The sequence below is a fragment of the Paramormyrops kingsleyae genome, chromosome 14, assembly GCF_048594095.1.
Source record: "Paramormyrops kingsleyae isolate MSU_618 chromosome 14, PKINGS_0.4, whole genome shotgun sequence".
Classification (NCBI taxonomy): Eukaryota; Metazoa; Chordata; class Actinopteri; order Osteoglossiformes; family Mormyridae; genus Paramormyrops; species Paramormyrops kingsleyae.
The window spans coordinates 27,848,504-27,992,682 of NC_132810.1; the positions used below are offsets into that span (position 1 = coordinate 27,848,504).

Below are 144,179 nucleotides of genomic sequence, written 5' to 3' on the forward strand. Positions count from 1 at the left end.
AAGCCCGTCTAACTGGCGGGAGCCCACCACCACCTCCCCTCACCCCATCTGAGGGCAACCAGTGGTAACCAGCATTGTACTGTCCTGTAATGATTACCTATAGTTAGTGGAAAAAAGTAATGAGTTTGATGATTTTAACAAGGCAAAAAATTAAGGATACAAAATCAAGTTACCTGCACATTGATACTATGAATAGATTTCCTCCGCTATCTCGCTGTACTTGTATAGTGACAATAAAGACATTTATCTATCTATCTATCTATCTATCTATCTATCTATCAACATAGTCTCCCTCATTTATTGAAGGAGCTTTAATAGGAATGTAGGTGCCATCAATGCACCCAATTATGAATGAATGAATGAATGCCTTTTATTGTCACTATACATGTATTACATGTATTCCAAATTACATTTGGAAACCCTGAAATAGAAAGTCATATAGGGAAGTATCAAGTGTGTGTGTGTGCAGGATGAATACATGTAGGCTATAGATATAAATAGTATGACTATATATTAAATATGCATCATAGATTTTACTACAAAGGACAAACCTACCACTCTGTGGAATTCCTCTTTAATAACACGCAGAGCTTTATGGACAGGGAACTGTATAAACGTGTGTAAGAAGTGTTAAGTACCAGACATACTGTGCGAACGGCTCTACACACAGTTGCCTTTCCTATATGCTCTGCGTCGCCCATATTGTACAAAAAATGCCCTGACGCAAAAAACCGAAGTGCTATGCACAGAATGTTTTCTGTGCTAAGCGCAGACCCGCGGTTTGGGTTTGTGACATTTACAATATGCGGTTTCAAGAGATGTTAAGTAAATGAACGATTCTTTTGAAAACTGATAACGCTTTTTCAAATAATTATTAGGAAATGACAAGACATCAATACGCGGTCTTATAACTCTCTCCCGGCGAAAAAAACCTTGTATAATTTATGCCTCCAAGTTCACAGGATCGTCATCAAAAGGGCACGCCATGCTCAGTAACCTTCTGCAACAAACTTACCCTGGAACATAACCTGCTACTGAGCAGGTTATCTTCAGAGAGTAAGCTGCTATGGTTACGTACATACCCAGAAAGTTAACCTCCGTTTTTGGAACCGAAAGTTGAGGTTATCCACTAACTTACCCTTAAACTTACCCGGGTATGTCACATAACCTGCTTTCTGGAATAGCCCCCAGGGAAAGTCAGGGAAAACTAAGCTCAAGACATAAACTAACGACACGAACTTGGCTAACATTAATGACAAGTCTGGCAAGTAAAGGTAAGACACGGACTTAAATACTAATTAAGAAACACAAAACAGCTTGAGAGAAGCACATGGGTAATTAGGGGCGTGCCACACATGAGGAATGCAGGGCTGGGCGTGACTCTTTGAGTGTTGTTAGCTGCTGTTATTAACACTAATAACACATTAGCGCAAACAAAAGGGCTGCATACACCGAAGTAGTTCTTGCTTGTTCATTAGCGTTGGAAAAGGCTGTTCTAGTGTTATTAGGGGGGTAATCAGCGTTTTCTGCAAGATTGCTATTTTTCTTTTTGATGCAATTGTTTTCATTATTACTTTATTTAACTTGACACACCACATCTCTAAATTCTCATCCTTGCACACTGAATATTGACTCTCCCTGCCGGCCCCTGGAGGATGGGCTACCCCTTTGAGTCTGGTCCCTCCCAAGGTTTCTTCCTTCTCGGGAGTTTTTCCTTGCCACTGTCACCTATGGCTTACTCACTGGGGGCTTTGGGTGGGGATGCTGTAAAGCACTTTGAGACGATGTGATGTTGTGATAATGCGCTATACAAAAATGAATTTGTTTGTTTGTTTGTGAACTGAAGCTTGACATAAAAAAATAAAATCGCAAATCAAATCGTAATCGCAATGTCTGTCCGAAAAATCACGATTACATATTTTCCTCAAATCGTGCAGCACTAATGGGCGTCTTCAAACCACAGGAACAAGAACCAGAACCACACTGCAGGAACTTTGCTCAATTGTAGTTCCTCAGAGGCTGGTCCTTTTTTAGTAGCTACTCCAGATTAGATTGAACTACTAGGGAGATGCTGTTAGCGCATTTGTGCTTTAAGTAGAGGACTGGTTAAAGCGGCTGATCATTATCTGCTGTGCTGCCCCGCCCCTGTGGGCATGACTGTCCCCCCCCGACAGCCGCTTCCTGAAGGGTGAGAAAGGCGTCGTGGCCGCCCACGGGGTCACGGCGCCAGCTTTGAAGGATGCAAACAATGGAAGTCGGCCACTAAGTTGGAATCCAAGATGTCGGCCCTCGGAACCCACGACCGCTCTTCGGGGCCGAAGCCCTCCCAGTCCACCAGATATTGCAAATTACCAGCTCGACGTCTGGAATCCAGGAGGGTTCTGACCTGGTAGATGGGAGAGCCATCCTGCACGTCAGGGGGTGGTGGAACCACCACGGGTGTTTGCGGGTGAGCCGGACTGTAACGGACCAGCTTGAGGAGAGACAAATGAAAGGTTGGGCATATGCGATACACTTTGGGCAGAGCTAGCCGGAAGGAATCCGGACCCACCCTCCGCAGGATTCGGAAAGGTCAGATGACCGAGAATGATTCCTGGTCTTAGAGGAATGTCTTACGAGGAGAGGTTAGCGGAACTGAATCTGTTCAGCCTTGAGCAAAGGAGACTAAGGGGGGATATGATTCAGGTCTATAAGATTCTAACGGGTCTGGATGCTGTTCAGCCAAATGACTATTTCAATATTAGTCTAAATACTAGAACTCGTGGCCATAAGTGGAAATTAGCGGGAGAACATTTTAAAACAAATTTGAGGAAGCACTTCTTTACACAGCGTGTAGTCAGAGTATGGAATAGTCTTCCTGCTATTGTAGTGGAAGCTAAAACCATGGGTTCCTTTAAATCAGAGCTAGATAAGATTTTAACAACTCTGAGATATTAGCTAAGTTCTCCCCAAACGAGCTTGATGGGCCGAATGGCCTCCTCTCGTTTGTAAATTTCTTATGTTCTTATGTTCTTATGTTCTTATGAACCGGGCAGACAACTTACGGCAGGAAGGCAGCTTGAGGTTGCGGGTAGACAACCAGACCTGCTGGCCTACCCGGTATCCGTCTGCGTTTGTCTGCCTGAGTCTTCTGCTTTGATGCGTGTTCGGAGAGGGCTCCACGAGTCTGCTGCCACACTCGGCTGGCTCCGCAGTACCACTCCTCAACCTGGGGAATGTTGCCTGTCTGTGCGTCCCATGGGAAAAGAGGGGGGGCTATACCCCAGGACACACTGGAAAGGAGACATGTTAGTTACGGGGTTCACTCAAGCATTCAAGGCATACTCTGCCCAGACCAGGTGACGGGACCACTCATTCGGTTTGTCCTTGCAGAGAAACCTGAGAGCTTTGGACACCTCTTGGCTAGTCCATTCAGCCAGACCATTGGATTGGGGATGATACGCCAAGGTGAGACTGATGGAGATGTTTAGTTTGGTGCAGATAGCCTTGAAAATACGGGATGTGAACCGGGGACCTCGGTCAGACACGATATCCTCTGGGATCCCGCAGTAGCGAAAGACCCCAGCAGGTAGGTGGAAGGACGGTCTCGACAAGGGACCTCGTCTCTGGCGGCTCATATTACCGAGAGACGGCATCTGCCTTGATGTTCTTCTTTCCTGGAAGGTAAGTAACTTTAAAATCAAAATGGGCAAAGAACATCGCCCGTTACTGGATGTCGTTGGATGAGGATGACCCCAACATTAGTGCCACCTCCACCTCGAATGGAAGATCCGGGTTGGGTTGTTGGAGCACCGGGGTTGAGCTGAATGCCTGTTTAAGAAGGTTGAAGGAACGATCTGCTTCAGGGGTCCAGGATAGTCTGGAATTCTGGCCCCAGGTGAGTGAGGTAAGAGGTGCAGCTACCTGATTGAAGTTACGAATGAACCGCTGGTTGAAATTGGCAAACCCCAAGAACCGTTGAAGTTCCTTAATACTATGGGGCGCGGTCATTGGAGAATGGCGGTTACCTTGCTCTCATCCATAGCCACCTCTGCTGGGTGGATGATGTAGCCCAAGAACTGTATTTGGGTCCAATGGAACTCACATTTCTCACCTTTGGCAAAGAGGCAGTACTCTCTTAACCTTTGAAGGACCCAGCACACGTGGGAGATATGATGAGTACGGGATGATGAATAAATTAGAATGTCGTCCATATAGACGACCACAAAACGGATGATCATGTCCCGGAAGACTGTGTTCATGAATGCCTAAAATATGGAGGGGCTGTTTGCTAGCCCATAAGGCATAACCCGGTACTCATATTGACCAGTACTGGTGATAAATGAGGTTTTCCACTCATAGGTTTTCCACGACAGATTCTTACCAAATTGTAAGCGCTGCGGAGGTCCAACTTGGTAAAGATGACAGCTTTTCAGAGCTGCACAGAGCAGAGGGAATCAAAGGCAGGAGCGCACGATAGTCGATACAGGGGCATAATCCTCCATCCTTATTTTTTATAAAGAAGAACCCAGCTGTGATTGGGGAAGTCGAGGGAACAATAATACCTTGAGTAAGCCCCTCTCGTATATACATCTCCATGGCCTCCTCTTCCGCTCTGGACAGGGGGTATACGTGGCCCTTGGGCATGGGTGCCCCCTCCAGGAGGTCTATGGAACAGTCACACTCTCGATGTGAAGGCAGCTTGAAGGAGAGTTCCTTAATGAAGACGTCCTGGTAATCAGCATATTCTGCTGGGATCTGGGAGAGGTCCTCTGGCTCGGGGTTTTCAATTGATGAGACAAGGCAAGGCACAGGCATACAATTATGGAAGCAATACAAGGACCAGGCAGTGAGCTCACCCGTACTCCAATTGATGAGGGGGTTGTACTTCCTCAACCAAGGGTGACTAAGGATAAGGGGATCCTTAGCTTTAGGGAGAACCAGGAAATCAAGGGTCTCGTTATGAAGCAAACCGACCTGGAGGGATATGGGCCCCGTTCGTTGACTCTCCCTCCCCTCCTGCAGAGGTTCTCCACTGACTCCCAGTACGGCCACAGGGTTGGAGAGTGGCTGCAATGGAATTCTGATCTCGCGGGCAAAGGAGAGGCTTATGAAATTCCCAGCGGCCCCTGAATCAACCAGGGCACGCGCATGCTATCCCTCCCCCGAACCTGTTATTGTAACAGGAACAGTAACTTGAACCAGGGAAACTTTGGGCACTGGTGGAGAGGGGGGAACAACCCAACTGCATGGGTTCTGTGGGTTCATCTGAAGGCATTGTCGAGGTGGAGGCTGGTACAGGGTGAGGTCATCGTCTCCGGCATTCATGGATGCTATTATCAATTGTCACAGAGAGAGCGATGTAATCTTCAAAGGAGAGGGCGGTGCCATGGGAGGTTAACTCAACCTGTACTTCCTGATTTAATGCGCGACGGTAAAGTATCCGCAGTACCTCCTCCGGCCACCGGAGGTGTGGAATTCTAGAGCGAAGTCTGTGACCGGATGTGCTTCCTGTTTAAGGTCAAACAGTCTCTCGCCTAGGCTGCGTCCCACGGCGGGGTGATTCAATATCTCTTTAAATGCCTGCTGAAAATCACATGCGGATTCCAACAGCGGACTCTCGTCCATCCACAGTGCTGTGGCCCACTCATGCGCACGTCTGGTGAGCAGTGAAATCACAAACCGCACTTGAGAGGTTTCCTCCACAAACCGCTCCGGGTGCTCCTCTATGTATAACCCACATTGCATTAAAAATGCCTTGCACTGATCCGGGTTACCGTCATACTTCTCTGGCATGGCGACGGGTACAGACGCAGACGCCCGAGGTGGAGAGTCTGGTAAGCCAACCAGGGCTCATGGAGGCTCGAGCCGCCCTGGTCGTCTTACCGACCACCGACGTCAGGCGATCGACCTGCTGCTGCAGTCGCTGATGCTCCACGGGGTCCATGGTGTGGCGAAGTATTCTGTTAGAACACTGATCCAGGAAGGAGGCAGACATCGAAATGCAGGAGGCAGATTTAATGAGACACAGCCGATAGGAGAAATCCGGTAGAATAGTCGGGCCGAGAGCAGAAGGGTCAAAGCCGGGGAGATCAGTCCTACAGAGAGGGACAGGATGAGGAGACGGGAAGGATCGGGCATGGCAACTGGAGCAGGCAGGCAGGGTTAAGGTGGCAGGCAGGACAGGCGAGGCAAGCGGGAACAGGGATGAAGGCAGGGCAAGCAGGAATGGGCAGGAGTGCAGGGCAGGCGAGACGGCAGGGCACGACGACACAGGCAAGGAAGGGAGAGGAGACACGAGACAGGTAAATGCTCAGTAATGGTCCGGTACATGGCAACAATACTTCGCAATGCTGTTAGCGCATTCGTGCCTTAAGTAGGGGACTGGTTAAAGCGGCTGATCGTTATCTGCTGTGCTGCCCCGCTCCTGTGGGCGTGACAAACAAAGTTACAAAAGTCATGATTTTTAGGAATGTGGCCTTTGGCTTTATTCCAAAAAAGTATCTTACCTAACTATGATTTTATTCTTGAATTATTCTGACTTTGTTGTCGCAGATTATGATTTTATTCTCAAAACTTTTCCCCCGTAACTTTGACTTTATTCTTGAATTATGATGACTTTATTCTTGCAAATTACAACTTTAATATTGAAAGTAGAGATGCACCAATCCGATATTCGGATCGGTATCGGTGCCGAACCAGACCTATTTGACGGATTGGGTATTGGCCTTGCGTGACTGATCAACGTCCTATACTTACTTATTTCGTTTTTGGCATTCTCTAAAAAGATAGCTCCTATTCCATGTTAAATCTATTTGTATAATCAATTGCATGACAGCTCTTTCCCATTTTGCATGTTTTTTTGCGGCATTCAAATCGAACGCTAATGCTGCCCCTCAGTCTTTTTTGCTACTCAGTGGGTGTGAGTACAGTGACTTCCGCCTCCTGTGACATCATGTACATACCCTTTGCAGTACGAGGAGCGTAAGATAAGATGTGACGATCTGGGAGTATTTTACACTTTTAACAGAAACCAGGAGAAGGGTTTGGCTGCAGACATCCACTGAGAGTCATGTCCACTGACACGAAGGAAGTCCACTGAGGGCCCGGAAATTACGTCACTGTAGTTCCATCAAAGCGCGCATTAAGTTTGGTGGACTCCAGAGAAGGGTCTGGCTACAGACATCCACTGAGAGTCACGTCCACTGACAAGCAGGAAGTCCACTGAGGGCCCGGAAATTACACAGCTGTAGTTCCACCGAAGCACGCATAAAGTTTGGTGGACTCCAAGACAATACTTTACTCACGTGTGGTGGCAGCGTGAAGGAGGTTTCTGTCAGATATAGAATACCGGGTGAAGCCCAGCAGGGAATGTTGTATTTTTGTTATTTTTAGGGTGATATTCAATTAATTAGTCAGTGGTAGTGCATTCAGCTAATGGAAAGGTTTTGCATATACAGGACTATGGCCATGAGTTCTTGTATTTGAACTAATGCTGAAGTAACTATTCGGTTGAACAGCATCCAAACCTGTTAGAATCTTATAGACCTGGATCATGTCCCCCCTCAGTCTCCTTTGCTTGAGGCTGAACAGATTTAGCTCAACTAACCTTTCATCGTATGACATTCCTCTAAGACCAGGAATCATTCTTGTGGCCCTACGCTGCACCTTTTCTAAGGCCGCAATGTCCTTTTTAAGATATGGTGACTAAACCTGCACACAATATTCTAGGTGAGGTCTCACCAAGGAATTGTATAATCTTAGCATTACCTCCCTTGACTTAAACTCTACACACCTGGAAATATACCCCAACATCCTATTGGCCTTTTTTATTGCTTCCCCGCACTGGCGAGAATGAGACATGGAAGCATCAACATACACACCAAGGTCTTTCTCATAATCAGCTACCTTTATTTCAGTAGGTCCCATAAAATACCTGTACTTTATATTTTTGCTCCCTGCATGGATTACTTTACATTTGTCTATGTTAAATTTCATCTGCCAGGTATCGGCCCAGTCACTAATTAAATCAAGATCCCGCTGTAGCTGCTGAGCCGCTAGTTCAGTATCTGCTACACCACCCACCTTGGTGTCATCTGCAAATTTCACCAGTTTACTGTACATATTGGTGTCTATATCATTTATGTAAATTAGGAACAACATCAAAAGCCTTTTGGAAATCTAAGTAGATGACATCATAAGCCTTCTTATCATCAACTTCCTGAGTAGCTTCCTCAAAAAACTCCAACAGATTTGTTAAACAGGATCTACCTCTCCTAAATTCATGCTGGCTATCCCTCAAAATGTTATTTGAGTCCAGGTAATCTATCATTTTCTCCATAACTTTATCAGTTATACAAGTTAGACTGATTGGCCTATAGTTTGACAAATTACTTCTATCCCCTTTTTTGAAAATGGGCGTTATGTTGGCATGTGTCACATTCGGAGACGGAGGCAAGCAGGGAAGCAGGAGCGCAAGCCAGGACGTCAGGTAAACAGGGTTTAATGAGTGAAATTCGGACACGGACGGACTGAACACGACAATACAATGACAGATCTGGGGAAGACAGACTGAGACTCGGACTAAATACAAAAGACTAGGCAGAAATAACAGGACACAGATGATCACAATTGGTAATCACACGAGGTAACGAGGTGGGCGTGGCACACATCGGGATCGAACGGAGCGGATCGTGACAGAACCCCCCCCCAAAGGCGCGCACACCGGGCGCGCTCGAGGGGAGGCGACGGACGAGACGGGGGAACAGGACCTGGAAGACAAAAGCAAAACATCAACGAGACACCGGAAACAGGACAGAGACACAGAACAGGAACAAAGACGAGAAAAACGAGAAGACCTGACAGAGAACAGGGAAGGCAGACAGACAGACAAAGAAAGGAGACAGAGAGGGGACAGAAAAAGGAGGAACAAAAGGGCCAGGAGTGAACAGAGGAGACAGAGAGGGACGAGGAACGAAGGCAGGAGGGACAGACGGAAACGGAGGAGACACAGAGGGACGAGGAGCAGAAACAGACGGGACGGAGGGAAAGGGAGGAGGAGCCAGGGGAGCCCGAAGGAACCCAGGCGGGCGACGGGCAGCGGCCGGAGGGGCCGCAGGCGAGAGGGAGAAGGGAACCGAAGGGGACCACCCAGGGGCCAAGGGAACGGGACGAGGGAGTGACGGAGGGGACACGGAGGGAGCAGGAGGGAACACCGGTGCAGGCAGGCAGAAGGGGGAAGCCGCGGCAGGCGGAGGCGCAGCCGGAGCCGGCGAAGGCGCCGTCCGACGCCAAGCCGGAGCAGGGGGGCCCGGAGGCGGCCGACACGGAGCCGGAGGCGGGACCGAGGACCGGCACCGAGGAACCAGGGGGGGACCCGGAGGCGACCGCCGACCCCGAGCCGGAGGACCCGCAGGCAGCCACCGAGCCACAGCCAGGGGCCGAACGGGCGAGCTAGGGGGCAGGGCGGGCGGGACCCGGGCCCGACGCCTGTGTCCCCGTCCCTTGCGGGACACCGAAAGGCGGGGTCCAGGGGGCTGTTGACCTCGCCGGGGCGAGGGAGTCATGAGGGAGGTCATTCCTGGGCGGACAAGAGTCAAGGCCTCAACCGGCGGGGCAGCCAGAGCCGCGGGCGTGGCCGCAGGCGGGGCCGCGGGCAGAGCGGCGGCCTCAGGCGGGGCCGCGGGCAGAGCGGCGGCCTCAGGCGGGGCCGCGGGCAGAGCGGCGGCCTCAGGCGGGGCCGGCTGGACAGGCGAGCAGGGCTGGGCCGGCTGGACAGGCGAGCAGGGCTGGGCCGGCTGGACAGGCGAGACGGGCTGGGCCGGCTGGACAGGCGAGACGGGCAGGACCGGCGAGCAGGGCTGGCCGGACAGGACAGGCGAGACGGGCAGGACCGGCGAGCAGGGCTGGCCGGACAGGACAGGCGAGACGGGCAGGACCGGCGAGCAGGGCTGGCCGGACAGGACAGGCGAGACGGGCAGGACCGGCGAGCAGGGCTGGCCGGACAGGACAGGCAGGTCAGGCGAGACGGGCTTGGGTGTGTGGCCAGCAGGAGGTGCCGCAGGCAGAGCAGGCACCTCGGCGGGCGTGGGTGCAGGCGGAGGCAGCACCGGAACCGCAGACGCAGCCACAGGCACCACCATCACGTGGCCAACAGGGGGCGCCGCCATCACACGGCCAACAGGGGGCGCAAACGCAGCCACCTCAGGCAATTCGGGTGCCGGCAGGACAGGCGAGACAGGCAGTTCTGGTGCCGGCAGGACAGGCGCCGCCATCCCGCGGCCAGCAGGGGGCGCCGTCGCGGGCGCCGCCATCACGCGGCCAGCAGGGGGCGCCGCAGCGGGCGCCGCCATCACGCGGCCAGCAGGGGGCGCCGCAGCGGGCGCCGCCATCACGCGGCCAGCAGGGGGCGCCGCAGCGGCCGCCTCGGGCATTGCCCTAGGCAGAGCAGGCAGGACAGGCGGGTCAGGCAGGACAGGCAGGACAGGCGGGTCCGCTGGCAAAGCGGCGGAAGCTGCAGCAGGCGGTGCCGCGGGCAGAGCGGCGGCAGCTGCAGCAGGCAGGACAAGTGGGTCAGGCAGGACAGGCGGAGCTGCTGGCATCGCGGCCTCAGAAGCAGGCGGTGCCGCGGGCAGAGCGGCGACATCAGCAGCGGGCGGCGCGGCCGCGGGCAGAGCGGCGGCGGCAGCAGGCAGCGCAGCCGCGGGCAGATCCGGAACATGCAGGTCCGGATCAAACAGGTCCGGAGCAGGCAGGAGGGGTGCCGAGCGCGTTGGCGCTGTCCCTTTAAGGGCTTTGGGCACCCGGGGAACAGCGTCCCACACGGCGCGTATCCCGCCTAGACCCAGGCGCGCCGGCCGGTAAAAGTAAGCCTCCAAAGGAGGCGGCTTCTCCGGGTGGAGGCTCACCAGGCGGGCAGCGGCGATGTCGTCCCAGGCAGGGAGAAGAGAGCAGGCGCCCAAGAAGAGAGCCGGGGTCTCCTCCTGCTGCACCTCAGCCCTCTTCTTTCCCCGCTTCTTTTTTCCGCGAGCGGCGGAAGGCGGAGCCGTCGCGAACACGTCGCCCAGGCTACGGGCAACGCGTTCGTCTCTCTGCAGTGAGAGACGCTCACGCAGGCGGCGTAGGCACTTGCGTGCACGCTCGAGCGGGTACTGCTGTCCGTGCGGGCGCTCCTTTGTGAGGAGGTCCGCGCCCCGGGTGGCCAGTTCCAGGGCGATGGGGTCTTCTAGCACCTCAGGTTGGGAGCGCCAGTACACAGCCTCTTGCAGCAGACCGAGCCTCTGGTGCTCGGTCTGCCGCGCTGTGTTTTCGAGGAGATCTGTCATTCTGTCACATTCGGAGACGGAGGCAAGCAGGGAAGCAGGAGCGCAAGCCAGGACGTCAGGTAAACAGGGTTTAATGAGTGAAATTCGGACACGGACGGACTGAACACGACAATACAATGACAGATCTGGGGAAGACAGACTGAGACTCGGACTAAATACAAAAGACTAGGCAGAAATAACAGGACACAGATGATCACAATTGGTAATCACACGAGGTAACGAGGTGGGCGTGGCACACATCGGGATCGAACGGAGCGGATCGTGACAGCATGCTTCCAATCAGAAGGTACCACACCTTCAGATAAGGATTTTTGAAACAGTAAAGTTAAGGGTCGGCAAATAATATCAGATTAATTGGTTTTCCATTATTTCTTATGGGGAAAATTATATCACAACTCGAACTTTTTAGGATTCGATCCGGAGTTCTGAACGGATTAAATTCTAGTTCTGAGGTACCACTGTACGGGTATTAATGACATCATTGATGATACACTACCAAGACTTAATGTTTCAATATCTCAATGTAAGTTATGGTACTTGTACTACTCAGACATGGACAGAGGTTTGCCTTTTGGACTGAGGAAGCTTCACATCTGCTGAAAGCGAACTTGGAGCCTCTCTTGAGGGTGAGCACTCCGGCTGTTGTGAGACCTGCTGGGCAAGCTGTGACTGACTGCTCTACAAAGTGTAATAGTGGTGTGTGTGGGGTGTGTGTGTGTCCCTCATATTTCTCAGGTGGTTTTCCTGTTGACTACCAGCTGCACCTGATTAACTTATTCGATCCCTGATATTCACTTCCAGTGTCATAGGAGTCGCACATCATGATGAACCTCTGCAGTGCCGTGTGCTGGATTCGCAAGAATCACTCCCTCTTCCATGGAAAGGTGACAGAACTTGCTGTTCTCCAGATGGAGGCTGAGGATCAACAGGAAGCACTCAGGGAGGTCCTGGAGGGTCAAAGTGGCAATAGAAATGACCCATTTATATTTATTGTCCATAATAGGGAGGACATGGAAACCTTCCTCTGTAATTGTGTTGATGGGATAGGTCTTAAACTTCATGCCACGTTTGCATAATACGAATTGTTTTCCTCATTCTTTTATTCTGTTCCTTATACTGCGCATACTTTTTTGCGCATTCGTTCAAATTTGTTTGTACATCAATACACTACCTACAAATAAAATGTTTGCCAAATTATGTGTAGTGATTTATTTATGTAGGAAATACTGTTATTCTAAGGTAATGTATGTGGAGAAAAGGTATGAGAGAAGCATAATTTTGCAGCCTTTAAGACTTCAATATAATACTCTGAGGGGAAAAAAAATCTGGTCACTATTGACAGTCACAATCAGGACTACAGCTGATAAGTACACAATATTTAATTTTATTAAATTTTATTTATAATTAAGAATTGCATTACAAACTACTTTTAAAAATGTATAATTCAAATGTGATAAGCACAAACTATTTTTAAATAAAATAATCTTTATAATTTAGAAATATATGCATACAAACAAGTGATGACTACGAACCATTTTTAAATTAACCAAAACTAAATTGCAGCTGCTGTAAAGCAGTAATGTGTGCTTGAGAGTGGATCTGTGACATCATCTGGCTGTCAATCAATGTATCATAGAAGATACCTATGGCTGTGCGTCTCAGTGGATCTGTGATGTCACTTCCAGCTTGTCATTGGACATGACTCTCAGTGGTTCTGCAGCCAGACTCTATTGAAACCAGTAGCACAGCGATTTGCAATCTTTGTAAAATAAAGTTTTGAGAGGTGGGAATAGCGTTTAATGGACAATCCCACTTAACAAAGCACACGCAACTGTGCGACACAAAAAAAAAAGCAATGGATGATTTGGGAGTCGCTAACTTGGACTATTTTGCGAACTCGCTGCAGCTTGTAATACAAGAGGGGCTGCCATCGCAACAAAGTGTAACTGAGCTGACAATGGGAGAAAAATTGTGTTAAAATTTTAAGCATTCACTATTTGTGTATACTTGCTTTGAAGATATTCATACTGAACTGCAAATGCCTCAAAAATGCTTAAAACAAGGTGTACAAACAAGGTGGAACAGTACTTTATGTATGTTTGTAGTAGCCTAATTAAATATTTTTCTTCTATAATTTTTTTCCATCTGTATTTACTAGCTTAAAAAATTAATATATGAAGTATAATAAAGTAAAAAAAAAGAGCTCTTGTATTAGAATCTGTATCGGTATCGGCAGTTGTGTATCGGAATCAGATCGGAACTGAAAAAATGTGGATTGGCCCATCCCTAATTGAAAGTTCCTATTTTCTTCTAGAAATTTTATATATATTTTTTATATTAAGTGGCCCTAAAACTCATATTTGTATTTGTCTAATATTGCCAGTGCCAGCAGTTACATTAGCCACCGCTTACTAACGTTATACGTTACACCATTCTTTATTGTGTGAAACTGAAAGATTGAGCTGCCAGTCATATATTAATAATGAAATATGTCTTGGGTTGTATGAGTAAAATATAAATGAAAGGCCGTATCCCGTTTTCACCTCCCCACCAATAACGAACAAATAAGTAACAAAACCACTTGTTCAACCTCCATTGTTTTGGATGGTGATGTAGTTTCAAATTCTGTGTGTTTCAAGTTCAATCTACCAATTTTTTGCATATGTAGCATAGAGGTCCCAGTTCCATTGTGTGGTGTGAAAGCGACACACGAAAGTAGTGATTTGTTTTGGAATGCCACCTTTGACTTTATCTAAATATAAATATAAAATCTTTTATCTCGTAACTTCATGACTTTATTCTTGAATTATTATGACTTTATTTTCACAAATTACAACTTTATTCTTGAAAGTTGTGACTTCATTCTTGAGGTTTCATTTTATTGATAGTGGCGCTGATCACTATGCTACCCACTACTCCAAGAAGAATTTATTTCTCAGTCTCTCATTTTGCATTTCTGCAGATGTTGGCACCAGTTTAATATAAAGTATTTATATACAATATGAAGCCTTCTTCATGGGGACTGTAGATTCTATTCTATACCTTCAGTTGAAAAACTGATGGCTTTCTCTAAAGAGATGTTCCTTAAAATTGACCTGAAGTTCTCAATTTCTCTGATGCTGGTAGAGATCCTGAAAAAGAAAAACCTAGAATAAGCCATTAACAAACAGTGAATCAACATAATAGCAAAGCCCTTAACCCCATCTGCTGAATGCTGGCTGACCCTGTATTCCCAACATGCTGACCCCAAAACGTGCTCTTACCTGCATATACATGTGTTTGTTTCTCTCATGGCGAACAAGATGCAATATGCAAAAAGTACCCAATTCTCCCATGAAAAATGAAAAAACAGAAAAGTACCACTATACTACTCTGTTTTATCAGCATTCACATGAATTTCAGTATAATTGTTATTGAAGGCAACAGTGGTTAGAAATATATTCTACAAAACCATAAAAGTTAAAACAGAACTGCAACATAAGAAACTGTGCCTGATTTGTCACACAAAATGTTTGGAAATAGTGTCATATTCACACAATTTTATTGTATTTGTGTATAACTGAAGGTGTTGGTAGGCCCTGCATTATTTCGTAGTGAGAATCATTTACTTCCATTGTTTCATTCTAGTAGTATTAGTCTTACAGTATTAGTCTCCTTCTTACTCATAGCCATGCATAGAGAAAACTTACCTTCCAAAAGCATTAAAGAGTGAAATGATTTCTTGGCGAGTTAGCTGAAAATTTGTCTTTGAGCTGCCTGATTTTGGCAAAGCCTCTATTTGGTGCTCGGAGAAGAGAATCTTTAGTGCGGTACCAAGCCCTTGTGTCTGCAGAAAAAAAGTAATTTCACTGTCACACCACCATATAAATAAAATATCAGGTCTTTAGTACATATGAATCAGAAATCAGATCTCAAAGCTGAAAAATCACATTTAGAAACCATGACCTCTAAATTATACTGCAATAAGTACTCTCAACAGTCCGTTCTTTAATTTTCATTTATCATTAAAAAAAACCATGAAAGGTATGAAATAAAAAATATTTTAATCTAGATATTTATCCATTAAACAGCAATAGATTAACACTGTGCCATTTTTAGAAAAGAAAAAAAAATTATAAAATATGACATGCATTTGTAGAAATACTTTCATTTTGGAATCTTTCTGGCTAGCTAAGGCTTCCTAAGCAAGAGTCAGTAAGCCGACTCATTGGGCTGGGTAGCTACCTGCAGCTTCCCCCACAGCCTGCACTTTAAGCAGTCCACACAGTCCATGATCCTGGTTATGTTCCGAAACTTCCTCTTAAAATCCTCCTGAGAAAAAAATGAGCCTTGACATGATTAGTACAACACAAAATTGAAGTACGTTGCGTTGACCAAACGTAATATCATGCCCTTACCTTTAGATGGGCAGCTTCATCCTTATCACCGGTAAATAGAGCCCCCTCATCAAAATGCAATGGAAAAGACCTATGGAGTTTAGAGAGTCAGTGTTCCCAACTGCATCGAACACTGCTTTTCTGCATAGCAAAGCTGCTGGTTTTAAAATTCTGCATTCATTTTGCTGGTATTGGTCCCAACATCCATCTGCTCACTGCTTGCCCTGGTCACGAGGATAAGTTGGGATTTCACCCCCCTACCCTTGGAGGTGTGAGTCACATGCCACCCCCATAATCAACTACTTAAATGACTTCCTTAAAAGATTTAACATCAACACAGCAAACCAGTTATCAACTTTCCAGGCATGGAACTATAGAATTGCAATTGTATAACAGGGAAACTTCAATCAGTGGCACCAAAAGGAATTTGACATTGGGGGGAACTGAATCTGCCCTGGTGAGGTGTGATGTATATCGTGACATTACAATGGACAAACATGCAATAGTGACATAGTGAGAGGGTATGATGTACAACATTTTTTTTTTATAATTTTTGAATAACAAAGATTTCATCATTTATAATGACTAACACTGTGCTTAGTTTCACAACTACAGGTATCAAAAAAAAAGATCCATATGATAAAATGAGTTTGTCTGATACAAGCCTACTATCTTCAGCACTGCCCTCAGTATATGAATCTTTGGCTTACATGTTATTGCACTTAATAGTTTTTAAAGAAATCTTTCTAATTTAAGCTCCAAAGAAATCCATAAGGCTGCGGTTTGCATCGGTTTTCCAATGAATTTATCCAGACCTACAGCATTCTGGACAGTCTGACTCCTCCTGTGTCACACCTCACCCAAATACTTTACTTTGTATTAACAATGTAATAAGTCGGTTAGGTGAATTGGCCACTGAATTCTCCTTAAGCAGTTCAATTTTGTTCTGCAGTGGTACCATGTTCAGATTGATCTGGGGTCTTGTTTTCTGGGTTTACAGGACTGGTTTTAATCTGTTACCGCTACTCATCTTGCACCTTCAGAGCATCCTCTTCACACCAATGACTGCACATAATGCCTAATCTTACAACCCGCAGACTTAGGGAGAGACACTGAAATGTGACACCAAATGACATTATGCAAAATGTAAAAGCGCTGGAAAAAGGTTAGGTAAAATGGTAAAATGATGTACTTGCATCTCTTCTGCAACATACTTACTTAGCAAGCCTAAGCAGCTGAAGCAGCATTTTTTTGATTTGTTTATCTTGTTCAGCTTGGCCAGTGTACAACTGGACAGAAGGCTGTTCAAAGAATGGCAGGACTTTAGACAAGGCGCGCAATTCAATCAGATAAATGAAATACAGATTGCGCAGGCGTTTCGGGCCTTCTCCTTTGGTTAAATCTTCATCAAATCGTTGCTGAAATTCTGAAAGGTTGTGGCCCCACTTGTTTTCAAACCAGTTATCTAAAAGAAGATAGACAGACAGACAGACAGACAGATATATAATTAAGACAAATATACAATTAAGGGGGCATAAAAAGATATTTAGAAATCAAATACTTTATAAGGTTTATATTTATATTCACCAGCCAACAAGTATCTGGCACATAAGTGGACATTGATGCTGGTGTGAAGGCCTGAGATAAGACGGTAAAATGCTCTCTTCTCCACACACAATTCTGCAAAATATGCATGGCATTATTTAGCAAATGAGCAGATGCCTTTTCTGCAGAGAGAAAATGTTTTGCAATGTTTATTTTCTGTGAAATTTCATTGTCATTAAAATTCTGCCTTTAAAGGTACTTAACTCAAGGGTAGAATTTCAAAGCACTTAACAGTCATTCCTTAGTCATTAATCAAATTAGTGTTATACAATTATACAATGATAATACAGAATATTACCCAACCTAATCTGAGACACATGCCAGTGACTGATCATTAATATTGCAGATTTTATCAGGTTTCCTTTTACCTTCAAGCCACCTATAAAACTCTTTTCCTGAAAAGTAAAAAATGTACAGTTAATAAGAGTAAAGTAGGTATGACAATTAATTCAAATTAGTAAAAAAACAATGTCCAAAACACACTTACCATCATTTTCTCCTAAAACAGATGTGAAAATGCAGTCAAATATTTATATAAAATTTTACTCATTGTGTTCAATACTATCTAATTCCACATTAGAATAATGGAGAATAATAATCCTAAAACATATCTGGGCATTTAAATATTACACTAGTATATTGTGAGTTTTGTTATGCAATTAATGTATTTCAATTACCATTTCGCATAAAGTCACTCATCATAACACTGGCCTTTCATCAAAACTCCAGACAATAGGCTAATTTAAAAGGAGGTACTTTACTACTTACTTGCATATGCTGTCATTGGACTTAATGGCCGGGTCACGGTATAAGGTCTGAAAGAATTTATACAAGACCTTGAGTTTGAGGACTTAAATAACTAAGATACCAACTATTTAAAACAACAGTAATGAAATCATTCCTACTTGAAGCAATTTTCCTCATAGATGCTATTCCAGATCTTCCATGCCTCAGCACCTTTGTATCCAGTGAAACGTTCGGGGTTTAACAGCAAATCCACATATTGGGAATCAGGTGAATCCTCATCTGTGAACACCAGGGATAGATAAAAACAGAAATTAAATTACTTTAAATAACTAGTATTTGTTTTAGCATTTGAATTTGTTCATAAAGCCTTTGTGTTAATTAAAACTAGGCAGTTCATTGTTGTTTTTAAGTTGGATAGCATGCCAACTAATGGGTGATTACAGAACACTGCTTGGCTATGTTACTTATTCTTTAAAGGAAATGACATATCACCATCCAACAAGCAAAAATAGTCTTCCTTGTCATCATATCTTTTCCACTCCAATATAGCCTGGCGAGTCTTCTCACTGCAAAATAAAGCCAATTTACGAGAAAGTGATATTTCAGTGTGGTTCTCATTATCACAATCATTTTGTACATCTTAATGTCCATGTCTTAAAAAGTTAATTATATTATTTATGTCTAAATAAGACCAATTTTGGTCTTTTGCGAGTTACCGCAGTTAAGGTAGCCGATTCGATATTCTGTTTTTGGCTTTAATATTTTCTAACAGAAGGTAGGCATTTTTAGGCAGAATTGTGATATCCAGTACACAGACAATGATTTGAGCCACTTCACAACTTGTGCAAAATCTTGTTAACAAAGAAAATTAAACAAGAATATTTTGTGCCTATTTATCCAGTGACCATGGAGAACTTTGTATTATTAGTTGTTTTAGTGTAATTAGGTACACCAGAGCTGTGCCTGTTCATGTATGTGCCACCACTGACTAGACTGGACTGGACTAGGGTGAAATGACATGATTGAATTCCCCCACAAACTTAGCTGAACCCGCACCCAGCCAGACGCCACTCCGCAGACACAGATAGTGCATGAGATAGTTTCTGAGTTATGGTCTTAACGGGATGAAGAGTCAAAACTGCCATTTTTTTCCACTATGTGGTGCAGCATCAATTTTGGGGCCATTTTAATTATTTCCAGTTCATCACCCATACGATGCCTCTGAAAAGTTTGGAAAAGATCCATGAAGCTGTACTTCTGATCTATATGACTTCCACTTCCAGCACTGCAGCGAGTAGCAGCCTATCCAGTAGCTCTGATTATTCTGTGTGTTCTTTTCATACTTTTCTTTTTCAAATTCTGTTATCTTTTCTTAAATTTCCTTCAGGATTAATAAAGTATCTATCCATTTGAATTATTGTCTTAACAAACCAAAGAGTCTACGGCATCTGCAACGACTCATCCCAAAACCACATGTATTCCCTGAAGTCTGAGAAATATAATGATACTTGAGTCACATTTAAAAGATACCTAAGTGAACTGTCCACATCACCAAGTTTTTCATCATCTTCACATTTGTGTAGGCCATCATTTGCTTCATCAGAGTGCTAAAATAGATAAATATTTGTCATACACTATGGAAAGGTTTTGCTCAAAGAAAATGTTTGAAGCTGTTTTTATGGGTACTAAGTATATATTTGCTCAGAAAACACACAAACATAATTTAACATTAGAACATACACAAACTACGTAGAAGGGAGGGCTGTCGGAACAACACTGTATTCCCAAGACAACTCTGTCACCTTCTCCACCCATCTAAACTATACTTGACCCACACTCACCAACCTATACAATTTCTAGAATGACTACATGGTTCACCAGGTAATATGGAAGCTAATAAACATGTTTTTACCCGAATACTCAATGAGTCCTTGTTTTCAGGTGATTCGTCCAGTACTTCTAAAATTGTAATTAACTTTCACATTTCCAGGTAATTCAACCAGTACTTCTAGTAATTGTGCAAGCTGATTAATGTCGCTTGTCCAGGGAATACAATGCTGTCATTTCCGATAGCACAGATTCTAGTTACCTGTGGGTTCTCTCTGATCCATTCTGGCACTTCATTCTGTAAAAAGTTAGAACACCATTAAATCCCTGGGTATGGATGGATGGATGGACTACATTACTTTGAAATATTACCTAGTTACCTAGCATATTTTGGTTTCTTGATACTGAAAAGTTCACATGCTGGTAATGACAAAACATCAATGCATTTTGAAATAGGTGTATATTTGTCAAAACTGACATCCTGAAATTTACATTTAAAAAGTACCAGTGTTCTAAAAAAGATATTTTAAGGACAAAGAAGACTATGGGTTACATCTTAAGCCTAAATGTAAAGAAGCTGTGTGTATCTTCATTGTATCTTCCAATGGCTTCAAAATAGTTGGATCTAATACTGAAATGCTATTGAAGAGCCTGTTTTTCTGAAATTGGGTGTGTTAAATTAGGGCTGCATTTAAGCTCTGCAGCATGGTAGATCTCCAGGAGCATGGCTGGGCAGCCCTGTCTTAATGAGAAGTCTCCAAACTGCTCTTTTTTTTCTTATCACTATGTGGTGCTGCTTCAGTATTGGGGCAATCTGTCTCAAATTGAATCACTTCCATCTTCCATGCAATGCCTCTACAAAGTCTGAAAAAGGCCAAAGCTAAACACCACCTATTCCATCACCTATCAGAACTTTTGGGTACTATATATATTCTTAGAATCCATTAATATATCCATAGCAAATGAGAGTACATACAATGTATTACAAAATACATTCAGATATAATACTCACAGGCTTACAGTACATGGTTACACAGCACAGTTCCTCATCCCTTTGAATAATTTGAAATTTTCACTGAAATATTTATCCTAGATAAAAACATCTTACCTAAATCATAATAATATGGCTTCGATGTGAAAATAGGAAATGTGAAAGAATGTTACTGTTAAAAAGAATGTATGCCTGGAGATTTTCAATCTGATAAATAGGGCCAGTTTATCGGTACTCATAGATAGATATTTAGGGCGGTAAAAGGGTAAGTCAGGTGAGCCAATAGATTGTCCCATGAGATCCTTATTTCCTCATTTATTTATAAGAATGCATATTTATTTTCACTCCACAAAAATTATGGACTTGCACCATATGTTATGCAGCACTGAAGGGCAAAGTAAAAAAGCAGCTTTTTGGTTATGGGATTATTCCTTATTTGTGTGTGTTGTTTTTTTTTTTTTTTGCAGTAAGCCCCCCCTCAGTCACCCATCCATCCATCCATCCATCTTTCCTTCTTATCCATTGACTCAGACTCAGCTTTTCTGTAAGTGGTGCCGAACACAGGCACATTAGGTCTGATCACTTGGGGCTATAGCCCTGAGTATTTTAGCCCTGATGCCAGCCTTCCTTCAAAAAAAAAAAAACTCAAGCGCTGGGTAACCTTGACTTTTTTCCAATAGCTGATAAAAAGTTGCTCCACTGCTGAACACTTTGGTCCCTTCCAGCCTAAGCCTGGCTTTGCACTGGACCCATAACACTGATGTGAAAATCTATTTTATCTATCTAAATATTCAATTCCATGACCTGCTGGCACAATCTTTCCCACCTAATCAGGTCCTTAACTGTGTCTTAACTGTATTTTTTGTCTTTTACCTATGACTGGATGTCTATGTCTTAGTATATGTTATACATTTATATTATATGCATCCATCACTTTTTTACCAATATTTAGGTGATAAATGTATGACCCATGCATAGAGTAGAACTAGGATAAGAAACAATAACCAAGGATTTTAGGGTCCTCCACAATGACTTTTTTCCAGGCAGGGCTCCACCACAATGAATTTGGCTGGCCCAAATACCCATTGACCCACTATGACAATGTCCAGTATGCCAGATGGCCAGTCCAGTTCTGCCCATGCTTCAGATAGATTAAAAAAGATATTTTGAATAATTACATAATTTTTCCATAATGATCAAACCAAGGTGTGTTCAACTGCTTCTACACCAAAAAAGTAACATTTTAAAGTAAAACATGCCTTTATAGTAATGCATAAATATTTTGCTTAAACTATCATAATTTCCACCACCTATCAGAACATTTGGGTACTAGATATATTCTTAGAATCCATTAATATAGCCTAAGCATATGAGAGTACATGCAATGTATTACAACATATATTCAGATATAATACTCACAGGCTTACATGGTTTCACGGCACAGTTCCTCATCCCACAGCGGTTCTTCTCTGCCCAAAAGGGGCAAGGTTTATTCAGATTCACCTGTACCCAGATAATGATTCTTTAACATGTTGAACCTTTTCCATTTAAAGACGTTAAATAGGCAAAGAAGCGTCAGATTACCTTATAAAACCTGAAGTAATCAGTCTGTAGTAACTGTTGTAGTACAGGAAAGAGTTTGCCGTTGTTGAATGAATCTATAGTCTTCGTGTCACACAAACAGTCGTCCAGGTAATCTGTCATCTTCACAAATCAGACATACTATTCAGGACCGAATTTTGGACCTTTTATTTTAAAATAAAATAAAAAAACTTACCATCATTTAAAATAACGTAAATAAATGTAGCAGTGATGCTTTAAAAACAACTATTGTTACTATTAGACACTGTAAGCTAATTGGTGCGTAATATAATTGTTACTTACACGACAAACATCATTCAGTTTGCATGAATTACCCGCTTGAAACTCGCAACTGAGAAACGGAAGCAAATTTAACACAACAAATACTTTAAAAACAAAGCCCATTGTTGCGGTGTTTTGCTTTAGCTGTTAGGTTTGGCAAAACACTAAAGGAAGCCTCTATTGCAGACGTCTCCTATGTGAAAGTGCCAAAAATCAATCTTTTCTGTTAGTTGTCTAGGTTCTGTATACCAAATGAACTGATCCCGAAAGTCAGAGCCAGGCGTTGCTGATTGCACGTACGCTAACTAATGATTCAGTCATTGCTCACTAAGCATACAGGACGTTCAATTTCCTGCATTCGAAGCCAGAAGTTGTCTCACGTCTTAACGTATCTGACACGAAAACAGCCTTTGGTAACGATCACCATCGTAAGACAATATGACAGTGCCCCCTCTGTGTTTGACGTTCATTCACCCTTTCTTTTTTAAAATAAATACACAATGGCTGGACCCAAATATTTCAAAATCTGAGCCAACATGGTTGTTATTGTTATTAATAATTTGATTACAACTTGAAATTTAATTAGTGATTATTTTACTATTTTCAGTAAAATTTACTTGGTCATACTAAAAATGTAGTTAAAGTAGGTGGGGATTTCGGCGCAACACCTGCGAATTACTGTCTCAGATTGAGTACGTGCCCTGAAGTGAACTGGCATTCCATTTAGGTTGTTCCCTTAGCTTTGCAGCAGTATATAGGTGTTCATTAGAAAATATCTTTTACCTTAAGATTAAAACCGGGCATATGTGTTATATATGCAAAATCCTTCATTTTATAACCGCTCATGTATACGTGTTTATAATCCCTGTATATATTTCCTTATTTAATTCACGTCGACGCGTGACGTTTTTGCCCCGCTCCCTTGGCCACGTCATACCACGGCGTATACGGAGGGGGCTGGCGGAGGCGTTTCCGGCTGATTGTGGTCAAGAAGCGTCCTGTTAGTCATATACAGGTTGAAAAGTGTATAGCCTCATAGGTCCTTTACTGTCCAGGTTTCTTCTTCTTGATGTCACCGTAAGTATTTGCAAAAAAATTGAATTTATGGTTAGTTACTGGCTGTGTTCGTGGCGTGTTTTACTCTAGTGCCAGTACTATATAGCCCACAACGGTTCATATATATTATCGTGACTGAAATATCTCCCTTGTGCTGGAGTTCTAAAACAAAATTATCTGTGAAAAACATTTTTGAATGTAATAAATATATTACGTGGCTAACGAGCTAACTTATTGCCCAGTGGCAGTACAGGGTGGTGTTTGACGTGACGCTAGCTAGATAGCTGTAGTAATGTAGCTAGCTAACAAACCCCAATCCGAAAGAAAACGCGGAAAATAAAAGATTCTATAACTTTTCTAACTAATTTGGTAGGTAGCAAAAATGGTTAACATTTGTATATTCAGTTTTTCCCTGTAATCGATACGCCTCAAGTACGATTTAATTCAATCTGGTACGGCAAAAGATTGAATCGGAAAACTTTTGTGACTATTTTAAATAAATAATCACTTGTGGTCAACTCAGTTTTTGTTTTATTATACAGATTAAAATGAAATTAAAACTAAGCGGCCGCCAGTAATATGACGTCACCACTTTTCTTTGTGTACTGAGATAGTCTGATGACGTGTCTTTAGAAGGGTAAGTTTTTGAATGTGGTCTATAGTAAAAATAAACCAGACCTACTGTACAGCTCCTCCTCTTAGATGGTTGACGCAAGTTGTCGCATATTTTCTGTGGAACTCCGTAGCTCTGTGTTTATTGTAAATAATAATTGATTTGATATAAATATAAATACATTTGCCATGTTTCCTATCCTTTGAATTATAAGTTAATAAATCTGATTTGGAGATTTCAGACTGTCGAATTATTTTCTGTTGCTTACATACGCCAGTTTTCCATGTCCAACTGTTTTCTAATTTAGCTGTGTGTATATAGTTTTATTGTCTTTTCTGTAGATTTAGTACAGATCTTAGTCACAATGTGTTGTACTTAAGCACAAGATGAATAGTGTCTAACTCAGTTTTTCCCCCCCTACGATTATGAATATATTTCTACATACATTATCCATATGATCTTTAATGAATTTCGTGAAATATCTCCAAATATTATGCAAATACAGTGGTACCTCAGAACTCTAATTTAATCCGTTCAGAACTCCGGATCGAATCCTGAAAAGTTGGAGTTGTGATCGAATTTTCCACATAAGAAATAATGGAAAACCAATTAATTGGTTCCCGGTGTTCTGTCGATATATGCTGCCTTGTCGAAAAATGCTACCGTAGTGCTAATCGATAGCCCTAACCCTAACTCTTACCCTAATCCTAACCCTAACCCCCTAAAACCCTTACCCTAACCCCTAAAACCTAACCCTAATCCCAAAACGGTGGAACTGCACATGCGCAGGAAGGCTCGATAGCACGTCTCGATAGGTAGGATTTTATGACAGAACACCTGGCCCCAAAAATTACACCTAAATATGTATTTGTTTTAGCATTTAGACACAAAATGAACCGGATAAAACAAAAAGAGCATATACTGTACTAAACACATCTAAGCACATTTATCAAAACAGTAATTTGTAATGCAAGAAAATAAATGTATCCAAACAATGTGTCCTGCCCCGATCGTCCGCTCCTTCCGTGTGCCACACCCCCTCGTTAACCCCGTGTGGAATCCCCGCGTTTCAGTTTGTTTTGCCTGCCTTACCTGTAATTAAACCCCGTATTCCCCGATACCCTGACGTCTGTGCCTTTGTCTCCGTTCCGTCCCCGCCAGGCACAACAATATTATTATAATTAAACGTATTAATGGCGTATTATTAATATTAAAATAATGAATAAGAAATCTTTATTTTTAAATGTATTTTATTATATAATAATTACTGTTACTGTCTATCATTGTCTAAATGTATTTTTACTGTCTAAATATATGTATTCAGCTAGTGTAAACATGCACGATGCTATCACAGTTAATGCGAGGCTGAGACTGAAGCTTTAACCTTTGTTTCCGCTGAGAGACGTGCCGCGTGACTCATTTCCCAGGGCGTACAAGTTATCTTAGGTCGTCGTTCACGGTTTGACTTCTGAGATTCAGATCGAGTTCTAGGTCTTTTTTTTTTTTCGAAGTGGTTGGTTCGACTTTTAAGAAATTCGAGTTCCAATGAGTTCGTGAACTTATGTACCACTGTAATTATGTAAAAAAAAAAAAAAAAAAAACGTATTTGCCCCCATACTGATTTTCTGTATTTTTGGATATTTGTCTCTGAATGGTTTTTATCCTTTAATTAGAGGAAACCTATGTAAAACATAATATGTTTCTCAAATTATTTTATTTATATAAATTATCTAAAACCCATATCAGCCATGTGGGGAAATAGATTCTCTTAAACTATTGGGTGGATGATTTTATTAATGACTGGATGGAAATTTGGGTATTACAGCAGGAAATAGAAAGGGACAAAAATTAGACAGTAGTACACTTAAAACAAATTAGAAAAAAAAATAGAAATAGTCTTACTTTTGTAAAAGAAATAAATACAAATGTGCAAAAAGTTATAATGTGCAAACTTTATTTTTAAAAAGTGCTGTATAGTGGTTGCAGGTTAAGTAAATGCAGGTCAAGCAGTGCAAAATATATAGTACAAATATATGAAGGGGTGAACGAATGATGAAAAGGGAATGTGAATAATGTTAGTCTGCAGGGTGGTGATTGGCTGGCTTGCTGGCTTAGCTTAGGGCAGAGCTGTATGCCCTGATGGCAGCATGAATAAAGGATCTGCAAAGCATTCCTTGCTGCGTTTCAGAGAAAGTATTCTGCCATTGAAGTTGCTCCTCTGTGCCACAACTGTTGCATGTAAGAAGTGGGGGACATTTTCATTATAGGCCGATCCCGAGCACAGAGTTTAGCCTTCCAGTACAGCTTGTTTGGTCTCTTGGTGTCCCCAACTTTGATACTCCTGTCTCCTGAGCTATGTTTCTACCTAATAACTGGTTGTAATACCTTTACCTTTAGATTATTCCTGTAATCTGAGATCAGTCTGCTTCATGGAGTAACCCCTAGGCCACTCCAAAACATTTCATTTTGTGTATTTTCAGCTAATTTGGGAAATGTAATACTTTGCTAATTTATTAACCTGAGTACTATGATGTAGTTGATTTATCTTGACTGGTTACAGGAAGAATTGGTTCTACATCAATTGTGTGGAAATGGTTTGGATTTGCAAAATCTGACATGAACCAATGTAATGTAATTTGCAAATGGTTATAATTAGAGGTGCACCAGTCCGATATTCAGATCGGTATCTGTACCAATCCATACCGATTAGGTGGATCAGGTATTGGCTATTATTTATTTGTTATTGGCTTATTTGGGAGTCCGTACGTTTACATGCACAGCTAGGTCAAGCTACGGTTATAGCTTGACTGCACCATTTAATAGGACTGCTGTCCTTGTCCCAGTATACATACACGGGAAGGGAATCTATTTGTTGACCAAAGTATGTTTGACTTCGCTACAGTAGGTAGTGATATGACTCCTTTCAGCTTGTTATTGTTATTGGACTTTTTCCAGTTGACCCATTAATTCACAGAAAGTAAAAAATAAATAAATAAAATTGGTAATAATGGATGCGTGGACAAATGAAATGACCTAAGCTGTAATTACGATCTGGTTGGAAGAACAGATACAAGATCAGAATAGAATAACAAGAAATTAAGTATTTTGTATAATATACTATGACAGCACTGTATTGAAAAAATTTCAAATATGGCAGTGTGATTTTGTTATAATAAATATTGGGGTATTTATGAAACAAAAAAGGAGTTCAACATAAATTTCTCACAAACCCGACTAGAAGTAATTTAAACAGCAAGGATGAAAATGATTATGATTGTCTCAGAACACCTGCAGTGCTCATGCAAAAGCAGGGGAGGTAAACTTTAAACAGATTTTTAAACATATACTGATAATCTTGAAATGGAATAATTAAAATCGCAAAACTTGCTACGTTTTTTTCCTATCACAGAGTAAAAATGTTTTACCAATTCAATTTTATTTATATAGCGCATTATCACAACATTACATTGTCTCAATGCGCTTTACATTTCTGCCTCATAAGGACCCCCCATTGAGTAAGCCAAAGGCAACGGTGGCAAGGAAAAACTCCCTAAGAGGAAGAAACCTTGGGAGGAACCAGACCCAAAGGGGGAGCCCATCCTCCAGGGGCCGGCAGATGAGTCAAACAAACAAGATGATATGACTAAGCTAATACAGGGGTTGAAATATATGTCTCAATGCAGCGGCCGACTGGTGCAGGCACGGGGTGCTTGATGCACGATGGCAGGATTAATAGAGGCACAGCCGAAGGGAAGGATGGCAAGGCATCGTGTTGAGCCAAGGGCAGGCAGGTTGGAGGGTAGTTGCCGGAGGTGGAGGTAGTTGTCTTGCAAACCAAAACGTAAACGCCCTGCGCTATAATATTGAAGGTAAATTGAAGGTAAGAAAAGGCCTGATCTTAATCTAGCTGACTAGTGATGTCAGAATTGGATGTGCAAAACGTGCGATGTTGGTATTAATATTGCACCTCGTCTCGTCCTACTACAGCCATTTTTTGAATTCAGTACAAAATATCCCACCTCGTGCTGTGATGTCATTAGCCGCTAGTACCAGTTGTTAACGCCCTTTGGTTGAGCGTACAGATCTTTACAGTGCTGCACATTGCATATCTGCTGTATGCCGGCTTCTTCTGTTACTTCTGGATCAAAGCCCAGGGAGGGAAACTGTGGAGCATGCGCAGAGTGGCTAGGTCAGATTCAGTATGATTGAAAGATAATGCAATTGGGAGTCTATTTACTCATGCATGTATTGGGGTGTCTTTTAAGGGGTGGTGTTCAGGCTCAGTAAGTAGTACCTGCAGGTGTGACACTTCTTGCGTGGAGTGTTCACTCCTCTGTTAGGTTTTGTGTTGAGTGTGCATGTCTTTAGTGGTGTTTCACACACAACCTCTATTTGCTCCATGCACACATTAACCATACCACACTCCGATGCCTTGTTTGCGCTTCATATTTGAAGTGAAGGGGGCAGTGGAGGAAATCTACATATTTCACTGCTGCTAACAAGGAAGCTGACTGGTACAATTTCTAGAAGTACTGCATGGATCAGCTGAAAAGGGGATAGCCAGTAAATGTGTTTTTTTCCTGAATGCTCCTACTCATTTTTGCGACATGTAACTCTGAAACTACACCTATTAGTTTATTGCACATTCCACTTGCATCCCAATTTGCAGAAGCTTTCTCCACAATTAGGTGGTTGCCTGTATTTCTTTGAACTTTTCTTTACAGATGTATACGGGATTAACTACTACGAACAAAAACAGTATTTATTAATCAAAGTATTTTTAACACTTGGCTCATTATACCAATATACCAATTCCTTGACCATAACATCAAGGGATATTGAACAACTGACTTGATCTTGCGTGATGGCTGAAATCACATTCTGAATTGTTAAACGTGATTAATTGCTCTCCTTTTCACACATAGACACGCACAGTTGAGAGCGAAGCATGGTGACTATGACAAAGTGATACAATTAAATCCCCCCATGATAAATTTAGTCAGGGGGACTTCAGACTGCTACCAATAAAATTTGCAGTTAAATGTATGTAACATTAATTGTGTGTAATTAAGTTTCCATGGTAATATTTGTTTAGTCCAGTGAAGTTAAAGATTTTAATTTAGATAGAAATCAAAGATTTCAAATGCATCAAATCATTCCTTCAAGCAAATCGAATCATCTTGGGGCGGCCGATTTAAACCCCGTAGTGTTAAACAAATGAAACGTTACAACTATGCTGTTTATATTATCTTTTATTATTATTACAGAGCTGAAAAAATGTATAGATTTGTATATTGTTAGGTCAGTGGTTCCCAACCTTTTTTGGCCTGTGACCCCATTTTGACATCACAAATTTTTGGCAACCCCGTAGAAATTTTTCTTTCTAGAATTAGTTTTTTATCATGTTTGTTATACCGTGTTGCAAATACAGAGTAGCCAGATTAGTGCACAAAGTAACATTTTATTTTCCCTGATCACATGTACAGTTAGGTCAGCTTGTCTTTACAGGGCTAAAGGTGATTGCTATCATTTTTTTCACAATAAATCCGATTTTCGATTTTAATCGATTTTCTCCTCCCCTACTCAAAATCAAACTACAGATGACAAATAAATGGTTAGAAACAAGTTTTAACTATGTTTTTTATTTTATTTTAGGGTTAAAGTGCAATCTGACAAGCCAAAAAAGATGCTTGTAAGTGAGATGGCAGACCACGCCATTGTAAACACTTTTAGAAACTTGTAAAAACTTTTAGCATGTTAAAGAATCCTGGCTTTTCCACAGTATGTATGGGCACCATGTCTTTTGCAATATATATCGCGACAGCGTTTATCGCCTTCCACCGTGCCCCATTCTTATCATATGGCACACAGTTCGAAAACGTCTCAGGGAAGGTTGTTTGCTTAACCTTGGATGTTGTGCTGGTGCTGCGGCTATTTTCATTTTGCTGGGAGCTGCGCTTCTCCCACTCTGCTGCGTGCCTCTGCTTTAGGTGCTGGAATAAATTTGTCATTCTGCTTCCTTTGGTTGCAACAGTTTTTAAACAGACTTTGCAACGAGGACTTCTTTGGTCTGTGTCCGAACTAATTCCATATTAATGCACAAGCTCCAGCTTTCCCCCTTTCGTTGCCATGTTGTTTGTGAATCTGCTACAGTGATTGGGTGCGCCGCACTAATTTACCCATAAAGAACGGTGCGTCACATTAGTTCCGCTTTTGGCACTCGCATGTAAAACATGTAATAAAATCGATTTTCATAAAAACACATCGTCCTGAACTGTAAATTCGAATTAAACGTTAAAATCGACATATCACCCACCTCTAATTGTATATAGTGTCTTAATCATAATTTTTAAAAGAATAATAATTAGTTGAGAAAATATTTTTTATCAATTCTTTTTATTAATTACTAGACATTACAAGGTTTTAGTAACCATTTCAATTTCGTAGAACAACTTAAAGGACAGTTCCAAAATAACAAAGTAATCTTCCTATGATTATATTCTACAGGGGCTGTGGAATGTTACTGGATGAGACTCCGCTTTTTGACCCCACTCTTCTCCAGGAACTGGATTGGAGTAGCAACACTGTCCCATTCTCTCCTCCCATTTCCCCAGCCCAGCCTGGAGAGGGTCTCATTCTCCGTCCTCTTCACACTGCAGACCTCAACCGAGGTGCAAACTCCCACCACACTTTAGCTGCATGACTACATGTATCCAACCTTCGTTTAATGTTTGGTTGAGACATACCTGCCAACATTTAAGTTACAAAATATGGGAGTTTTGAATTGCTATTTTTTTATGTATTCATAAGTAAGTTAATAAGGTTAAGTAACCAGATTTATATTTTTACTTCAGTTTATGTTATGACGAAACAACATCAGCTTATCAGAATCATTGCAGTTTAACACTGTGGTTACAAAAGATCAGATTGTCACGCGAACTTGGTGACAACCTCAAGACTTTTTGTCATGCACTTTTTCCAGTATCACAAAGTATTTGTCTTTCTGGATGTTCGACTCATCACAGTAATCCAGAGTCCCTTGATAATGAAGAATAATATTGTCGATGTGCCCTTCTGTGCCTCAGCGGCGCGTTTGTGCTATTGGGAACGGATATGTTGGCTGGCATCATTTTTCCCCACTGTGCACTATATTAAAATCAGTCCTACAGACTTTACAAAAGGCATGGCCACTATCTTGGTGACTAGCAGATATTAATGGTGTCTGTTCATTCCAACTCTGTTTAAATTTGCAGTTTTTGTTTTTTTTGCCACATTGCCCAGACACTGCACTGACATTTTGACACCAGCTAAGTTGGCTAATTCATTCAACATAAGAACATAAGAACTATACAAACGAGAGGAGGCCATTCGGCCCATTGAGCTCGCTCGGGGAGAACTTAACTAATAGCTCAGAGTTGTTAAAATCTTATCTAGCTCTGATTTAAAGGAACCCAACATTCAAGTTTCCTTCCAGCATTGGCAAAGAGCAGCTGTGCACACCTCTTAAATGTGGTGGGTTGCCAGGTTGCAGTGATAGATGAAATTGTGTGTAACATTATGTGACATTGGGCCATACAACTGAAATTGTATGTAGCGTGAATTTTGTGTGTAAATTGTGTTTCATGGACAATCTGGCAACTTTGGTAATGTCAGACAAACATAAAAAACTTATGGATCCGTGTATGATGATTATTCATAAAACAGTTTGAGGGCCATACAGATTATGGCACTTTCTCCCACCGGGAGATTGTCTTGAAGTACATGAGATCACCAGGGGAAAATGGGGTGTTGGCAGGTATGGGTTTAGGTCATCCTGAGTTGTAATTCGATGTTGCTTGGTTTTGCTGTTTAATAACTAATTGTGCAATAATTGAACATGTCTGTGTTTTAATTTCTATATAGGATACTACAAACTTTTATGTCAGCTCACTTTAGCAGGTGATGTCACACCAGAACAATTTATCAGTAAGTGGCACTTGTTAATGTGAGGCATGCCTTGTATTTAGAGATTAAAATTTATTATAAAATATGTGTTGAGTGAGTCATAAATGACTAAAAAGGTTGTTTTTTCCCCTCATTCTTTAGAGAATTTTGACCACATGAGGAAAACCGGTGATTATTTTGTCATTGTCGTGGAGGACAGAAATCTTGGGCAAATCGTTGCAACAGCAACACTCATCACGGAACACAAATTCATTCATTCGTGTGCGAAGGTACGATAAATTTCTCTATATTATATGTTTGGAATTGATTTTGTGCTCATTTCAGTCATCCTTTTACAGAGAGGTAGAGTGGAGGAAGTGGTTGTGAGTGATGTGTGCCGAGGAAAGCAGCTAGGGAAGCTGTGAGTCCCTCTACAAGCTGTCTACTTAATGCCATCATAATTTTATTTACATTTTTTATGACAACAAATTGTATAATGATCATATGTTTTTCTCTCTGATTACAGCTTAGTGTCAACTCTTACACTTCTAAGCAAAAAATTGGATTGTTACAAAATAACACTGGAGTGTGCTCCTAATAATGTGGCATTTTATAAAAAATTTGGCTATCATGCCTCAGAAGAGACGTATATGCAGTGTCGCTTCTTTGAATGAGAGCAGCTGAAGACTGCCGTCCGGCTTGAACTGTGAAGACCAGTCATTGACACACGTGTGAGAAGGAAAAAGCAAAACCAGGAATTTGGGTTACTCTATGTGCTTTATCACAGTTTGGTTATTGGTAATTATTTAGAGTATATTTATATTTTGGAATTAATGAATATATTTAATATTAATCTGAAATGATCATGGAGAAATAAAGGTAAAAAATTTTACATCAACAAATTTTTTGCCTTCTAAATTTTTGGGTATTGTTAATGTCAAAATGTCTTAAAGAAATTTACATATAATGACTTTACAGTATTTTCCTTAATTATGCCAGTACATAGTCATAGTTTTTTAAAATTGAATGTTTGTACCGGTTTTGTATATTTTTCATGATCCAAAATGGACCACATATGAAAAATGGAAAAACAGTGCAAGATATTATTCAGTCGTTAAACAAATTATCAAATGGACACCTCATGAAACACTTCAGATGGGCTGTTTGAGTAGATTTTGACACTGGATATTAATTTAAGCTTAGCCCCCACCCCCAGATTGGTAATTTGAACAAGCCCCATTTTGTATATTTTGTTGTTTCTTGAGACTTTGGGATATATTTGTGCTATGGCAATTTTAACCTTTTTTTTAAAAAAATCAAATAAAAATGGCTTTGGGATGAAAAGTAAAACTTTGTTAAAGGAAAGCTTTAAATGTCTATCACTTCAGTGATTCATTTAGTGACACTTTTACATGCATAGATATTTAAAAATGGAGAGCTCATTCTCTTGAGGACTGTGGAAGACTAACTTTGGGATCCCAATTAATTGTACAAGCATTATTTTCAGATGCTCCAACGTAAAAATGTCAGAGCATTGATATTAATGGTTGTATATATTTTTTGGTGGGATATGGTGAAGATTGTCATGCTGTTATTACTTAAATGAATTGCACTTGTGTGAGGCTTATTAATGGCTTATTTAACAGGTACTTTATTCAGCATTTTCTTGTTCATTTATTCCATATATTCAAATTACAAGTCTTAACTGGAAAAAAATGTCATTATTTTTTCAATTCTGATGGCTACAGTTAATTTTCGGTTTAACTACATATTTTCAGAAGTTGCAAGTGAATCTTGTAGCATAGTCCATAATCTGTGAATGATCCTATGACAGTTCCAAAAATAGAGGGAAATGGTCATTTTATCTTGTATGTGTTTAGGGGTTGATACCTGGAGATTATTTAAAATAAAGTTGTAAAAAAGAAGTGACTAAAAATTTATAAATATGACTCTCTTCTTCATGTATGTAAATCACACATAAAAGATATATTTTGTAAACTAAATATTACAAACTGCATAATGACAATATTGACACACCATGAATTTTCCCTAAATTGTGTAAAGGTTTGATTGGCTTAAAAACATTAATTTCCCAGGTCCTGCAATTTTGGATACCAGGAGCAATTTTTCTTTTCTGTTGAAAACTTTGTTTCATCTAGTAATATTAATAATAATATATTAATACAAATAATATTATAAATATAATTATAATATGATTACATTATAATTAAATTATGAATAATATAACAATTCGTGATGCACTCAAAGATGGGGAAATAGGCATCTACTTCGTTTTCTCTAAATATGGGCACAAGTCAATACGGCGACTCGCATCAAATCCGATATTCTCCCTTTCAGGGGACCGGGTTGGAACTGTCGGAGACTGAGTGCAAGGATGCAAAGCAAAACTGCTCCTGTGTGGGGCACAGGGTAAACTCAAGCAGGTCGAACGTAGCCATGCTAATCCCAATTACACAGACTTTCCCCACCACAGTTAATCCGCCAAAGCCGAAAAAAACACAGGGACTGAGTGACACAGACAAAAGAGGGATGATGCCACCAAAATTTAACAGTTCGATCCTGGACGAGCCCCCAATTTCTGTTACGAGCTCCAGTCTAGGGTTGGGGCGTAACAGAGTGGAAGGGAAAAGGGAAGTGGAATAAGGGAAAACACAGGGTGTGGTGCACAAGGGAACATATGTGGACAAAGGTTGGTTGCAGAGGCTATGTAGGAACATCAGCTCAGCGTCTCTAAGTCCCTGGGCATCAGAGGTACCAATCTGAAGAGAGTCATCAAAGGTATTGCCGAGGAGGCAGAGCAGGGGAGCTTCTGGCTCCGCAGAAAGGATAAGCAATGGGGGAAGCAGGGATCTTAGGGCCAGCTGCAGGGGGCGGTAGGGAGACGTTCCTATCGCTGCTCCACCACCCAGCGATGTTCCGGGAATAAAGAAGCGAAACATCAGTGAAGGGTGGCTCCCAGCTGACAACCCTGCAGCCGACAGAAGGGCACTGTTGGAGGTGCGCCAGGCAGAGATGCCAAGCAGGTAGTTTCACCTACTTGTGCTGAATATTCCTACAAACACAATTCAACACAAAGTGCTTTACACAAAAAAAACAATATCTACATATTCCGCAATGAACTGTAAGCGGAAGCATTTAGGAACAAGAGAAACTCAGTCATGAAGTGGCAGGCCAAAAACTGTGCGCCGGGAGCTTCATGGAATTGACTTCCATAGCTGGGCAACTACATGCAAGCCTCACATCACTAAGTGCAATGCCAAGTGTTGCATGGAGTGGTGTAAAGCATGCTTCTTTGTCTGGCAGTCAGAGAGACAAGTCTGGGTTTGGTAGATGCCAGGAGAATGTTACCTGCCTGACTGCATTGTGCCAACTGTAAAGTTGGGTGGAGGAGGAATAATGGTATGGGGTTGCTTTTCAGAGGTTGGGCTAGGCCCCTTAACTCCAGTGAAGGAAACTCTAAATGCTTCATTATACCAAGACAATTTGGACAATTCTATGCTTCCAATTTTATGGGAAAAGTTTGGGGTAGGCCCTTTTTTGTTTCAGCATGACTGTGTCTCAATGCACAAAGCAAGGTCCATAAAGACATGATTGGATGTGTTCGCTGTGGAAGAACCTGACTACTCTGCACAGAGCCCTGACCTCAACCCTGCTGATCACCTTTGGGATGAACTAAAATGGAGCCTGTGAGCCAGCTCTTCATGTCTAACGTCAGTGCCTGACCACACAAATGCTGTTCTGTATGAATAGGCAAAAAATCCCATTCATCACGCCTATGGATTTAGAATGGAATGTCATGAAAGATCTTGTAGGTGTAATGGCCAGGTGTCCCAATACATTGTGTAGTGTATATGTTCAAGAAACTAAATGTGCCCTTGCAGCATCTTTTTGATATACTTTGTAACTTCTCCATATCTTTGCGCTAATTATTAATTTCAAGACTAAACAAGACCAACATCTTTGCATGCAAACTTCACTTCCTATGTAGTGATATTAAGCCCCCCCCCCCTCCAAGTAAGAAAAACTGGAAGAACTAAATATGTTAAAGAGTTTTTGGTGTTGTTTTAGGTGACTTTTAAATGTTTGACTTTGGTACTTTAAAATCATGCCCAGTATTGTTTCAACAGCTAATCCTATATAGAATCACTAAGTCTGCCAAAGCCCTCTCTGACTTACTTTAGATACATAATTAATGTTGAGCACCTTTGGATGCACAGTGAAGATTTCTAGATATTTTAGCTGGAATCGGGTGGGCATCTTTCAGTTCCTAAAGCAAAGGTAGCTGGATAATTTTGTGCCAGTAGTTGCATATAAGGTTTCAGGAACTGTGTGGTCCATATCCCCAGCAAGTCTATGAGAAATTATGTATTCTCTTCACCTGTTGCAAGGACACTGGATGTCCTTGCTCTATGACCAAAATGTCTTCACTTTGCTTTGGACAGAAGTGTCAGCTAATCAAATGCACAATGTTTTTTCTAGTACTTCTAACTGAAAATCTCCTTTGTTGAATACAGCTGAATGCAGAACATTATCATAATGGGTAGTAGGAGGGCATATCACATCACACTGTGATTTGATGGTGCATGTTCAATAATCACCAGGGCTTTAGGTAATTGCTGAAACATTTGTCTGGACGCCAGCATTTTGGTACTATATAGACGTTAACTTATGTCCACAATTCAGTAAGCAGATTAGTAGTAAGCCTAAAACATCAGAGAGGTTATAATGTCCAAAAGTTAGTAATCTGTATAAATTCAGTGTATCTTTATATTTAAGAAACGTGTCTGACTACATGAAGTACCTCCACACCTTGATGCCTTTTTACCTTGTTTAACCATGGTATCGCCTCTTTTAAAAGATGTAGTGGTTGCTGAGGTGTCCCTTTCTTCACCGCCACTTCAGTGCTTATAAATCGCTTCCATGATTTACCAAAACAGTAGCATGTGGCGTGCTACGATTATCAAGCTTGGTTAACATAAGGATATGCAAAATTTATACAGATTATTGTGTCTATTGCACGTGCGCCAAAGAATCATGTGATAGCGTGTAGCCCTAGTGTGTACCATGCTTTGCATTGAATAGAATTTATGAGCTAATAACTTTAAATACCAGGTCTACAGTAATGAGCAGACAGGCAATTGCTACTAATAACCAGAACTTGCGTAATGTCTGTGTTGTGATGTATGTATAAGTAGTAACAGAAACATCCCTAAGAATGATGCGTATGGGACATAGGCTTTGAATGAATTCTTTGAAGATAAATCGAGAAGGCTGAGGGGATGCAGTGTGCCAGTATACTACTAAACACATATTCCATGTACTCACTAAAAACCTTTAAAATAAACTTTATGAAAAAAGTTCTCCAGCTAATCAAGGTAAACACACAGTTTTTTTTTTTTTTTTTTTTTTTTTTTAAATGCCAGTTATCCAAGTTGTTTTGCAAAACAAAAAAAAAAAAACTACGAAAAGAGTATTTTACTCAAATACATGACTAGGCAAAAGCATTTCTCTATGTCTTAACGTTAGGGAATGGTGCTGATGCTTTAGGGTACACTATCTCGCTATGCATCATCTTCTGTTCCGCTGTCTTCACTGTCACTGTCTCTTCCTGGGTGCTCAGGCATTTTGGGGTGTTCTTGTTTTGCCTCTTCCTGCTCCATATGGTCCTCTTCAGCAGCCTCCTCTGTGCTGGGCTCTTGCACCACCTGCTCCAACTTGCTCTTTGCATCAGCTATCGGCTGTGGTTGGAAAGGTGCAGCTAAAAGACTGTCATCCACCTGCTGAAGACAGCCAGTGCATGTTGTGTCCCATAAACTTATTTGTTAACACACACAAAGTAAGCACAGAAACCAGGAAAACCTACCAATTTTACGTTTTAATTTTTGTACCCTAACTTTAAGCTTGCATATTGGGGGGGGGGGAGATATACCCTTAGACTGCAGGAAAATGGAGATGCACTGCACCAGTAAGCAGCATCCAGAACAGAATCAGAACTTGGACCCGAAAGATGCACAACTGTAGCTATTTAAACAAGAAACCCCTATTGAAATCAAATAAGACTAAATGCCTTAAGTCTTTAGTGTTCTTTGTGTATATGTAATTAATATAATCACTGTGGATTATATTACATTATTCACATTTGATGATTATTCGATTTAAAAGCATCGATTAAAATTTTCCTTCTCGAATACTCGGCAGTATGGCAGAAGGAAGACTATTTTAGATTTATCACATGGTCAGAATTAAAGTGTATTGATTTGGCTGTTCAGTACCTGCGATTATATGTACAGTTGTGTTCAAAATAATAGCAGTCCGACATCACTAACCTGATCAATCACCGTTTTTGGTAGAAATTATATTTCTACATGGCAAATAATTTACTAGTAGGTATAGTAGAGTAATGGAAAACCAACAGACCCAACAGTCATGACATGCATGCTGCTGATTATGTGTAACAATCATTACTTGAAAGGGGCGTGTTAAAAAAAAATAGCAGTATGAAGTTCAATTAGTGAGGTCATTCATTCTGTGAAAAAGTAGGTGCCAATTATGGGCCTTATTTAAGGAAGGAAGGCAGCAAATGTTGTCCATGCTGGTTATAGTGCATTTCACTCTGAAATTCTGAGTAAAATGGGCATTCCAGACATTGTTCAGAACAACAGCGTACCTTGGTTAAAAAGTTGATTGGAGAGGGGAAAACATATAAAGAAGTGCAGTAAATGATAGGCTGCTCAGCTAAAATGACTGCGAATGCTTTAAAATGGCAACCAAAATGTCACCAAAGACGTGGAAAAAAACGAAAAACTACCATTCGAATGGATCGAAGAATAGCTAAGATGGCAAAGACTCAGCCAATGATCAGCTCCAGGAAGATCAAAGAAGGACTAAAGTGAGTACTGTTACAATTAAATGATGCCTATATGAAGCCAAGCTATCTGCAAAGTCCCATTGCTGAAAAAAAAGACACGTGCGGAAGAGATTACAATTTGCCAAAGAACACTGGCCTAAAGAAAAACGTCACAACATTTTGTGGACTGATGGAAGCAAGATTGTTCTTTTTGGGTCTAGTGGCTGCAGACAGTTTGTCAAATGACCCCCAAACACTGAATTCAAGCCACAGTACACTGTGAAGACAGTGAAGCATGGTGGTGCAAGCATCATGTTATGGGGATGTTTCTCATATTACGGTGGAGGGCCTATTTATCACATACCAGCAATCATGGATCAATTTGAATACCTCAAAATACTTGAAGAATTCATGTTGCCTTATGCCGAAGAGGAAATGCCCTTGAAATGGGTGTTTCAACAAGATAACGACCCCAAACACACCAGTAAACAAGCAACATCTTGGTTCCAGACCAAGAAGATTGACTTTATGGAGTGGCCAGCCCAATCCTCGGACCTTAATCCAATAGAAAACTTGTGGGGTGACATCAAAAATGCTGTTTCAGAGGCAAAACCAAGAAATGTAGTCCAATCATCGTGGGATGGAATACCTGTTCACAGGTGCCTAAAGCTGGTCGACTCCATACAACACAGATGTGCAGCATTTCTCAGAAACAGTGGTTATACAATTAAATATTAGTTCAATGATTCAAAGGAAAGCAAAATCTTAAAACATTTTTCAGTTCATACAGTAAATCTTTGAGTTTGTAAAGAAGAATGTGGACACTGCTATTTTTTTGAACAGCCTAATATTCCCTTTCCTTCATTTTTGGTAAAGGAATAACACAAATGTGATGAATTTCTCTTCTTGTTTTGATTTGGAATAGACTTTTTAGTGTTCCCGATGCATTTGCATGTATGGAAATAAAAACTATTATAAGGATTTTCAGCTTTATTCACTTTTTTAGACACACTGATATTATTCTGAACACAACTGTACATGTGTGTTTATAATACTATTGTATTTGTTGGAAATTAAACTTGTGATTTACAGAATATTAAGTTCAACCACTACAAAAATATTAAAATATGGGCACTCTCACTAACCTTAATCTTTTGAAGACGAATGTTACAATGAAACACAGTATTTGTCTTTTGTAAAGAGCAACTGAAATTAACATTTTAGGTATATTAAAATATTTGTCTCTCTGATTTGATTTATTTTATATAAAGTAACTTTATTGTGGGTTACATGCAATAAAGTATGATTTTTGCTCAATTTTTCATTAGTTTTGTCATTTTTCCCCCCCGCATCTGTGTAACTCTGCCCTGGATTTGTTGAAATACTTTTGTTTGTTACATAACAAAACTGATCAACTATCCCAGGGAAAATTGACATTGACATAATTGCATTTTTCACTATTAGCTCTGGAGGGCTATATTAAGTCATGCTCCATATGGCCAAACACAATATTGCAGTGTTCAGAAAGCTGTAACAATATGAAATGTATATATTATTTTGTTTTCTGGCAAAATCATTGAGGGTGTAACCCTTGAATGGCTGCACCTTCTTTTTTGGGTTAAGTGCAGTGGGCATGACCGCGCTGATATAAAGAGAAAGTGTGTGACTCAAATGCACATAACTTTTTTTAAGAGCTTTTTTGACTTGCGCATCTGATGGGAGAACTGAAATCCCTATGTATTTATTACCACTGGTTATAAACATTCAAGCTCTATGCATGTAGACTGGAGTCCGCCTTCCTTTATCCTGCCCTATCTTGTGTTTTGCACTTTTTAACCTATTGTGAATCCCTCCCTTCATAACTTTCTCTGTATTATGCAACGCGGGCTGGAGGTGGGGGTGCTATTTCTTGTCAGTGTTTACCTTTCTATAGATGGTAGCACAAAACCCACCTGACTTACCTGTCTAGTTTGTGTTTTCTGAATCATGCTCATGTACATGTTGTACACCAGACTCGCCATCTCTGGCATATTCTTGATGACCTGATCAGAGTATGGGGAGCGAGTCCTGTTCTGTGGAGAATAATGAAATTTACCAAAGCAAATAAAAGTGGTATGATGTGTCAGCTTTACTTGGGTGTTTAGAGTTGGTCTCATACCTGAACTACTTCAGTGTAGTACTCCTGGGGCCAGATGTGAAGTTGCAGAGGGCGGGCAGTTAGCTGGCTGAAGACAGGAGTCAGTTCAAAGCAGTTGTGGAACAGGGACACTCGTGCAAAGATGTAAAGGCCAAGTCTAGCTCTGGACATGGCCACTATCAAGCGCCGAACATCTCTGGGGAAATACACAAGAGATATAGAGTTTGAGACATTTAGGGGCTCTCTAAACAACAACATTGTACTACAAGGACAGCCCCATCACCTGCTCCACCCATCTAATCTATACTCATCTCACACTCACCAACCTGCCAATTTCTAGAAGAGTTGGTTGGATAAACTTGAAATGTGAAAGTCAATAAATGTACTTCTACCTGAATGCTCTTAGTCCTAGTTGTGTAATTCTAAAACTACCTGTTCATTTACTGCAAGTCTTAATGTTCAGATCTTAAAACGTCATTTATATAATTCATTTTTAAATGTTTAAATATTTATATTGTATTTATTTCTCACTTGCATTATGATCAAGGTTATTTGTGACAAAACAGTAACAACTGTAACAGATGGTATAGACCAGGGTTCCCAAACTGCAGTCCTGGAGGGCCAGAATCCAACACAATTTAAAAATATCTTTCTTCAAACACCTACTAAACCTTATAATTAGCTGATTAAGATGTTTGAGCAGGGAAATCTACAAACTGTGTTGGATTCCGGCCCTTCAGGACTGGAATTAGGGGAACCCTGGTATGGACAGAACCATGAACGGGGGCATAGACAGATTCTTAAAAAAAAATACATTTTGGTACGGAAGATGTATTAAACGTGTACGCAATGATGTTTTATCTCACAAAATACTAATCCTAGCTCACATAATCCTATAATGTGCACAATTTACCTTCTTGTACTCTCAAATTACCATTTCAAGCTCGCAAATTTTTCGATTTCTCAGGAACACTGTACAAGCCAGTAATTCTAAAACTGTGGGGTGATTATTATTTAAATATTCAAATATTATTTGATTATTTTCTGAATGTTCTACAGTAAAGCTTATACTGATTTTTGGCTGCTAGCCTCCTCGTTCATCAAATTATATCTGTAGTAGTCCAATAGTCAGTCAGTGAAATGTATCATTGGATATTCAGCAACATTAAGTTGTGTTAGAATTTAATCCTGTCAATTTTCTGATGACATAGGGAAAGTGTGCAAGGTAGGCTTGTAATATTTTCTTTAGACTGCGGTACTTGCAGTACTGAAGAGTCAGGACACATACATGAGGATGCTATTCGTGGACTACACCTTTGCTTTCAATACTATCATCCCAGCAAGCTCACCTCCAAACTCCCCCAGCTAGGCCTCAGCTCACCACTGTGCAAACAGATCCTGAGCTTCCTGTCAGAGCCTACTCAGGTGGTGAGACTGGGCCATCACCTGTCCTAAACTATAACTCAGAACACTGGCACACAACGTCCCCTTTCACCCACGATTATGTCCCTGCATTCACCACTAACACCATTGTCAAGTTTGCAGACGACAAAACAGTAACATTCCTGTAATATTTCTACTACTCTGTTCTGTTATACTTCTTTAACCTTTGAGATGGGGGTGTCTGCTTACCTCAAGTGTCCCACAGCTTTGGTGCGAACCAGTGAGAGGATGATGTAATCATTTTGCTGACCCTGAAATCTGTCAACTGTTGTCACCTACACACAAAAATATATTTTCGCATCACCATTCTTGTAGAGCAAAAAATAATTTTCACAGCGTTCTGGCATTTGATATAAGGAGCTTGGAAGGGCATTTTTGTATATTTCACATGTTGAGTCTTGGTTGATGTCGAGAGAAAATATTAAGTATCTCAGTACACTTAGAAACTGATATGGTTATAAATTTATGCATAATGTGTTAATGCTACATTTTCCCACAATGCACTTACACTGCCCCTGTTTAAATGTATAGATTATCCAAGTTAACCAAGTTCTAATCCTATTCCTGTAATATAATTTAGTAACAAAATGGTTGCCTCCATACTTTACTGGGATGGCCAAAGAAGGGGTTGCTGGCACAGCGCTGGTTCACCACATCCCTGATGAGGTGCTTCTGCCCATTGTAGGTGGTCAGTATGCTGATCTTCTCTGCGGGATACCCCAGGAGGCGCATGTACATGAAGAGGGCCACAGCATACTCTGCCTCAGCTAGATTCTGAATCCCAGGAGAACAAAGAGCAACAACAGTATGTAAAAGGTACTTCCAGCATAAAAATTTGCTTTCCTTAAACTTTTGTAAATTTTCTATTAACCTTTCACATGACCACAATACAGCAGTGCAATTAATTACCCACCTTAATTCTTTTTTAATTTCTCCTTACTACCTTGAGTGTATGGGTTCTCATAGTTGTCATACAGAATTATACTGTAATAAATACAACTGTATTACCTACTTCATTGTAAATAATTTAATAAAAACATGAAAATTACATTTAAAACATCTGTTACACAGACCTGTGCTGTGCTTAGTGACAAATATGAATATGTTCTCCTTTACACAGAAAGCATTCACTAAGATGATCTTTTCCAAGACATCCCACTGTATGTACATTGATTTCCAGTGCTGGGGAAGCTACTTTAAACAGCAGCTTTCAAGCTACATGCTACTTACAAATTAAAGTAAGCTACAGCCAAGCTACTGTTTCAATATAGTAGTTAGCTGCACTACAAGCTACAGAGAAAAAGTAGCCAACTACAACAAAGCTATTTCATCCAGTAATACTTAATATTTGTGCTGTAGGATACTCAAAGCAAATAAAAAATGTGAAACATGAGGTTTAAAAGTAATATGAAAATATTTTTTTTAACAACGTAATGTCAGATCACAATAAGGTTTCAAAGAAGTTTCTTTGGTGTAAACCAAGAGTACTTCACAATTGCTGTGTGAAAATTTGAAGGGTTATAACAAAAGACAGATTTTTATAATATGTCCGAGAACCAAAGTCTATCCATCCATCCATCATCTGCCGCTTGTCCGGGGTAGGGTTGCGGGGGTAGCAGCTTCAGGAGAGATACCCAGACCTCCCTCTCCCCAGCTACCTCTACCAGCTCCTCAGGGAGGACACCGAGGCATTCCCAGGCCAGCCGAGAGATATAATCCCTCCAGCGAGTCCTGGGTTTGCCCTGGGGCCTCCTCCCTGTAGGACATGCACGGAAAACCTCTCTGGGTAGCCGCCCAGGAGGCATCCGCACCAGGTGACCAAACCACCTCAACTGCCTCCTTTCGACGTGAAGCAGCAGCGGTTCTACTCTGAGGTCCTCCCGGATATCCGAACTTCTCACCCTATCCCTAAGGGAGGGCCCAGACACTCTGCGGAGAAACATCATTTCGGCCACCTGTATTCGCGGTCTCATTCAACGCGTTAACTGAAAGAACTGAGCCGAAAAGCAAAGCTCTCGATCTATTGGTCCATCTTCGTCCCTACCCTCACCTATGGTCATGAGCTATGGGTAATGACGCGTCCGATCCCCGGCTGACAAAACTGGCTTTCGTGACATGGAATGTCACCTCTCTGGTGGGGAAGGAGCCTGAGCCTGGACGCTCTTTTCTTCTGGAGTTGCGGCGGGTGAGCGACGCCGGGCTGGGGTTGGGCTACTGGTGGCCCCCCTCATGGCACGCCAACCAGCATACCACTAAGGGAATCCAAGAAGGCCGGGTACTCTGAACCAACATTCGGCGCATAAGCGCAGATGACAGTCAGAGACCTATCCCCGACCTGAAGGCGCAGGAAGACAGCCCTCTCGTTCACCGGGGTAAACTCCGTTGTTAATGCACCGAGCTGTGGGGCCCACCAGTAGCCCCACCCCAGCCCGGCGTCGCTCACCCGCCGCAACTCCAGAAGAAAAGAGTGTCCAGGCTCAGGCTCCTTCCCCACCAGAGAGGTGACATTCCATGTCACGAAAGTCAGTTTTGTCAGCCGGGGATCGGACCGCCAGGGCCTCCCTTGGCCACCACCCGATCCACAAAGCACCAAACCCCTGACATTCCCCTTGCGGGTGGTGAGCCCACCTGGGGACAGTCCCGCATGCCTCTTTCAGGCTATGCCCGGCTGGGCCCCATGGGCCCCTCACCCAGGCTTGGCTCCAGGGTGGGGCCCAAGTGACCCTAGTCCGGGCGTGGGAAATGGGACTTCGCTTGAATACCTTATCATAAGGTTCTTTTGGTTTGCTCTTTGTCTGACCCCTCCCCTGGGACATTTTTGCCTTGGGAGACCCTACCAGGGGCTATTGCCCCCGACAACACAGTGACCCTGGGGGCTGAGGCACGCAAACCCCTCCACCACGATAAGGTGGCAATCCAAGGAGGGGCGAGAACCAAAGTGCTCCTATGAATTTTAATGGAAGCGTCTAAAATTTTATTTATTTTTCATCCCTTTAACTCTCTGGGGTCGAGTATGTCGTCGGCGACATCGCGTACTTTTCGCGTCTATTTCAGTTTATATCTCGCTGAAATCTTAATGTAGAATCATGAAAAAAACGCTGGCTAAATCCGTAATCTGTCTTCTTTTCAAAACGTCCATTGTCGGAAGTATTAAAGTTTTTTTAATTAGGTTAAATCGGCAGAAAAGTAAACCATGTCATCTTTGTTTTACCTGCATCGGGGGCGTGTAGTGCCGCTCTCACCTGAAGATTGCTATTCACATTCTAAATAGCCGCATTAGCGCGTATTCAAATCGCATTCGCATGGTAATTTGATTAACAGCGCAACGGTGAAACGCAATCAAGATACATCCCCTTCAGCGCCATAAAAGGGGGTTGGGGACGTGGCCAGGTGACAATGGCTCATTCATACACATGAAAGTTGCTACATATTCAATGAAAGGAGCTATAAGCTAAGCTGAAGCTATAAGCGTGATTTGACTGCACTGATTGGAGTGTTTTAAAGCAGCAGCTGCTGACCTGGATGAGCTCACTGACAGCCAAATCTTATATCAACTTCTGCAAGGATCTGTGTCTTCCCACCAGAACCAGCTTGAAATTCAATAATGACAAACCGTCGTTTATGACAAAACTCAGACAGCTCCGGCAGGCAACGGAAGGCGGCCTACAGAAGTGGGAACAAAGCCTAGTTCAGGTAAGCAAGGAAAAGGGAGGCCAACAACTTTGCTTCAGTGTGAAGTGTGGAAAGGCCTGTAATAGCCAATTTATACTTCTGCAGTGAATCGATGCCATAAGTACAGTGCAGCCATGGACTCTACACCATAGCTTACGCCGTAGCCTGACCTGCACCTCCCCAGAAATGCAACTACAGGTCCGCAAGAACTGAGAGACCACAAGAACTGTGATCGGTCCACTTGGTAGCATTTGTTTTTATGGGAGTGAAGAAAGCACATTCTAGGTGTACTTATATCGCTTATCGTTAAATAACCCATCTTAGGCATTGTAGCAACAAATCTACAAAATCAGGATGACAGCACCAGTTTTACTTACCTCCATTAAGCTTTTGTACTTTACAAAACTAAAAAAGCAGTACAGACACTAATTTTAGAAAGGAAAATGCTAGTGACAAAAAGATGCTTCATGAACCATTTGCTGTTTGACCACACTAGATGGTGCTATCTGTTAAAAAAAAGGGCACAAAGCATGCCCCAAAACAAACCAAGAGCACCATCAAGTGGGGTCAAAAAATACAGCAAATGGTTCATGAGGTGTTATTTTGTCCCTCACTATGCATAAAAAGTGACTTTGTAGCAGCTTGACATTACAAATTTGTCTACAGGGAGTTGGGAGTAGCACAAATATAACCAGGACGCAACAAATGGATACTTTGTTTAATGTTTGTTTTCCCCCCCCCCCCAATTGCGTGACTCAACAATTGCATGTATTGCAGGGTGGGAAGACAAATACAACTTCCAAAACTATGCAACACCCAGTGTTTTGGTGGTAATTGCTGAGAGACAGACATACCTGTACACAAGTAGCCCATAAATGCTCACAACAGCATAAGCCACTTGCGTAGGTCATGGCATAGACTCGACACAGAAGTATAAATCAGCCTTATGACATCATGAGAAACACTGCAGAGAACCACTAACTGGCTGACTACTTGAATGTTGTGCTGCAGGTTTAATAAGCTGAGGTTCACACCCTTAAACCACTCTATTTCATCCAATACACAATTGACAACTGCCTGTTGCCCACCCTGCTTCCCTCCCAACCTGCACTGAAGATTTGTGAAGTGGATGTGCAGCAGCTCTTCCAAAGACAAAAGACCAGGAAAGGACCAAGCCCAGACAGCATCTCACCATCCTGTCTGAAAAACTGTAACGATCAGCACCGATCCAGATGACAGCCATACGTGACCAATCCATGTCTGATACTTATTTACTTTTCGGCAGTTTATAAAAAGATAGTCTTAACCGCATATGTATCAGCTGTATGTATGAGAGCCACTGAAAACCAGAGAAATTCCCTGTATGTGGAGACGCACTTGACAAACCGGATTCTGAATGTGCTATATCAATTACAAAAGGTTTGGAAATTACAGTAAGCAGCTTATATCAGCTTTCAGATACAGGCTCTTTCACACTCATAGTGTGACTCAGACTTTGTATTAACCCAGAGCTGAGCATCTTACTTGGTAGAAGTAGGGATTCGGTTCCGTTTCACCCACACCATTGAAGTCCTCCACATCAATGAGCTGGAAATCGAAGGTCAGGCCCGGATTCGGAGAACAAAACTCAGGCTGAAGCTGAACATGGGGCAGGTTTCCCAGTTTCTTGTAACGCCAGTTGTACAGGTTACATAGACTGGGGAAGTTAAATGTGCTATATAAATACACAGCAAAAAGGATAACTGAATAAATAAAAACAGCAGCACAAAATTTCTTCTCACCTAGCTCGAGCCCTGCCCTGTGCATCCAGGTCCACTGTGGGGACACCGAGACGCACAAAGCGGGTAAACAGTGACTGCTCCATGTTGGAATACTTCTGAAAGGCCATGTTCTTAATTACTGGGGGAAGCTGGTGATGATCCCCAATCATGATCCAACGTTTCAGCCTGCTGAAACCATCTTCCGGGTTCTAATGAGGGAAAATATTTTGAAAAGAATGAGATTCTGCAGCTGACCAGCTAGTCAGAATTAAAGCTAGAAGAGGTAACTTTGGAAGCTATGCTCGTGTACTAGGTTGTTTTGAGTTTTGTTGGTCGAATGAATTAAGTACACAGCTTGAATCAATGTTAAATCGCAAGATTTATGCAACTACAGTTAGGTTCAATTTCTCTTATTGTACTGTAACATTAATTTAACAGTGTTTTGTAACACTCCTGTGTTATGTCTGTACTAAAAATTAATTAACATGCAAACATTATGCAGCCATTTCCATCTGCAGTGACTAAATCTAATCTATCATTGAAAAGTGGCCCTTCCTGCCCTTCCAGCATTTTATAGTGGTGACGGGGTAACAATAAAACATCATTCAGCACTCAAGGTTACAGGAAGCTGCAGTGAAAGCTGATGTGTGACTTACCTGCAGCAAAAGAGGAATGAAGGTTTCAATTTCAAGGATCTGAGCAGCTTCTTCCATCAAGATGTTGTCATACTACAATTCAAATGAAACATAAAATGAGTACATGATCATGTTGCCATCTTGTGCCCATCAAAGGCAGACTGTCAGAATGTGGCTGTCAGTTTAGGATGGCACAGAGCCAGTTCTTATAAATGGGGCCCCCACCTTAAACCCCAGCTCCACCAGATCATGGCGTTTGAGGGCGGCGTGAGTACAGGTCATAGCAATGATCTTGGCTTCTTTCACCAGAAGGTACTTCGATCGGTCCAGGCCACTGCGGAGCAGCTCAAAGGCCCGGAACTCCTGGACAAAACACCAGTAATTATTACAATCACAAATGAATAAGTACTGATTTGAAGTATATGCAGCAAATTTGTCTGTGCTCATGTTTAAACATGCACTTTCTATTTGATTAATGAAATAAACAGTTGTATTATCAGCAGTGTCATGGTGAAAGTTATGGGCTTGCCCATCATTGCCTCCTGTTGGGTTGTTTCCTTTCACGTTTTATGTTGCAGGGTGGAGCATTGACGCAGGTGATGTTGGTCATCTAATTAATTCATCTGTGCATATAAGGAACTACCTGGCCGGGGTTTGACGTTCCCTCTCTCCAGCTTTCAGCACGCGTCAATTATCATTGTCATGGACTTTAATAAATAATTTTTTGGTAAATCTTATCCACGTTTGGTTTCCCCTTATATTGCCAAGCCAAAACGAGCCTTGGTTGGGTAATAAGAAGCAATCAATTATGGCGAAAGATGGACTACAGCTTTCATAGTGCCACAAAAACTCGTGGCCATAGGTGGGAATTAGCGGGAGAACATTTCAAACTGGATTTAAGGAAGCACTTCTTTACACAGCGTGTATTCAGAGTATGGAATAGTCTTCCTGATAACGTAGTGCAAGCTGAATCCTTGGGGTCCTTTAAATCAGAGCTAGATAAGATATTAACAACTCTGAGCTATTAGTTAAGTTCTCCCCAAGCGAGCTCGATGGGCCGAATGGCCTCCTCTCCTTTGTATAGTTCTTATGTTCTTATAACTATACTGAACAAATATAAATGCAGCACTTCTGGTTTTGCTCCCATTTTGAAGCAATTTGGAAAAGAAATCTAGGATTTTTTGTAGACAAACAGTGCATGTCTTTCAAATTTTGCCAAATAAAGATTTTCTTTTTGGTAATTTTTTATGTATTGATAATTCATCAGTTGTATAGGTGTGGCATATTAAGTTGATAGAGCAGCCTGATCATTACTGAAATGATCCTTATTTTGGGATCAATAAAGGGGCTCTCAAAAATGAGCAGATTTCAATGAGAAACAATGCTGCAGGTGCTTCAAGTTTAGTGAGACTGTGCCATTAGTAGGGATGTAATGATACATTCAACTCATGATTCGATACGATTCACAATTGAGTTCACGATACGATTTTCTCACGATTTTTTAAAAGAATGAGCTGCAGACAAATTAAAAAATATTTCTTTCTTTCTAAACTGTGCAAAACATGTCCTCTTCTTAACAGTGCAACTGAAATTGAATAAAATACTGAAAAATAAAATTGGGAAAAAAACCCAAATCAATAAAAAAAAAAAAATTATTATATATATATATATATATAGACACACACACACACACACAGAGGATGTTAAAGTGTACTTGCATGCTGATTATGAATGCTCTATGAATGCATAATGAAGGTGCACTGAATGTTCTATAAATGTGTAATGAATGCATTATGAAGGTGCACTTAATATAAAGCCTTATCAAATAAACTAAGACTTGCATGTAAGCATGTTCGTTGTGTTATTTGTGTATGTTATCAGTCTTTTACAATGTTTGCACACAGTTTTTGTCTTGTCTGTGCTTTTCTGGCCGTTTTCGTTTGTGATTACCGGAAAGCTAAAATGCTCCCACACCACCGCCACACATGGGGGGGTGTGTCTCCAATTTCACATTCGCTCGGCATCTCCCTTTCGGTCAAAACCATAAACTAATGTACAACATCGACATGAACACACAGTGACTCCTAAGGTAGCGATTCATTTTCCACATCAGCCAGTTTAAATAGTCATACATTTAGATTGATTTTTAACCGATTCGCGATTCATCGTTACATGCCTGGCCATTGGCATGCTGGATGCAAGGATGTCCACTAGAGATGTTGCCATGAATGTGTCACGAGTGTATTTCTCTACCAGAGGACGCCTGCTTTTGGCAGTACATAGAACTGGTTTTACGATGACAGACCACGACTGCATATTTACCAGCCAAGTCACCCTTTTTTGGAGCGTTCGGATCTGCGCATAGGAAAGAATGTTCCAGTTTGCACCAGTATTAGGCAACTTAAAGAAGTTGAACAGTGTGACAACATTCCACAGGCCACAATAAACAACCTGATCAATTGTAAGGGTTTGAGTAGGGCTGCTACTGGCAAATGGTTGTCACGACAGATCCAATATGTGGGAATTAGTTTCCAAGATTAACCTTGTATTTAGAGGTATCTGATCAAGACAGCCTGCCCTTTTAGAAGCTGGATTTCTATTTATACATTTTTCCCAATAAAATATTCAAAATGCTTGAATGTTGTGTTTTTGTTCATTATACAATGATAGAAAATAGGACTACTAAATAGGACTACTCAATTCAGACAGTGATGAAACCGTACTTTACTTATGACCACTAAATAATAAAAGGAAGAATGGATTGCTGCTTGCAATTTGGACAAGCAATTTGGACTCCAATATGCTGCAATCCATGTCAGCAGACACATATAAACTAAAACGGGGTGGTGTTAGAAATGACAGTATGGTATTCCCCGGACAACCCCATCACCTGCTCCACCCATCTAATCCCTACTGCTTCCACACTCACCAACCTGTACAATTTGAATGCCACTAGCGGGGAGGAGGGAGAATGAAGAGCAGAGAGGTCGAGAGAGCTGGGTGACCGTAGGTCGTAGACACAGGAAAAGGCATACACGCGTTACAGAGGCGGCATCACCTGAGGTGTCTGTGTCTAACAGGTTTCAGGTGCTTCCAGCTTTAGAGCCGGAAGGGACTGGGGAGGCAGGTGGGCCCTTGGGCACTGAGGAGCCCCCTCCCCCCAGGAAGAGGGAGGTAGTGGTAGTGGGGGATTCAATTATTAGGGGAGTAGACAGTTATGTGTGCATGTGTGATAGAGGGTCCTGTACGGTGTCTTGCCTGCCTGGTGCCCAGGTAGGAGACCTTCCAGATCGTGTGGATAAGCTTTTGGCCCCGGCTGGGGTGGATCCAGTCGCCAATAAGCTTAGAAGCAGAACATCCATGGTGGTATTTTCTGAAATACTCCCCGTGCCACGCGCAAGTCAGGCTAAGTTAGCTGAGATAAGGAGATTAAATGCGTGGCTAAAAGGATGGTGTAGGAAAGAGGGGTTTAGGTTTATGGGGCACTGGAGGACCTTCTGGAACAGGTGGGACCTGTTCAAGCCGGATGGGTTGCATCTGAAACGGAGGGGAACCAGTGTACTGGGAAGGCGTATTTGTAGAGTAGTTGAGGAATGTTTAAACTAGGGACTGGGGGGGCAGGGAGGTTAGTTAAGTATGTAAATGGGGGGGAAACGGAAAGCCCCAAAAAATCATATAAGTGGGCACCGTAATAGGCCTACCCTTTGTTGTCTGTATTTAAACGCCAGGAGTATTAGGAATAAAATTCATGATTTAGAGGCTTTTCTCATTGGACTCATGATATTATAGGAATAACTGAAACGTGGTTGAGAAAAGGAGGGACAAGAATATAATATGGATGGTTACACGTTGTTCCGTAAAGACCGTATAGGTAAGAAGGGAGGTGGTGTTGCAGTATTTGTAAAGGAAAACTTGCAGGCAAGGGAGCTTACTGATATAAGTAAAACTACGGAAGCTATATGGGTAAAATGAGATGCTAAAAACTCAAATAGCCCAATTGTCGGTGTTTGTTAGAGAGCACCTAATGTAGCTGCTGAGGAAAGCAAATTGTTATACAGTGATATTAGGATTATGAACAATAAAAATGATGTGGTAGTTATGGGTGATTTTAATCTACCGGGGATGCAGTGGGACATTGTCGCTGGCTCTTCTGAAAATGAACTGGAGATGGTGGAATTAGTACAGGATTGTTTTTTTACTCAGTTTGTTAACACCCCTACCAGGGGAGATGCCATTCTTGATCTTGTTTTCTCTAATAAGGGAGGTCAGTTAAGAATTTATGTGGGGAGAGACAGAAAGCCCAAATAAATATTAAAAGTAGACACTGTAAAAGGCCTACCATTACTAGTCTATTTGAATGCTAGGAGTATTAGAAACAAAATTAATGACTTAGAGGCTTTAATTTCTTCAGACAATTACGACATTATAGGAATAACTGAAACATGGATGAGTGACAATGATGGTGATGAATATAATATGGACGGTTATACGTTGTTCCGTAGAGACCGGATAGGCAAGAAGGGAGGTGGTGTTGCAGTATACGTAAAAGAAAACTTGCAGGCAAGGGATCTCACTGATAAAAATAAAAATTCAGAAGCTGTATGGATAAAACTTGATGCTAAAGATTCAAATGGCCTAATTGTCGGGGTTTGTTATAGAGCACCTAATGTAGCTGTAGAGGAAAGCAGAATGTTATATGATTATATCAGGATTATGAGTAATAAAAATGATGTGGTGGTTATGGGTGATTTTAATTTACCTGGGATACAGTGGGACACAGTCTCTGGCTCTTCTGTAAATGAACTTGAGATGGTGGAATTAGTACAGGATTGTTATTTTACTCAGTTTGTTAATACCCCTACCAGGGGAGAAGCCCTTCTTGATCTTGTTTTCTGTAATAACCAGGATAGGATTGGAAAATTAGAGGTTTTAGAACCATTGTACGGTAGTGATCATAACATGGTTAAATTCGAGGTTAATTTCTGTGTCCAAAGAGCAAAGTCGAAATTAAAAGTATACAATGTTAGGAAGGCTAACTTTAATGGAATGAGATGGAAATTAGAAACTGTAAACTGGACAGAGTTAAATAGCAAAACAGTTGAAGAGGCATGGGAATTTTTCAAAAGCACATTGTTGCAAGTGCAAGAGGACTTCATACCCGTTTCCAGCAAAACTAAATCTAGGAAACGACAACCAAGGTGGTTTACTAAGAAAATTAAGAATAAAGTCAGGAGGAAAAGGGCTCTGTTCCACAATTGGAAAATAACTAATGATTTCAAAATTAAGCAGGAGTATCTAAGTCTACAGGCAGAGTTAAAAAATAACATTAGGCTATCCAAGAGGGATGCAGAAAGAAAAAATGCATTGGAGGCTAAGGATGACAGTAAAGGTTTCTTCCAATATTTTAACTCCAAGAGAGCTCTAAAAGCTGAAATCACTAATTTGCAGGATAGTAAGGGCCTTATAATTGATAACGAAATAGATATAGTAAATGAGTTTAATGATTATTTTTCACGGGTGTTCACAGTAGAGAACACAAGTAACTTACCACCAATTAATACGAATACAGCATCGTCTATGACCAATATATGTATAACTGAGGTTGATGTGATACTAAGCCTAGCTAAACTCAAAATAAATAAATCTCAGGGCCCTGATGGCATCTTACCTATAGTCTTAAATGAGATGAGGGATATTATTAGCCAAGCTTTAACTTTAATATTCCAGAAATCGCTATCTGCGGGTGTGGTACCATCAGATTGGAAGCATGCTAATATAACACCCATATTCAAAAAAGGGGATAGAAGTAATCCAACAAACTATAGGCCAATCAGTTTAACTAGCATTACTGGAAAAATAATGGAAGCTATAATTCAAGTGAAAATGGTAGATTACCTAGATTACTACTCTGAGCTATTAGTTAAGTTCTCCCCAAGCGAGCTCGATGGGCCGAATGGCCTCCTCTCGTTTGTATAGTTCTTATGTTCTTACTGGATAGATCACCCGGAAATGTGAAAGTTAATAAGTGTGTTTTTACCTAAATGCTCCTAGTTGTGCTAGTTGTGACACATAACATTATTTTATTCTACTTACATGCCAATTTGCAGAATCTTTCGCCACCGATTAGGTGGTTTCATGTATTTCTTTGTGTTCAAGTGAAAATGGTAGATTACCTAGATGCAAATAACATTATAAAAGGATAGCCAACATGGATTTAGGAGAGGTAGATCCTGCTTAACGAATCTACTTGAGTTCTTTGAGGAAGCTACAAGTGAAATTGCTCACAAAAAGGCCTATGATGTGATTTACTTAGATTTCCAGAAGGCCTTTGATGTTGTCCCCCACAAACGGCTCTTGCTAAAGCTTAAAGCTGCAGGGATTTTAGGAACTGTGGCAGCTTGGATCGAAAACTGGCTAACTGACAGGAAGCAGCGAGTAGTTATTAGAGGCACAATGTCACAGTGGGCCTCCGTTCATAGTGGGGTACCGCAGGGTTCAATTTTAGGACCACTATTGTTCCTAATTTACATTGATATTGACACAAATACATACAGTAAACTGGTTAAATTTGCAGACGACACCAAGGTGGGCGGTGTAGCAGATACTGATCTAGCAGCAGAGAGGCTTCAACGGGATCTGGATTTAATTAGCGAATGGGCTGATACTTGGCAGATGAAATTTAACACAGATAAATGTAAGGTAATCCATGCAGGGAGCAGAAATATAAAGTACAGATATTTTATGGGTTCCACTGAAATAAAGGTAGCTGATTATGAGAAAGACCTTTGTGTGTATGTTGATGCTTCCATGTCTCATTCTTGCCAGTGCGGGGAAGCAATAAAAAAGGCCAATAGGATGTTGGGGTATATCTCCAGGTGTGTGGAGTTTAAGTCAAGGGAGGTAATGCTAAGATTATACAATTCCTTGGTGAGACCTCACCTAGAATATTGTGTGCAGGTGCAACGAAGAGATACGAGAATGATTCCTGGTCTTAGAGGAATGTCTTATGAGAGGTTAGCGAAACAATCTGTTTAGCCTTGAGCAAAGGAGACTAAGGGGGGATATGATTCAGGTCTATAAGATTCTAACGGGTCTGGATGCTGTTCAGCCAAATGACTATTTCAATATTAGTCTAAATACTAGAACTCGCTGCCATAAGTGGAAATTAGCGGGAGAACATTTTAAAACAAATTTGAGGAAGCACTTCTTTACACAGCGTGTAGAGTATGGAATAGTCTTCCTGCTAGTGTAGCAGAAGCTAAAACCATGGGTACCTTTAAATCAGAGCTAGATAAGATTTTAACAACTCTGAGCTATTAGTTAAGTTCTCCCCAAACGAACTTGATGGGCCGAATGGCCTCCTCTCGTTTGTAAATTTTTTATGTTCTTATATAACTGAAGCTGATGTTTTAAAAAGCCTAGCTAAGCTCAAAATAAATAAATCACAGGGCCCTGATGGCATCTTACCTATAGTGTTAACAGAGATGAGGGATATTATTTGCCGACCCTTAACTTTACTGTTTCAAAAATCCTTATCTGAAGGTGTGGTACCTTCTGATTGGAAGCATGCCAACATAACGCCCATTTTCAAAAAAGGGGACAGGAGTAATTTGTCAAACTATAGGCCATTCAGTCTAACTTGTATAATTGGTAAAGTTATGGAGGCTATAATCAAAGAGAAAATGGTAGATTACCTGGACTCAACATTTTGAGGGATAGCCAGCATGGATTTAGGAGAGGTAGATCCTGTTTAACAAATCTGTTGGAGTTTTATGAGGAAGCTACTCAGGAAGTTGATGATAAGAAGGCCTATGATGTCATCTACTTAGATTTCCAAAAGGCTTTTGATGTTGTATCCCACAAGAGGCTCTCACTTAAACTCAAAGCGACATGTATTTTAGGAACTGTAGCGACCTGGATTGATAACTGGTTAACTGACAGGAAGCAGAGAGTAGTTATAAGAGGCACAATGCCACAGTGGGCCTGCGTTCATAGTGGGGTACCGCAGGGTTCAATTTTAAGACCACTATTGTTCCTAACTTACATAAATGATATAGACACCAATATATACAGTAAACTGGTGAAATTTGCAGATGACACCAAGGTGGGTGGTGTAGCAGATACTGAACTAGCGGCTCAGCAGCTACAGCGGGATCTTGATTTAATTAGTGACTGGGCCGATACCTGGCAGATGAAATTTAACATAGATAAATGTAAGGTACTCCATGTAGGGAGCAGAAATATAAAGTACAGGTATTTTATGGGACCTACTGAAATAAAGGTAGCTGATTATGAGAAAGACCTTGGTGTGTATGTTGATGCTTCCATGTCTCATTCTCGCCAGTGCAGGGAAGCAATAAAAAAGGCCAATAGGATGTTGGGGTATATCTCCAGGTGTGCAGTTTAAGTCAAGGGAGGTAATGCTAAGATTATACAATTCCTTGGCGAGACCTCACCTAGAATATTGTGTGCAGGTTTGGTCACCATATCGTATAAAGGACATTGCGGCCTTAGAAAAGGTGCAGCGTAGGGCCACAAGAATGATTCCTGGTCTTAGAGGAATGTCATACGAGGAAAGGTTAGTTGAGCTAAATCTGTTCAGCCTCAAGCAAAGGAGACTGAGGGGGTACATGATCCAGGTCTATAAGATTATAACAGGTTTGGATGCTGTTCAACCAAATAGTTATTTCAGCATTAGTTCAAATACAAGAACTCGTGGCCATAGGTGGAAATTAGCGGGAGAACATTTCAAACTGGATTTAAGGAAGCACTTCTTTACACAGCGTGTAGTCAGAGTATGGAATAGTCTTCCTGATAACGTAGTGCAAGTTGAATCCTTGGGTTCCTTTAAATCAGAGCTAGATAAGATTTTAACAACTCTGAGCTATTAGTTAAGTTCTCCCCAAGCGAGCGCGATGGGCCGAATGGCCTCCTCTCATTTGTATAGTTCTTATGTTCTTACTGGATAGATCACCCGGAAATGTGAAAGTTAATAAGTGTGTTTTTACCTAAATGCTCCTAGTTGTGCTACATAACATTATTTTATTCTACTTACATGCCAATTTGCAGAATCTTTGGCCACCGATTAGGTGGTTTCATGTATTTCTTTGTGTAATGTTTTAATGTCCATGTCTTAACTGTCAATTATATTAAGAATAATAAGATACACTAGTGGTATATACGGAGGTCTGTAGGGGCCATGGAAAGTTTCTTTTTTTGTGGGCATGATGAATCAAAATGTGCCTAAAGCATTGATTAAATCACATATTAAAATCACTATGCTTCATGTATCAAATCACTAACTTCAGTTTTGGGTGATCCGTCTCAAAATTTAATCAGTTCCAGTTTGTCACCCATAAAGTGCCTCTACGAAGTTTGAAAAAGATCCATCAAATGGTTTTTGAGTTTAGTCTTAACAAGCAAAAGTTCCTGTGGTGGCAGACCAGTCCCAAAACCATATTCCCCAAAGTCAGGGGAATACATTTGCTCTTGCCTTTTATCATCATATGATAGCCACATCTGTCCCCCATTGCCTTTTCTACCAGGCAGAAAAATCACACCACCATGTTCCCATCTGCAAAGGTGTTACAGGTTAATCCAATAAAATCACAATGGTAAAATGTGTTATCGCAGCCATAGTACCAGGTTAAAACCTCAGGTGATGTTTTAAACTAGCATGTGATGCTTGGACTTGCCTCCAGCTGGGTAAAGATCTTTTTGACATGTCGAAAGCAGCCCTCTGCAATGTCCATGTCTTCTTCGTAGGTCTGACCCTTGAACACTGGCTGGGGTGCGTTGCTGAAGTACTTGTGGAAGGGGAAGTGTGAGGCCACTTCCTGCACGTGGACCTGCTGGCCATGTTTGGGCCTTACTTTACTCATGTACTCCTCCCAGCGAGACATCACCTGGGAAAACAGACACTCTCAGTTAAAGTAATTACCAGTCTTATCAAAAATATATAATCAGCAAATAGCCATTAGAAACTGGAAATTAGAAACTGTAAACTGGACAGAGTTAAATAGCAAAACAGTTGAAGAGCTTTCTAAGTAGTTGAACAATAATTTATATTATTGTGCATTGTTAGTGACCTGAAAGTGTGATGTCACATTTGAGTCTGGGAATAGTAAAGAGCTGACCAGTATGGGTTTGATTGTGATTGCTTGCAATTTCATGAAATGTGGATAACACTGAAATTCTGTCATTCATTCTGTTTAAACAAGCTGCACATTTCACTACCCTGCAGATCCAGAACCATGCCCAAGCTATGATATACAGAGAGAACAAATCCTGAATAGCTATTAAGGTGATGTATACCAAATGTAATGTAAAAAATGCCAAAAGCAAGAACATGTGAATCCCTCAGTTACAAATACATCTGTGCAATAATAATGTCAATCACTAGGCACGCAGACCAGAGGTCTCACCTGGTACAGGTAAAAGTGTCCGGCGGTCTCACAGGTATACGAGACATCCCCTGACACACCCAGACTTTCCTGCAGCCTGGCCACTTCCTGCAGCAGCTCCAATCGCCGTGACAGAACGTAATTCACCCTCCCGTATCTGCACATGAATCAGACAGCATGATAGGTCAAAATTACAGCCACTAAATCCCAAGCTCCATTTAAGGATCATCAGCATGAACAATATTTCAACTGGTTGTGGAGACATGTAACTGCTATATTGTAAACAGACCAAACAACTTAAATGTTAATGACTTGTAGACTATTCGGTAATGTGAAATTTTGTACAGAGGGGTCACCTCATAAGTTTTAGATGTTTATTAAAAAATGCAGTCAGTAGAGATCAAATCAGGACTTTATTTATTGACACCATTTTTGCATCCACCAGAAATTGTAGTAATTAACTGCAAATTAATGTCAAACTAAATTTGGTGCTGTTGGAAATAGCAGCATTGTATTCCACTGTCAGCTGTCATTCACTCTGGCTATCTAAGCCCTACTTGTCCCACACTCACCAACTTGTAAAACACAAATTCTAAAAAAGTTGGGACGTAGGGTAAATTGTAAATAACAAAATGCAATGACATAAATCTTAAAACTGATATTTTATTCATAACAGAAAATATAAAACATGTAAAATGTTTAAAGTGAGACATTTTGCCATTTAGTGAAAAATATTGGCTCATTTTGAATTTCATGACAGCAACACGTCTTAAAAAAGTTGGGACGGGGGCAATAGGAGGCTGGAAAAGTTAGTGGTACAAAAACCCAACTGCTGGAGGAACAATTTGCAAATAATTAGGTCAATTGGCAACAGGTCAGGAACATGATTGGGTATAAAAAGAGCGTCTTAGAGTTGCAATGTCATTCAGAAGTAAAGATGGACGGAGGATCACCAATCCTCCTAATATTGCATCGACAAATAGTGGAGCAACTTCAGGGAAAAAGTTCCTCGGTGTAAAATTTCAAAGAGGTCGAAAATATCATCTACAGCAAGGTTATTTTCGTAAACGAAAACTGAAACTAAGACGAAAACTATTGGTTAAAAAACATTTTCGTAAACTGAAATAACATTAAAAATTCATAATAACTGAAAAACTAAAACTCAACGAAACTAGCAACAGCTATTAAAAAAATAACTAAAATAAAATAATAATTGCCAAAAAATAAATAATCGTTTTCGTAATTAAGTGTTGATCCACTTCGGAAAATCGGACGTGTGTCTTTAGTTTAAACCAACAGACTGCTTTATTTGTGCATCACCTGTAGATGGCGAATGATGCAACTGAGGCTGACAGCGAGATTAGTTAACTGATAGATAAAGAAGACGGACATGAATGATGGCTGCCGGTAGGAAACGACAGACTATTTCGAATTCAATTTAGAAACTGGAAAAAGCAAATGCATTGTTATGTTCAACAACACAAACTGTGGTGTTGAAATTAAGGGGAAAAACCCCACAAACCTTAAAGTACATCTCCAAACTAACCATCGGGAAGAATACAAGTCGTTCATGGCAAAAGATTCAGAAAGGAAAACTACTGATGATAAAGTCGGCGAGAGTGCTAGCTCTCAAATTCAACTTGGCAAGCAGCAGACTCTGACATCGTGCTTACAAAAAGCGGAGGTTTGGCCAACAAATTCACATGAATATAAGAAACGTGAAAACGCACTTGTAGATTTGTTTGTTGAAACTGGTATGTCTACTAGATTTTGTGATTCGGTAGCCTTCAAAACTTTTAATGCTGCTCTAGACCGAAGATTCATTACCCCCAACGCTGCACGAATCAATTCCTTGATTGCACTAAAAATGCAAACCGCAACTCGGCGTGTGAAAGAAATGCTGAGAGAGAGCCGCAAAGTCACTATATGTGTAGACGGATGGAGCAAAAAAGGTTTGACCGCTTCATTTTTGGGTATCTCTGCGTGCTTTTACCATTGGCCTTCGAACCAATCACAGCATGCTTTGCTAAATTTGCATCGCATTTGTCATCCACATAATGGAGAAACAATAGCCAATTGGTCTGCATACTGGAAGTGTTCTGCTAACTGTGCCAAACTATAATTAAAAAAAAACAGATATTAATAAAATGGTTTACCAACACGTATATCAACAGCCATATTAGCTTACTTTATTGACTGCAGAGGAATCTTCTACCAACCCCAGGGGCAGTGACATTCATACTCTGTGGTGGCCATGTGCTTTTCTTTTATACTTTTAAGTTGAATGTTTGGTTCTTTTTTTTGTATCTTAAACCCTTATGTTATTTTTGTTATTCAGAGTTAACCACAGTTAAATGTCAACTGTGCAAACACTAAATGTTGCTGAAATAAATACCTTTCTTTGGTCTGCATACTGGAAGTGTTCTGCTAACTGTGTCAAACTATAATTACTAAAACTAAAACTGAAACTAAATATATAAAAATAAAATAGAAATGAAAACTAAGAAAACCATTAATGAAACAAACTAAAACTAAACTAAAATTCATAGCAAATTTGAAAACGATATTAAAATAAAAACGAATTTAAAAATGCAAAACTATAATAACCTTGATCTACAGTATATAATATAATCAAAAGATTCAGAGAATCTGGAGAAATCTCTGTGTGTAAGGCCTTGTTCACACGGACGTCTGTACCAGGCGTTTTTCTGGTGTTCGTGGTGCCAGGTGAGCGCCGACCATTTTTCTGCTCATTGGAGCAAATCAAAGCGTCCACACGGGTGTTCAGCACCGGCGTTCGGCCGGCTACGCGTTCAGGTGGCGTCAAATAAACGCTGCATGCAACGTTTTCTTGGCGTCAAAATCCCAACGAACGCGAGGAAAACGACGCTGTTGCGCTTAGATGGCGTTCGGTTGGCATTCTGGAGGACAGAATACGTCCCATGATTCTGTACGGCAACTGCGAGAAACCACATTTTACGGAAAATGTGATACTTGTAATATCGGTATTGTACCAGCAGTGAATTAATCAGCTGCTGGTACAATACCGATATTACGAGTAACCCAACCGACGGATCAACTGGTGCTAATATTTTCGCTTAAAATACCAATTTAAAAAGCTCAGTAGGCAATTGGAAATCTGGACATCTGTAAAGTAGGGCTGTCAAAATTAACGGGTTAACGCGGATTAAACCATCATCATGATTAATCTGATTAAAATTAACGCAATTAACCCATCTGCAGCGCAGAATGATTCAAAATCACTGAAATGTCTCTGTCAATCCATTTCGGGTAGTTTTAGTGCGTTCCATTTCCCATCGGAACTTGTATTCCGAGTCGGATTCCGGAGTTTTGAAGTCGGAAGTGACTACATGCGCTCCCGTTTCTCGGACATCCGAGAAATATCTCGGAGCAGCACAGAGGATCAGCACAGAGGAGTTCAGAATCCAAGATGGCTGCACCCTTTATCAACAGAAGGGAAAGTTGTAGTCTTATACTGTTTAAGCACTACTTCTCATTTGTGGCTCATTAAATCGGTCGCACACGCTATACCGTCCAACTTATCTGTGGATGTGTTGCTACGGAGTTTTATATGTAAAGCAAAGCACGTAATGTGTTATCAACTGATATTGCTAACAATGGCAATTAACCGGGCTAGAATTGGACTTCATGATTAGTTGGATTATTTGTCGGATTAGTTGGATTATTTGTCGAACGAAGATAAAGACCATTTAAACTGAGGTACCTTAAATCCGACAAGTTGTCCGGCTAAGCAAAAAATCTTGCTTTTTGATATGGGTCCATGGTATTGCACTTCTGTGGCAGATGGAATGCATCCGACTCATGTTCAAGATGTTCAATAAACATGTTAAATGCATATATATTCCCTTTTTTCTTGAGTCTGTTTGCTCATGCAAAATTAAATGTGATTAATATAGATTAAAAATGAATGATATTTAATCATGATTAATCAAAATTAATCCACAGGAACCCTGTGATTAATATGATAAAAAAAACTCTAATTTTTAATTAATCTGTGATTAATTAACCCTGTGATTAATCTGATTAAAAATTTTCTTAATTTTAATCATTTGACAGCACTACTATAAAGAAAAACTCATTTAACTGATGCGCCGTATCTGCTTTCTCTTTTCAACTGGCTTTACTCATAGGGTTCAACTGTAGTTAATATGAAGTTACAAAAGCTGTAGAAATATTTCAGCATAAAACCATGCGATATAAATAATTATAGTGTTACAGCAATTACGGTCGTAATTATCATTAAGCCTTGCAACCCCGATCAGGATAAGCAGTTGGGAGATTGATAGATGTGTGGATGTAAATAAAATTTACATAAATGCATCTTGGACCTCTAGCTTAAAAATTAGTTTACACACTGCAGCTGATCCCCCCCAAATTTAAGCAATTAATAAACCCCGCTTCTCTTCAATGCCTCAACAATTACGGATGGATTGGAGAGTACAGTATAACTTTGGCTACTTATTACCGGTGCGACATAATACTCAGAAAACGGCGACTGAAACACACACACTGAACCCGAAACAAAAATCACAAAAAAACTGAAAATGAAAGACGCAAATTATGCACGTTTGAAAGTAATTTTTAAACGTAAAACTAGAACTTTACAATGTGATTTCGTCATCTTGTTTAAGTTTCGAAATATATATTAGAAACCTTAAGAGTAATTACTGCCCCCACAGGTAAATACACGAAACTACAGATTGGGCGTCAGGCTGGTGTTAAACAGCGTCAAGCGAACGCCAGTGAAACGCCAATCGAACGCAGCTACAAAACACAGGAAAAACGCGTATGGCGATCAGAGGGCGTTCGTTTCGAACGTCCGTGTGGACGAGGCCTAAGGGACAAGTATTCTGGATGCCCATGATCTTCGGGCCCTTAGGCAGCACTGCCTCACAAATAGGCATGATTCTGCAATGGAAATCACTAAACGGGCTCAGGAACATTTCCAGAAAACGTTACCAGTGAACACAATTCGCTGTGCCATCCAAAGATGCCAGTTAAAACTATCATTCAAAGAAGAAGCTATATTTGAACATGATCCAGAAGTGCTGACGTCCTCTCTGGGCCAAAGCTCATTTAAAATGGACTGTGGCCAAGTGGAAAACTGTTCTGTGGTCAGACAAATCTAAATTCGAAATTCTCTTTGGAAACACCCAGTGTGTTATCGGCACTCAGTTCAAAGACCAGCATCTGATGTATGGGGGTGCATGATTCTGCAATGGAAATCACTAATGGCATGGGCAGCTTGCATATCTGGAAAGGAACCATCATGCTGAAAGGTATATCTAGGTTCTAGAGAAACATATGCTGCCATCCAGACGACATCTCTTTCAGGGAAGACCTTCCATTTTCCAACATGACAATGTCAAACCACACACACTGCATCAATTACAACATAATGAATTTGTAGAAGAAGGGTCCGGGTACTGTACTAGCCTGCCAGTGGTCCAGATCTTTCACTCATTGAGAACATTTGGCGCATCATAAAACGAAAATTACGACACAGAAGCAACTAGAATCCTGTATCTGACGAGAATGGGACAACATTCCTCTCCCAAAACTCGAGCAACTGATCTCCTCAGTCCCCAGACGTTGTTAAAAGAAGAGGGGATGCCACCTAGTGGTAAACATGGCCTTGTCCCAACTTTTTTGAGACGTGTAGTGGTGGGCGGATCGATCCAAGTATCGATAATATCGATAATAATGTTGGTATTGATATTGATCAATACCAGTTCAATGAGATCGATACTTCAGTTTCAATCTCTATCCCGAATGCACTGCGGCTGTCTGTGTTCGCGCTGCTGCTCTCAATTGCCGCTCCCGGCTGTCACGTGACTCAGCGGGCCAGGCTAGCAAACAGGCGCGGGCGGGCGGACACACACTATAATATTTATAATAAAGTATTATAATAGTGGGTGGCTGAGTCATGCTCACAATAATTAAACAGCAGGGATAGTTCGGGATTTAATCATCAGATGGCGTTTATTACACCCGCACTACTACAACGCACACACTGGCATTGCTCACTGCGCACGTCACCCCGTTTACTCCTCATACACACGGTTGGCACACACTGTTGGCGCACGCGCACGCACACACACACACACACACACACACACACACACACACAACAATAAACATTAACCACTATACATGACATAACACACAGCACATTTATAATCACACAAGGGATTACTGAGAACTATTTACAAGCTGGCATCAGTCCAACATGCCCTGCTACCGGCCGGTACCTCCGCGCTGCAGTATTTATTTATATATAAACTTTGCCCAAATTCTGTCCTGGGTTTTACCTAATTAATAATAAAATAAAAAAAAAATCACAAAAACACTTAAAGGTAATGAAAATTAATTCAGTTTTAGCAATTTGATGATGCATCCACCTTAATTAAGAAGTATCGATATCGGTATTGTATCGGTGATACTTTCCCTGTATTTACTTGGTATCGCATCGATACCAAATCTTGTAGCATCGCACACCACTACTGCCATGACATTCAAAATGACCTTATCTTTTCCTTAAAATGATACATTTTCTCAGATTAAACATTTGATGCGTCTTCTGTTTTATGAATAAAATATGGGTTTATGAGATTTCCATATCATTGCATTCTGTTTTTATTCACAATTTGCACAATGTCCCAACTTTTTTGGAATTGGGGTTGTACAATTTCAAGAAGTACTGGATGGATTACCAGGAAATGTGAACGTTAATATTTTTTTTGTTGAGAGAAATAGCTCTACATGCATTAATTTATGTACATTCCACTTATGACAATTTGCAGAAATTTTCCCCACCAAATTAGGTGGTTATTTGCATTTCTTTATATATGTTTTAATGTCCATATGAAAATGTCACATATAGTTTTTATATGTCTAAATATTCATATTCTATATATTCCTGATTAGTAGCATGACCAACATTCTCCAAGACATTACAGTAAGAACTATAACAGATTCATTAATGGCATATACAGAACCCTGAAGAGGCCACAGATTTTTTTTGTGCACAATGTACATTTAAATCATTTACATTTAACAGGCATTTTTATCTAAAAAGACTTACAGTATAGGCATGGGCTACAATTTGTGTACTCCTTGAGATCTACAAGCTCTCCGTTACCTTTTGAGCAGCATTGGTTGAGCTACAGGAGCACTGTTGATGCTATACTAAAATCCTGCTTTAGTTTGACTAATCCTAATACTGTAAAGTGAATTATAAAAATATACTGGACATTAAGTCTTTTGAGAAATGTAGGGATTACAGTTGGTTCCTGCCCTATATAATGCACAACCACTTCATATCGAAAATCAAAATGCTGTCTGGGTTTGAACCAATATTAGTGAGTGTGAGACGAGTACAGACTAGAAAGCTGGACCAAATGACAGGGCTGTCGGGGAATACAATGCTGTCAAATCTAGTTTCAGCTGTTTTATAGTGTGCAGTCTTTACAAACTGCAAATGGTTTTTAAATAAAAAGCTCTCAAGTTAAGACAAAATTGCTGCTGCAAAATGTCCTTTTCCTTTAGTGAGTGGATAGCATTGCATTACAAATCTAAAAGACCAACATGCGTGTCAGTAGGTGTTTTAACCTTATTTACTGAAAGAGCTAAGAGTATGAGAGAAAGGATCTCCCTCTCTCACCTGCTGAAGTCTTTCTCTGTCTCCAGTTCTTCCTCACCATGGCCCAGTCGGAGGAGGTGTCGCTCATCAATATCGAGTGCCATGATCTTCTCAAACAGCTGGTTCAGGGCCTTTAGACAGCAGATAGCACTTATAGATGAGTATGTGTGCGTGACCCCCCACTAATATTAAATTAACCTAAGTAGGGGGTTATTTAATTACTTCATAACGATCAAGCAGACAGGTGATACTGATAAGTGGAGGAAGTTCTGGACACACTGCGCACAATCGGTTCACTAGCGTCAACTTTAAACACCAACATGGATGCTTTTGACGAAGGTTGGGTTAGTTTGCAAACACTACAGACTATTTGCATGTCATTATCATCATAATCAATAATATTAGTAATTATTATTGTTGCTGTTATTACTAATACAATAATATTAAATACTATAATTATAAATAAGAAATTGTGCAAAAGTACAAGGTTTCACTGGAGAACTATGAACATTTTCATGTCCACATACGCTGTGTGGATATGCAAGTGTTGCACTTGTGTGGAGAAGTATGAACCAGCATAGAGACAGACTGACAGACCCAGTGCAGCTGGGTCAAGCAGCAAGATAAAGGTGAAGGTGAAGCATATTTTGCTGAATGGAAACTCCAACAATGCCCACATTCCATCAAGAATTGAAAGGTCCAGCAGCCAAAGGATCAAAAGCCATGATAACATCTCTTATGAAGAGGCCACAGTGACAATGACACCCAATAAAAACCACAAAACTCCCCCACAGAACTGAGTGCGTACCTCAATGTCTCCGCATGACTTAAGATAGAAGTTTATTACAAAAATGCAGTCAGTAGAGATCAAATCTGGGTTTTAACTATTTGACGCCATTTTTGTATCCACCAGAAACTGTGATAACCATAAATTAATGGCAAACTAAATTTGGTACTGTTGGAAATGGCAGCATTGTATTCCACCGACAGTTCTGTCATTTAGTCCGGTTAACTAAGCCTTGCTTGTCTAACACTCACCAACTTGTACAATTTTAAGAAGTACTGCTCCTCCTTGGATTGCCACCTTATCGTGGTGGAGGGGTTTGCGTGCCTCCGTGAACCTGGGGGCTAGGTTGTCGGGGGCAATAGCCCCTGGTAGGGTCTCCCAAGGCAAAAAGGTCCCAGGGGAGGGGCCAGACAAAGAGAAATCCAAAAGAACCCCATGAAAAAGTATAAAAACAAAGTCCCGTTTCCCTCGCCCGGACTAGGGTCACCGGGGCCCCACCCTGGAGCCAGGCCTGGGGGAGGGGCCCGTTGGCGAGCGCCTGGTGGCCGGGCCTTGGCCCGTGGGGCCCGGCCGGGCACAGCCCGAAAGAGGCACGCGGGACTGTCCCCAGGTGGGCCCACCACCCGCAAGGGGAGTGTCAGGGGTTCGGTGCTTTGTGGATCGGGTGGCAGCCAAGGGAGGCCCTGGCGGTCCGATCCCTGGCTGACAAAACTGGCTTTCGGGACATGGAATGTCACCTCTCTGGTGGGGAAGGAGCCTGAGCTTCTGCGTGAGGTTGAGAGGTATCGACTAGATATAGTCGGGCTCACCTCAACGCATAGCTTGGGTTCTGGAACCAATCTCCTGGAGAGGGGCTGGACGCTCTTTTACTCTGGAGTTGCGGCTGGTGAGCGACGCCGGGCTGGGGTGGGGCTATTGGTGGCCCCACAGCTCGGTGCATTAACATCGGAGTTTACCCCGGTGAATGAGAGGGCTGTTTCCCTGCGCCTTCGGGTCGGGGATAGGTCTCTGTCATCTGCGCTTATGCGCCGAATGTCAGTTCGGAGTACCTGGCCTTCTTGGATTCCCTTAGCGGTATGCTATTTGGCGCGCCGCGGGGGGATTCCATCGTTTTGCTGGGGGACTTCAACGCTCACGTGGGCAATGACAGTGTGACCTGGAAGGGGGTGATTGGGAGGAACGGCCTCCCTGATCTGAATCCGAGTGGTGTTCTGTTATTGGACTTCTGTGCAATGCATGGTTTTGTCCATAACGAACACCATGTTCGAGCATAAGGGTGTCCATAAGTGGACATGGTACGAACATGCCCGGGGCTACAGGTCGATGATCGATTTTATCACCTGGTGATGAGTTGGCTCAGGTGGCGGGGGAGGAAGCCGGTCAGACCTGGTAGGCCCAAGCGCATAGTGAGGGTCTGCTAGGAACGTCTAGCAGAGGCTCCTGTTCGCGGGAGCTTTAACTCGTGCCTCCGGCAGAATTCCGACTGCATGCCGGGGGAGGCAGGGGACATTGAGTCCGAATGGACACTGTTCCGGACCTCCATTGTGGAAGCGGCCGTACGGAGCTGTGGCTGCAGGGTGGTCGGTGCCTGTCGTGGCGGTAACCCCCGTACCCGATGGTGGACACCAGAGGTGAGGGGGGCTGTGAAGCTGAAGGAGGAGGCTTACCGGGAATTATTAGCCCGGGGGTCTCCGGAGGCAGCTGATGGGTACCGGCGGGCCAGGCGGAACGCGGCTCGGGCGGTCGCAGAAGCAAAAACCCGGGCGTGGGAGTTCGGTGAGCCCATGGAAAGGAGTATCCGGAGTATCAAGAGGGGGAAGCAGCTCCTGGTTCCTACTATTTATAGTGGGGGGGGGGGGGGGGGGGGGGGGGGCTGTTGACCTCACCTGGGGACATCATCCGGAGGTGGAAGGAATACTTTGAGGACCTCCTCAACCCTGCCTCAGATACATCTACGCATACTGCCTTTGAGACATCTGAGGGCACAGAGTCCGAGGGTGCTTGGGGGGGGGCTTGCCCATCACTGAGGCTGAGGTGGCCGCGGCGGTTAAACAACTCCGTGGTGGCCGGGCCCCGGGGGTGGACAAGGTCCGCCCGGAGTACCTGAAGGCTCTAGATGTTGTGGGGCTGTCGTGGCTGACACGCCTTCTCAACAGTGCATGGAGGTCAGGGACAGTGCCGCTGGATTGGCAGACCGGGGTGGTGGTTCCCTTATTTAAGAAAGGGGACCGGAGGGTGTGTTCCAACTATAGGGGGATCACACTTCTCAGCCTCCCTGGGAAGGTCTATTCCAGGGTACTGGAGAGGAGGGTGAGATCGATAGTCGAATTTCGGATTCAGGAGGAACAATGCGGTTTTCGTCCTGGTCGTGGAACACTGGACCAGCTTTATACCCTTGCAAGGGTACTGGAGGGGGCCTGGGAGTTTGCCTATCCAGTCTACATGTATTTTGTGGATTTGGAAAAGGCTTACGACCGGGTTCCCCGAGGTGCTCTGTGGGGGGTGCTTCGAGAGTATGGGGTTCGGGGTCCACTGTTGTGGGCGATCCGGTCCCTGTACGAACGGAGCAGAAGCTTGGTCCGCATTGCCGGCAATAAGTCGGACGTGTTCCAGGTGCGTGTTGGGCTCCGCCAGGGCTGCCCTTTGTCATCGGTCCTGTTTATCATATTTATGGACAGGATTTCTAGGCGCAGCCAAGGCGTCGAGGGTGTCCAGTTTGGTGACCTCAGGATTGCCTCGCTGCTTTTTGCAGACGATGTCGTCCTGTTGGCTTCATCTGCTGGGGATCTCCAGCAGGCACTGGGGCGGTTCACAGCCGAGTGCGAAGCGGCAGGGATGAGGATTAGCACCTCCAAGTCCGAGACCATGGTTCTCAGCCGGAAACGGGTGGTTTGCCCTCTTCGGGTCGGGGAAGACGTACTGCCTCAAGTGGAGGAGTTTAAGTATCTCGGGGTATTGTTCACGAGCGAGGGTAGGCGAGATCGGGAGCTGGATAGACGGATCGGAGCGGTGTCTGCAGTTCTGCAGGCGCTTAACCGGTCCGTCGTGGCTAAGAAAGAACTGAGCCAAAAAGCCAAGCTCTCGATCTATTGGTCCATCTTTGTCCCTACCCTCACCTATGGTCATGAGCTATAGGTAATGACCAAAAGAACGAGATCGCGAATACAAGCGGCCGAAATGAGGTTTCTCCGCAGGGTGTCTGGGCTCTCCCTTAGGGATAGGGTGAGAAGTTCGGATATCCGGGAGGGCCTCAGAGTAGAACCGCTGCTTCTTCACGTCGAAAGGAGCCAGTTGAGGTGGTTTGGACATCTGGTGCGGATGCCACCTGGCCGGCTACCCGGGGAGGTTTTCCGTGCATGTTTTCCGTGCATGTCCTACAGGGAGGAGGCCCCGAGGCAGGCCCAGGACTCGCTGGAGGGATTATATCTCTCGGCTGGCCTGGGAACGCCTCGGTGTCCCCCCCGAGGAGCTGGTGGGGTTAGCTGGGGAGAGGGAGGTCTGGGTGCCTCTACTGAAGCTGCTACCCCCGCGACCCGAACCCCGGACAAGCGGCAGATGATGGATGGATAAATTACCAGGAAAGGTGAAAGTGAAATGTGTTTTTGTTGAGATGTGTAGGTCTACATGCATTCATTTATGTACATTCCACTTATATGACAATTTGCATAAACTTGTTCCCTTTTATTTTTTGTGTGCATTTAACTCATTTACATTTAACTGGCAATTTTATCCAAAAAAGACTTGCATAAAGTACTTATGGTAGGAACACAGTTTGAAACGTGGCATCTCTAAGTGAGAAAACAGGGTGAAAGGCAAGGGGAGAGACACGTACTATGGCCAGTTCACATATCCATAAGTTACGGACTATGGGAGGAAATGGCACAAATGAAATGAACACAAAAAATGCACTGACACAAGCAGAGTCAGAATTCCTATAATGTGAGGCCACAATGACCCACAGTGCCACCAGCAGCGTCTGATTAATGTGCATGTAACACAGAATGATTTGCTTTCTCCTTAATCTTCATGTAGGTACCTGATTAGAGTGTGTCACAATCAGAGTTCTCTGCTCAGGGAAGTTGTGATAAAGGTTGGAGATTATCTGCACAGCCACATCAGTTTTCCCTGTACCCGGAGGGCCCACAACCTGGAAGAGAGGTTCGGTTGATGAATCCTCTGAAGGTACATGTTACTATAACAGACCAATACTATAACAGACTCACCATTGTGAGGCCAGGCTGCATGCCTGCCCGCACTGCTTCAATCTGTGTGGGTGTGAAGCGGATGGTGTTTCTGTTGACATTAAAAAAAAAAAAAAAAAGTTAACATGGATATCAGCAGATGTTTTACCTTTATTTACTCAAAAAACTAAGACGTTTTTTAGTTAATTCACACACCTAAAAAGTAAACACCATAGTTGTTGTGGTGCTGTCATGAACTGAAATTTTGAGGATATGTAAAAGCACATTTATATCGTATTTAGTTATTTAGCAGATGCTTTTATCCAAAGCAATGAACAAATGAGAAAGCAGGGTCAGATCCTGAAGAAACGGGGGTCAAGGGCCCTGCTTAAGGGCCCAACAGTGACATCACGCTGCCGATCATACAATTTTAACCAGAGACCTTCTGATCACAAGGACAGTGTCTTACCTTACAGGGACATACATCCCATAATTCATGAATTGTAATTATCAGAAGGAAAAGACTGGTTCACCTTCTCGGCTGGTTATAGGGATAGGGCCCCCTGTTGGGAATGACGTGAGGCTCCACCAGTAGTGTGTCATCATCGCCAGCCTCCTCTTCACCTTCCTCCTCAGCCTTCCGCTTTCTCCCTTTCACGTCCTTTACTGGGAACTTGATTCTGGATTAAGTGGTGTACAGGCAGTCTATGTGAAACATACTTTCAACATTATTCAAATGTTCTGCATGATAAGTGACAAGTTTTTTGCTCGTGTGATGCAGATTAGCATTGTGTATACTAGTGCTGGGCAGTATACCAGTTCATACCGAAATATGTTTTTTATTATTATGATATGAAATTTTCTTATACCACAATACCAGTTTAAATAGCCTACACAACGTTCGGAAAGTGGTGCAGCTGGAAACTCTTTAAGGGGTGACCATTTTCACTGCTGCACCGCTAAAAATGTACCGCGAAAGATCAGAAATGAAAGATATAGCTGACGCTGGAGTTGAAAATGAGACACTGGGGTTGTCAAAAATCGATTCTCAGATACTAGTCGATATTAAAAATTAGTATCTGATTAGATACTCATTTTCACCATTATCGATACCTACGTTGCGGTTTTCACCTCATTCGCCACACTTCACACAGCACCACTAGAGTGCAGGCGCACGTACATACAGTCACTAACAAAAGTCTTGTCACATAAGGACATAGTAACTTAAAAAGGCATATAACTTTATTTATAATCAATCAATTGTTACGATAAATTGATCAATTTAATGCCAAGGACTTTCACATTAATAACTGGGTGCAAAATGAAAGTCAAAAAGTGTCCTGATGTTCACAGCTTGTTAAAGTCCATAACACCTGTTTTTGCAAGGACAAAAGTCTTGTCATATCTTTTAATGATTCAACCAATCACAGATTTGAGGTTCTCCTGTGACAAATACTGTAATTAACATAATCCCAGGTGTGTATAAAAAGATCCCCAGCAAACCAGACCTTCACTTGAAGTGCAACCTGACTTCTGACAACATGCCAAAGATTCAACCACAGACCAAGTCTGCTAAGGTGTCAGACGTCATTAATGTATCCAAACATCAAGTGGAGAGGATTAAAAAAAAGATATGAAGAAACTGGTGATGTTCATGTCAAGCCCAGGTCAGGCAGACCACGTAAGACAACTCTTCGAGAGGACCGTTTGTTGCTTCGAAAGTCCAGGGCCAACCCTTTTTCAACTGCAGTAGAGCAACATCAGAACTGGTCACCAGAAACCGCCGTGTCTACAAGAACAGTTTCTCGAATTCTCGCACGCAGTGGTCTCCATGGCCGAATTAGTGCACAGAAACCAGCATTAATGAGAACACAACAAAAAAACCGTGTTGAATTTGCCAAGGCCCACAGCTTGCAGCAAAGATGGACAGTGGCAAAGTGGCAGAAGGTTGATTTTTCCGATGAATCATCCATTGAACTGCATACCAAATGCTGCAAATACTGTAGATCTGTTGGAACCCGCATGGACCCAAGATTCACCCAGAAAACAGTCAAGTTTGGTGGAGGAAAAATGGTTTGGGGTTACATCCAGTATGGGGATGTTCGAGAGATCTACAGAATGGATGGCAGCATCAACAGCCTGAAGTATCAAGACATTCTTGCTGCCCATTACATTCCAAACCATAGGAGGGGGCAAATTCTGCAGCAGGATGGCGCTCCTTATACTTCAGCCTCCACATTGAAGTTCCTGAAACTGACGAGGATCAAGGTGCTCCAGGATAGGCCAGCCCAGTCACCAGACATGAACATTATTCAGCATGTCTGGGGTAGGATGAAGGAGAAGGCTTGGAAGACAAAACCAAAGAATCTAGACCAACTCTGGGAGTCCTGCAAGACTGCTTTCTTTGCCATTCCAGATGACTTCATCAACAAGTTATTTCAGTCATTGCCAAGACGTATGGATGCCGTCCTCCAAGCTCATGGAAGTCATACATGTTATTAATTCTTTCTTCCAAGGCATCATGACTTTATGTTCTGATGTTATTGTAGCATGTTTGTGTATTCTAAATAAAGTATATGTATAATTTCTACATTATTTTTGTATATGACAAGACTTTTGTCCAGGCAAAAGTTGACCTTTCTGTCCTAATTACATGACAAAACTCAATGAATGATGAAAAACTTTATTTTGGTATAATAAGCATAATCTAGAGGGCTTTGCCTTTCTTATAAGCCATTTCTGATTCCAACTGATTAACTACAGGTCAAGTTATTATTTGTTGTTCCTACAACTTGGTTAAGTGACAAGACTTTTGTCAGGCACTGTACACATTCAAGAGGAGGGGAGGAACTGCAGAATAGCCACTGAACACATTTGCGCTGGTTAACACACACACCGAGTTGGCAGAACATGACATATAATGCAGTTGAAGGCACTTCGCAAGTCGCTTTAGTAAAAAATAAATAAATAAATAAATAAAAACACAAAAGTGCCATTTGGAAGTATTTTGCAGATGAGCATGGAAAGGCTAAGGATGTCGATAAGCCTCTATGCAAACAGTGCTACATAGCTGTGGGGACAAAGTCAAGTAGCACGTCAAACTTGGTGAAGCATCTTAAAGACAGACATCCTGGTCTTTAAGAGAAATTTCACAAGGTCAGTAAAGCTCGCGTTCCAGCAACATGAACTAATAAACATTTATTAAAAATGTTACCTTGGCCGGCGCACACCTTAACATTAGCCGTTTATCTATAAGTACAACAAACACGTTAGCCGTATGTGATCATTAAAGCAGATGGCTAATAATAAAATAATAGTTAATGTGGGAACAATGCAGAAACGTAAAACAAAAATGTGTCCTGCAACATCCTGTAAAATGTGGTAAACACTAAGTCATACCTTTAAAAAAAAATGCCGTCGTATACAGTGAAATCGATATAACTTTGAAAAATACCGTGATATAAATTTTGGTCATACGGCCCAGCTCTAGTGGATACATACATTTACTTCACATGTCTTCTGTTTCTGTCACAGCATTATTCACCTCATTTAATTACAGAGTAACTTCATATGTCCCGCTTAACTTAAAAAAACCTGGGACAGGATATCCAGCACTGTGCACATAGCCACATACAACACACATAGCCACATACAACACACATACCAGTTTGTCCATGTAAACAATGAGTCATCCATAGCCACTAAAGTAAGATATGGTGTCCCGCAGGGATCAGTGCTGGGCCCCCTACTGTTCAATCTATATATGCTACCGCTTGGTAACATAATTAGAAATTACAGTGTTAATTTTCATTGTTATGCTGATGATACACAATTGTATATATCTGTTAAACCTAGTGACGCATCCCAGCTCTCTTCTTTAGCCGACTGTCTGCTAGACATCCGTTGTTGGATGGCAAGGAATTTCCTCATGTTAAATACTGAAAAAACTGAGGTTCTTTTAAATCGGTCCTAAGGAGGCCCGCAATAAGTTTGTAAACCCCAACCCTAGCGGCCTCCCTACTCAATTTAAAACAGTGGTCAGAAATCTTGGTGTCCTGGTAGACTCCGACCTCTGCTTCAGTGCTCACATAAATAGCATTACCAGTACGGCATTTTATCATCTACGGAACATAGCCAAGCTTCGGAAGTTGCTGTCCTTTCAAGATGCAGAAAAACTAATACATGCCTTTATAACTTCTAGATTGGACTACTGCAATGCCCTCCTTTCGGGTTGTCCATCTGGATCCCTACATAAACTTCAGTTAGTACAAAATGCAGCTGCCAGAGTTCTAACAAAAACTAAAAAATTTGATCACATTAGCCCTATCCTGTCTTCCCTGCACTGGCTACCGGTCAAGTTTAGGATTGACTACAAATTATTACTATTGACTTACAAAACTCTGAATGGCCTTGCACCACAATATCTCAATGATCTTCTGGTCCCTTACAACCCTTCTCGCCTGCTTCATTCACAAGGAGCAGGATATCTATTAGTTCCTAAAGTAGACAGGGCATTCTCTTACAGAGCTCCGCAGCTGTGGAATGGTCTCCCGGCGGATGTGCGGGATTCAGGCACACTCTCGCTTTTCAAGTCTAGATTAAAAACGCACTTGTATAGCTTAGCGTATAGGAAACCTAGTTCTGGTTCCAGCTAGTCCCTCACTCCCAGTCAGACTAACAGTATGAGGTGATGAGCTGGGTGGGGATCGGTGTCATTGGCTTTGGATAAACTGAGGCGTCAGTGCTGTCACTCTAGCTTTACACTAGAGTGCTGATGTTCAGGGAGTCCCCATGCCTGTGTTCCCGCCTGTCTCTCCCTCTTTCTCATGCTGCTATACTCAGATCTGCCGGAGCCTAGACGAATATTGCACTCGATCATTTTGCTTGCACTGCCTCTGGTTTCCTCAACTCTGGCTAATACACAATTATTCTTACTTCCTCCCTCACCCCTTCTGGGGTGTGCTCCCTGGAGCACAATGTCGTTGAAGAGTTTATGCCTCTGCGGCCTGCAAGACAACTACCTCCACCTCCGGCAACTACCCTCCAACCTGCCTGCCCTTGGCTCAACACGATGCCTCGCCATCCATCCTGCGGCTGTGTGTATTAATCCTGCCATCGTGCATCAAGCACCACGTGCCTGCACCGGTCGGCCGCTGCGTTGAGACATATATTTCAACCCCTGTATTAGCTTAGTCATTTCATCTTGTTTGTTTGACTCATCTGCCAGCCCCTGGAGGATGGGCTCCCCCCTTTGGGTCTGGTTCTTCCCAAGATTTCTTCCTCTTAGGGAGTTTTTCCTTGCCACCGTTGCCTTTGGCTTACTCAATGGGGGGTCCTTACGAGGCAGAAATGTAAAGCGCATTGAGACAATGTAATGTTGTGATAATGCACTATATAAATAAAATTGAATTGAATTGAACATAGAAGCAATTTAGTCAGTTATTCTAAGCGCATATGAACTACAGGAAGAAACCTGCAAAATGGGGAAAAACATATGCAATCTTCACACACAGAGTAGAGGCTGAATGCCAACCCTAAACCAGATTTACACAAATAAGAATTACTCCTTGCATGCACTGAAATATTACCCGACACTAAATTACACAGTAATTAAGTGATTAGGTTATAGAACTTTGATATATATTGTTGAATTGAGCAATAAACTAAATAGCCAATATTATTAGTGCGGCATAACTGTTTAGTGTTAACTTAATTCCCTACATTCTATTTTTTGGCACAGGCACGAGCCTAACAGCTGCTTGTTATGGCTGCTCTGAGTTTGCTGCGTTTGTTACGCTTTACCTACTTATTTTTGGCTTGGGTTAGTTTTTATTTTTAAATATCTTGTTGAGGAAGTGATGGCCTTTTTAACCAATGGAGTTTTTATATTTGTGTAGTTAGTGGATGTGTGGATAATACCATCATCTACCTACTGCACCATGCCTACTTTTACCTGGACAAGCCAGGAGATACTGTGAGGATCATGTTTTTTGATTTCTCCAGTACCTCCAATACTGTCCTGTTTGGTAGTACCATCCCTTCTGAGTCATCACATTGTACAACCAGTAATCAGACTGTACAAACAGTAAACCACTTTGAGAACTTGCCATGTTGCCAATTTCTATAAATATCTATCTTTGCGAATCTGCTATCTCAGCAAATTTGTATTTTGTCCACACAGTACTATACCTATTTTCATGTTTACCAACTCATTGCCATTTTCACACCAGAGCATGTGAGCGGAGTAGAGCGGTGAGAATTTCCGCTCCTTGCGCACGAGGCTGTTGGCTCCGCCCACTCCTCCGCTCTAATTCCCCGCTCCACTCAACACCGCTCCTCGCTCCACTAAAATTTCCTCCCACTCCAGTCAAATCACTAAACGCTCGCTCCAATTTAAGAGGGACAAATAATCTGCATGCCTAACAAATGTCACCTTAAACCAAAGCCTTATATCAAAGAAATATGAGCAATGGCAACATTGTCACTCAGAACAGAAAATATTTATTTTAAAACATATAGGCAACAATGGACAGGTTTGGCAATGGCATTCCACACAAAAATAGGCTTAAAAATAAAGGAATCAGTGGGCTTAATAGCCTGCTAAGCATCCACGTTTTAAATTTCTCAATTTTTTTCTGTTGATGCTGCTGCGGCGTCTCTATAAAATGAAATTTCATTGACAGCATTACGTGAAATTAAAAAATCCGATCAGACCTACTTTGAATGACAGAACTCATTTATTTGATTACCAATATTTACTTTATAGGCTTTTATACTTTTATTTACTTTGTAGACTTGATATGCTACAACCATATAAAACTTGCTCACGTTTTGCTCTGGCTTCCGCCTGTTTGCGTAGCACACTCTCATGTTTCTGAGAAAAGCGATTCCGAAGTGAATATTTACTCGCTGAAACAGTTTCACCACATTGTTGTTCTTGCTCAACATTGTCATCTATACGTTTGATAAGAATAGTACACTTGTATGATCTATCAGTTTCCTTTGTGAAATACTTTGCGAATTCCATCTCGGCCGATTTGTGTAACAGTCTTGATAATTGTACTGATGACTTCTGGGTAGATTTGGGCACGCCTCAGAGTCGTAGTGTGAGCGGTATCGGAGTGAAATTGGAGCAAGACAGAGCGACCGCTCCAGCCTTAATTAAAAAACCACTCCACGCTCTGACCAAATTCCGCCCGCTCCGCTGCTCGCTCACGCTCTGCTCACATGCTCCGTTTCACATAGTAACTTAATCACTTCAAATTGTTTTTATATACAAGTGTTGTACACAGCATTGTGTATTTCTACTTTTGCCCTATGTGTATCTTCACACAAATAGTCTGTAACTACAACCAGTTTCTTTCAGGGTAAATGTATTCTGATTCCCCCCTATTAACTAGATTATTGTTGAGCAATAACCCAATGCTACCTATATTAAATAAAAAAAAAAAAAACATGCATACGTACACAGTTTAAACTGACCTGAAAGGGGGTATCTGAAGGGCAGGGTCATCAACAGTGACCTTCACTTTGTGACCTGGAAAGGAATCCTTCAGGTGGTCGACAGACAGGAATGTGTCATTAAAATCCAGTGTGGAGATTTGGTTGGGCATTCTGGAGTAGTGGGCGCTGTCTGGGTTCCCATATCCCAAGATGATGTCGTGCAACCATTCTGGGACAACACACTCGGTGTTCATCAAGTTGCGAATGGTTTCCAAGACAGCCTGAATGTATGAGGACAGGAGGAAGATCTTAAATTGGATTGATCCATTCAGGATGTTAATTAAATAAATGTATGCCGAAGAGAAATCATACAAGTTAGAGATGTCTAAAAATACAGTCCCGATCAAAAGTTTAAGACCACTTGAAAAATGGCAATTTTGCATGGTTGGATCTTAAGGTTCCAAGTAGAGCTTCAACATGCAACAAGAAGAAATGGGAGTGAGACAAAACAGTTTTTGAGCATGCAATTAATTGAAAACGATGATTAAACTGAAACAGGCTGTTTTATAGCTGATCAAAATTTTAGGACCACATGCCTTTAAAAGGCCAAATCTGTGCAAAGATGTGGATTCATTGTCACTTTCCGTCAAGTAGTCACACTGTCATGACGTTCTGATGGCAAAGGCAAAAAAAACTCTCCCTTTTTGAACGTGGTCGGGTTGTTGAACTGCATAAGCAGGGTCTCTCGCAGTGCGCCATCGCTGCTGAGGTGGGACACAGTAAGACAGTCATTTGGAATTTCTTAAATGATCCTGAGGGTTATGGAACAAAAAAGTCAAGTGGAAGACCCAAAACAAATTTCACCAGCACTGAGCCAGAAGATCCAATTGGCTGTCCGTCAAGACACTGGACGATCCTCGACCCAAATTAAGGCCGTTACTGGTGCCAACTGCAGCCCAATAACCATCAGACAGCATGAGACTGAAGGACTTCAAAAACTTCTTCAAAGGCCTAGTCTCCTTGAACGCCACAGAACTGTCCGTTTGGATTTTGCAAGAGAGCACCAAACATGGGACATTCAAAGGTGGAAGAAAGTTTTATTCTCTGATGAGAAAAAAAATTTAACCTTGATGGTCCTGATGGTTTCCAACGTTACTGGCATGACAAGCAGATCCCACCTGAGATGTTTTCTACGCGCTACAGTGGAGGGGGCGCCATAATGGTCTGGGGTGCTTTTTCCTTCAGTGGAACAATGGAGCTTCAGGAGGTGCAGGGGCATCAAACAGCCGCTGGCTATGTCCAGATGTTGCAGAGAGCATCCCTCATGACTGAGGGCCCTCGTCTGTGTGGTAACGACTGGGTTTTTCAACAGGACAACGCTAATGCCCGCAGGATTCTTTCCAGGAGAATAACATCACTCTTTTGGCCCATCCTGTGTGTTCCCCTGATCTAAATCCAACTGAGAACCTTTGGGGATGGATGGCAAGGGAAGTTTACAAAAATGGACAACAGTTCCAGACAGTAGATGCCCTTCGTGCGGTCGTCTTCACCACTTGGAGAAATGTTCCCACTGACCTCATGGAAACACTTGCATGAAGCATGCCGCAACAAATTTTTGAAGTGATCAACAATAACGGTGGAGCTACTCAGTACTGAGTTCATGTTTGGAAGTTTGATTTCTGTTTTGGTGGGGTTTACAGGCTTTTTTGGAGGCGTGGTCCTAAACTTTTGATCATCTGTAAAACAGCCTGTTTCAGTTTAATCATTGTTTTCAATAAATTGCATGCTCAAAAAAATATTTTGTCTCACTCCCATTTCTTCTTGTTGCATATTGAAGCTCTACTTGCAACCTTGTTAAGATCCAACCATGCAAAATATGATTTTTTGCCATTTTTCAAGTGGTCTTAATCTTTTGATCGGGACTGTATCTACAGACTACAATACTTAACCAAGGTATATAAACCACTTCTGTACATTCTGATGGCTTAGAACAGGGTTCCCCAATTCTGGTCCTAGAGGGCTAGCCTGCAACACAGTTTGCAGATATCCCTGCTCAAACATGTTAAATCAGCTTTTTACCAGGTTTAGTAGGTGTGTTTGAGCAGGGGAATCCTGAGATGAACCATCATGGACTGGAATTGGGGAATCCTGGGCTAGGAAAAACCCAGGAACGCAGCTGAGCAGCATCACTGCCACGAACCTTGAAGTTGTTTTCCTTCGGCTTCCTTCTCATGATGATGTTGAAGGTCTCATAGGGGTCTTCTGCCCCTGTCTGAATGCTGTTTGTCATGTCCTGCTGATACTGATTTGGGTCCAGCCAAACACGAAATGTCCGGGTGTCACCTTTCAGCTTGGGTTTTGGTTCAGGACCTCAATATTGGAAAAAGCACATCATTTTAGAATCATAGCATTGTATTAGCTAATCATTCTGAAGACTCCCCCTAAAGGAATCAAAATTTTAAGTAGGAACTCGCAGAAATGTTTTAACCACTTGTTAATTTATACAACAGCAATCTAACCAAAGGTTACACTCTGCCCTATAGGTATCCCCCTACAGTCAAGCCTACAGCATTCCTGAAATTTATGCTATTCTCTTTGGAAACTCAAAGTTTAGCAAAAACAAAAAGAAATAAGTGCAGCATGTGAAAAGCACAAAAAAAGCAGGGTGCAGCAGATATGCTGCTTTCTGTTACTCGCTGCCTACCGTCCTCGATGACGCGGCCCTTGTCATCCAACATGCCCTGCACTTCGCAGCCCCTCACATACACCAGCCCCGCCTGCTCCACCAACGATTGCCGGCGGTCAAAACGTGTGCCATACAGGAGGTTTGGCTGCACCGTGATGAGGAAGCAAACGTCGTGTTTCCGCAATCCTGAACAGTAGTAGCAATTTACAGAAATGCAAAACTAAGACATGCAAAAAGGATATATTCATGAGAAAACCAATTAAACAGTGTTATGGCTTAAAAAATATGAGCTTTACATTTCACTTGTAAAAATACACAGAGATGTATATGCTCAGTAAAGAACATAGATGTCTTAGTAACAAAAAGGAATGTATCAGAAATAAAAAATGTACCTTCCCATTCTGCTTTGATTTCATTGCGCACATTGAGGTTGATCGTGAAATCGGCTCGAACACGGGCAGGCCAGTTCTCCCCAATGTTGGGCTTGGCCACTTCCACAATAGAAAAGCACAGTATAGTCTGTGCCATTCTAGCCCAACCGCCAAAAACGACACCTCCATACTCCGATTGCCTAGATGGAAAAGGTCAATGTCATCAAGTAGTAGTGAACACATGGGGCCTTGTTAATCAAAGTTACATATGCACAAAAAGATGCCAGAAACGTATGTATGCTACTTTTCACGCAAAATCCAGGATTTATCAAATAAAACTTGACAGTGCAAAAATGTGTATATTCACAAAAACTCAGGGGCAGACAAACACAACAGTTTGGACATATTGGGAAAAGGCAATACCCATTGGAAAGTAGGAAATTGCAGGTAAACCATCAAAATGACCAAACACACATGCTAACAATTTCATACCACCAACCCGCACTCTAACGTGAAAAAAGGTCAATCTGAAAATGTGAACTGGGATATATTTTTTTATTTTACTGATATTGTTTATTTGTATAGGTTAAACACCATGAATTTGCCTTGGAGAACTGAATTTGCCATTTCAACATATCGTCATCACTTCCAATTAACTGAAAATATCTGTAATTGTCACTAGTAATCAAACTGGGCAGGATCTCAGGCTTGTGTACGTCTGCATTTAGAAGATACTTCAGACATTTCCGAGGGGCACTGCACGTACACCAGGTTTGATAAATGCTTACAGGCCTATATTTTTCTGTGAATTTGCATTTTTTTCACGATAAATGAAATTGAATGAGGCTGCTGGACTGTTTAACTGTAATTTTATTTGTGTTTGTCAAGCTTTTCAAGGAAAAGCAGAAGAACCACTGAAAAAAGTGTGCAAAGCTCACCATGGCTTCATCCGAGACACCACATCCTCAATGTCTTGCCTGATCTCATAGGTGGACTCCAAGCGAAACAGATTGAAGTTTCTTAGCAGGTAGTCATGCAGAGTAAGGAACTGCAGGTTGAGTTTTGGCAATGCTAAGCAACCTGAAAGTTAGAAATATACTCAAGCTATTGAATACGTACACTACCGTTTGCTGGAACTTGAATTTCTCAAACATTACAGCATAAACCTGTAAAATGAAATATAAATACTGCAATAATTTTTTGTATGGCAGGAATATAAATATATTCTTTTTAAATGTCTTCACAAGTACCTTCTCCTGAATAATATTCTGTAGGAACAATGTTCTCATCCCAAATTATCTTCTCTGTTGGATAAAGGGGCATTTGGTTCAGCTGCTCAATCTGCGAGATTCTTCTCTCATGACGAGATACCTATGAACAAGTAACAAAATCGAGTGAACAAATTAGGGCTGGGCGATATGGGTAATTGACAATATCAGATGAGTAACTCGATGTCAATATATGACATTGACTAACTAGCGATTATCGCCTGTGTTGGTGAAACACTTGGTGCTGTGTGTGTGCGTGTGTGAGTGAGGGGGGGGGGGGGTGTTGGATGATTCGATACTAGAGGTGCAACGATTATTCAACATTGTTGACAAAAATCGACAATAAAAATAGTCGCCAACGAATTTGATTGTCGATAATTGTCGCCAGATGTATTTTTAAACTGAGTGAGATGTTTTCCTTCCTTTCTACCTGTGCAATACTACCACTTTCCAATAGACTACACCAATACACCACACTGGTGAGATTCGCTCTTGCGCAATAGTATTCAGCAACAGGTAGAAAAATGGCGGCCACAAATCAGGCATCATCGCGTATTAAAGTCTTGGACACATGGTCGCTATGACGGATTTCTGTCAACTGAGTGCACTAAAGGTTAATAATGAGATTTATGTAGATCCGAAGAAAAAAAATAGGTGGCTGGAAAGCCTGTATTTCTTTTGTTTAATTAAGATTGAATTATTCTTCCTAAAAATAAAAATAAACATTATGGTTTCGGCAGTTCGCTTAAACACTGACAGATGCGGAGAAGCCTACAGGCTGCAAGCTATTTCCCGACGCATGTTTAAGATGCCAAAATTCATAGTAAGGAGAAAATAATTCCCCAGCATTTAGTGCTACATCAGTCTCAAAGGCTTTTAATGTCCCAAAACAAAAACGAGATCTGCAAAAGGGTGAATAGCACGGGCTTCTTGTTGCCTGGTGTATCCAATAATAATAATAATAATAATAATAATAATAATAATAATAATAATAATAACAACAACAACAACAACAGGGCATAATATTAAGCTAGTAGTAGTATATTTTACATTTTCAAAAAAGATCGGAATAGAACGTATTTATGTTTGGAAGTCAGTAGTGCGTCATGAAGCTTCTCATTCGATAATAGTAGCTAAAAAAAGGTCAGAAAACAGTGGAGAAAACCCATTGCTTAAAACGCCGAAGCTCAAGATTAAGGACAGTGGCTCCGATGTCACAAGTGCTGCGAGAGCTTATGCTCCGTTAAAAATAAATAAATAACAGTCCGTTTGAAAATCCTTTGAAGTCCATTTTCTTGCTGTTAACAGAGGAATGGCAATGGGAAGCTGCTCTAAATTTCCCGTATTTTGGGTCGGGATTGTGGGATTTTTCAGCCTGCTTTAAAATGAGTTTTTATTTGTAAACATAGGCTATATAAATAGCCGATATGACAAGAAATTACCATGCATTTTAACCTCTATACCGCAAATGAAGTACGCATTAGTATATACAGGTTAAAATGCATGATAATTTCTTGTCATATCAGCGCAAATGCACATAAAATACGTACACATTTGCACTGTCACAGCAATTGATTGCCGCACGTATCGCTTTTAAAAGTTGAATGCGTACTTGCGTACCAGTTATATGCAGCCCTGATTATAACAAAGATTGTATAAGAAATTCGGATCAGTATCGGTGCTGATCCAAACCTATTTGACGGATCGGGTATCGGCCATGTGTGACCAATCCACGTCCTATACTTACTTAGCTAGTTTTTGGCAATCTCTATAAAGATAGATTTAACATGAAATAGGGACTATCTGCACAATCAATTGCACGACAGCTCTTTCCCATTTTACATGTGTTTTTTGGGCATTCAAGTCGAGCAATAACCTCATGCTAAATGTAAAAGCTGGTAGCTAAATAAGAGTCATTTTATAATTATGCAATTTATAATCTGATTAGTCGACTAATCATTTTAATAGTCCATGACTAGTCGACTCACAAAAGTCGTTAGTTGTAGCCCTATTCAATACTATCAATATTTAAAATTTTACTGCCCAGTCTTACAACAAATACATCAGCCATAAATTAAGCAATAAAGGTCACATCATAGATCACTATCATACCATTTTTATTTTGAGGAATACACTAATTTAAAGGCAACTACTTCGGATAGAGCTTCACAATATAGAAGTACTGCTGCAACTTCCCTACAACTAACATTAAGTCTTCATGATACAACAGACCAAACCTTGAACTTAAATAATCTTACTTTTCCCTTTTAATGTGGGAATACAAGGTTTTAAACTGTGAAAGCTGCTATATCATTATACTAATTCTCTAACCTACTGTCAAACTGATTTAACAAGTTAACTGATTTAAAGTTAACATCAAATGTACAGAAAAAGTAGGAAGAAATACTAGCTTTGGAGTAACCATTTTGGCTAAGCTTTCTATCACACAATAAAAATTCCAGGTTCACAAATTGAAACTGGTTAAATTTTTAATCTGTTTTCTTCTATTTGAAAATACATACTGAAATCAATAGAACCAATGCATTTTACATGCTTAACTTCATAAACTTGTACATAATCTTTGACCTGGGTCTGGCCCACAAGCCAGCTTTTGTCCAGGTGAGCTATAAAGGATGCTCTTCAGCCATCACTCACCAGCATTTCAAAGAGGAACTCGCTGTCATTGGTAGTGTTCTCTCCTTCTGACAATTCTGGTAAGAGACAGAGGTAGGCTGCCACCTGATGAAGTGTATTGGGACTGCAGGAAGGAAAAACATCCGAAATTGACATTTCTTACAATGAAGATCCATCAGGTCTGGAGCCTGTCCTGAACCTGGACACAAGGCCACGAATAACCCAAGATGGGGCACCAACCCATTACAGGGCACATATACCTATGGGGAATTTGGCAATTCTAACCATAACATGTTTTTGGACTGTGGGGAGAAACTGGAAAATCTGGAGAAAACCCCACAACAACACTGGAAACAATGGTCCCAGAGGTGTTAGGGAACATTAAAACATTAATTAATGGTGCTAATCGCTGCACCACTCTGGCACCCCTCAAAATGAAAAGCCAATTAAAAATAGTGTGTTTATACTACAGTCATGTGCATGAGCAGAATTCTGAAACCAAATGTATGGCAGCACTGTGGCCAGATCCAATAGCCTGAAGGCTTTGATACTCTTGTTACTTAAGGATGTCATCGTATATACTAATAAATAAGCACATCAAGGGGCATTGCACTCTGTGGCAGACTGAGTTTACGCCTTCAGCTTTTCAAATCACACAATATACCCATTGACCACATTTGTAATTCATTCAAATTAGTCTACCAACCAAGTCTTGGAATAAGAATGTTCATTATGTCATGGTACCTAAAGAAAGCCAATGTATACTGCTAGACACACATTTTTGTACTGGTATTTAAATAAATAAATAAAAAGGTGACATTCTGACTCACTGCAACTGCACAATGCTCCCAGCTTTAAAATCAGTGATATTCCACAGCTGCACAATGCTCTCGGCTTTAAAATCAGTGACATTCTGACTCGCTGCAGCTGCATAATGGTTTCTATTTTTAGATTTTGTAAATCAATTAAAAATAAGGAGCCTGAATAAATCTTCCTGTTTTGTAGGAAGGCTTAAAGATTCCAGAATTTAAAAGGGCTGTCCCTGATTTCCCCCAGAATGTTATAGCAAATTAATGTCAGTAATAACATGTGGTATTATTTATGAGAAATACCTGAGAGGACCAAAGTGCTTTATGAGGGACTCGCGGGTATCCACTGCTGCCACGTTGGATAAAGCAAAGTCCTGAAGCTCAGGGAAATGTGCAAACGCTGCTCTCTGAAACACAAAGGTGCATGGTGTTAAACCTGCATTGACTCTCTTAGCCCTCATTCACAATAACATGCAAACAGCTAAATAAAGAGCAGTCGGCATTATAACACCATAACTAACCTGCAGAGATGTGATTTGGTCATAGTGTAGATTTGTCATCTCTTTCTCTGTGAGAGCATTCCCTGTTTGGTCATTTATTTCAAAGCCGGTGTAGAATTTCAGCATATCCAAGAGCTGAATACACAGATTCACATTAAAACATTAGCACAACTCACATTACCCACACAGAGCTATGTGCAAGGAATACTGCTGTTTGCAGCTTTTTCAGACTGGATATTCGGCGAGAATCAGTAACACCAAAACTAGGCTGTTTTGTTCTGCTTTCAAATAAATGTGTTCTTTAAAATCACCTAGGAAGTGATAAGCCTCTGATTTGTCGGGATCGGCAAAAAGCTTATTTCTATACCTTGCTGCTAAAAAATGACCATTTTAAAACTGATGTGACCCAAGGGAAAACGTGCTTCCCATTACACAGCTCAAAACACACCAAAAAACTAGAAAAGATACTGTAGCAATGACAACAATGTATTCCCTGGATAGCTCCGTCACCCCCACATCTGCAATTTCTAGAATTACAAGGACCAACTGGATATGTGAAAGTCAGTTAAGGTGTTTTACCAATACTCTGAGTTGTAGTTTTGACACATAACTTTGAACCACGGCTATTCATTTATTGCACACTCCACTCACATGCCAATTTGAACAGGTTTCCCCCCACCAATTAGATGGCTAACTATTTCTTAATGTATGTCCTAATGTCCATGTCTTGTTATTTTTTTTTATATATACACATCAGAGCATGTGAGCTGAGTGGAGCGGTGAAAATTTCCACTCCTCGCTCACGAGGCTGTTGGCTCCGCCCACTCTTCCGGCTCTAATTCGCACTAAGCTGCTCTGCTCAACACCGCTCCTCGCTCCACTAAAATTTCCTCCTGCTCCAGTCAAATCGCTCCACGCTCACTCCAGTTTAAAAGAGGGACAAATAATCTGAATGCAAATAAAGCATCTACGTTTTAAATTCCTCAATTTTTTTCTGTTGATGCTGCTGCTGCGTCTCTATAAAATAAAAATTTCACTGACAGCGTTACGTGAAATTAAAAAAATCCTATTAGACCTAGTTTGAATAACAAAAAATTATTTGATTACCAATATTTACTTTATAGGCTTTTATACTTTAATTTACTTTATAGACTTGATATGCTACAACCATATAAAACTTGCTCACGTTTTGCTCTGGCTTCCGCCTGTTCGCGTAGCACACTCATGTTCCTGAGAAAAGTGATTCCAAAGTGAATCTTTACTCACTGAAAGTTTCACCACATTGTTGTTCTTGCTCTACATTATTGTCATCTATACGTTTGATAAGAATAGTACAGTTGTATGATTTATCAGTTTCCTTTGTGAAATACTTTGCGAATTCCATCTTGTCCAATTTGTGTAACAGTCTTGATAATTGTACAGATGAATTCTAGGTAGATTTGGGCATGCCTCAGAATCGTAGTGTGAACGGTATCGGAGCAAAATTAAAATTCCGCCCGCTCCGCTCACATGCTCTGCTATACATCTAAAAAAATTCATTACCCATGATAAATTTTGCAGAACGAAAATCAGTAAACCGGAAATATTACTGTAATACCGCTCAAACCTACCCTACACACTCGCCCTACCTCTTTATTGTACAATTTGTCTGAATGTAATTAGATTCACCAGAACTGTGACTGTTTTTTCATGTTTTGATTAAAAGTAGGGTTGATTAGAAGTGAGATTATTAAATCCCCCCCACAAATTTCAGTGAGCGGTGTGTGTGTGTGTGTATGTGTGGGCTTGCATAGATCACATTTGAGGACCAAATTGTCCCCAAAGTGTAGTAAAACCTCAAATTTTCCTACTTTTGGGGACATCTTTTGAGGTCTCCATTTGGATAACCTCAGTTTTTTAAAAATCTGTGAATGCAATCAAAAAAGTAAAAATGCCATTGTATTTGGGTTGGTTACTTATGGTGAAGGTTAGGGATGGGTAGGGGTTAAGGGTGTCGTGACTGGGATTAGAGTTTTTCCCATAGAAATGAATGGACGGCCCCCATTTAGATAGGAAGACCAACTTTGTGTGTGTGTGTGTGTGTGTGTGTGTGTGTGTGTGTAATTTTAGAATATTAAGAAAACCATCGTGTCCCACAGTTTGAAAACTACTGACATGCACGATGTTTGAATGAACAAACAAATAAATAGATCCATCATCCTTTCAGATGCACTGTACATACAAGATGCCAGCTGCATGCCTATCACTGCCACTTCAATTTGGGGGCAATTTGTCTCATGGTTAGATGTGCAGGTGAAGATTATCATCCATATAATAATTTTTGTGAAAGTGGCAATCAGAGCCAATAAAGATTAAATAAAGAGTAATTGCTAAAAGATCCATTTTTAAGCACAATTAAATTACATTGTTACATAATTACATTTAAAATTGAATTTAGTAAAATTGCGTGAAATCCATGGCAACCCACATCACTTCACCTGGCAGAAAAGATGCCCTTCATTTTCTCTTCGGGTAAGACCTGAGAGCTGACACCTGACCACCAAGTGAGAGTTATCCAGCACGGCGTTGAACCATCGGCGGGTTGGAAGCTGAGCCTAGCAGCACATCACAGATAAAAGCAAACCATTAAGCATAATAATTGCTAGGAGGCAGCCAAAACATTAAAATTACTGCATCTAAGGCTGCTGCCGTCATTAGAATAAAATTGATTAAAAGAAGGCACTGCATACATTACATAGGTAACATTTTCAATGACTATTCAGTCCTGAATAGTCTGGCCAAAAGCATTATTTATATCACAGTTGGAAGTGACAAACATGTGACAAAACATTGTAAAACATTGTGCTAGAGATATAAATGAAAAAAAGCTTTTTACGAAAAATGATTTGCCCAAAATTATTCATACTCTCTCAATAATCAATGACAAAGCCTTTATTTGCCATCACAGCAATCAATCAGTTATAATTGCTAACAAGACTTTTGTATGTCTCAGCTGGGATTTTGGACCACTCCTCTTTAGCAAAGAGTTTGGGGTCTTTGAAGTTGGAAGGCTTCCTTGCCATCACAATGGAGGGGTCATTTCTGGCCTCCTACTATGCCCTTTAAGATATTTTTTCCCCCCCACAGTGTTGAACTCCTTGTACTTTGATTATCCTTTGCATTTTGGCCAATGGCACTAAAAACACTTGGATATGGCTTTATAGACTTTCCCCAACTTGTGAGCTGCCACAAGACCTCACTAAGATCTGTCGTTTGAGACATGACTTGCAGTTGACTAGTAACTGACTAGAGAACTACTGCATCAGCTGTACTCATTTTATAGTTGATTAGAATGCTCTAGAGCATGGCAGTAATTACCAAGACCATTGAAAAGTATAGAAGCTTGCATTTTCTCAAAAAATAGCTCAATTTCAAGGGGCATGAATAATTTTGCACATGGCATTTTTCTAAAAAATGTAAATAAAATAAATAAATGATTAATAACTTTTTGTTAACTGAAACACAATGGTTTACCATCACATACTAATGTCATTTACAGCCAGATGAAACCTATTGGTTCAAATAATTCACTGAGGTGGGTCAGTTTCGGAAAAAGTCTAGGATCATTTTTAATTCCAGTCCAGCCCTGAAAGGTAGGTATACCACTAGGGAGAAGGGGTAGTGTCCCCTACTACTGACTTCCATCAAACTTGTTTTTGTCACTTTAGTTTTGTACAATACAAAAATGAACTCCTTAATATAATTTTGTTACATTCCCACCTCAAGGTCAATCATTAACTCAAGGAACCTCTCGCAGTAGTGAACTTTCTCCATCGAAACTTCTCCTGAAATGGAAAGTGGAAACAATGCAAAATCACTTGCCTTATTCTTAAAATAAATAAATAAATAAAAGACTACCGCATGCATTCCCCAGTCAAGACAAGATATGAATTTTTCCAAAGCATAAGCTTCTACTAGGACTGCACAATATTGATACTAGTACCAATATCGGGTTTGATACAGTGCTCATGTACTTGTACTCATCCTCGTGGCAATGCACTAATGCCTATGACCACATAACACAACATGCAGCAAACACTAGCAGGGAGAGAGAAAGAGCTTTTTTCACTGCATGAGGATTAGATTAGGTAGTTGGATTTCTTTTCTAAGGTGGTGTGTGGCATAAAAAAAAGTGTTTACTGCATTCGAAGGTTTAAGACTGTCCCCAACAAAGTTTTTCAAATCATAATTATATCTGATTTATTGTGTTAAAAAACCAAGTGTCTTCTACAGCTGTAGTTTCCTTCCTTTGCTGCAACATAGCACTACTGTTTTATTTGAGAAATAACAGGTGTAGATCTTCATCCATATAATGTTTTTGTAAAGCATTAATAAGATCCATCAAATACTTTCTGGCTTCCAATGGTCAAATATTGTTCCTGGTTTGGGAACAGCTGTGTGAAGGACCGGAAAGCCCTCCAGAAAGTGATCCGGGCAGCTGAACGCTGCTGCAGGTTAGCTCTCCCCTCCATGCAGGACATTTACATCAGGAGATGTAAGACTAGGGCAGATAGGATTAAGGACTTGTCTCACCCCAATAACAGACTGTTCAAACTCCTGCATTCAGGCAGAAGGTTCTGTGTCATTATGGCCAAGATGGAGAGACTCAGGAGTTTCTATCCCCAGGCAATTCGACTCCTCAATCAAGACATGCCACTCTCCCGGTCATAGTGCTATGGTTATTAGTTCAACCTTACACTGCTGTGCTGACACTGCACTTTAAACTGGCTATAAGCATTTTTTGCACAGTATTTCATTTCATCCTGTAAATTGTATACTCTCTTTGTAAATTCATAGGTTATTTCTTTTTTCTGTTTTGCACTCTAATTTATTTACAGTCTATTTTACAATTTAGTTTCTTTGTTATTTGCACAAAGTATGAGCGGTTCAGGATACATTTCACTGCATGTTGTACCTGTATAACTATGCATGTGACAAATAAAGAATCTTGAAATATTGTTTGCTAAAAGATTAATAAAATGGCTTTTCAGCTTACATATTAAACCATCTACAGTGGCGGTGAAGGCAGACTGGTGCCAAAACCATATGCATTCTCTGAAGTCCAGGGATTATCATTACCTGATGGTGAGAGAGATGTCAGAACCCCAAGGAATTTTTTAATGAGTCGGGAAAGAAATGTTCGCTGTTCATCAGCCCTGAAAACAAATAGTAAAATTAGCACCAGCAAAATTCGCTCAGTAATTATGCAAAGATGACGCAGAAAGACTGGATTGCTTACTCTTCAAAGGCCTTCTCATCCATTTTATCATAATTCTTCTTTATTAAAGCCCAGAATTTTTTCAGCTTTGGCACCTTCAGTTCTTTCTGCAGTCTGGCCTGTAAAGTTCACAAGCATGTTTAATTCGGAACATCTCAGATCTTCCACATGCAAAAGGATCATCATTCACAGTTACTAGAAGATGAAAAACCACACACTTTCACAATCACATCAACCAAATGCTTGCTGATCAGACCCCCTCCCTCCACCCAGGGATTATGAACACTGGCATGCAAAGCACAGGTGTGGGAGGGGAAACTACATTTAACAAAAAAACAGGGGCAAACATATGCCCTCTTCAGAAAATCTAATTAGCAAAATACATTCATATTTTACTGCTGAACTGCAGTGCCTTTATTTTTACATTTTGTGTTGCAACATCACTGCTTCCATCATCTTTGCAAAAGAAAAGGATAAGCCAATGTACAAAGCTAAACCACTGATATGTTCCATGGTTTCAGTGTTGCTAGACTGGGATGGTCTTTGCCCAATCTGACTGAATTTGACTGGATTGTGCAGGTAATATGTGCAACTGAATTTAACCAATTGGCAATATTGAATTTAACCAACTAAATAAATGGGACTCACTAAAAATGAAAAAGAAGAAACGTTAAAAAAAATAATAATAATTACTTATAATAACAAAATAATAATTATGAAGGTCTTATAGCAAAAAAAAAAAATCAGTTCGAAAAACTCTATAGCAAGAATATCTATAGCAGTTTAATACAAAAAAGATTGTGTTAGCTCATTATTTTACTATTTATTCAAAAGACTGGCTACTACAATAACCAAATAAAGCCACACATATTCTAAGAATTTGTTTCACTATAGCCTTTAGTTAAATATCTGGAATGTTCCCAAGAGTTTCTGGGCGCAGCGTGTGGCTCAGACGGCTAAGCCTCTGTGCCTGTAATTGGAAGCCTGCTGTTTCCAGCCCAGCCAGAATAAGTCACGTTTGTGGGCCCTTGAGTAAGGCCCTTAACCCCCCGAGCTCCATGGGCACCGTTGCACATGTGTGTTTGTGGGTCACGGAGTGCAAGATGGGGTAGGTCGAAGAGAGACTTTCCCCCAAAGTCATCAATATAGAGGGGCAGGGGACATCAAGTCTCTGCATGCCAGTGGTAATAATATACTTCAGCCCATTTCATTATAAATAAATGTTTTAGTTCATGTATTTTTAGGAGATCTTGGTTAAATGGCCCAATTCAAAGCCTGTATCACAAAGCTGAATTTCTCATTTAGCCAGACAACAGGTCAGATTTAAGGTACCCCAGTTTAAACTGACTTTCTTTGTTCTCTTACATTTAGCCCAGAATACTTTAGATATGACAAGTTATCCTGCTAAGCAAGAAATCCTGCTTTGTGATACAGGCCTCAAATCAAACCACAACATTTCAAAGGGACCAAGATCAGGACTTTAACTTGGCCATGCTAAAATATAGAATGTCTTCAGCTGGCGTGCCTTTGCACGGATCTTTGTAGGAAAACATTCGTAAGTAACAAAGCAAAGGTGCTGAATTTGTTCCATCTGTAAACAATCTGCACAAATGTATTTTATCTATCTATGCCCCAATCTTCAGTTATACGGTAACACTATACTTGAGGGGCACAAGTAAAGTAGCAGTTCAGTCTTAGTTTCTGTTTGTTTAATGCATCAAGCAAGTGTTAGTTCAAAGCGATCACTAAGCGGTAGCAAATTGGCACTTGATCACTATTTGTGAACTGTTCAAAGAAGAGACTCAGTCGCAGTTGCATTGCAGGTTGGACCATTCGGCGACTCCAAATCCTGCAGTGTGAAATGAGCTACAGCCAAGGAGAGCGCAAGACACGGGTGAAAGGAAAACCAGGGGCGGTGTTTAAAAAGAAAAAAAAAATTTAGTAACTGTTCTTTAGTGTTCAAGGAAGAGGTATTCAGTAAAAGTTTACTGTTACAGTTGTGTTTTTGGATGCGTCACTAAAGTCCTGTGTATACAGGAGTTAATTTGCCACGCATTTCTAAATGTAGATCATATGCAATCATTTGATTAAGGCTGTTTTAACAAGTTGTTGTGGATTGACACTAAATTGTACAATAGTCATTTCCCCATATCACGTCTCACATAGTTTGGAAACCAGACAGACTCTTTGAGGATTCCTCATGGTGAAATATCTTGTAGTGTGTGACCCCCCTCTCTCTGATCAACCATGTTGTATGTAAACCACGACAACTAAGATTCCCGATTACAAGACAAGTAGTATAGTGTGAATAGTACAACAATCTAACGAAGAAAGTTACGTAGCGTGAACTTAGCATTAGTTACTTGTGCCCCCCCAAGTAAGGTGTTACCAAATATCCTTTTGTTAGACCAGAAATGGTCTACAACTCTTCTGAGCTCCTCTGAAATCTCTTTTTTTTTTTTTTATTAACTATAATGCACTCATACAGAATTCTTTTGTGAGGAGCAAACTAAATTTATGTGCATGCTGTTCATTTTTTAAAAGCCAGCCATGTAGGTGAACCCACAGAAACTGATCACAATACCCGATTCCAATTATCTTTTCAAGGCCAATATTCAAGAGGCTCATACGCTTTTTCAGTTTTACAACTATTTGTAAAAGAAGACTGCCTATATTATACTATTATTAGGAACATTACATGACATTTTTGGAACAATTTATGTAGAAATCCAGATAATTTCACATGGTTCACACACTTTGCATGTAATCCCAACTGAACATTTGTACATTCTAGCATAGACCAGACAGACACATTACTCACTGGAATCAGGCAGGTCCACATAGGCAGGCAGACAAGCTTCTGTACTTGTTCTCTAATCAGGTCTACTTCCTGCTCAAAGAAAGAGCCAAGAGAAGAAAAACTTGAGGTAAAACAGTGTTACTGCACGTGTGCGCGCGCATGCACACACACAAAAAAAAAAAAAAAAAAAAAAAAGCCTTTTCAGATTTATATAACGGTGCACACAGAGTATAAGGGGGAAAAAACGCAGATATATTATTATAGTGATATATTATGCATAAGGATAAAATTATGGAATTGCTCAGTGTTGAGAAAAATAAATTACGAAATCATCAACTGAAAACAATCACAATTAGTATTTGTTACTCCTCCTCGGACTTTTATGCTGGCCTGCATTCTGCATTGAAACAATATCAAGCTGGTTCCAACTTTCCTGAATAGCAGTTGACCGATCATCTTTGCAGGAAGGACATTTGTCATGGACCAATTTATTATTTTAAAAAAATTTCCACCATACATTTGCAATCGGACCTGTCTGGCATATTGCATATATTAAAACATTTTTACATACATGGCACCCCCAAGTTCAGCTTTACAAGGGATGACAAATGACGCAACATCCTTATGTTCTAAAATATCAAATAAAACACCATAATACATTAATTTCCACTAGCAGCATCCTAAACAATTCCTAAAAGCATTTGAATTTTATTTGTATAGCGAATTTTGACATTACATTGTCTAAAAGCACTTTACATTATCCCTACCCAAAGCAGATACACATACCAGGCTGTTGAAACAGTGGTCAAGGAAGAGCAACAACACTGTCTGCTCTTGTAAGGATAAACCGGGTTTGTCTTCAGTTACTAAAACTTCCAACACCCGATTGAAGAAATATGGGAAGTGCTGGGGTTTCCTCTTAAAAACCTGGACAAACAGGTGGTGGCGTTGGGGAGGGGGTTGACCAGTCGGTGGGGGAATAAAAAGAATTACATGTCAGAGAGATAGATGATTTATATACATGCAAGCACGTGCACGCACACACACACACACACACACACACACACACTACGGAAGTGCAGAAAAAACATACCATTTTCTCATGATAATGGAATACATTCCCCCAAGATCTCTTTACTACTTCAATGTAAACTGAAGTGCATAAAAGCTATAGTGCAATTAAAATTAGTCTATGCAGCCATGCTGCTAAATTATTTAATAAATAGAAACAATGTCAGTATCTCAAGAAAATGAACATCATTTCCTCATGATGATGGAATAATTACAAGGACACAAATACAGCCTAATGTTTTGTATTATACAGCCACAGTGCATCATTGGTGGAGGTATTCTGTATGGTATGAAATGGGAATATATTGATCAGAGTCACATTTCTGTTCAAACAACACTTGATTCAAGCTGAAATAGCTTTATACCTTGCTTTGGAAAACATGCCTTGTCTCTTTGTTGCACAGCTAATCTACAGGCATAATTCCCTCTCCACAGAAACAGGAAGGGCTTTGATGCCCACAAGTAATAGTACTTATTTCGAAGCTGTGTTGTAAGATTGACGACAATGTAAGGATGGCGGGGGTGTATAATTTTGGTTTAGTTCATGATTAATGTATTTTATTTATGACCTATATAATAATCAAATTCATAAAACTTAATTTGTAGTATGATTATATGAAGCGATGCAAATAATTTCAGCATAATTTAATAAGGCTTGGATTCAAGAAAAAGACCTGTCAAAATCTGACTTTGGACATCATGTTAAAATGCGCTTGGCAGATACACAGCTAGATGTATGCATCCTTTCTAAAACACAGGTGTTACTCATGGGGGGGAAAAAAAAACATTTGTTATAATGTCCAGTTATATCAAGAAAATTCCCTACCTCCCATGCAGGAACATTTTCCCGGAATTTCTCATTCACAATGCAGCATATGGACATGAGATAGGCATTACTGGATACATCAGGGGTGTAATTCACCCACAGGTAGTTTTCCAGATACTGACTAAAACAGAGACAAAACACATTATACACAGTGTTGTGTAGTGACAGATTACATGTAATCTAACTACAAAAACCAAGTAATTAGATTTTGTACTGTATGAAACATAATCATTGTATTCCCCAGACAGTCAAGGTGTAGTCATCCCACTTATAGCTCTGGAAAAAAATTGGGACCACTCTATATATTATTTTTTTTTAAATCTGCATTAAGTCCAGGTTTAACCTTGGTTTTGCTGGCAGAATGCTACACTGTGGGGTAGTCTGCTTCCAGGATCAAAGTTTCTAAGACAGCAGCACACAAGAACAAGTTGAAGCAGGAGACAATGGGAATGACCAAAAACCAGCCAGGAAGAGGGCAGTAGCAACCATCTGATGTCAAAGATGACCGTCAATTTATTTGACAGTTCTTCATAAATGGTAACCTTCCAAAGGAATGGGAAACATTAAGTCCAGGTGTGAAGTGCACCGCTAGAACAGTGAATATCAGGCTTCTAGAAGCAGGACTGAAGTCCCATAAAGCAAGGAAGAAGCATTTTATTAATGAAAAATAGAAGAACCATGCTGAAGTTTGCAAAAATATATATTTTCTCCCCACAGATACGCATCCATAAATTGAGAAATGAAACAAAAAAAAATATGCTGTGTTCGCTTAATTTTTTCCAAAGCTGTATGATAATTTGAAGAATCTTTCCCCATCAATTAGATTGTATTTATTTGTGTATGTTTGTAAATTATTTATATTAATGTTTAAATATTTGTATTGTATTTATTACTCTTTAAACTAAGAACATCATCAAGCTCGTTTGGGGAGAACTTAAATAGCTCAGAGTTGTTAATTTTATCTAGCTCTGATTTAAAGGAACCCAGGGTTTTAGCCTGCACTACTTGAACAGGAAGACTATTCCATACTCTAACTACACGCTGTGTAAAAAGGTGTTCGCAAATTCAGTTTAAAATGTTCTCCCGCCCACATAACTAGGACCAAAATTTTCTGTAGCATAAATGCAGACCCCCTAGTGGAGTACAAAGGAACTGCAGGGGGGGTGTTGGTGCCATATTTTTTCAGATTGAAAGTGGAATCCCTAATTGCTGGTTTCTGTGACTGTAAGCAGTCAGGGGTTCTACTAGATGGTGTTCAAACAATTTTGCAGTCTACAGTTTTAGTTGGCACAAGTTCTCGGCAGAATTTACATTAAACAGCATAAGTCTGTTGCATGTTGAATTTTAAATTGCCAAGGTACCACTATGCCACTGTCTTTATACCTTGTTCATTCACAGTATATACTTTAAGATTCACAATTTTTATCTGTAACATAGATGAATATAGAGGTACAGCAGCAGTGAAAATTTCCGTTACTCCAAACTGTGCAATAATAAAGATAGAAGGATAACCAGATAAGAATAAAAAAAAATATATAAACATATAACAAAGTATATAAATGCAAAGATAAGGAATAAGAAAGAAAATATTCACCATGCAGGTCATAGCTTATTTAAAAGGTATTGTAGGTGCTAAGCTATCACTTAATACACCGACACTTGAAGTTTCCTCTGAGGGAATGCTTCTTTTATCCAAAACCGTAGCATGTGGTAATAAATAATAATAATAATAATAATAATAATAATAGGGCTGTCAAAAATAACACGTTAACGACGTTAATTATTTTTTTGTTGTTAATTACGTCAATTTTTTAACGCATTTCACGCATGCGCAGTGTGACAAATTATTTGTCAGGAAAGTGGTTGGGGAGCTAAAGGCGAGATGGAGCAAGGTGGGCCTATGGACGGATTCAAATATAAAAAGAATGATGATGGTACAGGTAACAAGTACAAGGTTTTTTGCAAGATTTGTAACAAGGAGTTTCATTTTCACCGGAGCTGTTCAAGCTTGAGGTACCATGTCAACGCCAAACATGCGTTTGCTGGGCCGTCAAGTTCAGCAAGTGGTTTGCGCCAGACCACGCTGGATTTTCGCAGGCCATTAACAAAATCAACCTCAGATAATTTGACCGACACAATAGCAAAAAAAATGGTTAGGATTCAGCTGTAGTTGCAAATAGTGATTAATCCTGATTAATCCACTGAAAATTCTGATTAAAAATTTTAATCATTTGACAGCCCTAAATAATAATTATAGACACTTTTATTAATCCCCGTGGGGAAATTCTTTTTACACCTCCCTCAACTTGCTCTTTGTAGAGCAAGCTGTCTGCAAAGGGCAGCCACCTGTAGCGGCGCCCAGGGAGCTGGGGGTTGAGGGTCTTGCTCAAGGACCTGCAGACGTGCTGAGGATGGGCTTGAACCGGCGACCTTGTGATTACAGGCACACGGCTTAGCCCACTGAGCCACACACTGCCCCTTGGTGTGCTCTAGTGGTGTGCTCTACTGCTTATACACAGCACCAATAGTTATAAGCGTGTATAACCATTAGTGCTGTGTATAAGCAGTGGTGGCTAGATTACTTTTCAGAAGTTAACTGGCACAGATTCCAAATTACAAGACTAAAATGTAATCAATTGTCAGATAATTGAAAATATTCAATTTAGGTCCAAACACTTACCTAAATTCCAGTAGCATGATTTTTCTGATTGCAAATCTAAATTATACACATAAAAAAAAATCATTTCCACTCTGCAGCAAGTAAAACCTAAAGTTAAAAATTACTACAAAACAGTTCAGTATCGCTATAAACTGCATATTACAAATATATTTTTATCATACTATGAAACCTTGATATTTTTTGTATACTTACTTGCACTTCAGAATTTCAGTCAGATAAATATCTTCTATCACCTGAGGAAAAAAAAACACATTTAGATGGAGCAGAGACGTTTTGCTAAACTGAAGCCACAAAATAAGAAACCTACCTTCAGATCGAAAGGTAATTTTTCAGTGACATGGGGTGCCCAGTATTTATTAGCCAACTGCAGAAGGAGAAAAAATGTAATTGATTTAGTAGCACATTGTGGACTCACTCATACTGTTCTGTCTCACTTGTAATGTAGTGTTTGAGGTCTTCATCTGGTTCGTACTTGTGTGGTTGTAGTGGTTTTTGCATTTTATCTGTAATCTGTAGTAAGATAGTGGAGGAATTCAGCAGTTTTGTTGACCAGGATAGTGTCCATCTCTCAGAGTCATACAGCAATAAAAGGAGCAGTAGGACTCTAAAGACTTGGACCTTCATCCTCTTGCAAAGATACACACACCCCTTTCCAGTGACTTCATGACCCCCATGCTCTCACAATCTGTCTGCTGACTTCATAGGAAGAGTCACCACAGACACGAATGTCACTGCTGAGGCAAGTGAGCCTCTCAACAAGGTCAACATTCTCCATGCAGACAGACACACTACTGATGGCCATGCCCAAGAAGTCATTAAAGGCCTGGGACACAGGAATTGCAAGTGTCATGGACTTGCACGCTCAGTCTATTTAGATCCCCGATGAGAGCCTCCATTGATTCTGCGAAGATCACAGCATCGTTGGCAAAGTCAAGATCAGGACATTGGACCTAGGGCTTCACCATATATTAAATACTGTGGAAACTGCTTTGCGTGATGATGGTTATAGCGAACAACCGCTTATATGAAATCAAAAAGCTTGGAAAAGAATCATTCCTGTACAGACACTCCTCTACTTACGAACGAGATACGTTCCGAACGGCAGTTCGCAAGTACAAAGAACTAACTGGAGTAGCAGCCAGAAGTTGTATTAGGCGGAATTGGCATGCAGAAAAGAAAAATTGATGTTGGGGACAGGAAACGGGAGCCCAATGAACACAATTTGGACTTACAGTCCTCTGCATGTCTGAAAGTTCGTAAGTTGAAAGTTCGTAAGTAGAGGAGCTTCTGTACTGTTAAAATCATTCACATAGTAATCAGGTATTCCACTTAGTGTTCATTTAGGTTTTTTTTTTTTTTTTTTTTATACATGACATGAAAAAAGAAATTACTTTGATAGCCCTACTTTGTCTTGTGGTAACCTGTTTGCTTCTGGCTAGCTACCTGCTGCGTGCACAGAAAACATGATGGGATAAAAATGGATTACATTTTTAGTCTTGTAATTTGGAATCTGTACCAGTTTACTTTTCTGAAGTTATCTACCCACCACTGGTTATACACAGCACCAATAGTTAAGCGTGTATTTTACACAACACAAATTTAAAAAATACACAGTGAAATATTTGTGGATCACGGTACATATCTGTGGATTGTCTTCTGTGAGGTAAAAATAATTTAGTCCAATATGTACTTCCATATAACTGTACCCAGGCACGGAAACACAGACAGACACGACATCATTGATGAGACCGATACACATCAGTGCTGAGTCGCAAGAGGATAAGCAGATTTTTTTTATATTCAGAAAGTGGTGAAAATTGCCGAGCTTGCCAAGCACAAATTAGCAGAATAAATGTTATTCTGTAGAATAAGGCTGGATGATAAAACAATAATGATAATAATCAGGATATAATTTTCTTCAATATCAATATGCCAAATGCTCAATAAAAGTTCAGTATAATTTAAGACAACATGCTAATGGTGTCACACCCAGCTCTGTACGATCCTTGTGTGCCACGCCCCCTCATTACCTCATGTCAATTCCTGGTTGTGATCACCTGTGTCATGTTATTTCTGGCTAGTCTTGTGTATTTAGTCTGCGTCTGAGTACGTTTCGTCAGATCCGTCATTGTATTGTCTTGTATTGTTCATGCCTGTCAACCCTCCGTCTACCAATAAACCTTGTTTGTCTTCACGGCTCCGCTCGCCTGCTTGCCGGTTCGCCTGCCCCGCAACCCTGACAGAATGACAGATCTCCGTGAAAACACAGCGCAGCAGACCGAGCACCAGCGGCTTGGTCTGCTGCAAAAGGCTGTGTATTGGCACTCCCAGCCAGAGGTACAAGAGGATCCCGTAGCCCTGGAACTGGCCACCCGGGGCGCAGACCTCCTTGCGGAGGAGCGTCCACCCGGGCAGCAGTACCCCCTTCAAAGGGTACACAAGTGCCTCTGACGCTTGAGAGAGCGTCTCTCCCAGCGGAGAGCAGAACGCATCGCAGGAAGCCTGGGCGACGTGGCCAAGCCGGTTCCGCCTACCTCCGCGAAGAGGCGGAAAAATAGAGGGCAGCAGCACGATATTACCACGCTCTTCCTCGGAGCCTGCTCTCTTGGACCCGCCTTCGTTCCCACCAGTGCCTGCAGGGCGCTACCTCTGAGCAGCCTCGCCGGGGAGATGCCACATCCGTTGGAGGCGTACCCTTACCGGCCGGCGTGCCTAGCCGGTAAGTGGATCAGCCCGGTGAGGGACGCAATTCCGCGTGTCCCCAAACTCCTTAAAGGGGCAACGCCGGTACCTGAACTGCCTGTACCTGCCCTGCCTGAGCTGGTCTTGGTGGCACCCCCTGCTGGCCAGGAATTGGTGGTGCTCGCTGCAGCTCCAGTCCTGCCCGTGGCTCCGGCTGCACCGTCTGCGGCCACGCCCGCGGCTCCGGCAGCACCACTGGCTGCCTCGTTAGAGGCCCTGACTCCAGTCCCCCCAGCCCTGGTCCCAGTTCCCGAGGAGGTCCCAGACAGCACAAGCACCGCTCCGTCCTCCTTGGCAGAGGAGGAGCTCGAGTGGGACCCCTCGGGGACCTCCCTATGGACTCCGGCTCCCTTGCCCAGCCGGGAACAACGGCCTGTAGGACCCCGCCTGTCAGTGTCCCATAAGGGACGGGGCCACAGGCGTCGGGCCCGGTTCCTGCCCGCCCTGCCCCCTGGCTCACCCTCGCCCGCCTTGGCTGGGGCTCCGTGGTCGCCTGCTGCGTCTCCGGCTCGGGGTCGGCGGTCGCCTTCGGGTCCCCCCCCGGTGCCTCGGTGCCAGTCCTCGGCGTCGCCTCCGGCTCCATGTCGGTCGCCTCCGGGCCCCCCTGCTTCGGCGGGGCATCGGACGGCACCGTCTCCAGCCGCGGCTTCCCCTTCCTGCCTGCCTTCACCGGTGTTCCCTCTTGCTCCCTCCGTGTCCCCTCCGTCTCTCCCTCGTCCCGTTCCCTCGGCCCCTGTGTGGTTCCCTCCTGCTCCCTTCTCCCTCCGGCCGCCGCCCGCCTGGGCTCCCTCGGGCTCCCTTTTCTCCCCCTTCCGTTCCTGTCTGGTCTCCCCTGTCTGCTCCTCCTCCCTTAGTTCTGCCTGTCTCTGCTCCTCGTCCCTCTGTTCGTCCTCCAGTCACTCCTGGCCCTTTTGTTCCTCCGTTTTCTGTGCCCTCCGTCTTGCCCTTTCTTGTCTGCCTGTCTGCGTTCCCTGTCCTTTGTCGGGTCCTGTCTTTCTTTTTGTCCTTGTTCCTGTTCTGTGTCTCTGTCCTGTTTCCGGTGTTTCGATGTTTTTTGCTTTTGTCTTCCAGGTCCTGTTCCCCGGTCTCGTCTCGTCCGTCGCCTCCCCTCGGGTGCGCCCGGTGTGCACGCATTTGGGGGGGGTTCTGTCACGCGCAGCTCCGTACGATCCTTGTGTGCCACGCCCCCTCATTACCTCGTGTCAATTCCTGGTTGTGATCACCTGTGTCCTGTTATTTCTGGCTAGTCTTGTGTATTTAGTCCGCGTCTGAGTACGTCTCGTCAGATCCATCATTGTATTGTCTTGGTGTTCACGCCTGTCGACCCTCCGTCTACCAATAAACCCTGTTTGTCTGTCTTCACGGCTCTGCTCGCCTGCTTGCCGGTTCACCTGCCCCGCAACCCTGAGAACTGGTTACATCACAAAATGAGATCACACTCTCTGTGATTACTTGTCAAGACTGGCCGTAGAGCACAAGCAGTTGTGAAAAAAAGAGAACTTAATAGACAAATAAAAGAATGCAATATGGCAGGTAGGCAGACGACAGATAAAAGTCAAAACAGGGCAACTCACCGGGAGAGCAAGTACGTCCAAAGCAACCACCAACACCAAAACATAACATATGCAGATATAACCAGCAACATTGGTGTACACCGTTTTTTTCAGCAGGGATATGTTATTTTATAGTTAGGTTAACCTAAATTATCCTAAAATGTAGAGAATAGTACAAATAAACCATTCAACAGGTAGGCGTTTCCAAATTTTGGCTGGCAATGTATGCATTATAATATTAAAATATAAAACATTAATATTATGTTATATTGTCCTGTATCCCCTGGATTTCCCACAAATATCACAAAAATTAAAGAAAGATGTTACAGTTTTCCTGTTCAGTTTTAGAATAGGAAAAACATGAAGCCTGTTTTTCCTTTTCCCCATCCTGATTTAAAACAGTTTTTTTTGTTCTTCCCGATCTGGTTATGAAATGCAAAATTCAAAGAATGAAAAAGACACGGATTCAATTAGACGAGCATTTTGATGTTCTTGTTTCCTTCATGGAAAGATCTAAAAACAATACACAAATGCTAGGTACCATTATAACATATCATGTGTGTCATCAGTGTACCTAGTGCTCAGTACAACACAAAAAGGGGTTTCAAGCAAGTGTAACCACTTAAAATGGCATTTTTTAAAACATAATACATTCTAATGTACAGAATTTTAATAAAATACTACATTTAAAGATCACAATGCTGTCCCCTAAATATTAATCAATTGTAACTTTAACTCTTATACTTTTCCAATATCCTTTCAACTAGTAGGTTTTACCCATGTAAGCAATTAATTATATTACAAATATTAGATACAGATATACAGTAGGTTGTGGAATTTCTTCATAAGTTTAGAATTTAGAATTAAGTGATTGTTATTGTTGACACACCACAGCACACAGTGTGCAACAACGAAATGTGTTCTCTGCATTTAACCCACATGTGACAATGTGACATAGCAGGAGGCAGCTAATTCAGCGCCCAGGGAGCAGTCCTTGGGCGTGGTACCTTGCTCAGGGTACCTCAGCGGTGCCTTGCTGGTGGGTGATTCGAACCTGCAATCTTTCAATTACAAGTGCGCTTCCCTAACCATTAAGCCACCACTGCCCACAGGTGTTTGGTACAGGTATGCCCATGATTTTTTTTTTCTCCAGGGGAATCTGAAAGGGTGACCTAGGACATCTCTGTCAAACTGGGTGATTTGATGTGAAATTACTATTACAAGTAGGGCTGGGATGATTATTCCACATAATCAACAATGTATATGTAAAACTAAGTGAATGTTTTGTAACAAACGTATTGTAAGGGAAAGTACTTTATCCCCACGGGAGCACGTTAACACTGTCATTTTTAAGAATCCCGCAATAAAACAGTCTGCTAATAACCAGGGCTGTGGAGTCGGTAGATAAACGCTCCGACTCCGACTCCTCAGTTTCTAAATCTTCCGACTCCGACTCCTCTGTATGTATATACTATGCTAATGTATTTTCTACATCCATTGAAGGAAAGGAAGGCAACATACATGTCATTTCACCACAGAACTACTGGCTAGGAAGCCAAAACTCTACTATAATGCCAGATTAAAGACAAACACAATGAAAACAAGGTTTCAAGGGTAGCGCATAGCGAAGGGGAGCCGACGGAGCTGAGAACACACCAGATGATTTTTCAGGCGCTTGACGCGTGATGACTCGTTGAATGGCCGAAAAATCGGCAGTGCATCTGTAAATGTATGGGGGGCTTTAGGCTAGGTTCACAGTTCCCTGTAACAGTGGAACACGACACAATGGAAAGCGGTGCCGCACCTTACCTGTGCATTACATCCCATATAGTGACGCATACAGTCAATGAAAAGCATGCTTCATGGTTACTTGACATGTTCGTTTTGTGGTAACATTATGCACTGCATGCATTGGGCTTTATTCTTACAGTAGAGAAGTAGTTCATTATGACTGTTTGTGAATTGGGACATTTCAACTTTTTTGAAATTCCCATTTAATCCCTTTTTTTTTTTTACTTTTTTAATTCCCATTTAAATTTAGCAGGAGTCTGAGTCGGAGTCGGTTAACTTTTTGCAGACTCCGAATCCAGGTACCCAAAATTGTCTCCGACTCCGACTCCTCAGCCCTGCTAATAACTGAACTTTACTGTCCACCTGATGATCTCTTCGCCACTCGAGAGCTACAATATTTTATTTATTGGACCTGCGGCATGGTTTTCATTTACAATACAAAGTTATTCCTCTAATAAGCTGGCCAGTTGTTTCACTGCTGGCACCGTTAAAACTATATCAATTACAGACTGAATTCCAATATAGTTTTGTCTAATATCGCCGGTACCAGCAGTATTTTTTTTAATAATGCTGTAAAGTTTAAGAAATGTTTTAATAAGTTGAAATGTTAATGGGAATTTCAGATTTGTGTGTGTGGGGGACAGGGTGAGTTGCATTAAGTGGCTAACTTGAAAATAATTGCTTATCAATACATTTCAGATAAATTGAAAAATTAGTTGCTAGATTAGTCGAATAATCAAAAAAAAAAAAAAATCTCTAGATTAATCATTTAAAGAATAATCGTTTGGGACAGCACTAAATACAAGCCTACCTTACACACTCTCTCCAAGAAAAATTGTGACAACTATGTTACATTTCCCCTATCAGGGACTGAACTGCTAGCTAACAACCAACAATCTGTGTTCTGCCCTTTTTCCTTCCCAGCAAAAACTGCTTCCAAGAGATACAGTGCATGCATAAAATCGACATTTCACACGTCCTGAAAATTTTTGCTATCCTTGCAAATTAACATGCTTTATGGTAAATGTTATATTGTGTTGATGTGTGTTTATTACAAACAATCGAAATGATTGTTACTATATTTTTTTTATTCTTACAACTCAGAATTCCATAAATATGGGACCAGGTTTTACCATAAAATTCAGCTATACCTGTGTATTTTTTTTGCTTGTTGAGACTGGGGGGAACAATTCTGTTACAAATCACGATTCTTCAAGATGGCAATTTTAATATTGTTGTGACAGTTTTAAACAAGGGTTACTGAAATTATGTTGTTCATGTTTGGTACTGCTAATATATTTGCCTAGTTCTAAGAGACTTTTCCTGCACCATCTCAATTTAAAGCCACAAGCAACCACAAGTGTATGAAATGCAAGCTTCCACTGAATATCTCCATACCTCTTCCCTGAACACTAAAAACAGTTTCTAAACAAACTGAAGTATTAACACCTTTTATAAAACTACTCCCTCAAGTTTCACCTCACCCTGTGGCTTATTCTTTCATTGGCTGTAGCTTGTCGCTACACTCAGTGCCAGTTGCAACACTTCACACTACAGGATTTGGAGTTGCCAACAGGTCCATATATTTAGCCTACTAGATGTCTGATGGGTGTCTATGATGCATCTGTGATTCTGTCTGATCACGTCTGTTAACCAATAGCGTGATCAAGCACCAATTTGCCAGCACCAAGCAAACAAAAATTTGCCTCCAATCTAGGGCTTTTGTTGGCAATCGGCAAAAACTTTCAGCAAGCTGGAAATCGGGGCAAAAAATCATGTACTTAGCATTAGTTTTTATTTGTTTATTTTAAAGCCCTGTCTGGATTTCCGCGCAAAAGCACACATTTGGATAATGTCGCATAAAATGAGTTAGCATTTTGTACATTTTTTCCAGAAAAATATCCAACTTTGGTATAACAGAGCTGACAAACATCCTTAGTTTTATGAACTTCTCTCTCTCTGGTTTTGGCATAATTTATTGGGAAGCCAAATGTTCCCAAACTACTGATTTAAGTAATGTGGGAGGGTCTTTGAGCTCTAATACTAGCTGTAACCAACTCAAAACACAATTAGCATAAGATTTTCCATCTTGAACATCTACTTGTGGATTTAGGTTTCACTCGTATCAAGAAATGTAATAATTTGTTTTATTGCGTGTTGCAAACTGAAAATGCTGTAACTGAAAAGCACATGATGAATGCGTGTACTGTTACAGTCCTTGTCTTTACTTGAAACGTAGACCTTGAAATGCTCTACATCAAAATCTGATTAAAAACTGCAATACATAAATCGATGTTTGTCAATTCGATATCATTAATTCGGGTGGTCACTGCCGATTCCCAACTCTATTAAACTGCGGTCTAATTGTCACGTATGGAGGGAAATCAATTTGCAATTGAGTTTTCCATATGCGGACGCATGAAGTGTGACATAATTCAATGTGGCCAGTCAAATTTTGCATTACCGTTTGCTTTTTCGCTTTCGCGAACAAACACTGACTGCCACATTTCAAATGAAAAAGCAAAGTGCATTTGCAATTGCATTTCCCATGTCTTACAAGGGAAGTCCCGGACATTTTTCAAAATTAATCCACTACCTAGATGGCCAGCTTGCAGCTTGTAGTGTCCCGCAGGCATCTTACGTTAGCAAGATAAGTTTGATGATAATTAATGCTGCTAGCGAATCACTTACATAAAAACCTATTAGTTGGGGGGCGCAATAAGCTATCGTAGATAACTATATCGAAGAGAACTCTATCGCTCATCCTGCTAGTCCCCGATGTAGATGGTTGAATTTCGGACCGTATTTTAAACCACTGAAATTGTGGCAGCGTATTTGAAACAGCGAAAATAATGGGACTGAATATTGTAAAGCAGAAATAAGAGGACTGAATGTTACTGCTTGAATAATAAAGATGCGAATAAAACACATGGAATATTTCCAACTGAATTTGTTCTTTTGAAATTTATTTTGAGGCGAAATTAAATGAACTGAACTCATGTGGTTGAATTATAAACATGTCACTTTAAAATACGTATGTTTTGGAACTTAATTTTGGATTATTCGATAAGTGTAATTCGACGTGTTTTTTTCATCAACGACTTTTGTCATTAATTTATTTCTACACCCCTCTTGGTCGTCGACTGCAAGTGACGTCACTCCCCATACAATCACGCCCCACAGTATAGACCCACCCCTGACCCTTGTAAGACATGGGAAATGCAATTGCAAATGGGACTTTGCTTTTTCATTTGAAATGTGGCAGTGTTCGTTCGCGAAAGCGAAAAAGCAAACGGTAATGCAAAATTTCCAATTGCATTTGAATTATGTCACACTTTATGCGTCCACATATGGAAAACGCAATTGCAAATGCAATTTGGCAATTCCTTTTGAAAAATGTCCGGGATTTCCCTCCATAGTCACGCGTGTAATAAAGTACTACTCCATTGAAAAGTATAGGGAGCAGTGTCTGGCAGCGTAAAACTACCTGTAAACATTACACGTAGTGGTTTCTGACAGCATAAACTACGCGTAAAACACTGCTACCCCATTTAAAGTATAGGACTGTTATTTTGATAGCATCAATACTACCAATGACCATTCAAAACTGGAGTAGAATTTTTTTTTCGCAAAGTAGCAAAAACTGACAGATATAACTGAAAATTCCTGTTACACTAAAATTCTGACAAGGCAGCAAAAAATGACATAACTCCGGAATACATTTCTAAAGTAACCCTCCCAACGCTGTGTATACCTGAGTCACATGCTCGGCATTGATCTGAGACACAGACGGCGCAGATGTCGTTTTCACGTGGGTACCTTTATCCATATTTCCACGTCAATGTTTCTAAAAGAAAGCAAATATTGTGAAACTATAAATATGATATAGAAATAGTATCTTTGGCAATTATTTATACAAAACTTCACTTTCAATTTGAGTTTAAATTAAAGTACCTCATAACATGCTAGCATCACGCATAACTACCTTTCATTCAACTGAACAGTTAGCCACAAAGCTCCAAAACATAACCTGCAGTATATCCATAACAGCAACTTACTTGCAAAGCGGAAAAACTCTACATCAGTTATTCAGTACCTTAACATTAAAACAACTTACACAATCAAAAATAAAACTAAGCGGGAGCGTAATGGACGATTTCACTGCGACAAATTTCCTGTGCACACTTTAATCTGTCCGTACGTCACAGCGGACACTGGACAACAGTTCCTATTTTTCATGGACACAATAGCCTACGTCAGTCACACATAATTATAAATTGCTTGATTTGCTTCAGGTGGACTATTGAAACACGATTTAACACTAGAACATATGCAAATGAGTAATACATTTAAAAACAAACAAGAATTTCTTCTGTTCACCAAAAGATTACTGATATCTTGTTGGATGGCTACATGAACACCACCTTAGTTCGCAAACCTCTTCACAGGCACACCTCAGTAGTTTCGTTTATTCGTTAAAATTCTCTACCAGCTCAATTAATTAATTCAGTTAATTAATTAACTCGATTAATTAAATAACTTAATGATGGGCAGCTGTACGCCTGAATTCCTTTTGCATACCTTTTACATTTAAACTAGTTATTATTTGGCTAATATTACAGTTTTGTGTTTTTTTTTTATTGTTTTTTGCCTCGTTAATTCTGTAAAAAGGGGAGTAGGGCTACACGATTCTGGGTAAAATACGTAGACATCCGACCTCTCCAGTCTATACGGAGGACAAAACGTGACTTATAGGCAAGCAAACAAATAAATAGCTAGATAGATAGATAGATAGATAAATAAATAAATACCCGGCAAATCCTTGCCATAAGTGAATAATGTATGGAATAAAACAATAAATAAATCCTTGCCATAAGTGAATAATCTATGGAATAAAACAATAAATAGATACTATTTATTTGTGCCAAAGACTGATTGATTCATTTACTTAATTTCATTTGTTAATTACAGTAATTTTTCTTCCTTTTAAGTTACAGACAAAACATATATCACTGTTTGACCTATGTACAACTTTGACACATGGGTTGTAGTTGTTGGAGTAAGCAGTCTCCACCGGGTGAAGAGATTCACAGCTGACACGTGGAGAAGTTGCAGGTCACCATTTTATTCTCTGACTGATTATAATCAGGGAGCGACCATCTGACATACATTCAGCATGTACAGAAAGAAGCTGTACCATGTGTATCAGCTCTATCCCTTTTAAAGCCCTTTGGGCATCTCCCCCCTCTCTCGGTACCTTCCGTCTACGTGACAACCACATGTTTGACATTTGCTCTAGTTAGTTGGTTAGTACTTGTCCTTCTGGAAGGCTAAAGATACGTAAGGGCCGCTGACGTTCTCTGTCTGCTCCCTCTATCTGTCCCGATTAGGTAACCTTGCCCTGCCGGCACGCCAGTCAGTTCTCATTTTGATTAGTTACAGCCTTATAGAATCATTCCCTCAATTTCCCCCTTATAGAATCATTCCCTCAATTTCCCCCTTTTGATCTCCGCAAGGAGATCACCCTGATTATGCTGATTAGTAATATTTTGCCTTATTTCTGAAATGTTGCATTCCCCCTTTTGATCTCCACTAGGAGATCATCCTGATGATGCTGATTAGTAATATTTTGCCTTATTTATGAAATTTTGCATTCCCCCTTTTGATCTCCACTAGAAGATCACCCTATTGGCGGGGGAGGTGTAGTTCAAAGCTGTCCAGAGGACCATTGCCCATCTCCGGCCCGACAGGCAGGAGAGGCATCATCTGCGCATAGGTGTCATCCCGCTTCTCTATCACGGTAGTGATGAGACGGACTGACAGTGCGCGCAGGTAGGGAATACAACAACACCCGCAAGTAACTAAAATTGCAACAAAAGTAGCAATGGATAATAAAAGCAAGCTCATTAAGCCTTTCCACTGTCCGAACACCGAGGTCAGCCAAGCATCCCAGATGTTATTGATCCCGGAGTGCTCATGCATATTTTTGGAGAGGGTCCGGAGACCCTCGAGTGCCCTGGTCACTGAGCCGTCTGGTGCTGTGTTATTGGGAATGTATGTACAGCATACTTCTCTGAACATAGCGCACACTCCCCCCTTTTCGGCTAGTAGCATATCTAGTGCAAGCCGGTTTTGGATCGCCATCAGAGAAGTAGGGCCTAATTGCTCCGCCAGGCCTCCCACTGCATCTCTAGTAAGGTTGGACAGGCGCAAAATGTTATAGTGTACATAGTTCATGCAGTCTACATTTTTGTTGGGAGTGATGGGGAATATGGCCGCCACAATAGGAATGTTCTCAAATCCCACAGCGACCTGGTCAGCCAATTTGAACTCATCTGGCACTCCTCTCAGGATCCCTATAGCGTCGATGTAGGTAGGTGAATCTACCGTGGGGTCAAAGTTGGGTGCCTCGCGTCTGCGTCTAATCAGTATGCGCCTTCGTTGTCCCCCCACCAGTTTCCCGCCTGGTGTACCAGTAGTGACCTCTAGTGTATCGGGACGTTCTCCTATCTGGACTAACGGCACCATTAGCCTTACCATGGCGCATACCCCGTGGCCGCTGAGAGGCATTCTAATGAGTAACTTATCCCGGCCACAGAACCAGTAGAAGCCAGAACGGGCCCAATGCCCTATATAGTTGTCACAGGAACCGTTGTCTATGGTGTCACGACACCACTCGTTGGGAATGTCCCCTACGTGGGGACCGGTACCCGCGAAGCTAAAGCAGAGGTATTCCGCTTTACTTGGACGGGGAGTGAACGGTCCTAGTTCTAAAATGTCTAGAGGATTCAGTCTAGTGTAATCGACCTGGAGCACTATAGTATCTTTGGTGACTTGGAACGGGGTGGTTACTTGAACCATAGTGGGCCATCTAGTGGCTGTGGGGCAGTCTTAGGAGGGTCAACAAATAGGATACTCACTACGCCCCAGGGGTCCTTTCCGGACTGATCCACGCCCAGCAGGATATTCAAATCGTTTCCCTCATCCGTGGGGTGGTAATACTTTCCTATAGACAACGCCAGCGGATTCAGACTGGATTTTCCAGTATACCCTTTCCTAGAGAAGGTGATGTTAGTCCACCAGTGTCAAGGATAGCACTAGGGAACCCTCTTCGTCCTCTCAGCCACGCCCCTCCGGGGATTCCGGTCGATAGGGCTTCCCCGAGGTGTTTGCGTCCTGTCAACCAGTTGTTCTGGCCGTACCGGTTGCTCCCGTTTCAGACACTCTTCTCCCAGCTGTGTCTTGTTTTCCCCGGTTTCGGTGTTACTATATCAGGCAACTCGGCTCTCTGATCAGTGCGAGATCTTCATGGTTTGCCCTGAGTTCGAGCATTTTTTCTGGTGTGTGTTTCCCTGTGTTCTGACCACTGCTACGTTTTCTAGACTCCGAGTTTCTGCCTGCCCCCTTTCTGGACCGACGCCGATCGCCCGACCACTGCCTGGACCCTTGACTGTGTTTTTCGTCTTTGCCCCTTTCTGGACCGACGCCGATCGCCCGACCCCTGCCTGGATTCCCGACCGTGTTTTTCGCCTCTCCCCCGTCTGTACCGAAGCCGATCAACCTGCCTCCCCGCCTGAGTTTCAGCCACGCTCTCGGGCTTGGTCCTGGGTACTTCTGACCTTCCTACAAGAAGAAGTTAATAAACAATCAGGACTTACAGCTTGCCGCGTCAGTGTCCATCTTCTTGCATCCACAACAGAGGATCTCACCAGTAAGATGGACCCAGCGGATCAGGATGGTGTCTAGTGCGTCACGGACGCTCTGGGTAAGCAGGGGATTCTCCTGGGACAGCATCAGGCCGAATTGACGGCGATCGGGGAATCCCTGGAGTCGTTCCACGCAGGCTTGACGGGATTAGCCTCCCAGGTCCAGCAGCTTCATTCCGGTGCCTTCGCCGCTTCGATAAATCGACCGACAAACGAGCCTCGCCTGTCACCTCCCAGTCAGTACGATGGGGATCCGGGTTCATGCCGGTCCTTTTTGTCTCAATGTTCAATTGTTTTTGAACTACAACCCTCTACCTTTCCGACCGAGCGCTCCAGGGTTGCTTATGTGATTACGCTGCTCACCGGCCCGGCGAGGGAGTGGGGGACTGCAGCCTGGGATACCGGAGCTCCGTTCTGCGCAGGCTTCTCCTGCTTCATGGAAGAGATGAGGCGCGTTTTCGATCACTCCAAGTCTGGCAGAGAAGCAGCGCGTGAGTTAATGCAGCTTCGCCAAGGACGTCGCTCCGTCTCTGAGTATTCCATCCGTTTTCGCACCCTGGCTATGTCTTGCGGATGGGGACGGACCGCTCAGTTTGATGCTTTTTACCAGGGATTGTCTGATGGCATTAAGGACAAGCTGGCCACTCGCGATCTTCCTGACCAGTTACAGGATCTCATCGACTTGGCTCTCCGTGTAGACAATCGGCTGTCCCAACGCGAGAGAGAACGGCGGGACGGGGCACATGTTTCTCGACCTGCGGAATCCACTGTTAGCCCCCTAGAGGCCATGCCCGAGCCTATGCAGGTTGACAGGGCTCGGTTGTCACCTGCCGAATGGCAGCGGCGTTTTTCCTCCCGGGCATGCCTGTATTGTGGGAAGATGGGACATTTCGTCGCGTCGTGTCCAGTAAAAGGACGTGCCCACCAGTAAGGAGGAGGGTACTGGTGGGCGTGGCTTCGGGTTTGCCCTCTTCTCCCCAGCGCCCCATATTGTCTGCTGTGCTGTCATGGGGGAGTCAGCAGCAGTCGTTAGCTGCTCTTATTGACTCCGGGGCAGAGGACAGTTTTATTGATGCCACCCTGGTTCAGCAGTGGAGGATACCCACAACACCTATTCAAGTACCCCTGGTGGCTCGATCCCTCACGGGACGAAGAATGGCAACGGTGACCCACGCTACTGTCCCGGTGAGTCTCCGTCTATCTGGCAACCATATTGAGAAGATTTCACTGTTTATTATTGATACGCCACAGGTTCCGTTAGTATTAGGTCACCCTTGGCTCCTCAGGCATAACCCTCAGATCGATTGGGGAAGGGGTTATATCACCGCCTGGGGTCTGACGTGCTATTCCCAGTGTCTACGCTCTGCCCGGTCACCTGTGGCGTCTGCAGCTCCGGGGGAGACCCCGGACCTGTCCAAGATACCCGCAGAATACCAGGACCTTCAGGAGGTGTTTAGTAAGTCCCAGACAGTGGCCCTTCCGTCTCATCGTCCTTTCGATTGTTCCATCGAGTTGCTTCCGGGTACTAGTCCACCTAGGGGACGTCTATATTCCCTTTCTGCTCCTGAGAGGACAGCCATGGAGGAATACATAGGACAGTCTTTAGCAGCTGGCATCATTCGACCATCCTCATCACCCGTGGGGGCGGGTTTCTTTTTCGTTGGCAAAAAGGACGGTTCGCTCCGCCCTTGTATTGATTATAGGGGCTTGAATGAGATCACTGTTAAGAACCGTTACCCCTGCCGTTGTTATCTTCTGTCCTGGATCAGTTACAGGGGGCACGGTTCTTCACGAAACTGGACTTGAGGAACGCCTACCATCTTATCAGGATCAGGGAGGGTGACGAGTGGAAGACCGCGTTTAACACGCCCACTGGTCACTATGAGTATCTGGTGATGCCTTTTGGGCTTACTAATGCTCCTGCTGTGTTCCAGAACCTGGTCAACGAGGTCCTTCGGGATATGCTGAACCGCTTCGTGTTCGTGTACCTGGATGACATACTGATCTTTTCCCAGGATGAGAGGGATCATGTGCAGCATGTACGCAAGGTCCTGCAGAGGCTCCTTGTGAACGGTTTATTTGTGAAAGCTGAGAAGTGTGAGTTCCATCAACGCACCATCTCCTTTTTGGGTTTCATTCTTGCAGAGGGCACGGTCAGAATGGATTCCGCCAAGGTGAGGGCTGTCAGTCAATGGCCGCAGCCTCGCACACGGAAGGATCTGCAGCATTTTTTAGGGTTCGCTAATTTTTACCGCCGTTTTATCCAGGGTTATAGTATGGTAGCTGCTCCTCTCACGGCTCTCACGTCATCCAAGGTTCCTTTCCTGTGGACTCCTGCTGCCCAAGACGCCTTCACTAACCTATGGAATACGTTTACATCTGCTCCCATTTTGCAGTTACCTGATCCATCTTGCCAGTTCATTGTGGAGGTGGATGCCTCGGGTTCAGGAGTTGGGGCCATTTTATCCCAGCGCTCCGTTGAGGATGACAAGGTGCACCCCTGTGCCTTTTTTTTCCCGTAAACTGTCGGCGGCCGAAAGGAATTACGACATCGGTAACCGCGAACTGCTGGCGGTGAAGTTGGCTCTGGAGGAATGGAGGCACTGGTTGGAGGGGACAACGGACCCGTTCCTGGTCTTGACCGACCGTAAGAACCTCGCGTACTTACGCATCGCTAAACGCCTGAATGCCCGCCAGGCTAGGTGGTCTCTGTTTTTTGCTCGTTTTCACTTTCTGTTCTCATTTAGACCAGGGGCGAAGAACGGCAAGCCGGACGCACTTTCTCGTCAGTTCGAGGGGGAGACTCGTAATGATGACCCCAGTCCCATCCTGCCTCCCAGCCGTTTCATCGGAGCCGTAGCCTGGGGTATTGAGGAGGCCGTCCAGGCAGTCCAGCGATTCTTCCGTCCTCCTGCAGGGGGGCCTCCAAACAGGCTCTACGTACCCAAGTTTCTACGTTCTCGAACACTCCAGTGGGGACATGCGTCTCTCCTAGCTTGCCACCCAGGAATTCGGGGAACTGTCGCCCTCCTTAAGCAACGTTTTTGGTGGCCCACAATGCTTCGGGACGTTCGGAGTTACATCGCTGCTTGCCAGGTTTGTGCGCGAAACAAGACTCCATCCCGGTCTCCAGCTGGTCTATTGCAACCCCTACCTGTTCCTCGGCGACCCTGGTCACACATTGCTGTGGATTTCGTGACTGGCCTTCCTCTATCAGCAGGGAACACGGGCGTTCTTACGGTGGTTGACCAATTCTCTAAGGCCGTTCACTTTATCCCCATCCCTAAACTCCCTTCTGCAAGCGAGACTGCTCTACTACTGGTCGACAATGTATTCAAGCTTCATGGATTGCCTACTAACATTGTTTCCGACAGGGGTCCTCAGTTCGTGTCACGTTTTTGGCAGGAGTTCTGCAAGTTACTCGGCACCACCGCAAGCTTGTCTTCAGGTTTTCACCCTCAGACTAACGGTCAGACGGAACGTGCCAACCAGGATTTGGAGCGCATGTTGCGCTGTCTGGCTTCCGACTCTCCCAGTTCATTGAGTAAATACCTCTCTTGGATTGAATATGCACACAATTCCCTACCTGTGTCTGCTACAGGGTTGTCTCCTTTCCAGTGCTACCTGGGATACCAGCCTCCTCTGTTTCCGGCCCTAGAAGAAGAGGTTACGGTACCTGCGGTGCATCGGTTCCTGCAACGCTGTCGTCACACGTGGCGCCTGGCCCGTTCTTCGTTGCTTCAGTCCAGAGCACGGATGGAACGTTATGCGAATAAACGCCGGCCACGCGCACCTGTCTACCGGGTTGGGCAGAAGGTTTGGTTGAGCACCCGTTACCTGCCTCTACACGTCCAGTCCCATAAGCTGGCTCCTCATTTTGCTGGTCCGTTTCCAGTCTCTAAGGTGGTTAGTCCCTCAGTGTTGCGGTTGCAGCTTCCACGCTCCATGCGGCGCGTCAATCCAGCTTTTCATGTGTCTCTGCTTCGACCTCATGCAACCAGTCCTCTGGCTTCCCCAAGTCTGCCTCCACCCCCGCCCCAGTTGGTGAATGGGGGCCAGGTGTTCACAGTCCGCCGTCTGTTGGATGCACGCCGCAGGGGACGGGGTCTCCAGTACCTGGTGGACTGGGAGGGTTATGGCCCAGAGGAACGCTCCTGGGTGCCGGCCCGTTTTGTTCTTGATCCTTCGTTGATAGCGGACCTTCATTGTCGTCGTCCTGACCTCCCGTCTCGTCCACCTGGAGGCGGTCGTCGGGGGGGGGTACTGTCATGGATAGCACTAGGGAACCCTCTTCGTCGTCTCAGCCACGCCCCTCCGGGGATTCCGGTCGATAGGGCTTCCCCGAGGTGTTTGCGTCCTGTCAACCAGTTGTTCTGGCCGTACCGGTTGCTCCCGTTTCAGATACTCTTCTCCCAGCTGTGTCTTGTTTTCCCTGGTTTCGGTGTTACTATATCAGGCAACTCGGCTCTCTGATCAGTGCGAGATCTTCATGGTTTGCCCTGAGTTCGAGCATTTTTTCTGGTGTGTGTTTCCCTGTGTTCTGACCTCTGCTACGTTTTCTAGACTCCGAGTTTCTGCCTGCCCCCATTCTCGACCGACGCCGATCGCCCGACCACTGCCTGGACCCTTGACTGTGTTTTTCGTCTTTGCCCCTTTCTGGACCGACGCCGATCGCCCGACCCCTGCCTGGATTCCCGACCGTGTTTTTCGCCTCTCCCCCGTCTGTACCGAAGCCGATCAACCTGCCTCCCCGCCTGAGTTTCAGCCACGCTCTCGGGCTTGGTCCTGGGTACTTCTGACCTTCCTACAAGAAGAAGTTAATAAACAATCAGGACTTACAGCGTCAGTGTCCGTCTTCTTGCATCCAAAACAACCAGCTTCTCACGGACCTTGGGCCATAGTGTACTTAGCCACCCTGTCCCAGCCTTCACACGGTCGGGCCACGGTCCAACCGGTGCGACACCCTAAATGATGATGCTGGTAGTAACAGAGCCATACGGCGTATCCTCGGTATGACGCGTTCTGGTACTGACAATCTATCACGTCACATAAGTCAAACAGGAAAGTGGTGGGGGTGCCTCTTATGTACTGGAGTCGCAGAGGCGCCTCTCCCTGGTAACCCACGCACATGGCCGCTCATGTTTGAAAACAGTATTATCATAACCATAATCATTAACACTTTAACCCTTAGGAGTCGGCGGACCCGCTGGCGGGGACACTTGCATTTTTTTCTGGTAACCGTGAAAAGAACTTAAAATGCGTCGTCATGTTTGATCATACACGTAAGTGTAGTACATCATTTTAATCTGTAAATGGTCTACTTTTATTCATGTATACTCACAATATCCACAAAACATTGTGCTTTTGTAAAATAAAGAAAATAAACAGGGTGCGCTTTCAGCTGTCTCAGTCTCCGCGAAAATCTTTTTGAAACACGTCACTAAAATGAACTGAAACTCCGCGAATACTGCACAGACAGACATGAGAAATATATCTATAGAAAGCTTAAAGTGTCTACTTTTAACCCCCTAGGGCCTGAGGCCTTTTTTCCACTTTCGAGGTAGTCTGACATGCCTTGACATTTTAAAATATTTCACCTATCTGAAAAACATTTATCCCAAAGTGATACATTTGCTTTTATTCAGCACAAACTCAGCACCAATAATCTGAGACCTCTTAGAATGTTATTATTCTATTTTTTGTTAAAATCAACTTTAAACATATACTTTTCAAAAACCTATTTTCAGACATGCTGAGAAATTGTAAAAAATCACATTATAGACCTTTCTAGGTAAGACTTTTGAGCTCTGAAGCTTATAGACACAGGGGTTGGCTACACATAGGTGAAAGTGACATTCTAAAATTTTATGTAGTTTGATTACTAAAGTGTTAGAACTTTGGAGTGACACTCTTTTTCTCAAAGTCAGTGGTCTTCACAATGAATATTGATGAGATAGGTGTCCTCACACCTGTAGTAGTTTGCATACTGTCAATGGCCCATTAGTCTGGAATGTCACTGCACCCCACACCCATCACTTTGGAAAGGCAGTTTGAAACGCAAGAAAAGTAGCAACAATAAAATCCCTTTCACAGTTTATTGATAGATGGAATGAAAAATGAAAAACTGTGACTATTTAAATATAGAAAGCGATAAATATGATGCAGTGACTATTATTGACGCTCTGGGGACGAGGGCATCATCGACCGCGTATCTTTCTCGTGTATTTCAGTTTATATCTCGCTGAAATCATTATGTAGAATCATGAAAAAAACACTGACTAAATCCGTTATCTGTCTTCTTTTCAAAACTTCCATTGTCAGAAGTATTAACGTTTTTTAAATTAGGTTAAATAGGCAAAAAAGCAAATCGTGTCACCTTTCTTTGTTTTACTTGCGTCGGGAGCGTGTAGGACCGCTCTCAGCGGAAGATCGCTATTCACGTTCTAAATACGCTGCGTTTGAATCGGCGACCACGTGATTGCAGGCACACAGGCTTAGCCCACTGAGCTATGAACACAGGTACTGTATGAGCTTCGCTGCTGAAAGTGGCAACACTGGCGCAAAGCTTCAGCGGCAGAGACGTATCCGTGTGCTATATTGTAGCCGATCAGTGTAAACACTACCCAGACATGTGCTCTTGTTTATTTCGGTCACAATGGGCGTATTCACATATTTCTTTACCCAATACTAACTGTCGGATTATCATGTTATTATCATGCGAATAGCGCGATTTGCAAGTGGGTGGGCGATCAGAGCCGCTTCGAGACGCAGACGCTTAAGTCAGTCACTCTTGTTCTTTCAATTCGTATCACAAAGCTGTAAAAATATATTTAGTTTCTACCTATATATATTTGAAAAGTAGACCGTCCAAGGTTTCTGAGAGTATTTTTAAAATGTGTATATGACAAAAACTCGCGGAGTTATTTAAACGGTTTTGCGAAATTTCTGTCAGATCCCGCCAGCGGGTCCGCCGACTCCTAAGGGTTAAAGTGTTAATGATTATGGTTATGATAATACTGTTTTCAAACATGAGCGGCCGTGTGCGTGGGTTACCAGGGAGAGGCGCCTCTGCGACTCCAGTACATAAGAGGCACCCCCACCACTTTCCTGTTTGACTTATGTGACGTGATAGATTGTCAGTACCAGAACGCGTCATACCGAGAACGCACCATAATGTCACTCAACTCAGAATTTCCGAGATCCGAGAGAAAAACGAACGCACCATTAGACTGTATGTGTTTTTAAGCCGGGGGGCGTGGCCTTATACGCATGCTGCCCGGACTGTTTTCCGTGTGAATGGCTGTGGGCATGCCCTGCCTCGGGTCATTAGCAGATAATGAAGTGCGACAGAAATTCTGTGCCTCTCCTTGGTTTCACATGAATTACATAAACTGAAGATCAAACATGACGACGCATTTTAAGTTCTTTTCACGGTTACCAGAAAAAAATGCAAGTGTCCCCGCCAGCGGGTCCGCCGACTCCTAAGGGTTAAAGTGTTAATGATTATGGTTATGATAATACTGTTTTCAAACATGAGCGGCCATGTGCGTGGGTTACCAGGGAGAGGCGCCTCTGCGACTCCAGTACATAAGAGGCACCCCCACCACTTTCCTGTTTGACTTATGTGACGTGATAGATTGTCAGTACCAGAACGCGCCTTCTCTCAGGGCCTCCTGGATCTCTGCTGTGGTTCTCCCTGGGTCCTCCGCAGCCACGCACTGGCTCCAGTGAAACCACGTGTCGCCTTTCAAACATGAGCGGCCATGTGCGTGAGTTACCAGGGAGAGGCGCCTCTGCGACTCCAGTACATAAGAGGCACCCCCACCACTTTCCTGTTTGACTTATGTGACGTGATAGATTGTCAGTACCAGAACGCGTCATACCGAGGATACGCCGTATGAATAAATATTTTCAGTTTATGTAATTCATGTGAAACCAAGGAGAGGCACAGAATTTCTGTCGCACTTCATTATCTGCTAATGACCCGAGGCAGGGCATGCCCACAGCCATTCACACGGAAAACAGTCCGGGCAGCATGCGTATAAGGCCACGCCCCCCGGCTTAAAAACACATACAGTCTAATGGTGCGTTCGTTTTTCTCTCGGATCTCGGAAATTCTGAGTTGAGTGACATTATGGTGCGTTCGACTATTTGTCTCCAAGTCGGAACTCGGATGAAAATGTCACGAAACGTCAAGAAAAACGTCGCTTCCCGTCGGAAACAAGCCTCTTTTATGACGTTGAAGTCGGACAAGATTTGCCCCAAGAGCCTGTCAGCCAATCAAAAAAAAAGAAAGGGTGTACACAATAGCCAATCAGAAAATAGTACTATTGTATCTGGGTAAAATACAACACAACAACCAATGAAAAGGCATCCTGTGGAATGTCACTCTTGCCTGTCTTCAAAACTTGACAGCCCTGGGGTAAGTTATTAAGTCTTATATAACTCTTATTTTGATAATATTAAACTAATATTAGTAAATATTTTCCACACTTCAGCTAGCTTTTGTCAGCTTATGTGAAACATTGGCTTTCAATGCCATTTAGGTTAGTGTAGCATGTAGATAACTCTGCTAACATGCTGCCTTATGTAGCAAACATGTTGTTTCCTGGTGGCTAAGATAATGCCTTATGGAGTTTACAGATGTTTGTAAATGTTCTAATGTATTTCACCTCGTTTTGGATAGCTTTAGATTATGGTTGCTAACATACACTCACCTAAAGGATTATTAGGAACACCATACTAATACGGTGTTTGACCCCCTTTCGCCTTCAGAACTGCCTTAATTCTACGTGGCATTGATTCTACAAGGTGCTGAAAGCATTCTTTAGAAATGTTGGCCCATATTGATAGGATAGCATCTTGCAGTTGATGGAGATTTGTGGGATGCACATCCAGGGCACGAAGCTCCCGTTCCACCACATCCCAAAGATGCTCTATTGGGTTGAGATCTGGTGACTGTGGGAGCCATTGTAGTACAGTGAACTCATTGTCATGTTCAAGAAACCAATTTGAAATGATTCGAGCTTTGTGACATGGTGCATTATTCTGCTGGAAGTAGCCATCAGAGGATGGGTACATGGTGGTCATAAAGGGATGGACATGGTCAGAAACAATGCTCAGGTAGGCCGTAGCATTTAAACGATGCCCAATTGGCACTAAGAGGCCTAAAGTGTGCCAAGAAAACATCCCCCACACCATTACACCACCACCACCAGCCTGCACAGTGGTAACAGGGCATGATGGATCCATGTTCTCATTCTGTTTACGCCAAATTCTGACTCTACCATTTGAATGTCTCAACAGAAATCGAGACTCATCAGACCAGACAACATTTTTCCAGTCTTCAACTGTCCAATTTTGGTGAGCTCGTGCAAATTGTAGCCTCTTTTTCCTATTTGTAGTGGAGATGAGTGGTACCCGGTGGGGTCTTCTGCTGTTGTAGCCCATCCGCCTCAAGGTTGTGCGTGTTGTGGCTTCACAAATGCTTTGCTGCATACCTCGGTTGTAACGAGTGGTTATTTCAGTCAAAGTTGCTCTTCTATCAGCTTGATTCAGTCGGCCCATTCTCCTCTGACCTCTAGCATCAACAAGGCATTTTCGCCCACAGGACTGCCGCATACTGGATGTTTTTCCCTTTGCACACCATTCTTTGTAAACCCTAGAAATCGTTGTGCGTGAAAATCCCAGTAACTGAGCAGATTGTGAAATACTCAGACCGGCCCGTCTGGCACCAACAACCATGCCACGCTCAAAATTGCTTAAATCACCTTTCTTTCCCATTCTGACGTTCAGTTTGGAGTTCAGGAGATTGTCTTGACCAGGACCACACCCCTAAATGCATTGAAGCAACTGCCATGTGATTGGTTGATTAGATAATTGCATTAATGAGAAATTGAACAGGTGTTCCTAATAATCCTTTAGGTGAGTGTATATTTGGCTCCGTTTTGATTAGCCTATAATACTGCTATCGGTAATGTTATTTAGCACAAACATTTCGGGTGTAAATGTTTGAGATGCTAACATTTTTTTATTTATTTGTTTTTAGGAATGTGTCTGCATCACCCTTGCCTTCACCAGCACCTCACATTGGGACACGCATGCTAAATAAACCACAAACCAAGAAATATGTTTCTGTCCTCAAATTATTTTCTTGTAGCACTTTCCTCTGTCCCATACCTGACTGAAAGGGGTAATTATACAGCTCATTATGCAGGTCTTTGTCTTCTCTGGTGTGAACTACAGCATTATTCATGAGCATTCCCACCTCCTCGCATATGGCCTTTCTAAACAAAAAGTGTCTTAGAAAATTTTAATTAATGTATTGTTTTCTGTAAATGAGTGAGTGAGATGATTGTCATATCATTTTGAAGTAAAACCTCTACACTACAAGATCCAGGTCACAAAAGTCTTGTACACAAATGTCATGAATGTGTTTTGTGGTCTAATTTCAGTGACTTATTTTTTTGTTGTTTTCAATAATCACGCATAGCTGTTTTTTTCTCCAATATAAAGACTTGTACATACATACTGCTCATATAGTATTGTAACCCAGTTTCTGCTGAATACAATGTTATCAGACTTTAGACATTTATATGTTTATAAGTAACTGAAAAATGCACAAATGTCAGGACATGTCAGAATCTCTTCAGGGCTCCAAAACACCTTCAGACTCCTAAGGGTTAAGCATTTCACGCATCACACATAACACACTTATTTCCCCCAACATTCCCCTTTTTATCTTGATTTTCATCCTGGTCCTAGTGTTGTCTGGTGGTGGATGAGGTGCTTTTGTTCTTTCTGGTCGTTGGAGCAGGGCTGGACTACCCTGCTCTGGTTGCTCAGGTCAGGGGATTATTCTGCCCCTTCTGTTGAGACCTGAGTTGCGTCTAGTTCAGCCAAACGGACGCTCTGAGTTCCTTCTCTCAGGGCCTCCTGGATCTCTGCTGTGGTTCTCCCTGGGTCCTCCGCAGCCACGCACTGGCTCCAGTGAAACCACGTGTCGCCTTTGCCTTTCAGGAGGACCCACTCCGCCGTGTGTGGTTTGGCCGGCTGGTTCTCTGGTCTCACCTCCTGGATCTGTTTAGAAAAATCTGCAACGAGAACTTGCAAACAATCATAATATGCCCTAGGATTTTGCTCCTCCTTCTCGTCGGGGGTCCAGGTTAACCCTTTCTGGGGTCCTGGGAACTGCCTGCCTGTCTGAAGCTCAAAGAGGGTGAACCCGGTCCCCCTGTTTCTGTAACACCTCACTGACATCATTGCCAGTGGTAAAGCGACAACCCAATTGATTTTGGTCTGCGCGCAGATTTTTGCCAATTTTTGTTTTATTTTTTGGTTCATTCGCTCCACTTTTCCCTGGGACTGTGGATGATACACAGTTCCAAATGCATGTCTCAATCCCAACGCTTTCTCCACCGTCCGGAGGTCCTCATTCTTTAAGTGGGACCCATTGTCTGACCGAATCCTGTTGGGAAACCCGTGTCGTGGTATATACTGATTAATCAGAAACTTTATCACGGATACCCCATCCTCCTTCTTTGTGGGCCATGCTTCTGGCCACCCTGAGAATGCGTCCACACACATCAAGACTTATCTGAACCCTCTCACTGGAATCACCATGTCTATATAATCTATGATGATTTCTTCCCCTGACCTGGTGCACATTGGAAACTGCCCTTTCTCATGCTTGACTGTGGGTCGCGAGTTATACAAGGTATAGGTAGCACAACTCCGTTCATATCCCCCCACCATCTCTTTCATAAATGGATGCCACCACCTTGTCAGATTCTCTAACATTTGTCTCACCCCTGCATGAGGCCTGGGGGAACGGCTGGCTTCCCTTCCATACTCTGCCACAGCCCCTCCTCCTTGTGCCCCCCTTTTTCTCTCCACATTGTCTTTTCCTCCGGGGAGGTCTTGTCCTGTTCGTGCTTAACTTTCTCTAGGGTCAGTGGGTAATTCGGGTGAACTTCCTCCTCTACCGTGACCATCTGTTTGGACACCACGTACGCTGCGACCCTCTTCGCTTTCTCATCTGCGGCCTGATTTCCCTTCGCTACCATTGTTCCTGACCCTTCATGTCCCTTGCACTTTACCAGTGCCACTTTTTTGGGAAGTATCAAGGCTTCTGCCAGCTCTCTCATTTCTGCTTTGTGTTTTATTGGCTTGTTTCCCGCAGTCAAGAATCCTGCCCTCAGCCATTGGCTGAGTTCCACATGCACTGCGCCTACAGCATATGCTGAGTCTGAGTATATGGTAACTTCTTTTCCTTCTGCTAATTTTAGGGCCTCCATAACCGCTATCACCTCGGCTCTCTGGGCTGACTGGGCTCCCCCCAGTCTTTCTGCCTTCAAGGTCACATAATCCTGGCCTTGTCTGGCCACCACTGTATACCCTGCCTGCAAACCTCCTGTGTCTGTTCTAAAACAACACCCATCTGTGAACCAATCCTCTGTCCCCTCTATCTTTTCTGCACCTAAGTTTGGTCTGACTTTCTCCTCCTTCTGAACTCGGTACTCACACTCGTGCGGTCCTCCCCCACTCATGTGGTCTGCCATGTTGATCCCTTCATGAGAAAAATTCAGGTTAGGTGCCTCTAGTATTTTACTAAGTCTCTGTTGCCTGAGTGACTTCATGGTAAACGTCTGTGAATTCACATAAGCCACCACACTGTGCGAGGTCAGAATGTGCAGCGAATGTCCCATCACTATGTGTGCTGTTTTCTGAATGATTTTGGCCACTCCCGCCACGTGCCTTGTGCATGCGGGGTGTCTTTTTTCTGTAGTATCAAGCTTTACGTTGATGTACATCAGCACTCTCCTCTCTCCCCCTTTTTCCTGAAACAGGATGCCGTTGATGACATCTCCTGTTTCAGAAACATCCAAGTGAAACGGGAGAGAGTAATCTGGGAGGGCTAGGTCCAAGGCCTGTGCTAGCCTCTGCTTTAAGTTGATAAAAGCCTCCTCCGATGCTTGGTCCCAGTTAACCCTTTGGGGTCTAGGGGTAGGAAACACACTTTCACTGACTGGGGCATGATCACACATTTCTTCAAATATCATAAACTTAATTCATGGCAAATAAATTATTTCTTATATATTTGTTTTGCCATTACACTATTATTTTAATATATATTGTAAATATGTCAGATTTTTGTTAAGTTTGAAATTTGACATCAAAGTATAGACATTGCAAAATGCAGTTTGGAACACTTGCAGAAACATCATAAAAGTACATAGTAAGCAATGCTGGCAGTTTGTTTTGATCCCAGATATCTGATCACCAAAGTCTTGGCTACATGAAGATGACTAAATGGTGTAGATGCAACATTAATTTGGATAAATAAATAAGAAAAACCTAACTCATGTCACTATTTCTGGCTCCTTTCATTGAATATGTAGCAACTTTCATGTGTATGAATGAGCCATTGTCACCTGGCCACGTCCCCAACCCCTTTTTATGGCGCTGAAGGGGATGTATCTGGATCGCGTTTCACCGTTGCGCTGTTAATCAAATTACCATGCGAATGCGATTTGAATACGCGCTAATGCGGCTATTTATAATGTGAATAGCGATCTTCAGGTGAGAGCGGCACTACACGCCCCCGATGCAGGTAAAACAAAGTAAGATGACATGGTTTACTTTTCTGCCGATTTACCCTAATTAAAAAAACTTTAATACTTCCGACAATGGACGTTTTGAAAAGAAGACAGATTACGGATTTAGCCAGCGTTTTTTTCATGATTCTACATTAAGATTTCAGCGAGATATAAACTGAAATAGACGCGAAAAGTATGCGATGTCGCCGACGACATACTCGACCCCAGAGAGTTAAGGGGCGCACTGAGGTTACGTAGGCCGTGTTCTCGAACAAGAGCCCTCAGGGTCTGTGTGAGCCCTGTGTAATCTGGAATGTAGGTGCGACTGTAACCTGTGAGCCCTAGGAAAGATAACATGTCTTTTACCGTGATGGGCTTTGGGTAATGCAAGATAGCCAACCGATGAGCTGGGGAGAGGCCTGTTCCTGCCCCTGACAGCACTTGTCCTAAGAAGGTCACTGCTGTCCTAGCAATCTGCAATTTGTCCATACTGACCTTAAAACCTTTTTCTGACAGACGGCGCAGCACTGACTGGGTGGCCTGTAGGGCTGCCTCCGCTGTTGGGGCCACGATCAGAAGATCATCCACGTATTGGACGAGGGTGACACCATCGCAAAGGACCTGGTTAAAGATATCTGGAGAAAGGGTGAACCCTTGAGGCAGGCGGGTGTACGGTGTACCGCAGCTGACAGCTCCTGTAAGTGAAGGAGAATGTGTCCCTACACTCCTCTGCTAGGGGCATACAGAAAAAGGCATTTGCCAGATCAATGCATGTGAACCATGTTTGTTGCGGGGTCAAATTAGTTAGGGCAACATATGGGTTTGGAACTGGAACAGTGGAGGTCAGCAGGAGATTGTTTATGGCACGCAAGTCGTGGGCCATCCGATATTTGCCCGTGCAGGGTTTTGCCACTGGGAGGATGGGGGTGTTCCACTGAGACGTGGAGGGCTCTAATACCCCGGCCCGCAAGAGGCCCTCTATAGTCTCAGCTATCCCTTCTTCTGCCGCCGGCTTGTGCGGGTACTGTCTGAGCCAGAGGGGACCCTCCCCTGGTCGAAGTTGGAACTGCACTGGTGTGCAGGATATTAGACCTATATCTGTGGGGCTGGTGGACCACAGCGAGTCTGGCAGAGATGCCAGAAGGGCCGCCGCCTTTGGGTGGTCCATCTTTTCACGCCTGTGGTCTCTGGCTATCTGCTCATGTTGCAGGAGGGCTGAGTCCTGAGCTGGGATCTGGGTCTGTACCCAGTCCTGAGCCTCCCTCCCTGGCCTGTATCACCATCGGGCCGATGTTGCACCACAGGCGAGTGCCCTCCAGCAGGGTGACCACCAGTCCGTCTGCACTACACAGGATCGAGGCCCCCAGCTTCACCAGCATGTCCCGTCCCAGGAGGTTCACTGGAACGGAAGAAGACACCACGAATGGGTGGAGAAAGGTCTGTTTTCCCACCGCAACCTTCACCGGCTTAGTCACTGGCAGTCTCTGTTCTTCCCCGGAGAAGCCCACAACGGTCACTGTTGAGGTAGACAGATGATGTTGTTCTGGAACCACGTTAAGAGTGGAATATGTGGCTCCCGTGTCTACCAGAAACGACAGTTCTTTGTCCATGACCACAAGGGACAGCATAGGGTCTTCCTCCCCTGCTTTCCGGGCCGCCCGGGGGCACCGTCACTGTGGGGAGGGGTACCAGTCCCACTCCCCTTCTTCCACCGGCAGATACTATCCTGCCTTGGGAGTCGCCTGGGGGTTGGGGGCCATCACCTGGTTCCCAGGAGGGCCTCCCCTGCCGCGCACATTGGCTGGGACCGCTGCTGCGTAAGTCCTGGCCCACCCCGCACCTATAACAGACACCTGACGGCGGTCCCCTTTGCGGAGCGCCCCTTCCCCAGCCCCAGCCCCTGTATCCCCGGCCCCAACCACCTCGGCCCCTTCCCCATTGCTGGCCCCACCCTCCCTGTTGGTAGGTGGGTGGCCCGTTCCAAGGTCCGGGCGGGTATGTAGCAGTGGAGATTTCTTTAAGACTGCAAGGGAAGCTCAGCTTCCCCTATAATGTCAAAATTAATGGTCAAATTATGTACTATTGTATTAACATTTTATTGACTAAAAATGCGTTAGAAGACGTTCATCTCAGAGACGAGTTCGTTCAGAATCAGTTAGATATAGCAGGTCGGCAGACTTGATTTTCTTCTCATACATTCCCGTAGCGTCACAGTGCATTTCCCCGTTGAAGCCCAACGTCCATTGACTTCAATGCGGCTGCTTTGAACGTTTTTTTCCAGTGCTTTGAAACTAGACGGTCATTGGATAAACGCTGCGATTATGTCCCGCCCACGGACGCTCAGCGTCTCTGGGGGTGAATGAGGAGCAAATGAGGAGTGGGCTGGCCTGGACTCCGAGCTTCTGCGTGATGATTGGAGGGTCTGTCGAAAGATTGCATCTCCTTTTGACTGACAGCGATTTTGTACTATAAGGAATCGCTGAAGTTATTCGCGCTCAGTCCCATCGCGGATTTCTCAAGTTCAGTCGAAATAAAAACTGCTGCAACCTATTTCTTTATATTTGCTTGGCGAAATTGCTTGATTTTCATCATACATTTCACACAATTATACACCACATTCCTTGTTTCACTTTTACAGAGTTTAATATTTTTTTTAGATCGTTCATTCATTCATTCATTCATATAGTAGGCTTAGGCTAGGCTAGCGTCGTGGGTGAAACTGCACACGATGGCAGACAGTGCTAATATTGTCGACCTGATTTTGGCGAAGCCATTTGAAAGTGTTCCTTACGAGGAAAAACTTAGAATTAAACAGCAGGGCAGTTCAACACCTAAGATTGATTTAGTGCAAAAGATAGGGCAAAATAACAGGTCTTTTCAGCTCTCCTGGTATGACAAAGTTAGCTGGCTGACTGGAAGTGCTGTGACAAATAAAATGTACTGCTGGCCATTGAGAGGACACTGGTCAAGTCACTGGAAAAGACGCCTAGTTGGTACGACAGGGTCACAGACCATTTTCTTGAAAAGGACCGTAGGGCAGAATTTACTTTTAAATAAATAGACAATTTTATGATGTAGGCCGAAAATGAGCTTCCCCTATTTGACAGACCAGTAGCCGCCACTGGTATGTAGGTGGTCCCCCTGGGGACACCCCCCGCCACCATCTTCTTTCCCTGCTCTTTCCTTTTAGTCTCATTAGCCTTTTGCCTCGCTTCGCCCACCCGCAGCTTCAGCAGCTGTGTCTATAGTTCCTTAAGATCGCTCTTTTCCTTATCTGCTTCCTCTTGTGCCCTCTGCAAATGGTGTACTACATGTCGGTCCCACATATGGGAGTCTGCTCCTGGGAGATCCGGGTTGCCCAGTATAGCTGACCTAACTGCCTCTGGGACCCCCTCCATTACTGCCCGCCTAAACCACTCCCGCTGCACCCCTTCCTGCCCCGGGTGGTACCCGGTTCGACCGGTCCAATCATCTCTACATTTATCCAAATATTCTCTAGGGTGAACCTTAGGGTCCCATGTAAACTTTGGGACGGCTGCTCCACTAGGGGCGGGGAACATCTCCCGCATGGTGTCACCCAAGCGCATCCCCACCCTCGTCAGACACATACTGTCTGCATATGTAATAATCCCTGCTCTGTCTTCTACGCCCTGTAGGGAATGTTTAGTCAAGCAACGGGCTGCCACCTCCCGGAAATCTCCCAGTGCAAGCGTCATGCCCTGAGTGAGTTGGTCTAACTTCTCCATCCACTGTCCTCCACTCTCTGCCGGGGGAGGCATTTTATCTGCCAAGGCCTGCACATCTCCTATAGAAAAAGGTTTATACCTTTCCCTTCCACCGCCTGCTCCCTGCAATAAGTTGAGCTGCTTGCCTCTGGAGCGCAGGCCGTATCCATTTCCAGACGGGCCCTGCGGTCCCTCTATGCATTCCTCGCTGAGTCCGTCTATCTGTAGGGCCACTTCTGTCTCCTCCTCCTCAAGCAACCCTAACAACTGGCCCAGCACCTCTACTTTCTTCTGCGTCCGGCCGCTGAGGCCTAGCTCTCTCCCCGTTGTGATGGGTTTACCACATCCACATACCCTTAGGTTCTCTGCCTGTTCCCTCAATACTCTGTTGCTAAACACTGGCTGCTCTTATGCCCATGTATTTTCATGTACATCTGACATGTCTCTTTTCACTTGACTAGAGCACTTAGATCCTACGTCCGAGTCCCTGTCTGATTCTTCCTCTACCTTCCTAGACCGGACACAGTCTGAGACTTCCTGAGTATCCTGTGTTCGAATGTGGAGGGTTCCTCCTGTCACATTGATCATGAGGCACATATGGGCCGGGGGCGCTGTTGGGAGCGCCTCCCGACACTTGTACGTTGAGGGAAGATCCCCACATTTTGCTCGTTTTTCTTTTATGGAAGGGCGTGACATACACTGCCCCTTTTCCTCACTATGGAGGTGGTCTGTCCCTTGCCAAAATATGGATAATCTTGCCCACACTCTCGTTTCCCTCTCATGCCTCTCTTCCTCTTTTTTCCAATTCCCTTTCTGCATTATACTGGCTCTCGCCCTCTGCCTTGCTGCTTCATCCCTTTGGCTAGCATGCTCTCTCTCCTTTTTCCACAGTAATTCTCCCAGTGAGCGCTTATCCTCTACTCGACATCCGGCGCTCCGAACCGCCCCACACATACGCTCCCCGGCATCAGCTACCTCCTTCTCCTTATTTCTTTCCCTACGTGCTCCTTCTACAGCTTCCTTCACCACCTGGATCTGCCTTACTAGCGGCTTCCACACCGCATTTTCCGGGGGTGCCCATCCCCCGTCATCTAGCTCCCGTTCAAACTCGCGGTCCATTTCTAAATTGCCCTGACTGTTTTGATCCCTTGTCTAACAACCCTTCTGCCTCCGGGTGTGGGTTCAGCCACCCACACTTAGTACCTCCTTATCTTAGTCGAATGTCCTACTAACAAACACTAACAATACATAAAACAACAACTTTACAAACAACAAGACTGCATTCAGACGTAACTCACGGCTGCGTCCCCCCTACAGGCTCGATCCCAGCCAAACAGGCCTGCTCCCAGCCGACACCCCCCCGGTCCCCAGCAATGCCAACTTGGAAGGGGGTGTTCTGTATACACAACTGATACAACCCAGGTGGGGCTCAGCTTATCGGCCGCACTATCGGTGTTCTGACTCGACTAAGGCTGGCAAAATAGCCTTCAGGCGTCACCCACCCTCCCGAGAGTCCAAGCTAGGGGTATTCTTAGAACTCACCCTAGGCGAGGTCCTGCTCGGAAGTTGTAATGACCGCCTGAGGTACCTGTCGGCCCTGCCTGTACTGAGTCAGCGGGTGCGGCCGGGCTGGCACGCTTTTGGGCGTTCAATTGCTGAGAACTCCCCTTTGGTTCTGACAAACTGTAAGACCGCGAGCAGCGACAGCAGAGCTGCGGGCAAGTTCAACCAACAGAGAGTGAATGGCGAGCACCCTGAGCAGGAAGAGCCCACAACCTTGCTCACACACAAATCAGCACAACTGCACACAAGCTGGTGCTTTGAGACGCTTTCAGTCTCGGGCCTCCAACCCGCTGGTACTTTTGGGATTCTACCCCAGGGTCTCCAACCTGGTACTTTGAGGGCTTTCACCTCGGGCCTCCAACCCGCTGGTACTTTTGGGATTCTACCCCAGGGTCTCCAACCTGGTACTTTGAGGGCTTTCACCTCGGGCCTCCAACCCGCTGGTACTTTTGGGAATCTAACCCAGGGTCTCCAACCCGGTACTTTGAGGACTTTTTACCTCAGGTCCTCAACCCATTTTAGAGAGGGGGACCTTTTTCCCTCTTGCCAAATTAGTAATTCGGGGGGTCCTGAATTCCCCGGGCCTCTAGCCCAGCTTTTCTACCGCTCGTCAGCAAGTAGTGGGGTTGCCACACCAAGGACAATGCAGGGGTCCCCTACCATACGCTCCTTAAGGTCCTACTTCCCTGCGGGGGTCCCGTACCCTCTGCTCCTTAAAGTTCTACTTCCTCACACACAATGCATGCACACAATCCCTAGACACAATGCATACACAATACATAGACATAGTACATATACGACATATGAACAAGGTACATGCAACCTCTCCTTCGTGTTAATTTACCGACGGGCCACTGGACACTTCAAACTGCTTAATTTGACATATCCAATGTGCAGATTTTGATATAACAGGCTCTGCTTACCTCTTTTGATCGGGCCCTGCAGTTCTCTGTGTCCAAGTAGGCTGCGTCAACACTTAGCCGAATCTTGCGAATCTCCTGGTGATCCCGGACGAGCCCCCAAATTGTTGGAGTAAGCAGTCTTTTTTTTTTTTTTAGAATATTTTATTTTCAGCATTTTTAAACATACATAGAACACAGGACACAAACTTCAAACCCCTCCCCACCCCCCCGGAAAAAAAAAAGAAAAAAAAAAGAGAACCTTATTAGTCTGACATATATCACTGAAGCATATCCATATATAAGAAATAAGACTGCCACATTTCCTCAAAAGTCTTATAGTCGTTTCTGAGCGTATATGTAATTTTTTCAAGTGGAGCACAGCTATTCATTTCTGAAATCCATCTTCCTAAGGGGAGACTGGAGTCTGACTTCCACGTAGCGGCAATGCACTTCCTGGCAACACATAATGCCAATGAGAGAAACTTCCTCTGAGCCCTGTTTAATTGTGCATCAATTTTTGTAGTATCTCCCAATAAACAAATCCGCGGATCCAATGGAAAATGCACTCCTAGGAGTCTTGTCATAACATCAGAGAAATCAAGCCAGAATGTGTTAAGTTTTGTGCATGACCAGGTGCAGTGGAGGAATGATCCTTCCTCCACACTACATCTAAAACACAAGCTGGATACCTCAGATTTGTAATTGTGCAGTTTCAAAGGTGTTATATATAATTGATGGAGAAAATTATAATATGTAAGCATATATCTGGAATTAACGGTGGCAGTCAAACTCTTCCGGCATAGTTCAGACCAGAGTTCCCTGGTCACTGTCACCCCCAAGTCAGACTCCCATCTCTCCCTCGATCTATGCAAACCCGGTTTCGAAGCAACCTCCATCAAAAAGGAATATACCTTAGAGACAAGACGAGGTGCATTCCCTTCATGAAGCAATTTTTCCAAATCACTAAACATGGGTAAAGTCATTGCTGGTCCCAAAGTCTCTTTAAGAAATGATCTCAACTGTAAATAACAGAAAAAACTTCTGCGGGGTAGATTGTACTTTCTCCTCAAATCCTCAAAAGACATCAGGGACCCCCTCTCATAGCAGTCCTCCAGCCACCGGATTCCTTTTTGATGCCACATTTCCAGAATTTTGTTATCGACTGTCATGGGTATAAGTCCATTCTGCTTCAGCGGTGTTTTGGGTGAAACTATAGTTTTATGTCCCGTATTCTTCCACACCCTATGCCATACTTTGATAATATGAATCAGGACAGGGTTATCAGTTCTTCTGGAGATGGTTGCATCTGTCCATTTATAAATAAAATCAGCTGAAGTCTCTTCTTTAACAGCATGCATGCCAATTAAAACCCAGGATGGGACCTTTTCATTGTCAAAGAGGAAGGCAATCAGCCTCATTTGTGCAGCTAGGTAGTACTTTTCAAAATTTGGAAGTCGAAGACCCCCCAACTTATAATCCCATGTAAGTTTTTCTAACGATACCCTTGGAGTCTTGCCATTCCATATGAATTGTCTAATATGTTTATTGAGGTTCTTAAAAAAATTGGGTGGCACTGGGATCAGTAAGGATTGAAAGAGGTACTGTAGCCTCGGTAATACGTTCATTTTAATACAATTAATTCGGCCAATCAAAGTAATAGGTAAGTGTACCCATTTCTGTAAATCCTCTATTATTCGATTAACTAGAGGCATGTAGTTTAGTTTGTAAAGATTTTTGAGGTTGTTATCCACCCTAATTCCAAGGTAGTTTATCCCCTTTGGAGACCATTTGAATTGGGTTCCTTGCCGAGGTTCATCATAATCAAAATTTGACAGCGGAAGTATTTCACTTTTATCGTAATTTACTTTATAACCTGAAACAGAACTGAATGTATGCAAAATAGTTCTTAGTTTAGCCAGGGAGTCGTATGGATTAGTCAAATAAATGATTATATCGTCTGCCATGAGATTAATTTTATGCACCATCTGACCCACTCTCGCCCCTTTTATTTCCAAATCTTGTCTAATAATCTCCGCCAGGGGTTCGATTGCTATAACAAAGAGCCCAGGGGATAAGGGGCACCCCTGTCTAGCCGATCTACTCAGGGGAAAAGCAGTGGACGTTTGTCTATTGGTAATTATTTTGGCTTGCGGTTTATGATAAAGGGTTCTGATCCAATTGATAAACTAGGGGTTAAATCCAAATTTAGATAGAACCTTGAATAAGTATGGCCACTCAAGCCTATCAAAGGCCTTTTCTGCGTCCAGAGTAACAACAATACCAGGGTCATTACCGAAGCTCGCCGTATGAATAATATTGAGCAACCTACACATATTATTGGCAGAGGATCTCCATTGGATAAAACCGGCCTGATCTGGGTTTATCAGCTTTGGTAGAAATTTACTCAACCTATTTGCTAAAGCTTTAGAAATCAACTTGTAATCCGTGTTCAAAAGTGAAATTGGTCTGTAGGAAGAGCATTTTAAGGGATCTTTATTTTTCTTATGAATAACTGTAATTATAGCCATTGAGAAAGAGTCCGGGAGGCTTTGTGTTTTGGTTGCCAAGTTAATTACATCCATAAGAAGGGGTAAAAGCAAGTCTTTAAACTGCTTGTAGAATTCGGGTGAAAACCCATCCTCCCCCGGTGATTTATTGGGTTGCAGTGTAGATAAGGTTTTTTCAATTTCCTTTAAGGTAAATGGTGAGTTTAACTCCTGCTGATCCCCCTGATCCAATTCTGGTAGCTCAATACTATTTAAGAATGTGTCTATCATGGATAGATCTTCCGGCAATTCGGATTCATATAATTTGGTATAAAAGTTTTTGAAAATTTCGTTTATTTTCCGGGGTTCCTGTGTAGTACAGCCCTGTTCATCTTCGATTTGGTTAATTGTTTTTGAACTCTCTTCCTTCTTCAATTGCCAGGATAAAACTCTATGAGATTTCTCCCCTAACTCATAATACCTTTGTCTCATTCTTAAAATATTTTTCTCAGTCCTGTAAGTACACAGATTATTATATTTAAGTTTTGTATTGATCAGCAAGGTATATATCCTCCTATCCCCAGAACGCTGAAATTCTTTTTCCATATCAAATATTTCTTTCTCTAATTTTTCCACTTCTGCCATATGTGATTTTTTAAGCCCTGTTGTGTATGAAATTATTTGTCCTCTTAAATAAGCTTTTAAGGTGTCCCATAGTATGAAGCTATTAGGAGAAGAAGGACAATTTATTTCACAAAATAATTTGATTTGGTTCCTGATAAATCTACAGAAATCATTGTTCTTAAGTAAGGTTGGATTTAGACGCCATCTGTACATACTGGGTGTTTTCTCAGGCATTAATATGAAAGAGTGAGTGGGGAGTGGTCAGAAAGTGTTCTTGACAAATAGTTGGATTCCATTGCCCTACAGGCCACCTGTGTTGACAACAGGAAAAGATCTATCCTAGTATGCGAATTGTGTCGATTTGAGTAATATGAGTAATCTATAGTCTGGGGATGTATCTGCCTCCAGATATCTGTGAGATTTAAATCTTTCATGAATGACAAAGTAATTGACGCTGATTTAGATTTAGTAGTGGAAGTTATTGATTTATCTAAAATTGGGTCTAAACAGAAATTAAAGTCTCCTCCTATAAGAATATGTCCATGACCTCCTGATACTTTAAGAAAAATGTCTTGAATAAATGAAATATCATCATAATTAGGTTATTAAGGTTTAGTAAAGTCCACCTTTCGGAGTAGATTGAGCAGTCTATTAACACAAAACGGCGTAACGGATCTATAATCGTTTTGTGAACAGTGATGGGGGTATTTTTGTTTATTAGTATGGCTACTCCCCTTGCCCTAGAATTAAAAGATGCAGAGAAAACTTGGCCTATCCATCCTCTCTTCAATTTGTTATGTTGGGCAATAAGATGTGTCTCTTGGATAAAAGCTATATCCGCTCCAATTCTTTTAAGATATGACAGTACCCTCTTCCTTTTAACCGGCCCGTTAAGACCATTAACATTAAAGCTGACAAATTTCAATCCCCTATCCATACTGCAAGAATAAAGATTTGAAAGTTATTTGTCTTGTTACCTCTCAACAGTACGCTCAAAAAAAGTGGCTCTCTTCTAATAATGTTAAACAGTGAACACAAATCAATAAAACACCAAAAGAAACAACCAAAAAAACCAAACACAAAATAGAAATCTCCCCATTTCTGTGAGCACCGACCCCCTGAACACTCGGCACCATAGAAAATTCTCAACTTTGACTTCCCTTGAATGCTTCTTAATGCTTCCATATCTAACTAGAACAGCCTGGAGCTTTCCCTAACAGATTTTAAATTATAACCTTATAACCACTCAGATTATAAACAACCTCAAATGTAAACATTATAACATCTGCTTTAACCAAAAATTAGTAAATACAGGTGCATTATCACAACAGCAGCAAGAGTCACTGTATTCACAAAAAGCACTGTAAATAGATACCGGACTCATTGTGTCTTCAGCATTAGAGGAGTTGTAGTGCTGCTGCTGTAATCCATGGCGATGGGCAGAACTAATTGCCTCCTGGAAAATCCCGTAGAAAGGACGCCGCTGCATCGGGTGATTTAAAGAATTTTTTCTCCCCGTTAGGTAGGGCGACTCTTAGGATCGCTGGATGCAGGAGGCTGAATTGAAGCTTTTTTGCATTTAGCTCCTTCCTTACTTGGGTGAATTATCTTCTGCGCTTCACCAGGTTTGCGCTCAAGTCCGGGAAAAACATCACTGTGCTTCCATCGGGGGTGAGCAGCTCACCTTTCTCTCTGGAGACTGTTGCCGCCGTCTGAAGAATTCTATCCCGGTCCAGGTAGCTCAGGAAGCGGACAAGGATAGGTCTGGGTCGCTTCGCTCCTGGCTGACGGAATGTCGGAGACCGATGCACTCTTTCAATAACCAATGGTTTAGGAAAATTCTGTTGCCCCAGCACCGTGGGAATCCAGTCAGTAAAGAACCGCACCGGATCCGCTCCCTCTACGCCCTCCTTTAGGTTGACAATGCGTATATTATTACGTCGGCTTTGGTTCTCTAGTTGGTCCACCTTGTCCACGAGAGAAGCCCTCTCCTTTAGCAAACCCAGGACATGAGAGTTCAGTTCAGATAGCTTATCCTCGGCGGAGCTAATTCGTTCCTCCGCTTCTGTAACCCGTGAGCCTAGCCCATCTATCGATGATCTCAGCCCCAAGATAGCCTGGTTAATTTCAGCAGTTTTGGTATCCAGTTTCTGGGAGAGTGCTTCATTACCGCGTTTTATTTCACGTAGTATGGCGTTGTTCCCTTCCTCTTCACCTTGCTCTGTCGTGGCCATATTGTGCTCAGAGCTCGTTTCACTTGGTGTCGCTTCCCGAGATAAAAAGTCGAGCTTTGCGTCTTATTTCGAGATCTCAAGTCCATATTACACCGGTAGGGTTAACTTTAAGTTGCAGCAGATGTTTTTTATGGATTAATATCGAGCTTTCCTGAGGAGCTCCGTAGCACATGTCTTCCTAGTTCAGCAGCATTACCGGAAGTCCGAGTAAGCAGTCTCCACCGGGTGAAGAGATTCACAGCTGACACGTGGAGAAGTTGCAGGTCACCAGTTTATTCTCTGACTGATTATAATCAGGGAGCGACCATCTGACATACATTCAGCATGTACAGAAAGAAGCTCTACCATATGTATCAGCTCTATCCCTTTTAAAGCCCTTTGGGCATCTCCCCCCTCTCTCTGTACCTTCCGTCTACGTGACAACCACATGTTTGACATTTGCTCTAGTTAGTCGGTTAGTACTTGTCCTTCTGGAAGGCTAAAGATACGTAAGGGCCGCTGACGTTCTCTGTCTGCTCCCTCTATCTGTCCCGATTAGGTAACCTTGCCCTGCCAGCACGCCAGTCAGTTCTCGTTTTGATTAGTTACAGCCTTATAGAATCGTTCCCTCATAGTCTCCACCTTCATAAGAAGAGTGGCTCAGTGGGCTAAGCCTCTTTGTCTGTGACTGAAAAGTCACTGGTTCAACCCTGGTATTGGCAAAATAGTCATATGTCTGTTCCCTTGAACAAGGCCCTTAAACCCCAACTCTATGGTGTTACGCGCCACTGTTGTTCGGCTCCGCCCACGGCCAGGACCGCTCAGCTTGGTCCTTGCTCCGCCTCCCGGTCTGGACCCCGCCCCCGATTCTCCACAACACCGGCTGTCACTTCCGTCCGGCGGAAGTGAAAAGCCAGACAGAAAGAACCTTCTGGAGCTCTGCTCATATTTTGGATTGTCTTTGGTTTGCTTATTGGTTTGATTATTGTGTATGATGGTTTTGGTTTCTCGGATTACGATTTCTCGCTTTGCCCTTTCTCTGTATTTCTGCCCTGGTTTGTTTGCTTTCTGGTTTTCGATCTTTCGCCCAGTTTTTGGTTACGACTTCATGCGCCCCTCGGACTCTGACGCTTTGCTCTGTGTACTGTATGTGCTATGTGTGTGTCTGGTGCGTAGGGAGTGATTGCCGTTTTGTTTGAAAGACTCTGGGTATACTGTGATTTGGTTAGGGAGTAAGGTGTAGGACTTGTAGTTACTGTGTTCTTAGTTTTTACTAGTTCAGTTAGATTTGGGTTTTGTTCGGTAGACGGGTTTTTGTTTATTATTTTGGCTATAATCACTCCTGAAGTTTGTTGTTCTGTGTCTGTCGCATGTAAATAAAATAAGAAAAAATATAAAAATATACCCCTTTGTCCACGTCTGTTCCCTTGTGCACCACACCCTGTGTTTCCCTTATTCTCATTCCCCTTTCCCTTCCACTCTGTTACGCCCCAACCCTAGACTGGGGTTCGTAACAATGGGTACTGTGATATGTAACTGGCCTTCACTGTAAAGCTTGTTTTGTAAAGTTGTTTTGACATCTATAATTACTCAAAATTCTTAATATTTATTAAAATCCTGGTAGTTATGAGTAAGAGAGTGAACACGAATTCCCAGAAGGCCTTGCTTCATGACGCCTCTCACGGGTATAAAAGGAGCATGACGCGTTCCCTCTTCCTCTCTCCCTTGGTTGTGCGTGAAAATCCCAGTAACTGAGCAGATTGTGAAATACTCAGACCGGCCTGTCTCACCGTACACTCACCTAAAGGATTATTAGGAACACCTGTTCAATTTCTCATTAATGCAATTATCTAATCAACCAATCACATGGCAGTTGCTTCAATGAATTTAGGGGTGTGGTCCTGGTCAAGACAATCTCCTGAACTCCAAACTGAATGTCAGCATGGGAAAGAAAGGTGACTTAAGCAATTTTGAGCGTGGCATGGTTGTTGGTGCCAGACGGGCCGGTCTGAGTATTTCACAATCTGCTCAGTTACTGGGATTTTCACGCACAACCATTTCTAGGGTTTACAAAGAATGGTGTGCAAAGGGAAAAACATCCAGTATGCGGCAGTCCTGTGGGGAAAAATGCCTTGTTGATGCTAGAGGTCAGAGGAGAATGGGTCGACTGATTCAAGCTGATAGAAGAGCAACTTTGACTGAAATAACCACTCGTTACAACCGAGGTATGCAGCAAAGCATTTGTGAAGCCACAACATGCACAACCTTGAGGCGGATGGGCTACAACAGCAGAAGACCCCACCGGGTACCACTCATCTCCACTACAAATAAAGAAAAAGAGGCTACAATTTGCACAAGCTCACCAAAATTGGACAGTTGAAGACTGGAAAAATGTTGCCTGGTCTGATGAGTCTCGATTTCTGTTGAGACATTCAAATGGTAGAGTCAGAATTTGGCGTAAACAGAATGAGAACATGGATCCATCATGCCTTGTTACCACTGTGCAGGCTGGTGGTGGTGGTGTAATGGTGTGGGGGATGTTTTCTTGGCACACTTTAGGCCCCTTAGTGCCAATTGGGCATCGTTTAAATGCCACGGCCTACCTGAGCATTGTTTCTGACCATGTCCATCCCTTTATGACCACCATGTACCCATCCTCTGATGGCTACTTCCAGCAGGATAATGCACCATGTCACAAAGCTTGAATTATTTCTAATTGGTTTCTTGAACATGACAATGAGTTCACTGTACTGCAATGGCCCCCACAGTCACCAGATCTCAACCAAATAGAGCATCTTTGGGATGTGGTGGAACGGAAGCTTCATGCCCTGGATCTGCATCCCACAAATCTCCATCAACTGCAAGATGCTATCCTATCAATATGGGCCAACAATTCTAAAGAATGCTTTCAGCACCTTGTTGAATCAATGCCACGTAGAATTAAGGCAGTTCTGAAGGCGAAAGGGGGTCAAACACCGTATTAGTATGGTGTTCCTAATAATCCTTTAGGTGAGTGTATATATATATTACCTTGCATTTTTATGTATTTTTCTTTTTGTTGTTGGGGCGCACATGAGCAGTGGGCGAGTTGCCGCGTGTCGGGACTGATTGGTGTGGGTTCTTCCTGTTCATTATCAGGTATGGTTTTTATTGTTGGTTGTTTTATTTTTTTATTGGCCACCAATATTTTTTTATTTTTTTCCTTTGTCTCTTCAGGGAAGAGTGGGCGAGCTGCCGCGTGTCGGGACTGATTCTTCCTGTTCATTACCAGAATAAAAGGACATCGGATCCCGAGTCCAGCAAAGGCCACACGGCTTCAACTCGCTCTTTCCCGCACCCACATACCACAAGAAAAAAGTACACAACGCAGAGTGAGAGGATCAGCTTTCGGAATTTCTACCGGGATCTTTAACTGGACTCGCTTGGCACGATCAGGTCGTAAACAGAGACCCAAACGAGACCGGTTACACTTTCAACTTCATATGTGTATATCAGAGAGAGCAAGATGGGGGGTGAAAAGAGAATATCCCCTTAGTGATCATATAGAAGTGTCATTATTATGATAAGGTGCATCTACAATGTATGTGTGCCATCTCTAAACTCTGCCTCATGTCGTTCCAGTAACACAGTTCCGCTTTAATTAATCAAGGCTCATACAAGACGGACCTGCATAGTCTCACTTAATGCATCCGAGATATTTAAGAAAATAATGAATGGATGAACAATTCATGGATGAACCGGTTCAGAAGCAGATACGAGATAACAAATGCACTGAGGATGTAACAGTCACCAAAACCATCACTGTCCGTGCCAACCAAAATCCATGGATGACAGGGGAGGTCTACAGGCTGCTGAAAGCTCGGAACATTGCCTTCAGAGCTGGAGACGAGGCAAACCTGAAGACAGCTAGGGCCAACCTGTCCCGTGGCATCAGAGAGGCTAAGAGACAGTACTCCAGAGGAATATCCCATCGCTTCAAAGACAGCAGAGACACACGGAGCCTGTGGCGGGGCATACAGTCCATCACAGATTACAAGCCCCCACCTCAGACCTGTGATAGCACCATCTCCCTGCTGAATGAGCTGAACACCTTCTTCGCTCGCATTGAAGTGCAAAATAGCACCAGTGCACAGAAGAGCCCTCCCTCTCCTGATGACCAGGTAATGACTCTGTCCCCAGACAGTGTGAGGAGATCCCTCAGCAGGATCAACGCACGCAAAGCTCCAGGTCCGGACAACATTCCTGGTCGTGTACTGAGAGACTGTGCAATGGAACTCACTGATGTCTTTACGGACATCTTTAACATCTCACTGAACCAGGCTGTCGTCCCCACTTGTTTCAAAACCACCACCATTATTCCAGTCCCAAAAAAGTCATCTCCCTCCAGTTTTAAGGACTACCGTCCTGTTGCACTTACTCCAATCCTCATGAAGTGCTTTGAACGACTAGTCTTGAAGCACATTAAGTCTGTCCTGCCCCCCTCCTTGGATCCCTTCCAGTTTGCGTATCGGCCCAACCGCTCAACCGAGGACGCCATCTTCACAGCACTCCATTCAGCACTCACACATCTGGATAAAAAAGACTCATACGTCCAAATGCTGTTCATAGACTTCAGTTCAGCATTTAACACTATAATCCCCCAACAGCTCACTGAAAAACTGGTCCAGCTGGGGCTCAACACCTCACTGTGTAACTGGTTGTTGGATTTCCTTACAGGAAGACCACAAGCAGTACGGGTCGGCAGTAACACATCCAGCACCATCATTCTTAACACGGGGACCCCTCAGGGATGTGTGTTGAGCCCCCTCCTCTTTACCCTGCTGACCCACGACTGCACACCGTCACACAGCTCAAACCAATAGGGATGAGACCGATTACAGAAGCGAGGTGAGCCGCCTGGCCACATGGTGCGGAGACAACAATCTCTCTCTGAATGTGGAGAAGACGAAGGAGATTGTTGTTGACTTCAGGAGAGTGCACACTCAGCACGCCCCTCTGACCATCAATGGGGCGTCTGTGGAGAGAGTGCGCAGTACCAAGTTCCTGGGTGTACACAT

At 42.6% G+C, this 144,179-nt stretch overlaps 3 protein-coding genes across 9 annotated transcripts; 1 reads left to right on the forward strand and 2 right to left on the reverse strand.

Annotated features, from left to right (window-relative positions):
• Positions 1-14,249: 14,249 nt before the first annotated feature.
• ero1a (endoplasmic reticulum oxidoreductase 1 alpha) lies at positions 14,250-23,624 on the reverse strand. Of its 3 annotated transcripts, none has more exons than XM_072698940.1 (16): positions 23,496-23,624; positions 22,434-22,553; positions 22,269-22,352; positions 20,121-20,156; positions 19,562-19,638; positions 18,524-18,597; positions 18,190-18,310; positions 18,053-18,099; positions 17,772-17,783; positions 17,653-17,679; positions 17,267-17,359; positions 16,898-17,144; positions 15,701-15,770; positions 15,528-15,614; positions 14,993-15,129; positions 14,250-14,434 (listed from the first exon to the last, which is right to left on the reverse strand). In XM_072698940.1, exons 1-16 carry the CDS (start codon positions 23,556-23,558, stop codon positions 14,335-14,337), a joined length of 1,395 nt encoding a protein of 464 aa, XP_072555041.1. In that variant the 5' UTR covers positions 23,559-23,624; the 3' UTR covers positions 14,250-14,334. The 3 variants fall into 3 exon arrangements, with proteins under 3 accessions (XP_072555041.1, XP_072555040.1, XP_023653590.2); XM_072698939.1 differs by lacking the exon at positions 23,496-23,624 and adding an exon at positions 22,734-23,435; XM_023797822.2 differs by lacking the exons at positions 17,772-17,783; positions 23,496-23,624 and adding an exon at positions 22,734-23,435.
• Positions 23,625-23,637: 13 nt separating this feature from the next.
• gnpnat1 (glucosamine-phosphate N-acetyltransferase 1) lies at positions 23,638-34,240 on the forward strand. 2 transcript variants are annotated; one of them, XM_023797825.2, is made up of 7 exons: positions 23,643-23,789; positions 30,037-30,073; positions 30,889-31,052; positions 32,284-32,346; positions 32,467-32,594; positions 32,664-32,725; positions 32,831-34,240. In XM_023797825.2, the coding sequence occupies exons 3-7, from the start codon at positions 30,899-30,901 to the stop codon at positions 32,976-32,978; spliced, it is 555 nt and encodes a 184-aa protein (XP_023653593.2). In that variant the 5' UTR covers positions 23,643-23,789; positions 30,037-30,073; positions 30,889-30,898; the 3' UTR covers positions 32,979-34,240. The 2 variants fall into 2 exon arrangements, with proteins under 2 accessions (XP_023653592.2, XP_023653593.2); XM_023797824.2 differs by lacking the exon at positions 30,037-30,073 and having other exon boundaries at positions 23,638-23,789.
• A 3,414-nt stretch (positions 34,241-37,654) lies between these two features.
• On the reverse strand, positions 37,655-110,538 carry aqr (aquarius intron-binding spliceosomal factor). 4 transcript variants are annotated; one of them, XM_072698937.1, is made up of 36 exons: positions 110,364-110,538; positions 110,060-110,152; positions 100,527-100,583; positions 100,412-100,452; positions 100,220-100,255; positions 97,540-97,660; positions 96,429-96,569; positions 95,664-95,732; positions 92,864-92,961; positions 92,704-92,780; positions 91,345-91,409; positions 90,063-90,179; positions 87,607-87,720; positions 87,389-87,492; positions 86,298-86,400; positions 83,625-83,745; positions 83,313-83,454; positions 82,396-82,574; positions 82,022-82,189; positions 81,518-81,687; positions 79,357-79,598; positions 72,408-72,554; positions 71,917-71,986; positions 71,730-71,840; positions 66,928-67,037; positions 59,244-59,379; positions 58,515-58,724; positions 49,045-49,182; positions 48,841-48,912; positions 48,206-48,393; positions 47,949-48,120; positions 43,356-43,526; positions 42,942-43,027; positions 41,331-41,505; positions 41,134-41,244; positions 37,655-38,063 (listed from the first exon to the last, which is right to left on the reverse strand). In XM_072698937.1, the coding sequence occupies exons 2-36, from the start codon at positions 110,132-110,134 to the stop codon at positions 37,887-37,889; spliced, it is 4,314 nt and encodes a 1,437-aa protein (XP_072555038.1). In that variant the 5' UTR covers positions 110,135-110,152; positions 110,364-110,538; the 3' UTR covers positions 37,655-37,886. The 4 variants fall into 4 exon arrangements, with proteins under 4 accessions (XP_072555038.1, XP_072555037.1, XP_072555036.1 ...); XM_072698936.1 differs by having other exon boundaries at positions 37,655-38,102; XM_072698935.1 differs by having other exon boundaries at positions 37,655-38,105; positions 110,423-110,537.
• Between the last annotated feature and the right edge of the window lie 33,641 nt (positions 110,539-144,179).

What these genes read in the sequence shown, in the direction of transcription:
- ero1a (XM_072698939.1), bottom strand. Translation starts at nt 22,835, where the DNA reads ATGGGCTTTGTTTTTAAAGTATTTGTTGTGTTAAATTTGCTTCCGTTT. An exon ending in CCGTGAAACCATGTAAGCCT is followed by an intron (nt 20,157 to 22,268) that starts GTGAGTATTATA and finishes AACTTTTTACAG; the next exon opens with AATGAAGTGCCAGAATGGAT. An exon ending in TGCCAGATACTTGTTGGCTG is followed by an intron (nt 17,145 to 17,266) that starts GTGAATATAAAT and finishes ATCTTCTTTTAG; the next exon opens with ATAACTGGTTTGAAAACAAG.
- gnpnat1 (XM_023797824.2), top strand. An exon ending in TCATTCATTCGTGTGCGAAG is followed by an intron (nt 32,595 to 32,663) that starts GTACGATAAATT and finishes ATCCTTTTACAG; the next exon opens with AGAGGTAGAGTGGAGGAAGT. An exon ending in GGAAAGCAGCTAGGGAAGCT is followed by an intron (nt 32,726 to 32,830) that starts GTGAGTCCCTCT and finishes CTCTGATTACAG; the next exon opens with CTTAGTGTCAACTCTTACAC.
- aqr (XM_072698935.1), bottom strand. Translation starts at nt 110,134, where the DNA reads ATGGATAAAGGTACCCACGTGAAAACGACATCTGCGCCGTCTGTGTCT. An exon ending in AATTACCTTTCGATCTGAAG is followed by an intron (nt 100,453 to 100,526) that starts GTAGGTTTCTTA and finishes TTTTTTCCTCAG; the next exon opens with GTGATAGAAGATATTTATCT. An exon ending in AGAATATTATTCAGGAGAAG is followed by an intron (nt 83,455 to 83,624) that starts GTACTTGTGAAG and finishes TCTAACTTTCAG; the next exon opens with GTTGCTTAGCATTGCCAAAA.